This window comes from Halictus rubicundus, chromosome 16, assembly GCF_050948215.1.
Source record: "Halictus rubicundus isolate RS-2024b chromosome 16, iyHalRubi1_principal, whole genome shotgun sequence".
NCBI classification, from domain to species: Eukaryota; Metazoa; Arthropoda; class Insecta; order Hymenoptera; family Halictidae; genus Halictus; species Halictus rubicundus.
The window spans coordinates 2,072,776-2,185,894 of NC_135164.1; the positions used below are offsets into that span (position 1 = coordinate 2,072,776).

Below are 113,119 nucleotides of genomic sequence, written 5' to 3' on the forward strand. Positions count from 1 at the left end.
CCCCCTCGCCGGCCTCTCGCGTTGCTCGCAGCCCTTCCAAAAGTACTACTCCCATCGGAACAGGCACGGTATGGACTACAGTTTCACCCAGGAAACAGACCACGGCTGAATCAAACACAAGTAATAAGAGAAAATCAGTAGACACGATTTCCCCATCCCCTGGAATAGTAGGTGAGATTCAGGAGAAAACGTCAGACTCTTCCTCTGCGAAGGGAAGACGTGAGCCTCCCATAGTCAATCTTTACCCATCTTCACATAAACGCTCGGCTTTTGTCTCCGCCATATTTGACAAAAAAAAAAAACGGTGAAAGAAAGGAATTCTCAGAATGCCCTTATGCTGGCCAAAGCTCTGAATAAAGTCAACCAAGGGGTAGAGGAAATCAGACCGGAAGGGTTTGGAAGGTTCTCAATCAAATTTAAATCATCTATCGAAGCAAACCATTTTATTAAAACAAACAAGCCAGATCTTGAAGGGGTAAACACTTTTATATCCAAATTCAGAACTACCAGAAGAGGTATCATCAAAGGCTTTTCCACCGATTGCGAAATAGAAGACATAATAAATCACTCTGACTCTCCAGTTCCAATTCTGAGTGCACGTAGGCTTAATAGGAGAATCAGAGACTCTCAAAACGGGAATTGGTCATGGGTTCCAAATGAGTCTATCGTTTTGACCTTTGAGGGTACCGTACTACCAGACAATATCAAATTATACAACCTCATTCTCACACCGGCCGAGCTTTACATTGAACCCATGAAAGTCTGCTATGGTTGCGTTAAATTTGGTCATACCAACAAGTTCTGCCGGAGCCCAAAAATATGCAGGAACTGCGGGTCAGTGGGTCATAACCTATTGGAATGTTCTAATAAGGATTCGCCATCCTGCGCACACTGTAAGGAAAATCACCCTACTCTTCATCCAGACTGCACTGCTCTGAAATCGAAGAGAGAAATTAACACAAAAATGTCTCTATTAAACATTAGCTTCTTCGAAGCCCGCCAACTAGTTTTGGGTAACTCCGGGACTTCCTCCAGATCCGAGTTTGCAGCAATCAAAGACCCCCCCCCCCCCCAAAACTAAAAGTCAAGCAGATATCATTAACTTAAAGTCAATAGGCGGGCAACAAAGTCCTACTTCCTCCTACTCCCCAAAAATATTCACCAGCAAATCCCCTAGTCTACCCTCCAGTCTACTCAATGCATCCAGACCATGTTCTCCAATGAAGGATTACTCATTCAAATCGAACCAACCCTCCCCCCCCCCAACCCCTCTGCACTAATCAACAAAAAATTGTCAAATTCTCCCTTATCCTCCTCCCTTTCTCCATCTACATCCACACCATCTACCACGAACTCAAACAATACAAGCCATCTATATCGTTGAAAAAAAAACTAATATATCTTGGTTTCTAGACATTTCAATGTGGATAACCCCCTTAGAATCACACTTTGGAATTGTAAGAGCATCTTAAATAAGAAAGTTGAGATCACTGGCTTAGCCGTTAGATCAGATATAATAGTATGTATAAAAACTTGGCTCAGCCCACAACTAAAATTCACTGTCGCAGGATTTAACATAGTCAGGAACGATCGCCTTGTTGGCAAGGGAGGCGGCATTGCCATCCCCATTGCCACAGACTTTAAGTACGACATTTTGAATTCCATTGTACACAACGACCCTCAAACAGAAACCTGTTGTGTTCAGATAACGAACACTCAAAAAATATAGTCTTAGCAGCATGTTACAGACCCCCTTTCAGTAGACTATTCACTGCCCACTAGGGCTCCTTCGTCCAAAACATCAAAGACATTGACCCGTTTTTAACCCTTTGCACTCGAGGCCTTTTTCGCTTGCGCGAACCAGCAACTCGAGACGATTTCGGCCAAATTCGGCAAACACTTTACAAGTACTTTAAAAACATTTATAAACAAACAAACGTATACAAATAATAAAATTTCACCAGTTTATTCATTTATAAGTCGAAAACAACAAACTTTGATAAATATTACACTCTGTAATTAGTTTTGGTGTGATATTTTGTAAAACAAGTTCCAAGATGCATCCTTGGTTTGTCAGGACACGTATCACAGTAATACGAAATTTCCCACCTACCTCCAGGCGTGTTACGGTCAGAACAAACCTTGCAGTCCCTTTTTGGCCCTTTTAGTATTACGTGAAGCTTCCCGTTTAGTCGGATTTCATCGGAATGCGACGTAGACGTTTGCTCTTGTTGCTGGCGATATGATCCTCTCAATTGTGAGACAAGTGTTTTCAGAAATCGCAGATGGCTCAGTGGCTTTTCCCCTTTTTTGGTCTTTTCTAGTTTATACAAAATGTATGAATTGATCAGGGAAATTTCCATGCCCCAAAAAAAAAAGCTTACGCCACCATTTAAGCGATTTTCGTAGAAAACAATAGGTTGACGCATATTGGTCCGCTCGATCAACACCACCCATATATTTTATATAGTTCAACACAATATTGGGTTTCTTGACCATTATATCCACACCATCTCGTGCAATCCTTTTGGCCGTCGTCATTCCTGTGTCACCCCTCGTAGTCAAACAAGTGACAACCCTCTTATCTTTCCACCCTAAAACTAAGGTGTTGCCCCGTCGATACGCGACCGTGGATTTTGTCGAAAAATCTGGCTTTTTTAATTCCTTGGGCAATTCTTTCCTGTTCGTTAAAATTGTTCCAGTAAGATTACACTTCAATTTGGCTAATTCTTGAGCTAAGAAATAACTAGTATAGTAGCGGTCCGTGTACATATGGTGCCCCTGAGCACCTGGAATTTTCTCCAACAACATTTGATATAAGTGTATCGGAATTCTTGATGACACTGGTAAATCGGGTCTGACCAAGAGCTCTGCGGTGAGTGATCCATAATATGGTAAAATGCAGCAAATGTAGCCAGTCTTCGAGTCAGCTAGAGCATAAACTCTGATACCCCATTTTGTCGGTTTCTTCGGATTGTACGTTATGAACGAAATTCGACCCTTGAATTTTATAGTTGACTCGTCCACACGTATGTGCTCGCCCGGGATAAAATAATCCAAAAACTTCGAGTTGACATAATCCAAAAAGCAGCTTACGCGTTGTAGGCGCGTTCGTGGATTGGTGTTGCGTGTTGGAATAGTTTCCAGATGAAGCATCCAGAAGATTTGGTTAAATCTGTCTCTTGTTAATGTATCCGAATAGAAAGGAATGTAACTGGCGGCATTCCTCGACCAATATTCTTGCAAATTGGCCAGCGGCATCGTCCCCATATTGATTACGACACCAAGAAATGCCCAGAACTCTTCGTTGGTCACATCACGCCAGCTTTGCCAAATCGAATTTGCAGATAGCGTCTTCCCTTCCAATTTTCTTTTTGCATATATATTGGTTTCACAAATAATTTTTTTCACGAGGTCATTAGTGAAAAACAGTTTAAAAAAATCTATTGGTTGTTTTATGTTAGAAACTATTCGTGTTGCTGTGGGGTTTTGGCCAGGTATAAATTGTACGTTTGGCGGCACTTCGTCGTAGTCTCCGCAAAGTACCCATGTTGAACTGCTTGCACCTTCCACAGTTTCACTTTCAACTCCTCTTTCAACATCACTCTCAACTTCACTGTCGCTCTCTATAATTCTAATTTTCCGCCCTCTCACACCTCTTACTGCATCACTGTCTTCTCCACTGGATTCGTTCGTTTCGCGGCGTAATCCCTCGGAAATCGATGTAAGTTCATCATCCAAAGCGGCAAAATCGAATTCGTCCGAACTCGACCTGATCTGATCTTCCTCCATATTTTTAGGGCTCAAACTCTTTTTAGTTACTATATTTACTGCCAAGACTGTTTCAAGCGAATGCTACGCTGAGACTGACTAAACTGAGCTAAGATTTGGCTACAATGTCAGCGGAGCCTAGTCCACGAAAGTACTTCCGAGAAAAATATCTTATCGCACATCTTAAATAAGGAGATCGAGTTACAAAAGACCATAGCGCCGCAGCAGCGCCGCTCGAGTTGACACTTCAAATTGGCCGGGCGCCGTATCGTCGCGGCTCGAGTGCAAAGGGTTAAAAAACCTTCGTAGCATAATCTCCTTATTTTTGCCATATTCTACAAAGTTTCAGCTTTCATTTAAAAAAAATTTCATCACTCTATCTCATTTTTATCGAAAGTTCTTTGATTTTGAATCCGATTCAAATCAGCCGGGCGCCGTATCGGCGCCGCTCGAGTTGCCACTTCAAATCTGGCGGGCGCCGTATCGGCGCACAGTGGTCCAAATCGAGAAATTCAGTGACTTTTTGTTATAACTTTTGTACCATAAGAGTTATCGGGATGAAATTTGCACTAAAATTCATTAAAAAAATAGTCAATTTGAACTAAAGAAAAATTAATATTTTTTAAATTTGTTAAACAATAATTTCTTATTAATTTTCATTGATATTTTTCACTAAAAAAAAAATTGTTTAAATACAATCTTCCAAACCATTTTTTCTTTCTAAGTGTGTATTTTATATTTGTTTCACACATGCAATGTTTAATGAATTGGGAAAAATGTAAATTTGAGGAGTCGGGTAAGGTAAAAACGTCACATAACTGTGTCAAAAGATATTTTTTATAATAATTGATAATATTTGTAATATTGTATATAATATAAAATAATTTAGTAACATTTTTGTAAATCTTTTGTGATAAAAATGTGATAAGAATGATGGTTTTATAATATAATAATAATAACATGAAATATGAAAAAATAATATTTGTTTATACTTTGTCAGTCTTCATTCTCAAATGGTTTTGTCTAGCATTATTTTTTATAGTCCATCCATTTCAAAGCCTGCCTTTTCTATTATTTAATTATTAATAATTCAGCTTCTGGTTCTAAATTTTGTATTCTTTTCTTACATGATTTCACTCGCATTGCTGACATGTGCGGGTCCGATGTCAATAAAAGTCTATAAAATACATCTTCATTTGTTAATATTCTGTCTGATTTTCTTGTACGTTTGTATCTAAATTGTTTAAAGTCTTTGTGACGCGTTTCTTGAGCCTCCTCCGATAATTGTCCGATTGGTAATAATGCGTGTTTTATTACATCTGCACCATGCATTAATAACTTATGGACTGAAGCAGGCATGGGATACCAATCATATAGCGCTACAAATTGTTCCGCAGTACTTCGTGTATATATTCGAAATTTTTCCACGTCTACTCGATGAATGGAAGAGATCACCTGTAACTCTAATCCAAACAGTTCGTTGAAAAGAACTCCGTATCGCTTTGGAAGTTTGGTCGGAGAATACAAGTGTAGTCCGTAAAACGTAAGGGGACGCGACGCGACGTAACATTGTCAGTTTTAAACTGCTATAATTTGCAAAGGCGGAAGAGTGCGGAAATAATTTTTATACCATCATATAGAGGAAGGTGTACTGAAAATAGTCCAATTTGTTAGAAACTGGGACTTCCTGGGACTTTAAAGATATCTCTTACCGAATATAAAAATTTTTTTTAATTTTCTCCATTTAGTCCAGCATTAACTTTTAATACATTGTGCAGACTAATTAATAATGTAAGACACGATTTCTTATCGCAAAAATCTGCTCTTTAATTAAAAAAAAAAAAGCGCGAGAAAATATTAAATAGGAACGTCAGGGCATCGCATCAAAGTGAAGCAATTTTTCTCGTGAAAAATACTCTTCTTAAAATGTCCAACTTTCAATATTTATTACAACTATATTATTTAATAAATTGTACTAATTTCTCCATTTCCGAGGTCTATGGACATTTGAGAAGCAATGTTCATTGATCAGGTATCGATACATGAAAGTTCATTTTCGGGCCAAAAGTCACTGAATTTCTCGATTTGGACCACTCGGCGCCGCTCGAGTGCAAAGGGTTAATAATGGGGGACTTCAATGCCCACCATCTAGAATGGAAATGCTCCAAAATAGATGGACCGGGCAGAAACCTTCTTCAAGCGATTGACAACCACAGCATACAGTGGCTCACGAAAGTATTCGAACGCTTACGTTTTCAAATTTTAATGAATAAAATAAGATGTACTAAACTAATCTGTATAGAACAATTTGGTATCTGTAGTAAGGGGGAAGTCTCAAGATTATGTCAGTAAAATTTGGAAAGGATTCAACAACGTAGGCAGAAGTTATGATATATTTATTAGAAACACGCATAATAAGTGACTCACAAAAGTATTCGAACGCTACATATATTATTACATTATTTAATGTTAATATTTTGTTGGACCACCTTTAGCAGTAACGATGTATCTCAATCGACGTTCCATACTATAAACCAATGATTTTGTAAAAGTACACTCAATGGAATTCCATACTTCTATGATTTTTTGTTTCAATACCTCCTTTGAAGTTTAGACTCATCCGAAAAGATGACTTTATCCCAGAAAAAATGATCTTTATTGAGATATGCTTTTGCAAAAGCCAGTCTTTTTTCGATTTACCACATTAATATACGGCTTCTTTCGTGGTACTCTGCCATGAAAATCATTATTTCGTAAGATTCGTCGACATAATTCGGGATGAACTTCTTTATGAAACATATCAGCTACCATATTTGTGAGTTTAGGAGCGGATATAGTAGGATCTTTTTTTATTTCGCGAATGATAATTTTCTGTTTTCTTTCAGTTAATTTCTTTCGTCGACCTGATCGAGCGTTGTTTGCAATTGTTCCTTCATTTTTTGATTTTTTAATAATATAATGTATTGTAGACTTACTTCTGTTTATAATTTCTGCAATCTCGTTATATGATTTTCCATCCTTATGCAATCGAAGTATCATTTCTCTTTCACACTTTTGTGTTTCTGACTTTTTAGTCTTCATTTAAACTACTACTGTGCACAGTTGTACGTTGCTGTTACGGAAACGATTCCTTAACATCAACTGAACGTACCAATGTTTTCATTTAGTAGTAATGTGTACATTCCTTTCTAAGAAAGATGAAAACATATCAACAGCGTTACAACGTTCGAATACTTTTGTGAGTCACTTATTACGCGTGTTTCTAATAAATATATCATAACTTCTGCCTACGCTGTTGAATCCTTTTTACTAACATAATTTTGAAACTTCCCCCTTACTATAGATCCCAAATTGTTCTATACAGATTAGTTTAGTACATCTTATTTTATTCATTAAAATTTGTAAACGTAAGCGTTCGAATACTTTCGTGAGCCACTGTACATAGACATATTGAACTAATAACCTATCCTCTCCCTATGATACGCGCAACAATACCACAAGCAACCTTGATCTGATACTGGCCACTAGAAGTCTCACAGATTCCCTGTTCATAGCACAGGAAGAAGATCCACTCGGATCAGACCACTTTCCACTACTCATCAAACTCAAAACTTCTAGACACTATTACACAAAGGTAAACAACAGATTGTCCTCCACAAGAATCGACTAAGAAAAATATAGTAACCTCATGGACACCCACATTGAGTCAGCTCTTCGCCAAGGAGAAACTTCAGGTCTCGAGAATTACATCTGGTTTTCAGAATGTATGAGAGACTATCTTCGAAAGCACCCCTCGCAGGAAATATGTCCACAACCACCTTCACAGGAATTCTGTCCCATGGTGGGACCCAGAATGTGACAAAGCACTGAGAAAGGCTCTCTTCAAAAAATGGAAGCACCAGTCCTCCTCATTGAATTGGGTTAACTACAAAAGACAAGTAGCCATCACCAAGAAGCTCCTTCAAAAGAAAAAAGAGAAAACTTCAGAGACTTCGTTTGCAGCCTGTCACATAGAACCTCAATATCTCACCTATGGAACCACATAAAGATTCTAAAAAACAAATGGACTTTTACGAGAAGCACAGAAGTTGTAGATACAGATTTCATCAACCTTCAAAAACAGGTGGCAATAAATAAAATATCCCCGCCGTGGGTCCCAGTCAATCCTTCAATCAATCTGGTAGTCTCTCCTAATCAATTCTTGGACTCTCCGTTCAATTTCGTGGAATTCAACTGTTCAATAAAACGAGCCAACCCTAAATCATCTCTCGGTCTGGACGGATTAGACTATAATACGATTAAACACCTCTCCACCAAATGTAGACTTTACCTGCTAGATATTTACAACGAACTCTTTCAAACAAAAAGGATACCAGACGAATGGATCAGGAGCCAGATCCTGCTTATTAAAAAGTCAGATAACAAAAGTTTCCGACCCATCTCCCTGACATCTTGCATGTGCAAAATCATGGAAAGAATGATCAACAATAGACTACAGAGGTGATGTAAAACTACCAACCGGATATCCCAATCCCAATCTGGATTCAGGAAAGGACGATCCTTCATCGACAACATCTTCAACCTCTCTGCTGACACTAGGACAGGATTTGCTCTCAAGCAAGTTACAGCGGCTCCATTCCTAGTGTAATGGAAGCGGTCTTGATCGACCAAAATTGTTGCTGGAAAATTTGGGATGAATGAAAGAGTTTGGCTGAATTGCTGGATGGATGTTTGGGAGAGAGCGAAGGGAATCAAGGAAGGGATTAACGGGCAAATTTTTAACGAATGTAATGGAATGAATGTTGTAGGATTTCGAATCTGCGATAAATAACTTTATTGGCGCTTGAGAGTAAATCGCAAGCTTGTCGTACAAATTCTTGTCTCAACTCAGTACTATATTTAATAGCAAAGCATCCTTTACTGGAAAAAATTCTACAACCCACAAAAAACACCCTGGTACAGCGGATACGACCTGCCTAGAGATTTTATAGCCAGATTTCGAAGGATGAGAACCTACCACGTAAACACTCGAGAATCACTCGCGAGGTTTAAGATGGTACCAGATTCTACATGTGAGTGCTCTCACCCGGTACAGGATATAGATCATCTCATATGGCAATGTCTGAAGGGAGACAGGAAATGATTCAAAGGTTGATAACCACCGGCAACACCATTCCCGGATCGATCGATACCTTCCTTAAAAACGTCAACATAAAAGCCCTAAATATAATCAGAGACTTCTGTATGACTAACAAAATTAATGTATAACAGAGAGGATGTGTTAGTTAGCATCACTGGGTTAGACTGTTTATAGTTGTAACTTTATTATCGTGTTCGTTAGTGAGTAAGAGTATGTTTATACAGATGCGGATGTATGGGTGTGTTTTCGTGGGCAAGTGGGTGTATGCAGGTATACATAGGAAATATAACATATATGTTATATGCTTTATCTGATTAGACGTAGAAATAGACATAAGGGAAATGCAATAACCAAAAATGTTATTGTAGCGGAACGCGATTCGCATCGCAAGATGTTAGAGTTGACTGCCTGCAGATGTTAGGGTCTAAGGTAATAAAACCTACCCTGACGTTTGCAGGATGGCAAAATTATTTTATTTCCGACATGACTTTACGGGTGTAGAAAATTTAACTACCCCATCCTAAACGTTGCCAGCCGTACCGTTGCGAGGTCCTGACAAGACCTTTTTCAAAACATTTGGCGACCACCTTTGCCAATGACCGTAAACAACAAACGCAGGATTTCCTACCCCCGCAAAACATAGCTCCGCTTTCTTATCTTCGGAAAGGTAACGCCTTTCCGAAGATCAGTATATAAAGGGAGGAAACCCACAAAACCTACTGCTTCTTGTACTTCTTGCACTTCTTGCGCTTCTTGCCTATCGGTCTGAGTATTTTGTCTGTCGGTCCCTCTGTCTCCAATTACAAGATCGCGACCGTCCATTGTACGTTGAACACGCGAATAAAATAAACAAACTATCCTATTAAATAAACAGACTCAGTTGTTGTGGTAACACAACCACAGTTATCTTAACTCTAAGTCGTACATATCACTGTTGTTAATAGTTATCTAAATATCTAAGACCCCGACTGGTTTAATGGGATTATTAATCATATGGCAATATCAGGCTATAAAAATATAATTAGTCATATTATACAGGGTGAGTCACCAAACGTTAGCACCTGAAATATCTTTGTTGTTTCTAAAGATACGTAAAATATGGTAAGGACAAAGTTGAATGGTACAATGGGGCTGACACGATGCAAGAAAAAATTTTGTTTTTATGTCATTTTTTTGGAGATATCAAGGTCACCTTGACTTTTTTAAATGGAACCACCCTTTTTTAAACACCTACAATGATAGTCCCTTTCATTAGGAATTCAGTGACTATAATTAGTCCAAGGTCATTCAAGGTCAAGGACAGAAAAAACGTATAAAACTAAAATATAAGTGTATCCGACGTGATATTCGTACATGCTGTGATGATACGCTGACGCGGTCTCTTTTAGCAGACCCCATAAATAGAAATCCAGTGGATTAAAATCAGGCGAACGTGCTGGCCATGAAACTGTTCCGCCTCGTCCAATCCATCGGTTTGGATATCGAGAATCCAACGTTTCTCTTGCTACTCGTGCATAATGAGCAGTACAACCGTCATGTTGGTACCACATATCGTAGCAATTTTGTAAAGGGACATCTTCTAACAAAATTGGCAGATCTTCTTGCAAAAATTGAGCGTATTTCTGTCCCGTCATCATTCCGTTAACGAAATATGGTCCAATTACTTTGTCGTTCAAAATACCACAACACACGTTTACGCTCCATTGTCTTTGATGATCAATTTCTCGCAGACAGTGCGGATTATCCACAGACCAATAATGGGCGTTCCGTAGATTAATTGAGCCATGATTAGTAAATGTTGCTTCGTCCGTAAACAAGACATTAGGAAAAAATGAATGATTTTGAAGCAATCCCCATTGACAAAAGTTAATTCTATTTTGAAAATCATTCCCGTGCAATTCTTGATGGAGCGATATGTGGAACGGATGAAATTTATGTCGGGCCAGAATTCGTATTACGCTACTTTGACTTATGCCTGCTTCCCGGGCAATTTTTCTCGTACTCACGTGAGGATTGACAGCTATAGCTGCTAAAATATTAATTTCATTGTCTTCATTAGTCGTGGGATTCTTCCGTTTGTACTGTCTTGCATGTAGACTTCCAGTACTTCGAAACAACCTGTACGTATTAGTGAAAGTATGTCTAGAAGGAGTGTTTCGCTCGGGGTACCTTTCTTCATAAAGTAGTCGGGCCTGCACTGCATTTTTTCTACATTCACAGTAAATCGTGATCATATCACACTTTTCAGTCATCGAATATAACATAGTGGAATCGCGTTTGGAAACATACTGATAGTAAATAAGAATGCTGAATAACATTGAAGGACCTTAGTATGTTTACTTTAACTACGACCATAGTATGTTTACTATTTCCTACAAGTCTCAACCGTGATAAACGTATTCTGCTTCCATATTTTAGTTTTATACGTTTTTTCTGTCCTTGACCTTGAATGACCTTGGACTAATTATAGTCACTGAATTCCTAATGAAAGGGACTATCATTGTAGGTGTTTAAAAAAGGGTGGTTCCATTTAAAAAAGTCAAGGTGACCTTGATATCTCCAAAAAAATGACATAAAAACAAAATTTTTTTTGAATCGTGTCAGCCCCATTGTACCATTCAACTTTGTCCTTACCATATTTTACGTATCTTTAGAAACAACAAAGATATTTGAGGTGCTAACGTTTGGTGACTCACCTTGTATAATTAATCATATGCCAATATGATTTGGCCAAATGCGGAATAATAGACGTAAGAGGAATAATATTAGTCGATAAGCTTCCTGGCTATATTGTGATATTAAGGTAATGTTGGTACCTGAATATGTCAAAGAGGCACAATGCCTGTTAAGAACTATCAGTATTATGTTTCACTCTATGTATGCCCGCTGATAGGCCAGTTCCGGCCTAAAGCGTAATTAAATAAAAAAAAAATACATAAATACGTGAAAGTGACAATACTACAATGGTGAATTTCAATGGTATTAGCGATTACTGTTGATTCAATGCGACCATGATCATATAACATATAACAACACGATCGAATGCGAGTAGTGTGAACATTTTATGTCAACAAAAGCTGGGTCGTGACTGGAGGGGTTCATGATTATTTGTTAAAATGAACGAGCATTAATAATGGAAGACTTATTCGATATTGCAAATTTAATTACCGCTGTGAATTAAAATTAAGCCGGAACCTGGAGTTCCAGAGAAATCATCGAATGAAATACTAACAGAGTTATTTAGTACGTTTGATGCTGAAGAAGAAGTAGTATCGTCAGAGAACACTGATCAACAAGTTCCAAATGCTAACATCAAAGTTGAAAAGCCAAAGAAATCGCAGGTTAAAAAGAAGAAGGCGAAAAGGAAACACAAGCACAAGGATAAAAGCATAAGAAAAAGTCAAAATGTAATTCTTCAGACAGTAATAGCGATCTAGAAAATAATAGTAAGCTATCATCAATTGTAAATTTATTTTTGTTTAATTTGAATGTAAATAAAAGGCAGCTATCGTTCATATATTTTACCACATATGTAGTTGCTTATTATTCTCTATTATATACTAGACTAGACAATTAGAATTCATTAGTATCACCTTCTGTTGTCAATAGCTTTCTGTGAATGTTCTTTTCATTAAACAGTCAGATATAATAGTACCTTCTCAACGAATGGGTATAAAAAAGAAGAGGAAGCATAAAAAGAAAACAAAACGGAAACATGAAAATAATTCGAGTAAATCATCGGATTCTGACGAGCCCAAAGCCAAGGTATCCAAACTCGGTAGTTCCTGTAACAACGCAAAAGGAAAAGGTCGTTCCAACGACAATGGATCGGAGACAGTGAAAAAGGGTCGGTCTAGTTGCTGGTACAAATATCGAGGAAATGTTAACGATGGAAAAGGAACCCGAATTGGTAAATACTTGCGCGAACAGTCCTGGAAGTCCTCAACTCCCACCAATTTCAAGGAAAATTCAGGAAGAAACAGAGGAGCAGCTAATACCTAAGATGCTTGGTTCGTATAGTTTAACGAATCCTTGATATTTCTTTATTAAAAGAAGTAACATTGGCAACCATTAAAAAGACATTGGCATACATTGTTATTGTATCGTGTCTTTTTTATCTATAGAGAAGCCGAAACAATCGATGCAAGGAAGAATCTTAATTAAAGATCTAAAGAATAGCGCAGTTTATAATGATAGAGTGAAGGAGATAGAAAATAAAGTAAAGGAAAAAGCAGCACGAATGGAAGACGGAGAACTATCCGGTAGTAGTACAGACAATAGAACTCCAACTTTAAGTCCCAGCCCGGTACGAAGTAATTCGATAAGGTCACCAACGTTAAGTCCAAGTTTAGAAAAGATCGTGGATAGATTGTTAAATTCAGCAAAAGGAGGGATAACCGCGAGGAATGATTTAAGATTGATTTTGAGGGAAAAAGAAAAGAAAAGACTCGAGAATATGGATAAAAGATCGGACGATATAGAAGAGTCAAAGTTGTACATATATAGCGGATAGCGAATACAAAGAGAAGGAGTACAGTTACAACCATAAGACAACAATAAATAAAGAGAGTAAACGTAGTCACAGTTCTCGCTCGCACGAGTAGAGACGGTCCGAGTCTCGACCGCGCACAAGTTTCCATGGAAGTTGAAGCAGAGGAAGAGATAAACGAAGAGACAAAAGCAGAGACAGACGTGCAAAAAGTCGAAGTAACGACAGACAGGAGTCTATTAAAGCTAGAGAAAAACGAAAGCACAGAAGCCGTAGCGATGAAAGAAGCAGAGATAAATACTCGCGAGAGAGAAGTAGGAGCAGAGAACGAAAGTTAGTAGTTAGGAGTACCATATTTTTATTTTTACTTTTATTTTTATTCTTATTTTCGCAGAAATATATGACAGAAATAGAAATAGAAACATATGAGACAGCAATATGTAAAACTGCAATTTTATATGTTAATACGTGTACATACATATTTACGTATATTTATACATTTTCAAGGGAGAGGATAGAAATCGACAAGAAGAAATTATTAGAGATCGCAAGGAGAAATCCAATAAACATGATTAAACAAGGAACATTACCATTAGCGCAACAGGATAAGGCTATCGCGGCGATACAAGCTGGTGGAAAAACAGTAGACGAACTCACAGGTAAATTACTTCTGTACTTCGGTAGGAACATAATAGAAACTTATAGCTTGTACCCGCAGACTGGTACGCTATATGAGGCACGCGCGCGCGCGTGTGTGGAGAGAGAGAGAGAGAGAGAGAGAGAGAGAGAGAGAGAGAGAGAGAGTGTGAAGTTTGTGTAAAGATCGACGAGAAAATATCGAGGTTGATTAGATTGATTCAAATGAGAATCAGGCGAGCAAACTGCGACGATACTGCGTGACGTGAAAAATAGTAATAAACATTGACATTTGTAATTGTGAAACGTTTGTAATTAAATTATTTAAAAATTCTACAATACTATAACAGAAGTCATATGTACAATGTAAACATTTTCTATCACAAACTATGGAATAATATGAGCTGAAGACTCGCAAGGTCTTGGTAACAGGCTCTCTGCACACTGGGCAAGTTGTCATGTCACGAGCACACTTAACACAAGCTACCATATGACTACATGGTAAAAATAGTACTCCTTTCTCTTCATTGTAACAAATTTTGCACATTATCATATCACGATAGATCTTCAATAGATCTTCTATGCTTCCTGTTCCGGATTCAGTGATAGATCCAAAGCTTTCTATGCCACTATCCGCGGAACAGCATTGAGAACTTGGACCAGGATTACTTTCCGCATCTTACTTCATTTCTACACTCGTCAATACAGGTTGAACTTTCTTAATAAAACTTGGTAGATTCATCTGCATTGTTTCCTGGAATACAATAATATAAGAACGACGATCTGTGTACAGAGAAAATCGAAAATTTAACATTTTTCCACATACCTCTTTGGATGGCGTATCTGTTTCACGGTAAGTATCTGTTTCACATTATACGTACATACTGTTTTAGAAAATGCACCGCTTTGTAATATTCCCAGTTGCAGTATCTATTTCTATGAATGAAACAACACACAGTGAGTTTGATTTGTGCATTTTGTCTGGTTTCTCATTTATTTATCTTTGTAATTTCAAATACCATATAAAAATTGAGAAACTTGAGAAATTATTTCACACTACCATTACAGTACTTATACTTACTTCACTATAAAATGTTATTCTCTAATTGTATATCGGAAAATTATGCAATGTACATATATTGAACTGATTGTTTAGATAAGATTTTGCTTACAAAAGTACTATTAAAAAATATCAATGACTTCTGAAATACTTAAGGATAATTGTACAAACTTTATAACAATGTTAATTATGAAAGTCAGTGGAAGACGTTCGAATGATATTGTGCGATGCGATGATAACGTACAATGTGAATCATGTACAGCTACTGTTTTATTAATTTTTATTGGTGTAGAATATGTAATTAAAGTAACAGATACACTAGTAATAAGGTACAACGTAAATGACTGTAATATTTTAGTTAACGCGAATATATTTATTCCAGTTAAAAAGCATTGATTTTGATTGAAAAAATAACTTTATTCGTTGTTATGATTGTATTAAAATTTAGCAAAATACAGTTTAATATTATTCATAAAATATTGATGAAGTATTATTTAACAACTACAATACATAAGACTTCTTATAGCAATTAAATAATAAATCGATTATAATATGTATGTTTTTTACACACATGCAAATGTAAATATACCTTATATTGTGTTGTACATCTAATAAAAACCATGTGTTTTACTTACTTTCAGAAATCTACACACGCGTGCACGCACGCACGCGTACACCCCTTTTTCTTCTACCTTTATCATGATCTATTAATTGCAAGCGTTATAAAAATTTAACAAAAGTTTGAATTGTTTTGTAGAAAAATGTTAAATCCGAAGCATGATATATGTATAACATAATAAATTACTTGAATGACTTGAAATATTATACTATTAAGATATAGAGATTCTAAATACAGTTTAGTGTATCGTATTACCTAATGAAAAAGTATACAAAGTATGTAGCAAAAATTACCCAATGGCTAGCAAATCCAAGTTGAGGATACCATTTTTCAATAGTATGAACGTAACTATACCCAGTTTCTTGTAATTCGGATGTATCAAACATGAGACCTAAATATGCTACATGGAAAACTGATAGCCCAGAAAACATCAAGTTTGTTAGAAAGACCCACCAGGAATTCTGACTGTTACAGGTATGTGTACATTTACTTCTAGCACATTGCTTGGACGTTATGCACGCGTCAAAAATATTTGCAAGCATAGATCTTAGCTGGAATTCTACGTACGTGAAAATCCAAGACTAAGTAAAACCGCTGCCAATTGGAAATTTAATCCGTGTAGAAGAGCGCTTGTTAAATACACCACGGTTACAGCTCCGAACTTTCCTAAGTATCTAATACTGGGACGAAATATATCTAAAAATTAATATCACCAGTTTATTATTCGAAATCTGTTAAATTGTATGGACAAAAATGTGTAAGTGTGCTTCAAGAACGTCAGATACGATTACATACATGTCTTGAACCAGAAATGCATGGGTACATTCCAACAAATAACTACGTGTACGGGCGACCGTGGGAATTCTACTTTCAATAGTTTTACCAGAGTAGCTAGAGAATATGGAAATCCTCCTATTAATAATACTGTAGATGCTACGTACGAAATAAAGTAATGAGACGTTCGAAAAGACAGCGCTATAAGCTAATAGCCACCTGAAATAATAATAAATTTGGCATCCATTATAGTTTGAAATACAAAAGGTTTCTCTGTCTCGTTGTTTCTACTTACTTCCAAGAGCTGTCCGTTACTATCCATTGGGTCCAACAGTTTGACATAGTTAAAAGCAAAAAGGATAAAAACATAAATTGAGCCGCATACAACATCCACCATTTATTCTACAATTAAAAAACGTGTTATGCATTGTTATGTATTCTCACTGATTATAAAAGAGCTTATAAAAGAGAAATCTGTTCCTCTGGAAGAAAAAAAATGTTCAATACCTGATGATACATGTGCCTTATCAAAACATAATCCTTGAGTGATATCCATGGACCGAATACGCATGTGACACCACAGAAAGTGTATCCCATGTAACTATAAATATCGGGTAAATCGTTTGAATTAATTTTGTCTACTGCTATGCTAATAGTTTTTATTACCATGGTCATTACAACGCTACGTATTTTATGCCAAACTATCGGAGGCATAGAAAATTCGCTAGAAATTGAAAATACAAATACAATTAAGCTGCTTAATTAACAACTTAAGTTAACAACCCTAAAGTTTGCAAACAAATCTGTGCTGCTTCTGTCTTTGCTTGTTTTTTTTTTTTTTGTTAGGACTTGCTACGCTCGGTTTATATTCAATTCCGTTTACTTTAACCTGAAAGATAATATTAATCATAAATGATGTGCATGCAGACATTTTATGATGTAAAAGCAAAAACATAAACCAAGCTATGAACTGTTATACTTTAGAAAGAAAATTTTTTCTGTGATCTGGTCCACATTCGAAACACAGTTCATATACTGGAGCACCAAGTTTTCGTTTCGAACAATATTCGCCTAAAAGCCATACTGAATGTTTCCCTGGAATACATATGGTATATTCGTTAGCGTGTATCGTGCCTAGTATAATATATGTACATAGATGAATAACATTACAATGGGCAAAAAAAGTTTCATCTCTATTCTATGCATACCTTCCAATGTTTTAATGGCGGGTACCAACGGTTTCGTAGTTTTTCCTATTTTTTGGCCAATGTTTTTTGTTCCGAGACAAGCCCCCTTTTATCCAATTTAACTTCAAGCAGCAATGTGGCTCAAGAGTGCCTTCTTTATTTTTTCCCAAACCCTCCCCTGGTCGCCAACCCATCTTCTGCCGTAAAGCCATACCCATCCCACTCGAAACAGGTTGTGCCGATACTAATTGATCCTAAATAGGTATTTAGATTAGGACAACGAATGATGCAGAGTCGATCAAATTAATATAGAAAAATTACAGCAATACCTAACAAAAAGTAGTAAAATAATAATCTTTGTCCAATCATGATATTACAATGTAGTAATAATAATCGACTGTATAAAACTCTAATACTATCTAGGTGAGGATACTTACCAAATAAATGATAAATTTGTCATCACGCCGCTGAAGTTGTTTCTTCTCTGATGTAGCTACGTGCCTGTAACAAACCCTCAGGTGGATGCAGACTAATGCTAAATATCCCAGCTTCATGACAGAAAGATTCAGTAACACCCAATGAAGTCCTATGATAGGAAGCTGATGATAATTAGCAATAATCTCACAAGAGCACATTATCGAAAATTACTTTGTATAATGAATAATTACTGTGTTTCAGCTGTGTGCTGTGTTATATCTTTCTACTATTGTACAATATATTTCGTGAATTACAAGTTGCAACTATTTATAGTATAGAAAATAACTGATATTTAAAATAACGGTGCTCTTGTGTCCATGCAGGCCATGCAGGCACAGAATCTACCTCTATCCAAGAAATAGTCTGTGCCAACTGAAAGTTGATCTTAATGGAAACTGTACCTGAAAACTTGTTACAGGCATATCAGTATCGATCAATGTGTTGTTAAGAAAGATAACAAAGAAAAACAGAAACAGAGAAAGAAAAGACAATAAAACTAAAATTGTGATGTATACGAAACACGTGTGTCAATCTGTAAATATGTACATATGTAGATCTACATTTCAGATGTAATTTTGCGATCTGACATGTAAATATCTTGTTAGATCAAGATCAAAACTTTCAGTGATAAAACAAAATATAGAGTGACAAACGATGAAACATGATTAAACTGCAAATAATACTGTTACCTTACGAGCCCAGGCTTGGTAGCCTGACGTAAGTTCTGCGGGAGAGAGCACTTTGGCTCCAGTACTTATGTACACGCATAAGAGTCAATTTTAGTGAGATCGGGTTAAAGTCCCTTTCGAATCAAATCGTAACCTTATAGATTCCGTTCGTTCGGTATATATTCTATTTGGCATTCAATAACTGCTCTCTAACCCCGCATTGCCAGTGCGCCAAAAATTATCAATTAAAACTAGTGTGCACATACTTTTTTCTGCTGTTACTACATTTAAGTACTAGTGTGACAACAAACACACTATTTAGACAACATGTATAATACAACCTATGTAGAGTCATTGGTGATGTTATAATAAAAATTATACAAGCAAGTTCTTTCAAATCTTTTTATTCATAAGTGCACTTTCGTTATTTTCGAATATATTTATATTAATCTTTCGAGTACAGGTGAATATACTATTAAATACTCAGCTTATTAGTTATACAACAAAATAAAATTTATTATACTTTCTACACACTTCAACACGCGGTTAGATATAGTAAAAATAATTAACGGAAGTTTATAATGTGTAGAACGCTTACTCTCTCTTTTGTTCTTTTGTCTAATTATTATAATAATGGATAGGTAACTGAATAAATATTTATTAAGTTTAAATAGCAATATATTACTAATATAGTTTACAATAACCAAAACAACTGCTATATTTAAGATTCTTTTATGCTACATACAGATTCTTATGACAACCTGACATCTTATAAGAAAATAGTCTTACTAAGCACATCACAGCAACTTTGGAAATGCAGATCTGTAAAATGTCTTATCCTGAATCTCTATTGCGTATATAAGTGGTTACATTTACATCATAATATCCCACCTTACCAATTGTAGTTTGCATTGTATTCCTAAATACCTAGCCCCATTGCTTATTTATACAAAAAATTTTGAAACCCTACTTTCATGCACTCCTGAATCTATGATCCAAATTTATTGCTGTCTAGAAAAATAACTCAAATAATTATAAACGAGGTGCGCGTGTTGTTTATGTGCCTGCCACATCCATACTTAAGAAAAATTATAATATAAATGTTTAATACGCAGTTATAAATTATAATTTGTTGCCTTACATTTTTTTCGAGTGCCGTAAAAAGAACTATCGTGAAAATGGCACGTGCGACATTAAAAATTTTATACATACTAGACTGCGAACATAAAGTTTTTGCACCCGACTCTGTCAACTCTGATCGTACAAGCATCTAAGAAATATTACAAAAACTAAACATTTTTAAAATAATATCATCTATCAAATATAAAGACATTGGATTGTTTAAAATTCGGATTGCATACGATCGCACTGTATCACCGAAAATTGTAATACTTCGAATAATCTTACAAAATACTTATGAAGTACTCGAAGTATTAAATTTTTGTTGGATTATAGATGTTTTTCGTTGTGGTACAGTTTCAGGCGTAGGGATAGCATCACCTGTTGGCAAAACACCAGCTGGCTTTGGTTTAGCTGTATATTTTTGTTTTGCCATTTGATAATCCCCAGAATCAAAATATTTTTGCTGAAAGTGTTTTTACAGATTTCATACAAACTGTCGATTATTTTACTATCTTATCTTAACTTATCGATAGACGTAATACTGATTGAACACTGTTATATTCATATAAGACATAAAAATGCATCGAACGAATATTGTGTGAGATGCATTTTCAACCTCACATTCAATTACTAGTAAATTTTCTTTCTTATATTAGTTACAAATTTTCACCTCTCAACCGTGTCAAATGCAAGTATTATAGCTCCATCGATATGCTGGTAATACGTTAAACGTCAAGCCTATTTTGTTTGTCTTTCAAAGCATAAACGAAAAGTCTACGACTGGTCTATAGGGACTATTGCGGCATAAACAGAAAAACTACTGCTGGTCTCTAAGGGTCGGCTTGGCGTTTAACATGTTAAATTACTATAGTAGCATTCTTACTGCTGAACAGTTCAGTTCGTAAATAAACCTGAAAGAAGAAGTAAAATATATAAGATTCGTGTGTTTACCCCTTTAGCTAGCCTCTTCTGTAGGAACGCTGAGTGTCCATTGATTGGGCGACCAGTATTTGGAAACTTTGCCATTAATTTTGCTTCTTCTAACTTCTCAATGTCATTCGAAGACAACTACAATTAAATACAATGTTTTTTAGTTTCAAATATTTCGGTATACCATTAAATATTAAATACACTATTAACAGAAATTTATTCTTTACAGTATGTTTACGTCTTTTTTCTACTTATACACTACAAACTCATTTTATATAGACGTTTCTTAATTATATATATATATATATATACTTCGTAACTTTCCAATCACAATCGAACCTTGGTAATTAAAACATTTATAACTTTGATATAAATGTTGATATAAATAATTAAAGTAGATGTTGTTAGCAGTTTTTACCTCAGCTGTCCGAGACAATTCATTTCCTTGATCGTTGCTCATTCTCGTTGTTTCTAACCACTTTTTTTCGGTCACCTTCCAAACACACGTTTCCACACAAACGCGTGAAATACGCAGTATAGTCGGCACACTGATTTCCTTTGCTTCAGCCTAATTTCAATTCGGATAACTTCGTATTTAGGATCGAGGTTCTCCAAAATGTTTCTTCGTTGCCGAAAACAAATGACTGTCAATGAAAGCGTACATGAGAAACAGCAACAACGATTCGTGCAGGGTCACGCGTTTCCAGATGGCCGTTACCGGAATTTGATTTTAGGTGCGAATTCTCATGACGTGCGAAGGCGATAAAAATTGCAGTTTAAATAACGATTCGTGAACACATGGCCGCTTGTCAACTTATGTAAGCGATAGCATCAAATCTGCTATTAGTAATCTTCACATGTGCATTTCCGGTCGGTAAATATAGTTAAAATAAAAATTCCGTCTCGCACGGTCGCGCTTCCTCGACGTGGAAATCGGTCTTAAAATTGTTCATTGTCATCGTGGAATTGTGTTGATCTTCTTTCAACTGGATGTTACTTTCCATTCGAAGGATCAATTTTTCTGCAATTTTACTGCACTAAGTTCATGTAGAATTTTAAAATCTGCATTTCATTATACTTTCTGCTAGAAGTTCGTAAATAGGAACTTTTCTAAAAGAGCGCAAGTTGTAACTTCAAAGTATTGTTAGTTTGCATGTAGTTACTTGGAGGTGTATAAATAATTCGAATACATTGAGATGCAATTTTTAAAGTACTCTAAGTAATAATCATTATCAAAATATAACGTAATTTTACATATAAAAATCTTATTCGACAGAATGGAAAGTATTATGTAGAATGTTGCGGATATCTATTGCGAATTTTTTAATTACTGACAGAAAATAACGTGGATCAATGTAATTAAGAAAAATGATTGATATAAAATATTCTTTATTTTTAAATCTCCTTCCTATTTTCTCATCATCGATGCTCAGAGTTCTGCAGCTACGTTCACGGCTCACGATGCATGAACTTTGACCACAGACGAGGTATAGGAGTAGACCAATCACCATATGGGGTTTCGTGTCTCATGATCTGAAATACCGACATCGTTAACAACAACTAAATTTCTTACGCCCTCTACGCTGACGAACGATAAATGTTGCAACTAGATCCACGAGAAGCTTACACCATATCACAGACGAGGTATAGGAGTTAGGGCTGTGCGAGTACCCGAAAATGCGAGCCGAGCTTAGCTCGGCTCGATTGTGCGAGTCGAGTCGAGTACTCGCACGATGCGAGCTGCTCGCAACGAAGCGAACGGCTCGAAATAAAATCAGGCGTAAAATGACATGATGCGAGTTACAGCGGGAAGATCAGCACATTGATATTATCAAGCATTTTAGTATATTGACAATGCTAAATGTTTGCGATGTTTTATTATATATTTTGATAGTGAAATGTTGATTCAGAATTTGTATAATCCTTATTGAAAATAATTATGCAATAACAACTATTTCCTAGATTTATGTAAATAACTAGATGTGAAGAACGGTATTTTATATATTCCTTTATATTATACTCCGGGGTTCAGTGTACAGTCGTAAAAATGTGTTGTTGCAAAATTGTTTATAATGTTGAAAATTAACGTTAAACTTCGTTAAATAGTTTTTGAAAGGAATGGATATATAAATATTGTATAATATTGATGTGTATTTATACGAGGTCGCCGCCGCGTCTACAATGTATGCTGGCGGTTCGTCGGCGTGCTCTTTGCACAGGCCGCCACACTGGTACTCGCACCAAAGGTCAAAAGACTGAATTCTGGTAAGCTGAGAAAAACTGTTTGACAGAATCTGAGCTAACTAACCTGAGAATAGATTGTCTTAGACTTTTATATTTTTCGATAATGAATAACTAGCTAGTGGCTCGATGGGGAGGGAAGAGCAAAACGCATACGCGTGCAGGTAGATTAAATACTCAGAGCGGGTGACCTAAGTGGGCGCTGATGAGAGCCCTACTGTCCCATTGTACGGAAGTACACTTTTTAGAAGAAATGGCCGAGATAACGAACCAAAAAGGCAGTAAACCATTTTCACACTGCACAATTATAAACATGGAGATAGCGCAGGTTGCTTAGCGAGAAACGTGCGGCCGCTTCTCGTTATACATTATGCAGTCAGTCTCATAATTGATGGCAGACACTTTAAATCAGAATAACTTTTTTTATAAATCGACCAAACGACTTCAGCTTCTAGACAGCTACTAGATGACATGTAATGAAAACTCGGGAAAAATTGCGTTATATAATTGCGTTAATTGTCGAGCTAGGAAGTAGATTTAACTTTGCTGCCACTACGAATTATTTGGTAGTTAGCATGATTTTGGACCATCGTATAAAAGATCGACTGTTATCCACGGAGAAGAGCCAACAATTGCAAATTGAAAAAAGATTTCGAGATGAAAATCTGTAAACTTTTTACAAACATTAAAATATTAACTAAACAGAAAGTATGACGAGTGTTGAACGTAGACATCAGATCCTTTTAAAAGGGCCTAGCCGATTTATGGTCAAAACTGCCCTTAGAGGTTTTTCAATGATTAATGAACAATTCGAAAGCTGACTAAGAAAAACCCCTCTGAGTAAAATTTCAACCCCCTATCTTGCCCATGAGGTTGGTTACAGGGTAAATTAGATTTCGCACTTCTCCGCGTATTTTCCGCACTCTGATGCTTCCTAAAATTCTGAAAAAATGTGACATATTTTGGATTCTAAGGCTGACTTTTGATAATTTTTTCAGATTTTTTGTTACAAACTGTGGTCGTAAAAAAATGAAAAACCTCCAAAAAATCGGAAAAATGCAGATTTCTCAAAAATGTGAAAACATGCTATTCTACTGTTTAGTTCCTTGTTAAAGTACTATAACAGGCAGTGTCGTCAATTTTTTTTAGATTTTTTGTTGTGGGACATCATCGTCAAAAAACAATAAAAACCGAATTTTTTCGACATTTTTGCTATTAGGAGGAAAGTTACACTTGTTGGTTTTATCGCAGATATATATTAAGTAATTTGTAGCATTATTAAATTGAAACAAGTAATTGTTTGACCTAAGAAATGTGATTTAAGAGAAAGAATAAATTGTATTTTGTGTGATATATACCAGAATGTTCGTAAAGTTTTGTAACATCGCCAGACGTGTGTCGAACTAAGGAGCGGATACGCTGGGGTTCTTATCCCGTCGGTGGTAAATGTTTTTTCCCATACATCATCTTTATTTTTTCAATTTCTTATATTATTTATTCATGTGATTTTAACAATATTTTTTTAATGTTCTAAAAATATTGAAGTAACATTGATTAGGCAATGAATATTTATATTATTGTGTTCGTCCACGATTTCCGCCAGATATGAAATTGCTTGTGAAAATTGGTAAGATTCCGTGAAAAGAATTTTGAAATCCACTTCTGTCATTTCCAGAAAATCAAGAAATCAATACTGTTTGAAATGGAATCTTTTTGCGGTTCCAATTGTTTTGACCATCTTAATCGGCTATGCCCTTTTAAATCTTATCACCTATACGTGCACAGTACCGAATGACAGGCTGTTGGAACTTCCAACTTGTGGAAGGTTGTAGACTGGCACATATTGGCACGAATGCGTATAAATACATATCAATATTATACAATATTTATATATCCATTCCTTTCAAAAACTATTTAACGAAGTTTAACGTTAATTTTCAACATTATAAACAATTTTGCGACAACACATTTTTACGACTGTACACTGAACCGGAGTATAATATAAAGGAATATATAAAATACCGTTCTTCACATCTAGTTATTTACATAAATCTAGGAAATAGTTGTTATTGCATAATTATTTTCAATAAGGATTATACAAATTCTGAATCAACATTTCACTATCAAAATATATAATAAAACATCGCAAACATTTAGCATTGTCAATATACTAAAATGCTTGATAATATCAATGTGCTGATCTTCTTGCTGTAACTCGCATCATGTCATTTTACGCCTGATTTTATTTCGAGCCGTTCGCTTCGTTGCGAGCAGCTCGCATCGTGCGAGAACTCGACTCGACTCGAAAAGCGAGTCCCGGCTCGACTCGACCCGAGCTCGGCTCGCATATGCGAGCTTGGCTGCAGGCCTAGCTGGCAGTCTTTATATATATCTCGTCGGTGCCGTAAGGCTGGCAGTCTTTATATATATCTCGTCGGTGTCGGTGCCTATTTCTACATCTCGTCTGTGATATTAGTTCCACACTATTAGTTCCGACCGATACGGTAGGATGTGACACAAAAATGGTAAGTGGGCTCTAGAACTCCGCGGACGTGAGACAAAAAAATACATTGGGTGATTGGTCTACTCCTGTACCTCATCTGTGCTTTGACGCACATGTGGACAGTAAATTAGTTTTCAAATATTGCCGGCTTTTTTGCATTGTAACGGTTTTTTAAAAGAACTGAACATACGTGTTCGATGAGTGGATTCGGCATGGATTATACTAGTGAAGTAAGTTACAGTTAACACAAGGAAATTGCATTTACGATACTTAGGTATAATGAAACTTAAATTACAGGTGCCATCGTCTTCTCAAAATGATTCTGTCTCCAGCATAGCTTCAAATCCAAAATACCGTGAAAATAGTATTTCATCGGAAGAACAGTCGTTACTCAAAATCGTGCAGAAAGGAATCGCCGAAATGACCGACGAAAATGTTATATTTCATAAAGAGATCCTATCGTTACTATCGAAATTAAATCTGGAGCCGGAATCCTTGTCCAGCGACATCAAGAATGGATTGCAAAAAGTAGCCTCGATATTGAAGTTCGAAAAATTATCGGACTTCGACAAGACCGATCTGAAGATTGTTTACGAAAGAAAGAAAGTGGAGGAAGCGAGGAGACAGCGAGAAGAAAAACAGTTGGCATTATTGTATGATAATCTTTACAGAAAATATACTAGATTTGCAGCAAAACTTACTGATTTGCAAGAGGCCGTGAATAATATCGAAGAACTTGTAGAAGAGGGTCAGAAAGACGAAGAAGACAGTCACTGCAATCAAGTCTTTCTGATGACAAAGTTGAAAGAATATAAGCAAACTGTGGAGAAGTTGGAAGTCGATTTAACGGAAATGCAGGTCGAAGATCTTTATCCACAGAATATCGTAAATAAATATGATAAATATTTAGAAATGTGCGGTGAACTCTCGGAAATCGATCAATGCCTTAGCCAATACGGGGATTTGCCACCTAACCTATTACAAGCGAAAGCATTGCTCGACGTTAAGCGAAAGGAATACGAAACATTGGAGATAGAGTTTTCTGAGAGGACGAATAATTTCTAACGTACATCTCTCTTATAAATTGTTTGATTTTTGTATAATAATAATGTTATATTTATATCTTTTATACAAATATGTATCATTTAAAATCCATATTTCGATTGTGTTTGTTTCCTGGTCATCCTGTTTTGTGCCCATTGATTCTTCAACTCCATTTCCATTGCTTTAGCTTGGTGTGCTAAGTATGTAATCTGATGCTTCTTTTTAGATTGGGAGTTTACACCACCCATCATGGAGACTGGTCTTTGCACAGGCTCTTCCGTTAATGCCTTGACCAGCCATTCCCGTTCGTCTGGTTTGATATCCTCTCCATTTATTTCGATAACACTCGCTTCATCGATCTCTTTAGCTTTCCTCTTTATACTTCGTCTACCACAGAGGTATTCAATAGCTTTCTCATCAAAAGCCACATTGCCTTCTACGTCGACGTTGTACTCTTGTTCAGGTACAGGTAATTTTGGACCCACCTCTGCTTTATTTTTGAGTAATATTTCTTCCTTCGGCAAGTTCATGATATTACTCACTAATGTCTTTTGAGAAACAGTACCAGCTTCTGTGGATTTGGTAGAACTGGTAGGTATATAGCTGCTACCAGAATTATGTTTAGTCGAAGGTTCAAATTTGTTCGACTCTTCCTTCAAGCTTAGTTCGTCCATTAAAGCATCGGATAAAACTGGAGTATCGGTGACTGATAGAGCAAAGAAGTCTGTACCAGAATCTGTACCACTAATAGTGGTCCCATCTTCGTCTTCAGAATTTGAATCATAATCAATTCCTATGGAACTTTTCATTGTAGCAGCTTTATCTGCAATTGAACTTTTGGTATCTTTATCTTTATTTACTAAAGTTTTTGTCTGATTTGTTTTTGCTTTATTAACAATGCTAGGAATTAAACTATTAGTAGCCTTGACCTCAGCTCCCTTTGGTTTTGGCAATAGTGCAAAAAGCATGGTGCCTTTCTAAAATTATGTATAAATATTATTTTACAGTGAAAATGACAATGAACAACTAGCAGGGCCAATATATGTATATTTATATATACTCACAGTAGAAGGTTTAATTCTATTCGATCTAGTTTCATTTTCTTCATCGACATCTTTGAACTGTAATGGATTCAATGCAGTAATTTAACGAATGTTAACATATAAAATTAAATGAATTTAGTCGAATGATTAATATGCTTACGTCGGATAAAGAAGGAACTGTTATTTTAACTGGAGCACGATTCTTTTTGATCGGCTTCTCAGGTTTGAATTCATCCTCCTTTTTCGGAGGAATGTCATCGTCTTCTACAATATCCTCTGATTCAGCCAATAAGCTTATTGGCTTGGGTAATTTATCAAAATGTATTTTGTCATCGTTTTCGATAACCTCTTCTATGATTTTGTCGTGTTTCGGCGCAGGTAAACACAGCTTTTCATTTGTTTGTTTAATTAATGGTTCCTCGGGGGTGTCATTAACGATCTCGAACGTATCGAAATTGTTTCCTTCTTCGTCGGAGCTTTCATCGCTGCTGCCGTATGCAACCAGACTCATCTTTGAGAATATTAATGCTTTTCATTTACCCAAAACAACCATTTTTCTACGATATACGCATCAGAACTATAACCTAATAGACTGGTTGACAGTTGTGCGAAGTCGAAGTTTGCGTGAAAAATATAGATAGGCCTCTGAACAAACTGTTATGGTGTAGATTCCTCCTTTATCGACGTATACAGTGGCGTCGCTTGTGGCAAAATCACGAAACTCAGTTTAGGGGTCCGTACAACACCAATTGACGTAGTGACAAAACGTTGAACCTGGGCCCACTGGTGGACTCTAATTATGATTTTTCTCCTCGCTAATGTTGAATACAAAAATGCATTGAATGTTGAGTATACTTTTGTATCTCATCTGTGGGCGGCGGGTGGAAATTTTATTGAAAAAGAGCCAGATACTGTCCTTAGTATATTTATTTTTTTCATATGAATTATGTATATACATGTGGATTTTTTTGAGACAAGTGGCACGATCTCCGTGCGAACTTCCGTCTCGTAGTGTTCGAGCTTATCCTTTCAATGTAATGAGACAAAAAGAAGGATGATGTTTTTCCTCATGACGCAGATGATAAAATAAGATGACTTCAAAATGCGAGCCACGATAAACATAGCCACGCACCCTACTGCTAAGCAGTTTCATCACATTGTCAATTCCTGAAACAGGTGCAAGTTACCGAATTAATATCCTGGAAAATTCAAAGATAGAACTTCCTTGTACAGCTGTTTAATCAGTCTGCCAAGGTTATCAACATTGTTTTAATTCTGATTGATACAAGTGAAACCGTCAGGGGTATCATCATATTTTATATGAGGAAAGTAGACAGAATATAATTGATCCCATGATACTTACCATAATAGCATTAACAATGTCGTTCTGATTATTTTTTAGAGCTTTAATAGCTTTCCCTCGTGACACGTTGGCTTGACACACTACCAAGTCAATGTCCTTTTCTTCAACTCCTGTCTCATCTACCTCTTCTTCTGATTCCTCTTGTATGGGTGCAACAACCTATAAAAAAAACGATAATAGAAAAGATCGTACGTTACGAAAATTATTATAAAAAATTGATTGTCTTACAGTAGTACTGCCACCAGCTTCAGTAGCTGGAATAACTGGCGGTTCCTTGAATTTCTCGGCAGCTGCTACTTGAGCCTGCTGACTCAGATCCTCGATCTGAAGCAAAATTTCGTTCGTTTAGTACAAATCGTAGATCAGCAAGGAAAATAAGTAAAAATTCAGCAAATCTCAGTCTGCCAAGGAATATCTCAACAAAATTTTTCAGCTAACATGCGAAACTGTGGGGGATCATCACGTACAATAGAGTTCCAATAATGAAATTTATACAAGAGTCTCAATTTTACCTTGGCTTCCCCAAATACAATGTATGTATCAGAGGCAGGGTTCTTCAGCACATCTGGCTTATTGATTACAAACAAAATATTCTTTGATTTACGAATAGTTACTCTGTTAACCCCTTGCACCTACAACAAGAGAGAACAGTAGTTAAAATATTTTGTCCACAAGAAGATACAACTGAAGGACAAAGTATTTGGACATACAGGTTTCAATCCTAATTTGCTCATGAGCTTCCTGGCCTTCTTCTCTCCACGACTCTGTTTAGCCTTGGAAACCATGTCAAGGGGAAGACCAGTAACGGTCGTTCCTGGAAAACCAACAGTACCCCCTGCACGCGCATCGTCCAATTCTGGCACGGTATCGTCAGAGTCCGAATCGGTTCCAGATCCTGCCGCTGCTGCTTCTACCTTGGTAGGCTCAGAGCTCATGGCTTTGTCGAGTTCAGTTAGTTCTGGCATGTTTATTGATCTGCAATAAACAATTAGTAAACAATGTGTACAAACAACAAGAGCAATTCAACGACTGTACGTTATTAACATTTCATTCTTTCGTATCTAAATATAATCGGCGATCAAATTTCATTTCTGTTGTGTCGCATGATTCATAACGGTATTTTTTTGAAGCTCATAATTATTATGCGGATCCGATTACACGTGTTTTCTACCGAACTCATAAAATCCACCCTATCTGACTCGGCAGCGAATGCCCCGAAATAATCCGCGAAGGTCAAAGATAACACAAGCGAGTAAAAGAAAACAATAAAAATCAATGACAAAGAACGAAAATTATTTACGAACGCAACAGAAACCCGACGAAGTAGTAAACATTTATCACAGACAAATGGACGTTGTTATGGCGCCCAGCGAAGCTAGACGAAAAATACTTGCACCGATTAGACAGACAACTTTCTATATGTCTTATGATTAGCTATTGCGGGACATTCGAGCATGATTCGGTGAGCCCGCCTCGGATATCGTAGAGCTCACAGAACGATTTATACGGTGTAATCGTGCACGGCGAATTTCGCGAACAAAGATCGTCGGGGCACAAACATCTCGCGCGCTCATCGTTGACAATAAGCCGTATCACACAGTATGATTCGCGCAGAAAGTTACTTTGGTTGCTTATTCCTCGATATTCGCGCTCTTTTACCGCCATCAAAGAATGATGCCGAAAAAATCGTTAGATTTACCTCGAACGATAGCCCGTCGACGACCGAACACTATTTTTACCATGTAAACTGAGACCGATTCACGCGTGTGCTAGAACGGCCAGAATTTAGCACTTTTACGAACACAGCGCGCGCGCGGCCGAACGATTTATTAAATCAGCATCCGCAATTGGCCACGCGTAAAATTATGAGAAACCGTTGCGTGGCTTAACGAAATCGACTTCCGCTTGAAAAAAGAGTGGCGGCTAAATTTGTATATCAGTAAACCAGGCATGGGATCGACTGGCCCGATCCGAGGCTTTTTCGATGGCTACGCCCCTTTGTCCCGGCCTTTGTCACGTTCCCCGTGACGCACAGTGGGCCAAAAGCGCCAAAACGTCGCCAAAAGCAAAAAATGAATTTCACGTTAGGGGTATGCCTCTTGCCGTATTGGATTCTCAAGTACTGACTATATAAGAGACCGAAGGTAAAAAAGTCTTACTACCTATACCTGCTAAATGGTGGGAGTACAAATATCCCATACAGTCGTCTCGCAGTTTTCGTGCAGTGAATTACGTTGTGAAAAAAAGGTGTCAAACTTACAATTTTACGGAAATTGAATTTTTTTTGTGCGTGTACGATGGATGCTGTTCCTGGAAGTAAATACTATACATAATAATAACATTGGATTTATATTAATTAATCTTTGGAATGTATGAAGTGAACGATAAAACTTAGTGCACAGATTTTACAAATGTATACTAAAAGTTGTATATTCCACGGAGATTCTTGTTGAGTCTTGTAGTAGATACTATTATTTAACATTATTTTGAAAAAGTAGCTGCCCAAAAGTGCCCCTTTCGTAATGCGATTCATTTTTGTGACGCAGAGGTAGTCATAGTATTAGTTACAAGCATGTTTTCTCGAGAAATTTAGAAGTTATAATAAAATTTGTTAAATAAGCATTGTATGGTTCCACTTATAGAGTTTTCTGATACAACAATTTCTTTTTTAACAATAATTTTTTTGTTTAAAAAAATTTTATTTTTGTTTTTTGTAATTTTGACATCAGATTCATATTCGCCGGCCCGAAAAATATGGGAATAGCAATTTTCAGGAAAGTCCAATCATTTTTTTTTACGCATCCGCGATATTGAATCCGCCATTTTGTTTTTTGCAATTTTGACATCAGATTCATATTCGCCGGCCCAAAAAATATGGGAATACTAATTTTTAAGAAAGTCCAATAATTTTTTTGGTTACGCATCCGCCATTTTATTTTCTCATAATTTTGGCATCAGATTTATAATCAGCGACCCGAGAAACCTATGAGTATCAAGTTTGAACTAAATTGAAGTACTCCTTCCTATTTTGGCCACGTTTTGGCGCTTTTGGCCCACTGTGTGACGGTCACTGATATATACAGAGATATACCAGAGAGGATAGGAGAGTGCTCACGCCCGGGTTTTCGGCGTTCCCGATATAGTGCTGACATCTGCTCAGCCTTAGCATGGCACAGAACCGTGTCGTCTTTTAGCATGACACAGAACCGTGTCGTCTTTCCTGGAACAGAACCGTGTCGTCTTTCCTGGAACAGAACCGTGTCGTCTTTCCTGGAAGAGAATCGTGTCGTCTTTTAGCATAAAACCGGACGCACATTATTTTTTTAACCAGGATTAGAACGTACAGCTTAATTGTTTTATATGAAATATCTAACTAACATGTAAATCTTGAGTACAAAATCTCTAATTAATATAAATTAAGAATAATATTAATTGTAATGATACGTATTTTATTTTTTTCCAATTTTGTAGTTGCAAACTCTAGTTGTAAAAAATGGAAAACCCGGAAAAAATCGAACAAATACAGATTTCATATCGAAGTTTAAAAGCGACCAACCTGAATATTAATCTAATAATGAGCTATTGTCATCAACACTATCTTAAATTTGTTCATATATTTAGCTACTGTTATTATTAATTAAAAAAAATTTTCTTTCATGAATAAATATTTTTTCCACCTCAGCACCATAAGATTTTTACTAGATGACTTTAAAAACACATTAGAACTATTTTTAAATAATTTCACTCGAAAACATTCTAGTTTACTCTTTATTTCACCGTTCTACTAATTTTTTATGGGCTGCATTGCACTGTTTTACAACTCAATACCATGGTACCATCCATATTCAAGGAAGAACAATTTTTTGCGACGATCATTGAAAAAACAAAAGTGTTTCCTTCGTTTCAGTCCTTTAGTGCGTTGGTGACGTAGCGCCCAGCACACCCACCTGTGTTCTGTGTCCCATCTGGAGTTTTATGGTACGCTAACAATCGCTATTGAGTCGCAAGCCAGACCGTACAAGCGAATGCATCCACAACTTCCAGAGACCTGCCTCCAAACCTAATTAAAGGAAGGCTAAACATGCAGTGTGCACGAAACTCCTCAAAAGAGGTGGATTCCAGTCGCTCGTGTCATAAACTGCATTCGATACTTCATCGACAGGGTGATCTTACATATTTCTGTAACAGTTCCAAGTGCATGCACTTTGTTCATGATACACTCTTTGTAATTATTAAATTCAATTAAATATTAAGTAAATCTTTCACGGTGCTAACGGCCCTCGCAGAGATGGGCATTATTTGGGATAAAAAATTATTTAAATAAAAATTCGAATAAAAGATACTTTATCTTTATTTGTTATTTGAAGGTTCGAATAAAAAAAAGCATCTTTAATGGACGAGTGTCGAATAAATAATTTTATTAGATGAGAATTTATCCGACGAATAAAAATACTTTTTTATATTCGAAGGTTCAAATTAAATTTTCATTTTTTATCTGTACTGTTATTCGGAGGCTACGACTAATTCTTCCGAATTTCGAATAATTTTCGTCAGCTTGAATAAGCGGCTTCGAGCCCCGTCGGCCCAGGCCCAGAAGCTCGTGCCACCTCGGTCGCCCAGCGGTGCAATAAACGGCAGCCGCGCGATCCGAGGCGAGAGCAGGTATATCGGTGTGAAACTACTACTAATCAAATTACAAAACTTCTTTATTTTTCATTATTTTTTTATAGCACTTCCATCAACCTATTTGTGGAGTTTTTCTGATTAAAATGACACTAAACACGATATAATTTGATCTTGTAGCGGCTAGCGGGGCGCCGGAAGAGAAATCTTCAGCGCACCAGCACCAAGAAAGATTTATGGTTTGCACAGCATAAGACGCTATTTGTGAGAAAACGTCTTTAACGTTTTTGGCCACTTAGCGGACAGATGTGTCCTTGTAGTTCCTAGCGACGAACTCAATAGCGCAAGTGGACGCCATAAATTTTGGGTAGTCTAAGGGTCTCCAGCCTAGAGTGTCCCAGCGACGCGTGCCTGGTTTCTATCACCCGGGAAAGCTGGGCCCGTTGACGTAAGCCAGCAGTCACGTACCGCACTTAGCACGGGGCCCGGAAGACACCCCGCTGCATCACCAAAATTAGATTTTTAACAGAACGACACGCTCACCCTTCTCACGCACGAGAGGCGTGGAACGTGGGCGTGTTATGCAAAATGCACGGATTGGTGGAAGTTCCCCGCAAGGACTTCCACCAATCAGCCGACAAGCATTTTTGAAGATATAAGGCAGAGACTACCGACGCGAAAGGAAGTCACGAAGTCGAGACACAGCCGCGTATCCCGTGTTATGCAAAATGCACGGATTGGTGGAAGTTCCCCGCAAGGACTTCCACCAATCAGCCGACAAGCATTTTTGAAGATATAAGGCAGAGACTACCGACGCGAAAGGAAATCACGAAGTCGAGACACAGCCGCGTATCCGCCGAGTGACTTAGAGTCTAGTCCGGTCGTTGCTAAGTGGCAATAACAGTTCAACCGCGAGTCGAAGCGAATCGCCGGTTTTAGTCGAACCACCCCGGACGCTCTCGCGACATCACTCTTTATTGTGAATAAACGACTCAGTCACGTACACCTGATTTGAACACTCATTCTAAGGCACCCGCCTTATATAACCCTGTTCCTTCAATCTGTATTGCTATTCAAACGCTTCGAATAATTTTCTTCGAATAATCTTTGCCAGCTATAAGCTGTTAAAATTTTTGTACAATTTGATTGTGTGGAGTTATACGTGTAGACAAAAGTATTTACTTTGATTGTAATTTCACTTACTTTAAAAATTAGCTTATCTTATTTAAATGGAAATGTAGGGAATTTAATATTATATTTTTCTAGAATTGTCTAGACATCATGATTGCCCATGCTCAGACATCATGTCTGGATCTGTTTTACGATCGAGTGAGACACTGTCATTTTTTAGTTATTTATTGGCATGCTTGGCCCTAAGAATTCGTTACGGGCTTGGGTACGGGTCTAGAAGCGGGAAGACAGACCAGCCGTACTCCACTCAATGACAATTCACACATTGCAGGCAGACACTCAGGAGAAAGGCGATACAAGTTTCGGGGAAAGATCCTTGAACAAGGGATCTTTGTGCAGTATCCTGCGAGGCTTACGTGAGAAAATGAATTCACGGAGTCAGTAGGCGTTGCACAATTTACGTAAGGTTAATGATAGTTCAGTAAGTTAAATAACACGATATTAAGCAAGCCATATAGAAGTTAATAATAACATCACTCTCCAAAAAATTATTATAATTTACCATATTTATATAAGTAAGTTCATTCGAAACAAATTCGTCAAAATGCCGGAAATATTGTCTTTTAAGTTTTTCACGTGAAACGTGCATTATTTCAAATATTAATACAAATGAAGGTTACGCACATACTTGCCGAATATACCTAATGTAGTTATTAAAAAAATCAAATATATTAAAAATCACGTTATAAGTTACAAATGAAATACTATTATCACCATTATCTATTTCAAAAAGAACGCTGAGTTGAATCTTGGGTATAGCGATAACTCGCTCGCCCGAACTTGCCCGATTCTTTTCGAACGCGCTCGATGAAGTCGGGTCATGGGCCGTCCGAAAGGCTCGGACCGCTCGACGTGTCCCGATTCGAGTGCCCGATTCACGAGCCGGCCCGCACATCCCTACTGTGTCACATCTGGAGTTTTATGGCATGCTAACAATCGACATTGAGTTGCAAATCAGACCGTACAAGCAAACGCATTCGCAACTTCCAGAGGCCTGATTTCAAGGCTAAAAGGAGAGGCCACGACCTTCGGGTCACCGATGCTGTTGAAATTTTGCACACTTATAGATCTCGTTCTCCTGTTCACGAATATATACCATTATAGGGGCAGATACTCAATAGTTTTCGAGATATTGACGATTAAAGTTTCATTATTGCTTATATAATGCCGTATTTTTCCTAGATTGCAGGAATCGGTGTGGCAAGACGGTAGCGTACCAAGTTTTCAGCCGAACGACCAGGGTTCAAATCTTGCCGACTAATGCATTTTTTTTATTATGTTTTATCATTGCTACTTATATTATTAATTTCAATCGATTAAATTTCACGCATAAAATTGCATTTTGAATTATAAATAACATGTATTTATTTACTAACAACAGAATTATTTACTATTATTATATATTATTATTTATATATCAAATATATATATTAAATTTTAAGAAGTCTTTATAAATATCCTGTGTTCATTTTTCGGTTTCCGAACAAGTTACTGTTACGTTTGTGTGATGTGACATAAGTTCATCTACCTTTACTTGAACCAGTGCGGTCTTTTCTCCCTTTTATGTTATCGTAATTTCGAACGTTGATTGATACTGACGTCCTGTCTGATCCATGTTGATTATATAATTTAAATGGAATTGCTAGGTGATATATTTTACTACTTTCCGATCATTTTCGGCGGCCTGCTATGTTTTATCAAAATGAAATCGGTACTTATCATTATATTGAAATTTAATCGATTTAAATTGATAATATAAATATACAATGATAAAACATAATAAAATTTTTAAAAAATGCGTTAGTCGTCAGGATTTGAACACCGGAACATATTTACTGTATCTGTATTTCTATCGATATCTGCATTCCTATGTAATAAATGATTTTTTGCTTTTCCATCAATGATATTATTTCTTAACTTATTCAGTTGTAGTGACTGTGTGTGAGAGAGAAAGAGAGAGAATGTGCGTAACGACGAATGAGTGATCGAATGTATCTGAAACGGAGCGAATGATAGGTCGGATGAGGAAAGAGTGAGAGGGAATGAGTGAGAGACAAACAAGAACGATCGGTAACAGAAACGTATTTAGGCAGAGGTACTCGGGCGAGCGAAGAGAGATATATTCGAGATATTCGAGCGGGCGAGCGGAGAAGTACGAGTGAGCGAACGGAGAGTTTAAATAAATCTGTAAGCATAAAAACTTACAACAGCTTCTCAGAAGTGGGATCTCTGATATCCCAGCGCGAAAATCTAGTGGCGATCGAGAAAAATCGCGTGGTAGATCACGATCGCGAACACGTGGCGAGTCGGAAGTTGCGATTTCGGTGCGGCGAAAAATAGTGACTTTTCGTGGGTTGGGTTTCCGTGGGTGGAAGACTTCGGTCAGGAAGACGCGAAGACTACGGCGCCGGGAGGAAAAATCGAGGCCGAATTGAGTGGCGATTATTCGATTTTGGAGCGGCGGAGACGGAAGCCAGCATGGCGGAGCAACACTTTCGCAACGTGGAGGAGGTACTACCGAAATTCGACCCGGTATCCAAACAGCTCTCCGTGGACGAATGGATCGAAAAAATCGAGGAATACGGTGATTTATATCAATGGGATGATATAGCGGTAAGGCATTATGCTCTGTCATCGCTCGCGGGTGTCGCAAAACAATGGCGAGATAGCCTTCCGCGACTGGAACGTACTTGGGCGGAATGGAAGGTCGTATTACGTCGGGACTTTCCTTGCAAAAGAAGCGCTGTCGAGACGCGAATAGAAGCACAAAATTATAAACAAACGGTCAGCCAAAACGTGATAGAGTATTTTTATGAAAAACTTGCGAGATGCAACCGCGCGATGATGGCCGATGACGAAACCATTGAATGGATCGTGGCCGGTTTAAACAATCCAAGATACAGAGATTTTTTGGGTCCTTTGAGCCGTTATAAAAGAACGAGCGAATTATTGCCGGATTTGGAAGCAGGATCTGCGTTCATGCGTGAGAACCCCGTAGCGAGCCAACGTAAGGCACATGGCGCGACAATAAGGTCGGCGAGTAATACAAACTGTTTTGTTTGTAAACAGCCAGGTCATCAAGCACGACTATGTCCAAATAGAACGAGAGCTATAACCTGCTTTAAATGTGGAAACACAGGCCATGTCTCACGTGCCTGCCCCACGACGAATCGGGATGGAAGAAGAAGCGATCAGGCGGTGACATCCACGACTCCAACTGAAACGACGAGGATAAGGGCGCGCAGTCAACCCCCTGCCGTGCTGCACATCACGGAGGACACGCACCGGAAATATTATAAGGACGCTCTCATCAACGGCCACCTTGTAAAATGCTACATCGACTTAGGCAGCAGCGTGGTAGCATTGCGCCGGGATGTTGCTGACGAACTGCAGCTCACGTATCATGAGACGGCACTGGATCCCTTCGTCGGATATGGAGCAGGACAGGTACGTCCGATTGGTATATTTACCGCTAATATTAGTATCGATGCCGTAGAGACTCGAGTGACTGTACACGTGGTGCCAAGCGGTAGTCAGACCATACCGCTCCTCGTTGGGCATCCATACACCGAGGCTGAAGGCGTTGTCATACTCAGCCGGGCGGGCGAGCTGATCATCGCCCCCTCATTGGACAACGCATACCAGGCAACAGCAGCAACCACGGCTCCGCGTCGGACGACGCTTGTATCAGAAGGACCGTACGTGATTCCACGAAATTATCTAGGACACGTGACAGTGCGCAGCCAGTTACCAGCGCAAGACATTTGCGTCGAGGGAGGACTGCGCGCGCAGACTCTCAGCATCCCAAGGTGCATCGTTTCGACAAACAGTGAAGGACTAGCGGTGCTACCGGCCCTGAATGTTACCGATGCGCCGATCACTGTGCGCGAGGGCGAGACGGTCGCTCGCGGCGAAACGTGCGAAGAGGGGGAGGGTGACGGCAATCATTCAGGGTTGGCGCAGGAGGTCAATTGCGACGAAGTCACGAGACAAGAAATAGATACGGATGTCCTCGGCGAAGACACGGAAAAACTCGTAAATATGTTGAACGCGAACCGCGATATTTTTGCGAAGAATTTTAAACAATTAGGAGAAGCTAATTGCACGGCGATGAAAATAGAGCTAACGATAGATAAACCAATCGTGTATCGGCCGTACCGTTTATCGTATCACGAACGGAAAAAATTGAGCGATCTAACAAACGAATTAAAGGACGCGAGCGTGATCGAAGACGGTCAATCTCCGTTTTCGAGCCCCGTACTATTAGTAAAAAAGCGGAATGGAGACGTTCGGATGTGTATCGACTACCGCGCTTTAAACAAAATTACATTGAAGGATAAATATCCGTTACCACGTATAGACGACCAAATCGATTTGTTGCGCGGCTATCGATATTATAGTACAATCGATCTGTTCAGTGGCTATTACCAGATTCCGGTGGAACCGTCGTCACGAGAGAAAACCGCGTTCGTCACGCCGGACGGGCATTTCCAATTTCGCCGTATGCCTTTCGGGTTAACCAACGCGCCATCGGTTTTTCAGAGGGCTATCAATACGATTTTAGGATCGCTGCGATTTGATACAGCAATAGCTTACCTCGATGACATTATTATCCCAAGTGGAGACGTCGAAGAGGGGTTGCAACGATTGCAGCACGTCTTTGATCTTTTGCGCGCGAACGGGTTGCGGATTAATTTGAAAAAGTGTCATTATCTAAAGCGTGAAATAGAATATTTAGGGTTTGACATATCGGTGGGAAAGATTCGACCGGGGAAGCGGAAGATCGAGTGCGTGATTAACTTTCCTGAGCCAAAGAATATTAGAGACGTGCGGGGATTCGCCGGGTTAAGCAGTTATTTTCGCCGGTTTATAAAAAACTTTGCCGTGAGAATGAAGCCCTTAACCGATCTCTTAAAGAAAAACGTACCGTTTAGTTGGGGGGTGGAACAAAAGAAAGCGTTCGAAGAAATAAAGCAATTGCTTTCTACTAGACCGGTATTAACGATCTATCAGCACGGTGCAGAAACCGAGGTGCACACTGATGCATGTGCGGCCGGGTTGGGTGGCGTTTTACTACAAAAACAGTCGGATAATACATGGCGACCTGTTAGCTACTTTAGCCGAAAAACTACTCCTGAGGAGGCGAAATATCATTCGTACGAACTCGAGGCTTTGGCGATCGTATGTGCGCTCGAAAAATTTCGCGTGTACCTCATAGGTATACACTTTGTAATCCGAACCGACTGTAATAGCCTGAAAATGTTAGCGGACAAACGCGATTTGAATCCCAGGATTGGGAGATGGTTCGTACGGCTCTCAGAATTCGATTACACGCTACAGTATCATACGGGTAAACAAAATCAGGTAGCGGACGCGTTAAGTAGGAATCCGGCCGGAGAAGCCGAGGATACGACAGTGGTAGGACTTCCGATATTAGGGGTACACATGACGACTGATTGGATAGCGGCGATGCAGAGGAGTGATGCGGAAATTCTGCGAGTACGAGATGCGTTAGAGAGTGGTGATACGAATGCACACGCAAAGTTTACAATGTACAACGCGAGAGTATATAAGATAACGAAGGGAAGATGGCGATTATATGTCCCGGCAGACTTAAAATATGAAATAGTAGCGGAAGCGCACCAATCATTGGCGCACTTAGGTATCGACAAAACCCTCGCGAAACTGAAGCAAGAATATTATTTTCCTAAAATGCGTGAATTCGTCGCAAAGTACGTGAATCGATGTATAGCGTGCCTTTATTATAAACGCCGCCCGGGAAAAAACCAGGGTTCTTACACCCGTTGGATAAGGGTGACAGGCCATTTCAAAGCGTTCATGTAGACCATCTAGGACCATTACCTGCTACCGAAAGGGATAAGAAGTATGTAGCAGCGGCGGTATGTGGATTCAGCAAATACGTAGTTCTAAAAGCGGTAGAGGATGTAGGCGCGGCTAGCACAATAAGATTCGTGATAGAATTTATGTCGCATTACGGAAAGCCCATGCGTATTATAACGGATCGCGGAACAGCCTTCACAGCAAAAAGTTTTGCCGCATTTTGTAGCGAACATGATGTACAACACGTTAAAATTGCAACCGGCACTCCACGAGCAAATGGACAGATAGAAAAGATAAACAATGTGATACTAAATTGCCTAGCTACTTCGACGCGCACGATAACCTGTGAAGACTGGGACGAAAAACTGTACGAAGTGCAGTGGGCGATCAACAGTAGCTATCATAGAGTCACACGTCGAACACCCCACGAGATTGTTTTCAATTATAAAATCAGCGGATGGCGCGAAAATCCATTAACGATAGAAATTAGGCAAATAAATGACGAATTAGGAACCGAGGAGGAAAAGCGCGACGTTTCAGAGCTGTTACGCGAAAACGAGGGAGCGATGAAACGGCAGTATGATAAAAACCGCAAAGAAGCAAAAATTTATAGCAAGGGCGATATCGTACTGGTCAGAAGCGAAATTCCCGCAACGGGAGAAAGTCGAAAACTGGCGCCGAAATATCGCGGCCCATACGAAATTGCCGAAGTCCTAGACAAAGATAGATATATAGTACGAGACATCGAAGGCGAACAGCAAAGTCAACGTGTTTACTCGAATGTAGTCTCAGTCGACCGATTAAAATATGTATCATCCGCGCACGAATATTCGGATCGAGTCGTCACGCGAGCACGAGGCAGCTGTGCAAGTAACGCAGCTAAAGATGTACAGAACGACTGTGTAAAACCTCGTATTGCGTTAAACAATTAGAAGGAGTTCATAACTTCGACGAGGTCGTCGAAGATGTCAGGAAGGGCCGAAACTGTAGTGACTGTGTGTGAGAGAGAAAGAGAGAGAATGTGCGTAACGACGAATGAGTGATCGAATGTATCTGAAACGGAGCGAATGATAGGTCGGATGAGGAAAGAGTGAGAGGGAATGAGTGAGAGACAAACAAGAACGATCGGTAACAGAAACGTATTTAGGCAGAGGTACTCGGGCGAGCGAAGAGAGATATATTCGAGATATTCGAGCGGGCGAGCGGAGAAGTACGAGTGAGCGAACGGAGAGTTTAAATAAATCTGTAAGCATAAAAACTTACAACACAGTGATATTACTTATTAGAAGATCAATGATATTACTTCTTAACTTACACCGGATTATATCCCGCTTTGTATTAAACAATTTTTGGATATTATTCCGAAAGGCACCGATGGCCAATCGAGATGAAACTTGGTGGGTATGTAAAACTCAACATTCTGAACAACTTTTTCCTATACATGTAACCGCGGCTCGGCCATAGTTTCGGAGATATTCCTATACGTGCACGTCCGAGGCGTGCGTATCACATTTCTAGCGGAAAAAACATAAACAGATCATTGTGTCGATTCCGTCCCCTCAACGGCCTAACCCCAACAAACTTGAATTATACCTCCGGCTGTACTTCCGAAAAGCACCGGGGAAACACAATACGCACGTCTCGGACGTACACGTATAGGCAAAATTCAATGTAGTAGTAGCTGCAGTTTTCCGCGAATATCTCCGAAACTATGGCTGAGCCGCGGTTACATGTATAGGAAAAAGTTATTCAGAATGTTGAGTTTTACATACTCACCAAGTTTCATCTCGATCGGCCACAGGTGCCTTTTGGAAGGACAGCCCACCTGTTATCTAAACATTCTTTTAAAGTCCTTTTTCACAGTCGCAGAGGAAGAAACGCTCAGTATTTTGGAATTCAAGTAATTGTAGACACTTGTATGATTCTGTTATATATACTACTTTGACAAAATTAGAAAATAAAAATTATGTGGCGTGTGTAATACCGTACAAAGCAGTTTCAGATGAATGATAATGTGTTCAGGAACTGTTACGGCAATATGTAAGATCACCCTGTCGATGAAGTATCGAATGCAGTTTATGACACGAGCGACTGGAATCCACCTCTTTTGAGGAGTTTCGTGCACACTGCATGTTTAGCCTTCCTTTAATTAGGTTTGGAGGCAGGTCTCTGGAAGTTGTGGATGCATTCGCTTGTACGGTCTGGCTTGCGATTCAATAGCGATTGTTAGCGTACCATAAAACTCCAGATGGGACACAGAACACAGGTAGGTGTTCTGGGCGCTAAGTCACAAACGCACTAAAGTACTGCAATTGTGGAAACTATTTTGTTTTTTCAATGATCGTCGCAAAAAATTGTTCTTCCTTGAATATGGATGGTACTATGGTATCGAGTTGTAAATGAGTGTTAAACAGAGCTGCAATGCAGCCCATAAAAAATTAGTAGAACGGTGAAATAAAGAGTAAACTAGAATGTTTTCGACTAAAATTATTTAAAAATAGTTCTAATATGTTTTTAAAGTAATCTAGTAAAAATCTTATGGTGCTGAGGTGGAAAAAATATTTATTCATGAAAAAAAAATTTTTTTCAATTAATAATAACAGTAGCTAAATATATGAAAAAATTTAAGATAGTGTTGATGACAATAGCTCATTATTAAATTAATTTTCAGGGTGGTCGCTTTTAAACTTCGATATGAAATCTGTATTTGTTCGATTTTTTCCGGGTTTTCCATTTTTTACAACTAGAGTTTGCAACTACAAAATTGGAAAGAAATAAAATACGTATCATTACAATTAATATTATTCTTAATTTATATTAATTAGAGATTTTGTACCCAAGATTTACATGTTAGTTACATATTTCATATACAACAATTAAGCTGTACGTTCTAATCCTGGTTAAAAAAATAATGTGCGTCCGGTTTTATGCTAAAAGACGACACGGTTATGTTCCAGGAAAGACGACACGGTTCTGTGTCATGCTAAAAGACGACACGGTTCTGTTCCAGGAAAGACGACACGGTTCTGTGTCATGCTAAAAGACGACACGGTTCTGTTCCAGGAAAGACGACACGGTTCTGTGCCATGCTAAAAGACGACACGGTTCTGTTCCAGGAAAGACGACACGGTTCTGTGCCATGCTAAAGCGGCGATGTCACGAAAGTGGGAACGCCGAAACCCCGGGCGTGAGCACTCTCCTATCCTCTCTGGTATATACTATGGATACGAGATTAGGGCAACTCTCTATAGTCATGCTTATCTACAAAGCTTCCTGATAGGCTACATTCTGGCTAATATTAAAAGCTACCCCTCAAAAACCCTAAAAATGGTGCTTTTAAGGGTCAAGCGCACTAGACCGATCTTTTATCAAGTGCACTTGACTCTTTAAGTGCGTCTCTTTTGCTTTTTCAAGGTGTTGTTTTTAATATTCAGTGTCCTTGCAATTTTCGTACACGTATATGTTTATCTACCGGTGTGTGGGTGTATTACACATTTGCACACTGTACGGAGTCAGCACTCTGCATCACTCTACCCCTCTGTACCCTCAAGACTCAAGAGTCCTCTGTACTTTGTGCCAATACTCTGTGAAATTGTGTATAGTTTGAATTCAAACGATTTCATTTTGATTGCCTAGGTACTTGTCATTGTGCCATAATTTGATAGATAACTAAACTAAAGCTGTATAAAAACTTCAAATAGCAAGATAGACGTAAAATCAAGTTTGTTCTTTTACAGTATTTTATTTATATATGCGCACGCGGTTTATCTGATTACTGACTTTACAGTCAATTTTGCATTGAACATACTGTAACTGCGTGTATACACTAGTTTCAGGTCGTGTGTTATTACACAAAATTGTCTCTTAAATCTTTGTAACGTACAATTTATAAAATCAGAACCGATTTTTCTGTTTTGTATTATTACATTCTTTATATTCGTAGGTTGCAGATCTCGTAGTGTCGTCCGTTTATCTTCGCTACGTCACATATTTAAAGCCAAATTGCAAATAAAATGAATCTTTTTTTGAATAGTAGCAATATTCATTCTTAATAGCAAAATTAATAATATACAGTCAGTGAAAAATACGGGACGTCGAATAGATTCTTTCAACAATTCTACTATGACTGAAAGAAGTAGAACTTTACGTTCCAGAAAAAATTCTGCTTCATCAGACGTTTTAGAGATACCAGATAAACATGCTGCTATTGTCACAGCTAAAAAAAGAAGTAAAAATATGTCTAATATCAGTGGAGTCAACAAATCTGATGACCAAACTAGGTACATACTATGGTTTATATTTTAGTATCATAGTTACTTATTAAATTGCCAATACTATACAAAAGGAAACAGGCAATAATAACAAAAAAGTATTTAAATTAATCAACATGAAATTGTGAAAACATTCAATTCTTTTAAAGCTCTGTATGTGGACAAGTTTTAATTCAATTTGCTTATCATGTTTGAACTATATTTGTTATACTATGTTTAGAAAGAGACTTACAAGAGCTGGCTCTGAATCTAAGATGACACCGATTGTAACAAGACCAACACGTAGAACCAGAGCTAGTTCTACAGAATCAGAAGCTATAATGGAGGATAATGCTTTCGAAATACATAACAGTGGATTAGTGCATAGTACTCCAGTTAATACCAGAAAACAAAGATCTATGTTACCCTTAGAAAAAAAAGAGAAGATGATTCCTTTCGTAGCATTGGATCGTATATTGCCTAATGTTAAAGAAGTGAACGAAACAAGTATGGAGTTGTTCCAAATTTTTAATGTATTTGGGATAAGAACATTTGTGCTAATGATACATATATCATATTAAATGTACCACATTAAATTTCAGGCTCAAAAAATTCCACTACAGAGAAGCAAAATAAATCAATATCCATTTCAAGTTCTGAAAGTACATGCATAGAAGGGACAGAAGCTGATGTAAATGGTGATGTTAATTCATTCAACTATTACTTTCTTATTAATTGCTTTTATTGTTCTTATTATGCTATTAAGTTTACAAAAATTCTTTTAGTTTCTTTTTAAATACAGTTTTCTTTGAAACTGAAAATTAATATTTTTAAGATGTACTATTTTCTACAATGAATGCTTTGTTAAATTATAGTAAATGATATAATGTTGAAAAATGATTTTATCGTGTTAATATAAAAATTGAATTATAATTTATTTATATTTATAATTATTACAGTCAAAAAAGAACATACTGATATCACAGAGAATCCTTTTGCTAAGACACTTCAGGAGAACGAAACCGATATGTCGATTAATAAAATCACATTGTCAGAAATCAGTGAAAAAAGTAAAAGTGATTCTACAAACACTATAACTCAAATGAAGACAGCCACACTGGATGTACCAAAAACACAATCTCGAATTTCCACTGAGGTCATACTTAGGAAATTACAACAGAAAAATGAAAGTTCAACAAATAATTCAATGAAAGAAGATGATGAGCATCTCAGTAATAAGGAAAATCGAGCATCCAATATCATTGAAGATCCTCAAAATGAAGATGTCACAGTTTCTAATATATTATCACAAAGTCCACAACCACTTATTGTTAGTGACGTATGTACTGAAAATTCAGTTAAAGAAAATGATGAAGATAATACGCAGAATTTAATAGTAACAGACACAGAATCGTTAAGTGAAACTCCACTTAGTGACAGTATAGGTCGGAGTACTTCGTGTATAGAAGTATGCGAAGATTTAAGTTTAGATAAAAGCGTTCAAATTCTGGAATGTCCAGAAAATGTAAATAATATAAATGCATTAAGTCCACTTAACAATGATCATGATGCATTGCCCGTTAAAATACGAGATGATTCAAATCAAGATGGAGGCATTCAAATCCAGAAATGTGAAGAAAATATAATTGTCACACTTACCGACAAGTGTTTTGGATTCGACGATAACAAGAAGGAACAAATGCAGCACATTACTTCAGAAGATGAAACAACTACTACAGATAATAATGATGAAATGCGTTTAATCTTAGAAGCGGAAGAAACTGCGAATGTAGATGAAGAAGAATCGAAAGAAGTTTCTTCAACTCAGATCGCGATTGCAAATGCTAAATGTGAAGGGAATAATGAAGCTGGAGTGTTGAACACACCCGAAAACCTAAATGACACAGGTGTCAAGGAATATTCTAAATTGTCTGATATGTCCATAGATGAAATATCTACATCCTTGATGATATCAATGGACGAAACTACTACAAATAAATTACAAGAGACTGAAATGACTACAGATGAAACTACTACAAATGATTTACCAGAGACAGAAATGACTACAGATGAAACTACTACAAATGATTTACAAGAGACAGAAATGACTACAGATGAAACTACTACAAATGATTTACAAGAGACAGAAATGACTACAGATGAAACTACTACAAATGATTTACCAGAGGCAGGAATGGCTGCTAAAGTTCCTAGTCATGAAAGTATAACGAAGGAACCTTTCAATGTTCATACACAGTCAAATAATTTTGAACCTGTAAATGAAAATGAAAATAATATAACTACTGCGATTGAAAATAGTCACTCTTCCAATGTGGCACAGTCCTCGGAAAAAGTAGACGTAACTCATAATACTTCTAAAGTCGATACCTGTTTGGCATCAGAAGAAAAATCTATAATTGATTCCAATTCACAGAATGACATAGAGAGGAATGAAATTCCTGAAACTGTTCAAAAGCAGGAAGAAAAAATGCAAGTTGATGATAATCTTTCTGATGCACATATAGATACAGACTTATTTCAAGATATTTCAGCTGATGAGTGGAAAGAAAGAAATTCTGAAACGAATTTTGTGCACTCAATGTCAACAGAGAGGTTGGAAAACGAGAGTGAGAATGAATGTGATGATTTTGTTTTAGTAGACAAAGAAGTGTCTCAATCAGCAGAAAATATAAATATTGGAAAGGGAAAGGAAGCATTCGATTATGATTCAGACGATACAGTTGTACTAAAAGGACAGAGTGATGTATTGACAGAAAAAACAGGAACTGGAAAGATAAAAGATACACAACAATCTTTGCAGCAAGAAGAAATTATCGCGGTAGAAGCTAAGTCCGAAAATAAAAACGAACATATGGAAAAACAGACAGAAGAATTACAAAATGCAGAAAATGTATCTATGAGAAAATCCATAACAAACGAAGTTTCTAAACAATCTCCACTCGGAAGCGATACACCTATTGAAAAGCCAGTAAATAAAAATTTAAAAAATGAAATTGATAAAAATGTAGGTCTATCATCTACTGAGTCACCTTCAAATAAGAGAAACAGTAAAAGTAAACTATCCGAAGATATGTCGAACGAGCGAAAATCTCTTTGCAAATCAGTAGAAAAGTCAGATAGTGAAGTTGAGGAACCCAGTGAGGCTGACATCGATTCATTGAATAAGTCACCTATTGCTTCGCCATCAAATGTAAGTGATTCGAACAAAACAGATGAAAGTATGGACTCGGACATTGAAAGAGAATATAATCTTCAAGGTGTGGAAGTATGTAAGTTTTCTGATGATGATGTACCAGGAGATGAATGTAGGGCATCGGAAACTGAGTCATCAGATCCGGATGATAATGGATCAGATCTGGCAGATTTTGTAGTTAACGATGATGATGAGATTTCTGAAGAAGGAGTCGATTCAAGTGAAATTGACGAGGAATCGTACAATGGCCATGATGATAAACATCGAGAATCTGATAAAGATCCAGTAGATGAAGAACGTGGAGAAATGCAAATGAAACATGAAAGTGATGAGAAAACAATGAAGAATGGAAAACAGAAAAAGATCGATAGAGGTACCTTTAAAAAAGAAAAAAGTAAATCTAAAAAGTCTGTGAAATTAAGTTTGGATAAAATTACTGAAAGTAATAAGAAAATTACGAATCCTGAAAGTGGAACAATAGATAAGAAAAGGAAGAGGAATAAGATAAAAAGATGCGTTGAAGAACAAGAAATTGATGAGAAAGAACTAGATAAAGAATTTCTGAAAGTACAGATACACGAAGAAATCGAGAGAAAGGTAACTAAAAAAGGACAACAGAAAAGAGGTATGGAAGAAATTGTTCAAGGAATCCAAAGTAAATGTACAGACTCTCGTAAAAAGGAAAAAAGTAAACTAAAAAAGACAACAAAATTAGATTTATCTGAAATGTCAGAAAGTGGTAAGACTTTTAAGAGAAAATCTGAAATCGAAACACGCAATAAGATAAAAAAGATAAAGGCAAAGGATAATGATAATACAATGCAAAAAGAAAACGCTATACCAACTTGGAAAAGGTATGAAAATCCGACAGTTAAATCTAATAAAATGGAAGTATCGAAAAAAAGGGTAAGGAATCTTTTGGAAGAAGTTGGAAGTAGTTCCTCAAATATTACCATGAATAAATCGAAAAGGAGAAAACTATTAAGTTCTGAAGATCTGCCATCATGTTCAATTCTTGATTCATTTATTGAAAAGAGTGACATTAATGTTAAGCAAGACTTTACTTCGTTAAGTGTCTATGGAAGTACAACTAATTTTTATGTTACTAATATTCAGAAATTGAAGAGAAGGAAAAATAGTTTGGAAGTACAGTTATTTAGACAGAGAATATTACTCAAAAAAAGGCGTCTTGCAAATTATACAATGTTTTTGGAAAAACAAAAAGCTTTGTGTACACACAAATTTATTACTAAACCATTTTAAGTTTTTAACTTAAATTTTAACATGTTATGTACTATTGTTATCAGGCAGATGAATTTCAACAGCCTTAAAATTCTGTTCTTCGTTGTTTAACCTTTTAGGTTTCTGTGAAAACTGTGTAAAACTGTAAAATAATTCTTTTGTTTTCTAATACTCTATAAAATGTGCTTATGTAACTATAGAGGGAGAAATGATCTCATTTAGATAAAAATTTTTTAATAATTTAATTGAAAGTTCTTTAGGGTATAAAAATTTATTAAATAATTATTGTGATTTTTATACTTCAGTATAACTAGGCATAATAACCAATAATTACTCTCATCCAGTGTATCGTTTTAACTTTAATCTTTGAAAATGTTCCACAAACACGGACTTAATGAATTTGGAAAAAGGGGGATTCCATAATAGTTTTAAAGGCTATTTTCGAAAAATATTTGTTTTTGTATCTCGAATGAGTAAGGCGCAAGTAGAATGTTTTATAATTTATGATGGATCATCGACTACTTTTTGAATATGTTGCCTAGTTATTTTGTTAAGTTACTAGTTATACACTTTTATTACTATAAATTTGCGTATTTAAATTGTTGCGTATTCGCCGTTTGTTGTGCAATTGCTATTGAATGATTTAGTTTTCTATCATATTATAAGCATACATTGCAAAAGTAATGCTGAATTATCTAGCTCACAGAGATGGAGTTAGATCCTGGTGAGCATCCGAGAAGAAATAAGACCAGTCTTTAGCGTCGTAGTTTCATTTCCTAATAATAAAATTTAATCACCGAATAATATTAATCGCGCCTACTACTCGTAAATGTGCTACCAATTCTATGATACAATCCTATACTAAAAAGCTTTTGTAAACATAAAACGCTAAGAATAGTCGCTAATTTTAACTTTATTAAAAATTTTCAAACAATATATGTATATGTATTTTGTTTTATAAAAGAAAAAGTCGATGCTTCTTGCAAAATATAAATTAAAATTAATGTAAATAAATTATTTTTTATAATAAAATTTGCATCCCTTTAATTTACGTATACAACTTTTAAGTTCTTTTACATTTTTCAAACTGCTCAGAATAATGACATTTAATAAAAACACAACACATACATTTCTACATATCAACAATTGGTTTCAATAAAATGACATACATATTTTGTCTTTTGATGTGTATAGTTTTGCAATTTATACTGTATTATTAAAATTATGGTACTTCAACCATTTTCTATAAAATTGAATATACTACATTCAAAGTGTTGTTTGATATATTTTGTTCTTCCATTAATGGAAGACTGTAAGTATGTGTTGCGAGCTGCGACTTCATATTTCATATCTCATATACATATTATAAAAGGTTATAATTCTAATTCATTTTGCTGTACCGTTTAGTCCATACATCCACAGATTGCAGCAGTCATTTGTACTATGTAATTTATTACAACTAATGATGTCTCGATTGTGGTATTGAATATCATTGAAAAATATATTTAACATTATGTGATATTGTATTAAATTGTTTTTGTAAGAAATACATTTTTTTGTTAATCTAACCACAATATTTTTTCTGAAACCTATTATTCGTTAACCTGGGGTAAAATTATGATTAAAAAATAGGTGTGTAATTGTATTTTGATTATAATATTCTTAAAAACATTCTTAATATTCTTAATATCGTTACTACTTATTCTGAAATTTAAATACGCGCGGTATCGTGATTATCGTGATTACTAAGATGGCGACGACCTCGAATAGGGCGACATCACTATACATATTGAAAACATCTTGTGTACAGTTGAATCAAGTTGAATTTGGTCGTTAGCACATGTGTATATCAAAAACATTTTTTAGTTCCAATTTTTGATTTTCTCGTCACTTAATAAGAAACTTAAGCGACAACATGTCACGTTATGTAAAAAATTCAGATGGAGAAATAGATGCGAAAGCAGGTTTGTACTTTCTCATTTTTTTACTTGCATAAATAGATATGCGCACGCGGTTCGTGTGGCTACCGACTATTACAGTCATTTCCACGTCGAATATACCATAACATTTGTATCAGATCGTGGTGATATTACACGGATTTGCCTTTTAAATCTTTGTGACGTACATCTTAAGAAATTTGTGTCGATTTTGCTTTTCATTAATACTACGTTTTTCAAATTCATAGGCCACAAAACTCGCGGTATTGTCAGCACAGAAACAGTTGATTCTCCATTACGTCGCAGTTCACGAGTCAAGTCTGCTGGTAAACATAATGAATCTTCTCCTGAGTCACCCTTAAGCGACAGTAGTAATATCAGTAATACACAGTCAGTCAGAAATATAAGACGTCGAGTAGATTCTCTGAACAATTCTGTAATGACTGAAAGGAGTAGAACTTTACGTTCCAGAAGAAATTCTGTTGTATCGGATGCCATAGAGACACCAGATAAGACTCTTGCCACACCTACAAAAAGAACTAGAAATACTTCTAATAACGATGGATTCAATAAGTCTGATGACCAAACTAGGTATATACTAAGTTTTATAACAGGCATGGGCAACTGATTGCTCACAAGCGCTGGTCTGTTAAGCTGTTACTTCTACCACACATGTATTTAAATAATCTTTAATTTTCCAAATTTAACTTGTATGTATTTAGTTTTAGCAAGAGACTTACAAGAGCTGGCTCTGAATCTAAATCGCCAACAATTACAACAAGACCGACACGTAAAACTAGAGCTAGTTCTATGGGACCAGAAACTGTCGCAGAGAACAATGTTGTAGAAATACATAATAGTGGATTAGTGCATAATACTCCGGTTAATACCAGGAAACGAAGATCTATGCTGCCCTTAGAAGCAACTGTTATTGAAGAACAAGAAGAGAAGATGATTCCTTTTGTAGCATTGGATCGTGTATTGCCTAATGTTAAAGAAGTGAACGAAACAAGTATGGAGTTGTTCCAAATTTTTAATGTATTTGGGATAAGAACATTTGTGCTAATGATACATATATCATCTTAAATGTACCACATTAAATTTCAGGCTCAGAAAATTCCACTACAGAGAAGCAAAATAAATCAATATCCATTTCAAGTTCTGAAAGTACATGCATAGAAGGGACAGAAGCTGATGTAAATGGTGATGTTAATTCATTCAACTATTACTTTCTTATTAATTGCTTTTATTGTTCTTATTATGCTATTAAGTTTACAAAAATTCTTTTAGTTTCTTTTTAAATACAGTTTTCCTTGAAACTGAAAACTAAATTTTTAAGATGTACTATTTTCTATAATGAATGCTTTGTTAAATTATATTAAATGATATAATGTTGAAAAATGATTTTATCGTGTTAATATAAAAATTGAATTATAATTTATTTATATTTATAATTATTACAGCCAAAAAAGAACATACTGATATCACAGAGAATCCTTCTGCTAAGACACTTCAAGAGAACGAAACGGACATGTCTATTAATAAAAACACATTGTCAGAAATTAGTGAAAAAAGTAGAAGTGATTCTACAGATACTATAACTCAAATAAAGACAGCCACACTGGATGTACCAAAAACACAATCTCGAATTTCCACTGAAGTTATACTTAGGAAATTACGGCTGAAAAATGAACGTTCAGCAAATAATTCAATGAAAGAAGATGATGAGCATCTCAGTAATAAGGAAAATCGAGCATCCAATATCATTGAAGAACCTCAAAATGAAGATGTCACAGTTTCTAATATATTATCACAAAGTCCACAACCACTTATTGTTAGTGACGTATGTACAGAAAAATCAGTTAAAGAAAATGATGAAGATGCAGGCAGCTCAGATAATACGCAGAATTTAATAGTAACAGACTCAGAATCGTTAAGTGAAACTCCACTTAATGACAGTATAGGTCGGAGTACTTCGTGTATAGAAGTATGCGAAGATTCAAGTTTAGATGAAAACATACAAATTCTGAAATGTCCAGAAAACGTAAATAACATAAATTCAGTAAGTTTGCTTAACGATACTGAGGATCAGAATGCATTGCCCGTTAAAATACGAGATGATTCAAATCAAGATGGAGGCATTCAAATCCAGAAATGTGAAGAAAATATAAATGTCACACATACCGACAAGTGTTTTGGATTCGACGATACCAAGAAGGAACAAATGCAGCCCATTACTTCAGAAGATGAAACAATTACTACAGATAATAATGATGAAATGCGTTTAATCTTAGAAGCGGAAGAAACTGCGAATGTAGATGAAGAAGAATCGAAAGAAGTTTCTTCAACTCAGATCGCGATTGCAAATGCTAAATGTGAAGGGAATAATGAAGCTGGAGTGTTGAACACACCCGAAAACCTAAATGACACAAGCATCAAGGATTATTCTAAATCCCCTGATATGTCTATAGATAAACTATCTACATCTTTGATAATTTCAACGGATGAAACTACTACAAATGATTTACAAGAGACAGAAATGACTACAGATGAAACTACTACAAATAATTTACAAGAGACAGAAATGACTACAGATGAAACTACTACAAATGATTTACCAGAGACAGAAATGGCCATGGAGGAAACTACTACAAAATATTTACAAGAAACAGAAATAGCTAAGGATGAAACTACTACAAATGATTTACAAGATACAGAAACAGCTAAGGATGAAACTACTACAAATGATTTACAAGAGACAGAAATAGCTAAGGATGAAACTACTACAAATGATTTAATAGTTACAGAAACAGCTAAGAATGAAACTACTACAAATGATTTACAAGAGACAGAAATAGCTAAGGATGAAACTACTACAAATGATTTACAAGAGACAGAAATGACTACAGATGAAACTACTACAAATGATTTACAAGAGACAGAAATGACTACAGATGAAACTACTACAAATGATTTACAAGAGACAGAAATGACTACAGATGAAACTACTACAAATGATTTACCAGAGGCAGGAATGGCTGCTAAAGTTCCTAGTCATGAAAGTATAACGAAGGAACCTTTCAATGTTCATACACAGTCAAATAATTTTGAACCTGTAAATGAAAATGAAAATAATATAACTACTGCGATTGAAAATAGTCACTCTTCCAATGTGGCACAGTCCTCGGAAAAAGTAGACGTAACTCATAATACTTCTAAAGTCGATACCTGTTTGGCATCAGAAGAAAAATCTATAATTGATTCCAATTCACAGAATGACATAGAGATGAATGAAATTCCTGAAACTGTTCAAAAGCAGGAAGAAAAAATGCAAGTAGACGATAATCTTCCTGATGCACATATAGATACAGACTTATTTCAAGATATTCCAGCTGATGAGTGGCAAGAAAGAAATTCTGACAAGAATTCAGTGCACTCAATGTCAACAGAGAGGTTGGAAAACGAGAGTGAGAATGAATGTGATGATTTTGTTTTAGTAGACAAAGAAGTGTCTCAATCAGCAGAAAATATAAATATTGGAAAGGGAAAGGAAGCATTCGATTATGATTCAGACGATACAGTTGTACTAAAAGGACAGAGAGATGTATTGACAGAAAAAACAGGAACTGGAAAGATAAAAGATACACAACAATCTTTGCAGCAAGAAGAAATTATCGCGGTAGAAGCTAAGTCCGAAAATAAAAAAGAACATATGGAAAAACAGACAGAAGAATTACAAAATGCAGAAAATGTATCTATGAGAAAATCCATAACAAACGAAGTTTCTAAACAATCTCCACTCGGAAGCGATACACCTATTGAAAAGCCAGTAAATAAAAATTTAAAAAATGAAATTGATAAAAATGTAGGTCTATCATCTACTGAGTCACCTTCAAATAAGAGAAACAGTAAAAGTAAACTATCCGAAGATATGTCGAACGAGCGAAAATCTCTTTGCAAATCAGTAGAAAAGTCAGATAGTGAAGTTGAGGAACCCAGTGAGGCTGACATCGATTCATTGAATAAGTCACCTATTGCTTCGCCATCAAATGTAAGTGATTCGAACAAAACAGATGAAAGTATGGACTCGGACATTGAAAGAGAATATAATCTTCAAGGTGTGGAAGTATGTAAGTTTTCTGATGATGATGTACCAGGAGATGAATGTAGGGCATCGGAAACTGAGTCATCAGATCCGGATGATAATGGATCAGATCTGGCAGATTTTGTAGTTAACGATGATGATGAGATTTCTGAAGAAGGAGTCGATTCAAGTGAAATTGACGAGGAATCGTACAATGGCCATGATGATAAACATCGAGAATCTGATAAAGATCCAGTAGATGAAGAACGTGGAGAAATGCAAATGAAACATGAAAGTGATGAGAAAACAATGAAGAATGGAAAACAGAAAAAGATCGATAGAGGTACCTTTAAAAAAGAAAAAAGTAAATCTAAAAAGTCTGTGAAATTAAGTTTGGATAAAATTACTGAAAGTAATAAGAAAATTACGAATCCTGAAAGTGGAACAATAGATAAGAAAAGGAAGAGGAATAAGATAAAAAGATGCGTTGAAGAACAAGAAATTGATGAGAAAGAACTAGATAAAGAATTTCTGAAAGTACAGATACACGAAGAAATCGAGAGAAAGGTAACTAAAAAAGGACAACAGAAAAGAGGTATGGAAGAAATTGTTCAAGGAATCCAAAGTAAATGTACAGACTCTCGTAAAAAGGAAAAAAGTAAACTAAAAAAGACAAAAAAATTAGATTTATCTGAAATATCAGAAAGTGATAAGAATTTTAAGAGGAAATCTGAAATTGAAACAGGTAATAAGATAAAAAAGATCAAAGCAAAGGATAATGACAATAAAATGTTAAAAGATAACGCTGTGGTGATTCGTGATAATCGACCAACAGAATGCAGTATGATTGAGGTGTCGCAGGAACGCGTAAGACGTCTTTCGGAGGAAGTTATCAAAAATCTTTCAGACCTTCCTATGAGAGTATCAACGAAACGAAAATTATTAAAACCTGAACGGGAAAAACTGCCATCGCGTTCAATCCCTCGTTCAATGCTTAAAAAGCGTAAAGTAAATGTGGAGCAGGACTTCATTTCGTTAAGTTCCTATGGCAGTACAAGTAATTTTTATGTTGCGGATCTTCAAAAGGTGAAAAAACCGAAAAAGACTTCAGAAGTGCAGTTATTCAGACAGAGAATGCTCAACAGAAATCCACGTCAACCTATTTCACATTATACAATGTTTTTGGAGAAGCAAACGGCTTCGAATAAACATTAATTCAATCGTAAACCGTATTAAATTTCTAATTTATGCTATATATCATTGCCACACGGTAGATGAATCAGTAACCCAAGAATTCCTTTTTTTTTTAATTTTGAAGATTTTAAAGGGCTTCAAATAAGGTGGAAACACTCTGTAATGCATGTTTTCATATCTTATATTTCATATCTTAAATATCCTAAAAAATATAGAAGAGGTAAAATATTGAGTTATAGTAGGCGTTTTGCACTCTATACAACGCGACATGTTTAAAATAACGATCGAAGAAATACAAATTTTTAATCATTTTGGTTCATCGTTTTATAGGTTGAGTGGCACTTTCGAATAATTATGGCAACAATTTTTTTGTATCTGTAAAGAGTATTTTAATCCTAAGAGTCGCACAGTAGCTAAAGGAATTGCCTGGAACTGTAACCGAATTATTTTACAAGCTAACAAAGTTTAAAAATCGTCAGAATTGTAGGATTAGTGAAACTTGCTTGTTTGGTTTCTGTGAAACAATTTGTTGTGGTTTTGATACATTAATTTGTTTATGATTAACTGTAGATAATAGTTATTATAATTTAGTAAAAAGTGACGTTTAAATCAGCTTGTTAAATGGAACGTTTTACAAATACGAACTCAACAAATTTTATAGAAATGATTTTTGTAATGCGTGTGGGAGAAGTTTTCGAGAAGTGTTTGTCTTCTTTATTGAAAGAATTATCGCAACGTTGTATTACAGTTAAGTAAGAAAAATGTAAAATGATATTAAAATCTGTGATGTCCACTTTGCTTTATAAGGTTCTGTTTTTTACTATACATTATTGCTGTGTATTAATCGACTAATGCCAAAGTACTACCTAATCATTTAATTTGTTACTACAGAAGAATATGTAAAAATACTTTGAAAGATATATGCTTCAATGTGCATTCCAAAAGAAATAAATCTCGTCTTTTTGCAGCAGGTTCATTTCTTAATAGTCAAGCAAAACAGTTGCGTTTACCGCGTAGACTTTTTCTAATGTGCTACTTTGTGGAATTTGAAGATAATTCTTCTCCAGAATTATTCATGTTTAAGTGGGTCAATTTCGCAAAACTTTAGACGATTGAAACTAATATAAACGCTATTTATCACAGTTTGACTCCACTATAAACGCCATAAAAAATATTTTTGTGCAGTTTTTATCATGGCTCTGATCGATGCTTTTATAATTAATATCGCAGCTGCAACATAAACGTATCTTTAGGTGCAGATCGAGAACGAAGCGAGATCTCAACCTTATGTTCAGAACTGTAGTTTCGAATGTTACCCATATTTATAAGGAAAAAAAATTGACCGACATTTTAATCGTGTTACGTGTTGCATGTACCTTACGATGAATGGCCTGTTGTGCTATGCGAATGTGTATATTTTTGTTTTACATATGCGGGCAGGTTCTGAAAATTAAATGTGTTATGTGAACACACTTCATCGGGACGAAAGTGTAAACGTGTATAATAGACATATATAAAAGAGACAATCATAATGTCACGTGCTTTTGACTTGTCTTCATTCTTGTCTTATCGCGTGAAAAAGCTAAAAAAAAGTTGTATGTTCTATTTTAAAAACGTGAACTGTAACTAGATTAGTGATAAAGTTAAATTTTGTCGTTACAAGTGTTTCATTTGCAGTCGATACCGCAAGCAGAGGTTAGGTTGGAAATTGTAATCCTAAATAAATATCTTTCACGATGATTTAACATGTACATATGAAAAGATTTGCATATTGTGATGAAAATTAAGTCGGTATTAAAATGATTCTGTATGTGGAGCAAATATTTTTATAACATACATATAAAAAATGAATGCTGTGATCGCATTATGTATTTTTTGTGAATCACACGGACCTAAAGTGATATTCACGACCCAAACGTATCGTAATTATGATAATCAGAATACAGAGAAATTAAAATTCTATGGGCCTAAGGAAATATTAAGACGTAGTCAAAATATATTGGAAGATGAACAGTATGAATGCGAAGGATGTCAAAGCATTGGTAATGTGAAGTATTTGAGTAATGAACATGAAACTAAGACATCATTCCTTTCTGCTCAACAATCGTTAACTCAAGATATTTGGTGCTTATTAAAACATGCATGTTTTAGGTATAATAACTAAAATATTATTCACTATGAAGTTTTAATCCTTTGTGGTCCTATATCAAGTCTGACTTAACATTGAGTTTCCTTTTGACTAGTAAGTTAAACTAGTTGAGTTAGCCTTGACAAAGTTTTTCCTCATTTTTAATCGATGTCCGTGGTTTTAAAAATATTTTTTATACTATTATGACTGCACATGTTAAGTTCCTTTTTGTCTTCTATTCACAATTTATTATTTGAGGGGCTTAGAAGTAGGATATTAGAAGAAACTTTATTTGATAAGTGAATTAGTATATGTTAGTATACTCACTGGATATCTTTAGTATACTTACCTAGGACTGCAAAGGGTTAATAACATAGTTGCATGCATTACTATATTTTAATTTCCTTTTTTAAGGAGTTTAAGTTGCGAAGTACATCCTGGGAGAGAAGGTGTTTGCTATTTTGGAGATGAATACAGGGGGCATGTTTTAAGTCATACGTTTACATTAAAAGATGCCCAGGTGAATTATGCAACGAAAAAGCATGTTTGGTAGCTATTACAACAAATTATTCCAATCATCTCAATAATAATATGTTTAAAGTTTAGAGACTCTTAAAAGGAAAACTTCATCAATACAAAAGATTACTTGTGCTTTTTGTAGGCAAGAGGTTTCAGAAGGTGGTGCAGTTTCATTGTTTTCATGAGGGACAAGCAGTTTCTCTTAAACATGTGGCCTTTTTTAGTTGACAATTTAAAAGAAGTGATCAGAGAATTGCAAGACTTTGCAGAAAAAAAATATACTGCGGAAGAAGCAGAATGTCCGCAGAGAGTTGTTCGTCTTACAATGGTTAATAATGGATCAGGATCATATAGAAATTCGCATAAACAACCCAGGACGTTTTGTGAAATAACTAATGAGAAACATGTTTTCATAAGGTCCGTTTTATATTTGATATATGCTATGCACTAGTGTTATTAAATAAACTGTTAACAAATTATAATTAAATCAGAATTCACATGTGGCTGGTATGGATTCTTAGTGCAGGAGCAAGACATTTCATAGAAATTTTTCCTATGAGCTTGTTAGACGACGAATTAAATTATGATTTGGAACATCAAATTGGTTAGTATCTTAAAACGTGCTGCATTTCAGAGAATTACTTATACCTGTAGTTATGATATACCAAACAATATTTTCTTTTTAGAAACTGACGAAGGATTCACCTTAGTAAATGCTAAATTACCTGTTCACTTAAATTTAACATCAAATGAAACTGAAACAAACTCAGAGTTCTTAGAAGTCTCTGGGAAATCTGCCACCGTGATACTCAAAGATTTAAGATCCATACTGGGAAAGGACCAATTTAGACAACTTTTATATTCTAGTTTAACAGGTGTTCAAATTTTAGTCAGGGGTCCAAGTTTTGAAAGGAAGGAGTCTTTGTATGGACTTAGTTCTCTTATTCCATGTGCATGTCGAAGAGTCAAAACTCAAGCCACAGAATATATGGATCCTAACAAGTGTAATTTCATAGGTATCTAGATATTATTGCAAATTATTTGCATTAAAACTGTACCATCAGAAGTATTTTAACTTTAACCAACTGTATCATTAATTTCAGGTGTGGATACATCAGTGGCAGTACCCGTACCATGTGCAAGTGTATGTAGATTAGATATTATTTCTGATCAACACAAAATTGAAAATGCAAATTCACACATTGTTAGATGGACAGGCACATTACCATTAAAACTTCCAACATTGCTAACAAAAATTGAAAAGTCACTTGATAATGAGAAACTAGGGAATTCGACATTGAAAGCACACTTTGCGGCGTTACAAGAAGAATGGGCAAAGTATGTTTATTTTTACATTTTACAAATATTTTAAAACAGTTATGTCTTATATTTTTATTGTAATTGTAGCATTGCGAAGGTTATTCACGCTATGCGAGGTCGTGGCCATAGCGAAGATCTTTCAGGACTTATGCTTAGCTTAGGTGCTGGTCCTCATGATAAAAAATTACTAGATGCTTGGTCGATGGGTTTACCACCAAACCCCGCTTAATTTTCTAATTAACTGAACATATATTATACATTGTAGAGTATTATTGGGTAATATATAATCTAATATAATATGTAATTTCTTGTTTTTATTTTTAATTTGTTTTTTCAATATTTATATATTCGAGGTTGTGCAACATTTTTTTATTTATAATGTAGTTGAGAAACGAGGGTTAAAACTTAATGTTAACATAAAATAAATTATTTTACATACATTGCTATAGTCTGAAAATGATAATATCTATAATATCTGTAATAATATCTATAATATCTACATAATATGTCAATAAAATTATACCAAAAATAAAGTTTTATAGAAGTTACTTCGCTTTACTTATTTATGGCAATATGAAGTATTAGTATTGATAAAATCATTATTTTAACATGTATTATCCATAATATTATGGCAATCATGTATTTATTATTATACTTTTATTTCTTTTAACGACATTTTATTAACCGAATTGAAGTAGTTAAGTTCAATTATTCTACAAATCATACTTTTTTATTCTCTAAATTTAAATAATATACATATTGTAATGTATATTTAAGATATAAATAATTTTAAAAATTTCAAAACATTTTGCATCATTGTATAATTTGTAATTTATAATACCATTGAGAAAATGACATTTCCTCTCTGATAATACTGTATATAATAATTTTGTAGATAACTCTCACCAATCCTATCATTGCAGAAATACTTAAAAATGGTATTACATGTTCTTCACTTATTTTTGTAATTTTAGTATTAACTTCCTTGGTTTGCGTAATGTAAATAAAATACGCTATTTAGTTCAATAAAGGAATATTGTCTGGATATAATGGAATTTCGTTCACCGCCAACGTATCACCGCAAATTGTGTAAACTTGAAGATTTCAACAAATTTAAAATTTGTTCAAAAAATTTTGATGAACAATACAATCGTATATATAGTGCAAGATTAAGAACTCTAAAGGACCATCTCTTTCAGAATGCAAAGGCCAAATGGGGTAAAACATTCTTACTTCGATTACATACGTTATCGTTTTAGGTTATGTTCGTAATATATATTTTATTGTAGCCCAACATGAGGTGGTTACGCTGTCAGAACTGGTCGAAAAAAATCAAGATAATAATTATATTGTAATAGGAATATTATATAAACATCAAGAGTTGAAGCCATCAATATTGCATGACATATGCGAAGAACTTCAATTACCGACTCATTTACCAAGAGCAAATTATGCATCAATCAAAGATATATTATATTTGGAAGATGATAGTTTACGTGTTAAATTGGTTGGAAGTCACATGAAAATACAAAATGTGATTACTGGTATTATTTGTGCTGTACTTGGACATCAATTAGAAAATGATGAATTTAACGTAAATATCAATTTTATTATGTTACAAATGATTCATAAAAGTAATGTAAATAATACGCTCTCTCTCTCTCTCTCTCTCTCTCTCTCTCTCTCTCTCATGTTATGATATACATTTCATTTTTCCTTTTGTATATATATTAATCTAAAACATTAGTATAAGCTAATAATAAAAACATATATTCCATGATGGCTGATAATTATAATAGTTTTTCAGAAATGTATATCACAATATGAGTAACAACACAAAATTTCAATATTATTTTTACCCTCAGTTATTCATGTTAATATTTGCACATAACATTATATCTATGTATTTAATACTTTACATTTAAAGAAATGATTGAACCCTTTGCACAGCTAACTGTATACTAATGCCGGAATAAATTGCATTTCAATGTTGACTATTTGAAATATATAAACTATATTAATTATAGGTTATAGATTCGTGTTATCCAGGATGTATTCCAAAGCTAACTACCATCGCTAAACCATTGGAACAACTGGGAAAGATTTTAATAATATCAGGCTTAGATCTAGCAAATAATACACAATCATTAAGTTTGAATCTGTTCTCTGAATGGGTAACTGGAATGATCGGTTGTCCAGAGGTTCAAACAGAAGTAGCATCCATAGTGTGCATTATTATAGCAGGTATCAATATACAGGGTTTGATATGTGATTCTTATGCAGAGTACCATGTAAATTTGGTCTAAGACATCTGTATCTATAATGCCATCTTATACAAGAAAAGATTTCAAAACAGAACATCTTTTGTTTAATTAAATTGTTCATATTACTTCTCATTTTGAAGAAAACTCAATTGGTCATTTTATAAGAATCACCCTGTACATATATGTAAGTATTGAAACATTTAAGTATATGAAACAAGTGGTGCACTGAGATTATTTTAGGAAATAGTATAAGAGGATCCATAGAAATCTACAATCATAAAGGATATTTTGAAACTAAAACCCACAATGATACTGCATTCAAAGAGGCTACAATACTAGCACACAAATTGGACAATTTTCTTCTTCCTATAGCACAGTGTTGCCCTATAATATTAATGCCTGGTGAATTTGATCCAACTTGTCACATGCTGCCTCAACAATCGTTTCATCCTTCTATATTATCTCAAAGCTCCAGGTATTATTATATATTTATTTCCTACCACAGTAAAGTATTTCGTTACATTTACATGATACAGATTCAAGAGTTTCTATGGAGCTACAAATCCTTGGATTGGTAGCATCAACTCTCGTATCATAGCTGGATCCAGTGGTCAACCCATTTTAGATATCATGAAGGTTGCTGGACTTGTTAATGTATCACCATTAACATGGCTAGAATATACATTAAATTGGAGACATTATGCACCAACTGCCCCAGACACTGTACCAGCTTATCCATATCCAAATATCGATCCATTCGTTATGACAGAATGCCCTGATATTTATTTTGCTGGCAATATGGATAAATTTGACACCAAACTATTAACAGGTAAGAATATTTTCAAATGATTTTTATTTTTACATTGTGATAAAGAAAATGGTGAAGTAGAACATTTATTCACAGTAAATCAAGGACAGAGAATAAGATTGATTTGCATTCCAAAATTTTCTGAAACGCAAACAGCTGTGTTGGTCAATTTACAGGATTTACAAACTTCGCCGATTTCTTTCGGCGTTAGTTAATTTCGTATATTTTTAAAATTGACGCGAAGCATTAACATTTCTGTATATTATTTTAGTATAATTTGTACATAGTAAATATATTATTTATTCTACCGAACAATGCATCGATTTGTTTAAAACCATTTTTACATGGGCACAGTCTTTTTTTAACATTCCGGCGGGCGCGCTTCTTTTCGTAATACGAACAGACACGCTGTACTGTTGTTTAGAGCAACAAATGTTATTCTGAACCACTGAACATGACTAACTTTATCTTCATGTTAAAACGTTTGCACTCTGAATTCTAAAATTTCCACTGTTTAGTATTATTGTATAAAACTCTTCACTTGAGAAGTAGTGCAAGAGTCCAGTTTGATCTCACCATGGGAGAAAAGCTTTTTTTTTGCAAAAAACTAATTGTGAGTTGCGTGCATATACATGTATGCGCACCCGCCAGTGGGTTAATAAAGAAATAGGAACTTTATTAACATGTTAACTGCTATCTGATCCCCGGATAATGTCGCTGGAATTAATAAACATCCAAATTAAATAAATTACAATATTACTGACTGCTGTACACGTTAATGTACATGAAGAACAATAACATAATTTATATGAAAATAGGTCGACTATTAACGTGTTAATAGAGTTTATACTTAAAAGTGAAAAATAAGAAAATGTTTATATTCTATGTTGCTTTAACAATTATATATGAATGTAAAAAACAGACATTATTTCATAAAATATATTTTTACATCAATAAAATTATATTGTACATGGTAGTTACTGCATTAACAATATTTATTTTGATGTTTGGAAGAATATAGCATTCATTTTATATTTACAAAATAATTGTGATATAATATATGTATGCAATAATACTGGTAATTTTCAATAGTAAAATAGTGTCTCTTCTCTTTTTTATGAAAATATAAGTTATCTTTGGCACAGTAGTTACTAGAATAGTGTTAAATAATATTGAAATTATTCAAGTAAATAAAATTGGAATTCTATACTAACTCAATAACAGTTCCCTCTATTTTACTGTTAGTATAAGACTATGAGGTACTTCAGACTGTTACTTCAGTAACAAATTTAAGTACTATGTTTTTTGAACAGTCATGATACTGAAATTAATTTGAATATCAAATAGCGATTATCATTATTTTTGAGGCCTGCACAGTTTTTAGAATTATAGTACATCACAAACGTTTATCTAGATAGAAATTAAGACATTCCTAACTACAAGAATTTGAAGGGATTGGTATATTCATATTTAGACAAATATTCATATTACTTGATGACTCTTGAGGTTCTGAAACTTCATTTTGTTGATCTATTGTTTTTTCTTCACTTCTCATTGCACATATCGCATCTGTGAGAGCAACTATGTAATTCTTTGCTAATGTTAGGGTTTCAATTTTTGATAGTCGCCTTTCCTTGCTTACATGTGGTATTACTTCACGTAAAGACTATAAAATGTAATAATTAATGGTCCCATTGTGAAAGTAAGCAGTTCTGAATAAGCAAAACATTACAAATATCTTTACCTGAAAAGCATCGTTTAAACTGTGCATTCTCATTCTTTCTCTTTCGTTGCTTTCTAATCTTCTTAGAGTTCTTTCTCTAGGTGTAGCTCTTCTAGATGGTTTTAATAGTTTTAAGCCTGACTTTTCAGATCTCTTGCCATTCCGCTGCACTGTTCTTCTAGTCTGCGATTGCGGTTTAGACCAGTTTTCTTCCCAGTTGTCTCCGTTCATTACTTTAGATTTCATTCAAAAATATTCCTTTTGCAATTAATGATATTATCATTATATGTATAATTTCGCAATCCGTTTACATTTTTCATTTTTAGAATTATTAAAAATCTAAACAATGTCTTGCAAAATTGAAAAACGTACAGTAAAACGATTATGATTTAGCGTATAAAATATTTCTCAAGGTCAATAAATAGAAATTAAAAAATAACAAGTACCATTTATATTTTTATACAATGCAGATAACTTTGTACAAAGAAATATATTGTTTAAAAAATTGTATGTACTTACAGTTTATGAATGAAATGTTTATTAGTTGCTAATCAATGGAGAAGTAAGATACAAATATAATAGTATACTTTAATTTTTGTAATAAATGTAATTCACGGATATTTGTTGAACTTTACCGGAATATAGTTTTAGATAGAAAACAAGGTAATGGTAATTTACATGTTTCAATGCATTTTTGAATATTTGAAATAACTGCACAAGACCGCGTGTACTTGTTGAGCCACGTTGGAACGACGACTGACGTTGCGATGCCGGGGTGCGGCCGAAACAGCCTTCCACCCCCAGGAACTATGCAATCTACCCTGTGACCTTTTCTTAATATCTTTTTCATAATGCATCACTAATCTTAATCTTCCATTCGTATAAATAAAATTCATCTAAAATTTTCATATTTTTATTGAAAAAAATGTATACATGCAATCAAATTTTCATTAAAATATATACTGTTGACAAAATAATAAAACGAGTCGCTTGGAATCGTAAAGTGTGCTATTGTGTATGTTACGATATCTTGGAAAAATTTTCAATTCGAATTTATAATATTTATCAATTTCAAATTTCATTGGCAAGAAATATCACCCTAATGTTTATAAATTTCACTTTTAACACACACTTATTACGCGCGGTATATGATAAGCTTTGTACGTGTGCACGGCTACAGGTGGGCGTATGACGTAATTCGCCCACGCGGTCCTTTCTATCTTCCTATAATCATACTACCCTCGATTAAGACAGCGTGAAATATCTTTCAATATATTTTGTACACGCGGTTTGTTCGCAATTAAATTAAATTTCCATTACTTCCGATGTATAATAGAACGTATTAAAAATAATTGATCAACGATTAATGGTTCTTTTCAATATGTTATTAAATTTTTTAAATAGTCGTACGATCAAAAAGAATTCTTTAATTTAAAGAACGATCGAATTTATTATTGTCTAGTGCCCAGACACAAATAATTAAATACATTAAATATCCTTTATTTAGCAATATATGCATAAAATAAAAATGTTCAAATATACAAACTTTAACAAAATGGGGAATTGTAAAAGTATAAATTTATATTTAAATTAATCTTTATTGTTTATGTACTATCCTTACATTTGCCACAACAAGTATCGATTTGTTTTTCTAACTCAGATTCTTTATGATTAGGGGTCCATGGTCCAAGACTAGCAGCAGCATAATAGTCCATAGGGTACGGCTCATCAATGACAAAATTTATCATTTTTAAAGCGACGACTCCCTCATAAGGTGTAAGAAATGGTTTTTCAAAAGCTGTACCCCAGTCTATACTTAATCGTGGACATGCAATCTATTGAATAATTTTTCATATAAAATATTGTTATATTTTTGGTTTAGAATTGAACATTCATGGATACAAATTAATGTTACCTGTATGAAAGCATCAACACCGTTGAATAATTTGATTTTATCTGGAAATATTTCTGATAGTAATATAATAACATTTTGTTTGCCTAGTAATTTAATTTTATTTTCTATATTTCTCAACACATTGAGACTTCCTTGTCTGCCTAAGGTGCCTAATATGAGTCCAAATGTTTCAGTCTCTTTCGCATTATCTATAGCTGTTAGTCTAGTTCGCAACATTTCTTGATGATTATAAAATTCTTCAGTTAGTTTTTTCTCATATGGATCATAACGAAATGCTCTCAATTTTGGATTGGCAATCATTACTGCTTCTAAGTGAAATCGACCATCACCAATATAAACAACAACATTAGCACATCTAATTTGTGGTGCTGTGCAACCTAAAATCTATAGTATAATATGTAAAATATGTAGCTTCAAACTCATTTGGCACAGTATTATAGTATAATTAAAGTGTAATTAATTCTTGTTATATAGAAAATTATAAGTACCTCTCCAGGACTTAATGGTTTACTTTGTGGTGTAGATACTTCATAACCATTTTTTTTCATTTCTAATGCAATTGCTTGTAAAGTTCCAGCAAACTGAATAGTGCTTACAAGAGCTATTTTTGTTGTAATAGATAGAGTGGCTTGTAAACACTCAATACAATGCGAAGTATCAATTTTTATATTTACAAATACATAAAGTACTTTAATTCCAACTGTTTGATCAATAGGTATCAAACAAGAGTGACCATAATGAATTAAAAAATCTGCATTTAATGCTTTTGCTGTGTAATCGTCTACACAACATGCCCCTGTATGAAATATGTTAACGTAAATATATCTCAATGATATTTGTATTTGGTATTAATTTATATCTATTCATATTTCGTATTATAACATAATTGTCATGGATTTATATAATGAAAAACTAAAATTTTTTACCATAAGTTACGTCTCCCATAATAACAGTTTCAGCATCTGTAAACTCTTCTATAATATCAGCTATAGTTGTAGCATACATTAACAGTCCTTCTGGCATTTGTAACGCAACTCTCTTAGCTTTTACTTCCTTAATCCTCCATATGGATTTGTAGATTTCGAAATTATAATTATTAGGTAGTGCAGCAATTGCTGCATTTAATAGAGGATTGTTCAAGATTTCCTCTGGAATTTTATTTACTTTAACCGGTGCTTTGAAAATTTTACGTGTAGGTTTTGCTTTAACTATCACGACCGAGTTGCAATCCTCAGCCATAATTACAAATTTTTATTATTCAATTTTTTATTAGTTACAATTACAAAGCTTTAATATGTGTATTCACGTGTCATTATCTTCTAAAAAGAATTCGTCTATATTTCTCCTTTTATAAACACAATATTTATATTATGTACGATAATTATAAATTTAAATTATTCTTCTAACTTTTGTTAACTTTAATGAAATATTATTACTTATGATATTATTAGGTAGAGGATAACCTATGAGCCATCATCACATTCTGTGTTGAACGAAATCAGATGTGAGATATGACGTGTACCGTGGGACATTGTGACCAATTGTGACAGTCGATAGCAATGCCCTCTGATTCTGCTACGATACGATTCTAATATACAACAGACGTATCAATGATATTTATCATTATTACACATGTAAATAATTATTAAAGCAAAATCAACACTAAATAATAACTAAATTATGTTAAAAGTATATTTAACTGTGAATGTTGATTTTAAGAAAGTTAAAACGTATATTGTCCAAAGAAATACACCTCATGGCTAATATAGCTTGCATACTAACGTAATTAATGTAAAATTTAATGCACGAACAAAGTTTTAAATATCTATTTCTATTGGAATTTGTTTATATCGATAATATATTATTTTATAACTAAGTTGTACTAAAAAAAAATTCTCAGGTCCCACCGAGATTTGAACTCGGATCGCTGGATTCAAAGTCCAGAGTGCTAACCATTACACCATGGGACCATTTGTATTAATGCCTTTTATTTTTATTATTTTAAAAGACAACAATTTTTTGGAATACATATCTATCATAACACTTCTTGTCTCACGATCTGAAATACCGACATCGATAAATACAATTCGATTTCTTACGCCCTCTACGCTGACAAACGATAAATGTTGGAACTAGATCCACGTAAATGATCAAATCTGGTCAAATACAAATGACTGACGAGCTGTGTCTGTGATGTAATGACTATATCAGACTATATGTTAAAATTATATTTTTTATTTAATGTCATTGTGATTGGAACGTTGTACTTTTTCGCCGCCTCGGAAAGCGGGACATCAGACAACTTCGAGATTTTATAGGCGCGGGCCGCGCACGGCCCAAAGTAGGCAAAAATGCCATTTTGGCATTTTAAAATAATAACTTCTAAACCGTTAGACATAATTAAATGAAATTTAGTAGGTAAAAAGGTAACATTTATATATTTAGTCATTAATTAGATTAACGATTGAATTAGTTATTTAATTGTCAATTGGACTAGCAATTAATTACTGCAACCTACTAATATTTATTGTTTTATAATTTCAATTTAAATAATCAACTTATTATTTAATATGTGTAGCAAAAATAATTAATGTTGTCCTGTGCAATTTAGCAGAATTTTAATATAATTTCGATTAAAATGTAATAATTAATGATTAACGGTTAGTGCTCTTAATTAGCGATTGATTATCGACGATTAATTAATCGTAATATTAATATTTATAATCAGTAATCTGACGACTGATGTTATACAAATTGATTAAATCAATCGCGATTTTTGACAATTAATTCTCTTCGATCGTAAACGTTACTTAATCAATTGAATTATATAAATTTCAATCGATTAATGTCCAACTCTATAGTCGACTGTATAAGTCGTAGTGCTGATCAAAATGTCAGAGACTGGAGCGATCGCTAGCAAAGTAAATACATATATATGTATTCATATCACTGCATTGGAGTAGTAAGAAGAAAGAAAGAGAGAGAGAGAGAGAGAGAGAGAGAGAGAGAGAGAGAGAGAGAGAGAGTGAGTGAGTGAGTGAGTGAGTGAGAAAGGGAGGGAGAATAGAGGGGCAAGAATAGAACTGGGTTTGGCAAGCGTGGTGATTTTACACCTACCTTTTAACCGGACCGTGGCTGATTGTATTGTATCCATTTCACGATACATACCATGCTTGGCCTAGGTGGTTTCCCTAAGAAACGTGTATTTCTGTTTTACATACTATTACAACATTTTATTGTCGCTGTGACAGAGTCATTTAACAGCATTCCGTACGACCGAAGCTAGTTTCCAATAAAGTGTAGATATATACCAGAAATATGAGATTACGGAAAGTTGTGATATGTATGTCGTAAAATTGTAACGTGTTACGACTTAATAAATCTGTCAACTTTTGCAATTACACCAACTTTGAAAGGGTCTGAAAACTTTAAGAATGACTTAAACGGATCACGATCATTATTAAAGAGCTTCAATGCGCGATGGTGGATATTATATTATGTTGGATATGTTGGCTGTTTTGGGTGGGACTACCGACACTTACAGCTTATCCTATATCATCTTCGATACAAACAGGTATGTCAATCGCCTGTACCAACGTGTATTTTAATGACATCTAACGAATTGGAGGTTATTTGATTTGCAACAGATTTTTCACATATCCATGCTTCGTCAAGATGGGAACAATATTGGGTGCAGTATATGATTGCTCTTTTGGGTATAACTGCTGCGGCATTTACTTTGGTTGGATGTCTTTGTTGTCGAAGACCTAGACGACCAAAAGGATTCCAGGTAATATATTGTCATTCTCAGCGATGTATGTAACAAATCAAAGTCATAAGATTAATTACGGTCTTAAGAATGATTTATACATTTCTAATTGTAGGACACAGCAGAAAAGTACAAGCAGGTAATATTGATGATACAAACAATGTGAATTTTGGACCATTATTATTAATAAAATAGATTTTGAAAAGTTTACTGTCGACTCTTTTTATTTGAATATTCAAAATAAAATCAAAATAAAACAACAAACTCTACCATGGATATTTACAAACAATCAAAGCGATTAATATGAGATATATAGATAAATCATATAATTCTATATTCTTATGGAAAGAGTCACACAATGATAGTAATTTATTATTTCAAAATTTATTACTTTCAAATGTGCAAAAAGTCAGTTTTATTTAAACTAAAACAACATACTGAATGTATAATGAATTTTCAATTTCTTTGTTTTAGATATTTGCACGATTAGTAACAAAGTATTATATATTGCTGTAGAATGTTGTAATCAAAACTGTGTCTATATATATATTTATATAATATTATATAAATATATGTATTATTAATTAATGTTTAATGCATCTGAATTGTTTATTTTTTAGAATGCTTATTTCTGTTTTCTTTTGGTAAAGTAATCTAGTGAATATGTTGAATGTTTTATATTTTAGGAATTCAAAGATGGAAACAACATTGGACAGGAGGCAGCACTCGAGCACACCGTCGAAGGATTAGAATTAGATGTTCCTCGTATGTTAACTATTGCAGATAGAGTTCAGTTTGAACCTCTACCTGTAGATCACATTATATCTGGCTCTAAAAATTCCACGAAACCTAAACCATTGCCACTGTCAACATCATTTTTCGAGGAACGCGATTCTGATCCTAATACTCTACCAGAATACTGTCGCGAATGGTTTGATGCACAGGAATTATCTACACCCAGAGAAAAACTAAAATACTTGAGAGAGTTAGGTCATGGTTGGTTTGGAAAAGTTGTAGAAGGTCGTGCAGACTTAGAAGGATGTAAAAGAATATCAAAGAATGAAGGTGTAGTTGTAAGAATTCTTACGGAAGAAGCTACTACAAAGGAGAAAGCTTGGTTTCTTGGTGAAGCAACACCGTATTTAAAACTACAACACCAAAATATTTTGACTTTGTTGGGTGTTTGTCTAGAAACCGACCCGTATTTATTAATATTTGAATCTTGTCCAGTAGGTGATCTTAAACGCTTTTTGTTATCAAATTATGATCAAAAGTCACAGAATGCTCTTATCAAAGAAAATATTCCAGTTCGAATGGCGCTAGATATTGCAGCTGGTTTGAAACATATGCATAATTATGGGTTTGTGCATACAGATTTATCTGCAAGAAATTGTTTAGTGGCGTCAGATTTATCGGCAAAGTTAGGAGATTATGGAATTGGTGTAGAAAAATATCCTGAAGATTATTACGTAGTAGGGGATCGTGCATTGCCTATAAGATGGTCAGCTCCAGAAAGCATAGAATGTACAGATACTACTATTGAAACAAGAGAGATTACACCTCAAGCAAATATGTGGAGTTATGCTATTTTTCTTTGGGAAATTGCTACTTGGGGAAGTAAACCATACAATGATAAGAGCGATGAACAAGTTATTCAAATGCTGTTATCTCTAAGAACTGATTTCTTGCCAAATGGTACACAAGTATTACAGTCTTACTTAGAAGGTTGTCCATCAAATATTCTTCAAGCAATTCATTTATGTTTGAATTCAAATCCACAGAAAAGGTCAACTTTGGACGAACTAAAGCAAGTCCTTTTAAACGAGTATACAGAATACTTAGACTTTGATCAACGATGGGAAAATTTACGAGTAAATAAAATTAAACACATTCGTAGTGCTAGCTTACAGGATCTCAGAGGTAGCATCGATTCAGATTACTGGACTACAATTGTTGATGACACACCACGGCAATCTTCGTTTCGCCTTGGACCGACTGAGCTGGTAAAGAATGTACCAAACGTTAAAAACATTGTTGTTCATCACGAGTCTAGCTCTGAAACTGAAGAAGAAAGTTGGAAAAGACAAATTGAGCAAGGAGTTTATACTGAAAAAGTGAAAGAAAAATCGAAATCAGTGACGGATCTAATGGTGCTTGTTCATATTGACCTTGATTCCGATGCAGAATTGTCAATGGGAACTCAAGTATCAGATAAACATGTTAAAAAAAAATTACCAGCTACTGGTAGCGACAGTGACATTAGGCATACTGTTCACACAGATGAATTCGATGAAGCATTAAGAAAGTTACGAGATTCTTTGCCAAATAATACTTCTCATAAGATCAAAGCATTAGATACTTCAGAAAGGCCTAAACTATTGACGTTAACGATGGATCAAGGTCAAACGCCAATTTTAAGGTTATCATTAGATGATGATGATGATGAATCGATCATAGAAACCAATGCTACCGCAACTACAACCTTAGAAACTCGTAGTGACAAACATGTGTTGAGACTTTTGTCGAAAGGAAATCCCGACTTTCCCCTACTTCGTTTTGTACCTGATCGTGCATCTTCTTGTGAAACATTACAAGAAAACATTGAATCTCAATATAATGATGTATCTAAACATGAAAGCAATGATAATACCGGCTTCTCTAACAATTTTTCGGTTAATTACAAAGAACTTGAAAATCACGTAGTTGATGTTGAACTATGGAATCATGCATTAGATTCTGCTTTAGAAAAGAAAGTCCCTGGTTTCTTGTACGAAGGTGAATTCAATGAATATGCCGAGACTTCTTCTGAACAGCAAACTAATGATACACCAGAATTGATTGTAACTTCTGTATCTACAGCAAGTACTCCGCAATTTCCAACAAAATATTCTGCATATAATGCGGGCGATGAATTTTCTAATGTCGATGATATAGATATAGAGCAACAATGTATACCTAACGATGAAGAAGAGGAAAGAAAGCAACTATCTACTCCAGATGATGAACAAAGTTCTGATTCTGGTTTCAGAGATAAAGAGTCTTGCGAAGAGGAGGAAAACGTTTGCTCATCTTCAGTTCCTCCACCTTCTATTAATGATTCTGCTGCAATCGCATCAGCATGTACGGAAGAACAACAGTTACAGATATTATTTGAATTAGATGCAATTCTCGATGCCGAGTACTACACAACATTACAAGGTTCTGAAAAAACAACAGGAAACTTATCTCTTGTTAAATGCGTAGATAATAGAATGCATCACGTAAATGACGAGGAGTCTGATTCTTTGCAAACTGTAGATACCATAGTAGAAACAGAAATTGATAAAGGTGGTGTTAATTCAACAGAAAATAATATTGTGAAATCCGTGTCAGAAGATGAAAAAGAAGGCGAGACAGAAACTGTACCTACACATGAAAGCCATATAGAATTAAAAAATTTAAATAACACTAGTATCACATCTCCACAAAAAGATGCAATGCAGAATCACAAAATCGTAGAATTACAGAATCATTCTGTATCGATGAACATGGAATGTATAAGTACGCATCAGCCATTGGAAGAGTGTTTACCGAGTGAAAAGGAAAGTAAATACAAAATTGAAACTAAGAATAAGGTGAAGGAGGAAACCATATGTGACAACGATAACAAGAATGAAGAGGAAAATAAAATTGAAAATGAAATCGAAAAATTTGAAGTTGTAAATGAATGTGAAAATAGAAATGAAACTGAAGATGAAAGTGTAAATAGAAATGTAACTGAAGAAGCAAATGAAAGTAGAAATGAAATTGAAAACGAAACTGAAACTGACAATAGAAATGAAATTGAAAACAAATATCACAATCAAAATGCAAATATAAATGATGAAGAGGAAGATAGTTCTACAATGAGTTTGCGTAGTGATAATTCTTATGTATCATTTGGTATGGAGGAAGAATTTGTTACAGCAATTCGAAATGAACTGAGAGAGAAGTTACCTCATGCTCAAATGTCTGTTATAGAGCCTTTGGAGATGCATGATGACGATGATAATACTTCTCTATCTACTGATATAGAAAATAGACAATGGGATGATGATGATGATGATGAAGATAATGATGAGACATCGAATCAGGGCAGTGGAGGAGTGGGTATTTCAATAAGGTATTTTTTATACTTTTAATCGTTTAAATTTCTATTTTTGTGTTCCTTATCAATGTAATCATTTATTTATAAATCCACATTAAACAGTAATTTATATTACATACAGGTATAACATATATGGTACTCCACTTAGTCCAATCCAAGAAGAACGAGAAAGTACTCTTACGTCAGAGTCCTTAATGTCAAATTCTAGAGATACGTCAATCACTTCAAGAGAATCAGCTGTATCAGACGATGTGTTGTTAGTTGATACGCGGACAAATAAAATGGTTTTATTGGAAGGTTTAGGAGAGAGATTGCACGACGATGAACGAGATACAACCAATGGAGATCTTTCTGAAGAAGAAAATTTAGATTATAACTGTTCGGTGGTACGTTCTCGCGATGAAAAGTCACATATCATGATCGGAAGTGGAGTAGCCCCTTTGCCAAGTCCCGAAGAAGAATGTAAATGGCAACAATTACCTTCACCTTTTCCACTTCCTTTGCCCTTACCAGTAGAGGATGGCCTAATGTCAACAAGTTTTGGAACTGAACATGGATGGGGTAGTCAAGACGAAGACGAGGAAGAAGAAGATGAAGAGGAAGACGAGGAAGAGGAAGAGGATGAAGATAATAGTTCTAGTTCCGGAGAATTTGTTTGGAAGGTACTTTAATGTTTATGTATTATATTAAACATAAAACGATCAACATCGCAGTGATCATTTTGCAATGCCTTTTAGAGGTACAATGAACCGCATGTTGAACAAGTCCACACTCGAAGTATATTGGCTAATACTAATGAAGGATCAGCAGTAGTTGCTGATATTGAAGATGAGATGGACGCGGAAGAAGAGGAGGAAGATGAAGAAGAAGAAGATGAGGAGGAAGTTGAATTTACACCATCAGCTTGGAACGCAACGTTAGCTCCGCATCGTTCCGCATTAAGATCTCCAGACAAAACATTAAAATCTGGCGTAAGCTTTACAACAGCTATTATTGTCACTATTTTTTCTTAATGTAGCATAAACATTTATAACTTTTTGTCCTCAATTTTGCGGCTAGGACGAATCGGTAGGTGTATCATTTATTTGTTCATAGAGTAATTCATATAACTTTAACCTTCTTCTGATGAATGTTTCTATTCCAGATTTAATTTGAGGTATTTAGCAAATGTACTTTTTACATATTAAATACATGTTAAATATAGATATAGTTTAACCATTTTTATCGGATCGACAATGTGCGATTTGTCCAGGATCAAAAGAAGAGTGTTTGGTTCAAGAAGCAACGCTATCACTGCGTATACGAATATCCAAAGGAAACATTAGCTACCGATACTCAAGGAGAAACGTCTACCACCTGGGAGCCTACTTCATATGCTGGTAGTGTGTCTATATTATAATAATTTAACATTTATATAAGTAATATTTGAGCAAGTATAATTTCTAATAAGAAGATGATTTTATTTTTTTGCAAGTATACAATATCTTTTCTTTTAGATTGGGAGGAAATGATAGATGAACCACGATTAGATCTATATCCTCTGGATTATGATGACGGTAACCATACTGGTACGTTTTAATATGTATTACTTTACTTTCTTCTAAATAAAATGGGTACCCCTGTCCCCCGTTTTTTATAAATTACGGTATACAATATACAGGGTTCCTTAACTTCATCGAATAATCTAACTACCTACCTTATTTGCTGTTATACGGAAAACACTATTAACTATGTAGAAATTGCACTTGGCGATGTTTCAATTTTGCTATTTTTTAATTGTGAACTTGTTGTCTGTAAATTCATGATGTTATAATACATTTATGTGTTATTTTTATAATACTTTGAAGTTTATTTCTCTGTAGGGAGCGAGGAATTTTTTGTGAGCAGTTCAAATCGTCCATTTCAATTTCAAACAAGTGACAGTAAATACGTGAGTCAATTCTTCCCTGGTGCTGCTACGTCAGTTAATGACGAACCAGATGAAGTAGACGGTGGTCACCAAGAAGTGCAGCAGAATAGAATAGAATTATCAAACGATTATGCCCATGGTCAGCAACATCAGTTAGGGGAACTCAGACACACTAGAGATCGTTTGAAATTAAACTTGTCTACAAACGGCACACCCTCTCTTTTCGTTAAACAGATAAAACAGAATGATGTTGAACAAATGGAAGACAAACACAAGCTCATGGAATCAGCAGAAAGTATAGACTTTATACAAGACCAATGTAACCTACCGAACTCTTTGAACCATGATCTTTCGCCAACGGTGCCTCTCCGTGATATTCAACAAGAGAGAAGTCTTGATCCAACTTCTTCAAAAAGTGCCCAATGTGATAGCCTGTGGAATGTTGAACCCACCGATAAGTGCAGTGTTTTAATCGACGACTAACGTATTGCAAAGCTAATTGTAAATTTTTAAAGGGAATACTTTAGCCGAAATCCGTCCGAAATAATTTCGTTGCAAAATTACAATGATTTCTTAAATCAGCGAGATCATTGTATGTAAATTGAATCTCGAATACTATACATAAGGCTCTATGTGTACATAAGATGTAGCTAATTTTTATGTTACGGCTGAAATTTCATCGATTGTCTATAGTATTTCACATATTTAAGTATGAAATCTTTCTTTGTTGTATAGAAATGTATCGATATAAATAGAGCTTAAGATTAACTAATTAATTTTTTTATACAATTAGCTTCACAGCGTTAATGCAAATACGAATCGCTACTTTCAAGTAGCTGACAATCGATTTGTAAAGGCTACATAAAAACTATTGAAAGGTTTCGTTTCGCGTGTAAATATTGATTAAAGATCGTTCAGTACGTAATTGTTACCCAAGGATTAGTGCCTGTGTAAGTTACTGTTATTATTTTAGTTGATGATATATGACAATTATTCACATTGATTTTTTTGTTATTGTTATCTTTAGATATGATATTTTTCATTGTATTATATTAACAAGTGAGTTCGCGCGACTCGTAAATTTAAAATATTATGAAACTTTGTGTACAAGTGTAGTAACTCTTAATACAAACCTACTTTTCGCTCGTGGCATAGTTCAGTATCAGGGGGTATAATAACTCCATGAAAAGAATATAGACTTTTCTTATTCATGCTTTTAAGGGTTGAAACAAAAAAAACAGGAAAGGGTTTGTTCCTTGATATATGTTATGGATATTTACATATAAAGTTACATAATTTCTTAATTTGCGGGTCCCTAACATTCATTGTAAGATTAGTCTAGTAGAAAAAAACGGCTCTCTACTCTAAAAGTATTATAATTTCCAACAAGAAACAATACATTAATCCAGTGTCGGTTTTTAGATAAAAGTTATATTATTGAAGCATAAACACTTTTTTTTATAAATATGTATTGTATTATATTGTATTGACTTTTACTGTTATTAGAACTGTGATTGATACAAATGCGTGCACTTTTAATTCAATTGATCTGATAAATCAAGTTAGCCGAACCAGATAAAATAGCACAAGCAAATGTTATTAAACTTATGCTACGGTATTTTGTTATATATTATTTTAAAATATTTTCAATTTTTTTATAACACTTTTTATGCACCTAAAGTAGCCTTTTAAACCATTTTTAACGCTTAGATAATCTTTTATAAAAAAAATGAGAATACAATAAAATTAGAATGTACAGAAGTGCACGAGAAAACAGCTGTTTAATGTCAATATAGTATTAAATAATGAATTTGAAGAAGTACGTATATTTATTGAAAATATGCTATAATGACGAATACCAATGATACATTAATAATTATTAAGTGATCTACATAAGAATTACCTTGAAAAAAGCTCTTAATATTGCTATAGAAAAAATAAATCATAGTCTAAATGCAAAATAGAACACAATATTAAGAATGCTCCCTCAAAACAATAAGTTAATATATTTGGCACCTGCACTATTACATTTCATTCATATTAATATGTGAAGTTAAGAATTTACATTCTACAGCTACTGTTAATAGCACAACAATCATTATGCGATTTCTACTAATAGGATTATTATTATTATCATTAATACCGCTAATTCTGTGCTCATTATAACATATAGAGTATTAATAGAGAACAATTAATATATTGTTATACAGAACAGAAACTTAGTTGCTCAGAACATGTGTCCCAATTATTATTTCCCACACCATTAATTATTATCGATTCCGTGAGTTTTCACAACCTGCATTTTAATCCTGTAAACTATAAATTTAATGAAGTCTTTCCAAGTAATTGTATATATTATCAATTTTTTCAACTTTTTTTTTTACAAAATTACACAATCAATAGAAATTTGATAATGCCTTTATTTTACAAGTAATACGAAATATTTACATATTTTTTGTTTCTGTACATATATTTTCTTTATAAAATGTGTAAGTTTTGAATTAAACAAAAAAAGCCATAAATTCTTAGTTTCGTTATAATTTTTACTAGCTATAGCTAGTAAAAATGTATACAAAATATCAAATAAGCATTAGAAAGTACGATTTTTTAAACATAAAGAATACATGGTAATCAGAGAAAGTAGCTTTTACAGAGTCAGAAAAGAAGTAATTGTTACTCTAGACTGTACTATAAATATTTAAAACAGAGCATTTGCTTTTGTAATACATTTATTTAAGTAATATTATTTGATATTTTCCTAAAAAGTTTATATATGGCGCTGTCGATTACGCCATACAATAATAAGCCCTTGATGATCTGCAGACGCAAAAAGAGATTCATCATAATTAAAACATAATGCTAGCGTTGGTGCTGCATGACCTTCAAGTCGATTAATCTTTACTGCTTTGCCTTGTCTAGCTGAATCTAGTAGGTGGATTGTACCATCTTCAGAACCAGTGGCTATTAAACACGACTCCATTTGTGGGCCAAAAGTAGATCTAACTAAATACTGTCTGTAAAAGGAGAACAAAATTATATTTTATACTTTACTTTCTATAACTTTATTATATTACTGTAATTATTGTATTCAAAGCATAAATTACTTGTGCTTTATTGGGTATTTAGTCCAAAGTGACAAAGAACCGTGATTATCAGTGATATGATATAATAATATCGCATTGCAAGCACTGCTCACTAAAAGTGCTGGCCATGGAGCATTTTTTGAGAACCATGAACGCCATGAGAGACTCGTTATCATTCCACCAACTTCTTGTACCTTACGTAACTTTGTTAATCGTCCAGTTCCTGGTTCTAATTGAAATGACATAATAATTCCTCTATCGTTTCCAGCCCATATCACTAAACCACCACTACCCTCGCAAGTTAATGATAAAATCTAAATCAAATTAGAACATGTTAAAATTATCTGACTCTAGTTTTCCTTGCCTATTTTTTTTTTATCATCAAAGATTAAAAGGTACTAACTTTTCCTCCAATTTTACAGGAACCACCACGTGTATAGATACCAGTAGATATATTTAAGATCTGTACATATCCCTGCGAATTTCCAGCTATAACTAAATTATTATTTATAGGTACAAATCCACAACATAATACTTCTGCTCTCTGTTGATCTTTAACTTCTCGTAAAAAAGCTGGTTTAGTTTCTGTAGCCACATTCCACAGTCTTATTGTACTGTCCAAAGAAGATGAAACTATGAGATCATTACTAATACTCCAATCTAATGCAGTAACTCCTTTCTTATGGCCTTTCAATAATGCTATTACTTTTGGTGGTGTGCTAATAGTCTCACATATTGATAATAGTCCGTCTAATGATGCACAACATAATCTTGATTTGTCATTATTTGCAAATTTTAGCATTGTCACAGGTGCATTGTGTTGATCAAAAACATGATGCACTCCGTCAAATGCAAAATTTTCAGCTATCGATTTTCTTTGAATACTACATAATTTTGTTTTAGTCTCCAACTTCTCCTCTTCAGTGGCATGACTTCCAATACTATTTTGTTCCAAGCTTTCACCATATCGCAAAAATAACAATTTTGCTCTTAATTTTAAATACTTTTCACAGACTTTTGGATCTTTACAAAATTTTTCCTTTAGCAACTGATTTCTACGACGAATGTAAAGCATCCCTGTAATTATATTATTTTTCAATTTGAATATAATATTATATGTTTCAATACAAGATACGATATACAAACCTAAACAAGGTAGCTTATTGACACGTTGTGCATTGTATTTAGCATCGAGGGCAAATATTTGTTGATGACACATAGTAACCATTTCATAGTATATATTTTAAAATCAATAACATTAGAATACAACTCTAATAGTGCTTTATTAATCAAAACAATATTGTAGTGGTACTTAACCTATTGACATCGACAATCTTAGTTAAATATATTCTACAAAAAGGATATCTTAACTGTTGTAAACAGCAATATATATGTGAAGAAATATTTTTTGTGCGTTTCTATTTCCTCTTTGTTTCATTCATTCGAAATTTGTAAACAACACTGTCACCTATCAGAGAGAAAGGAGTATGCTCACGGATGCGTCCGAACCACCGAACTCCGAAGTAGTGATGAGATATGGCTAAATGTAAGTACGTGATTTGTATACATACGGATCGAGTATATAGTTGCGACAGTGGTGTTATCGTGTAATCAGCCCTCTGGTGGCGAACAGAGGAAGTGCCGCCACTGTCGTGCATGTGTCACAATGTCACGTAACTAATCCGGCACTGATAAAGAGAGGGTAACTTTTCCCCTGAATTAGAGTCAATTTCCCCTGATCTGACGACTCTGTCCATGCCAAATCCATGCCAAACCTTGCCTTGGTGGAGAGGGGAGGTCGGTCGCAGTAAGAGCGGTCCTAATCTTGCTCTAAGAGTAAATATCTTAGTGCGACCGTCCTGCCCTCTTCACGAGGGTAAGATTTGGCATGAATTTGGCATGGAATTGCGCTTGCAAACTTTGCACTCGAGTACAGAGCCTAATGCGGAAACAGATGGGTCGGAATTTGTCGACAAGTTTTGGTGGCAATTCATAGCAAATTGCTTACTGGGAAGATACTTGTACGTCACAGGGTTTCTTTAATACATTTATTTTCAGATATTCATATTTATACACAGTAGTAGCTATTTTTTTTTCTTTTAATCATAATATTAATAGTTGTAATGGCATAATGCATTTTGCATTTTCGTTTTATAGATTAATACTTGACAAAAATACAAAAATTATTAATGTGTAATAATTATTACGAGAACAAACTGTTTGATCTAAATTTCACATGTCGTTTACATTTTCTCTTCCCTTAAAATATTTTGCATTCTTTTCATTATTTTGTCTTGTTATACGGTACAGTTAATATCTTTGCCCGTAAGCTCGACTGAGCGCACAGAAGAAATGAAAAGTGTTCTAAACTATATACTGATATGAAACTGAAAAGTATATTTACTTTGTTAGTCGTGTTTCTCCGACTACTTGAACATGTCACCGTTTGCGAGTGTGTCCACATGTAGGTATAATTCTCATAGGCATGTATTATACATGATGTATATTTGAAGATAATTATAAATCATTGAAATATACTTTCGATTTTAGATGATTGATCGAATATAACAATGAAGATCGACAACAAAATATTATCACTGTTTACGTGTAAAATAACAAGTTAATCAATCTCCACCTAATCACAAAAATGATAAGGAATCGTTTAATCGCAATTAGTAATATTTTTGACAACCATTCAAAATCGTACATATATTTGTAAGATTTATTTCTCAAGGAACAATAGTTCGAAGTTATTAATTTTTCGGAACATCCTGTAGTCAATAAAAGTAACTTATGTGTCGGGTCATCTTTTACAGTGACAACAGAACTGATGTTACTCGAAAGCTTTTGATTACACATTTACATTTTTTTTTTAAGAGAGCTATTCTACATTTGGTCTCCCACGATTTTCAGATGTACTTGTCCATACCGCTGTTACTCAAATATGCAGTTGCTAACGATATTTTACTTACAGTTATTTACTTCATCCACGTATCAGCGATTCTCGATGCAGTTTTGACGATTTATGGTAAAACACTTCATTCCCCATGTATAGTACACGCACTAAATCGTAAATATCTTAATAGCACCTCGTGAGAACGCTTTGTATCCCTATATTTCTCGCGAGAGAAGTAATTCGTAACGATGACTTCTATCCACAATGCAAAAATGTAAAGTATCCATCTAAAAATGTGATTAGTGTCCATGAAATGTATCGTGTTTTTCTTCGCATTAGAACTTCTTCGCTTTATAACTGTACATTACATTTTTCAATATCGGCATAAATAATATGTCTTCTTGAACAGACGGAATCGACAATTGCGTTCTTTTTGATTCGTTACAATCTAATTGAAAGGAGTTATAAGTTAAAGTGAACGTTCGTTAGTACAACTAACATCGACATCTCGTTTCGAAATCGCTGCAATATCAAATTTGTAAAAACTGTAAACGTTGGTTGTGTAGTCTCTGGTACTCGCTCATCTTTTGCAACGGAAAAATTTGCGTGGCGTGTCCATCCTCCCCCGTCCCCTTCTCTTTTTTTTTTCTCGCGAAACTATATATACTCGACAATTAAGCTCACTCAGTACTCTTATTTTGATCAACTAAAATTCACTTTTATTTACGTATTAACAAATATTACAGTTTCATGTTCTTTAAGCAAATCCTAGAAATGAGTACGAATCAAAAGCAAAAAGTAAAAAAAAAAAGAAATCGTAGAACTTACGGCGTAGACATATAAGATTATTATTTGGACTATACATCATGTAAACATCGAATAGAATGTCATAGTACGTGTCTTAATTCTCCTTCGTATTCGTAGAACTTCCTTACATAGTAAACTTCAAAAAGGTTACTATTAAAGCTGTAATAATTACTCGATGATAATTATAAATTATCTGTTGATAAAAAGCATCGTTCGTCCATATCCAGACGTATCGTATTGAACCGTACATTGTGGATCAGTGATAAAAAACCATTTGAAATATCTTTCGAGATAATAAATTCGAAAGAAACAATCTTTTCGTTGCAAATGAAACAAAAGTAAAAGAATTGTCTAAGTCAATTAATAAACTAAAGCGACAACTATCACTCTCTATGTTATAAATTATGTCAATGATATAGAGCATTAAAGTAAGAATCAATGTATGAATAAGGGGTTAAGGTAAATGTTTCTCGATAATATAACTTACATTATGAAAGGATTATAAAAAGTATTACGTGAGAAGTTCTGCAAAAAGCAGACGTTTGAACTCTATTATGTGAATTTTATTGAAGGCACCACAAGAAGAAAATGATTGAAATCGGCTCGTTTCTTTTAATAATTGTGGCACTAATTAACCTGCAACGCCGCTTTTCGTAAACATAAAAATACAATTAAATAAGTACCGTTCTCGTTTTTCGAATCCAACACTCTTTGAAAACATGATATGACGGTATCTTCCCTTTTTGGTTTCATAGCTATTCTTTTTGTTAATAAAATATAACGTCGATAAATTCTGGTAACTAAGGAAAGAAAAGAGAAAAAAAGAGAGAAAATGTATAAAAAGCGACTAAACAAATACATTTATAATATGGGTGCGCGCAAGAATGCGAAACTAGTGCAATTATACACTCGTGTTTTTTTTTTAAATACCAAAAGTGACAACATTATGATGATTATAACTTTATATACCTGAAGTTCCATGGTTAAATACATACAATTATCGTAATTTACAATAGTATAGTTTTACGTTTCATCACGAACGGGGTGCTTTGTTTTCATGTAAAGAAGCACTTTAGATGTTAGTGAACCGAGATGCCTACATTATACAAAAAAAACTATCACCCTTTGCAGTCGATGCAGTATATTCGCAATTGCACAGTAGTATACAGATAGGAGATCGGGAGTAGATTTAACAGTCAATTACTCTTCTAGATCATCTTTCCAGTATTTCACACGAGAGTTATGCTACTCACAAATCTTGATTTTTTCCCTTTATAATGTTTCAACATACCACATAAAGTCTGCTTGCCTTCTTCGTCTTGACAAATATGTACGATCATGCATTCCACGGTCTTCAGCGTTACAAAACGCTATGCAGTTTATTTGGCACGAGTGCGCCTCACAATAGGAAGAGCTATGCAATTTTTCTCGCCGCATGCGGCTGTTCCAAAAGTTCTTTTTCTTTTCATACACATATTCCGTTTTCAGAAGAACGATATGTGTAGATATAATACATATATAATATATATATATATTATGATATAATATATATATATTGTATTATGCATACGAAAAACTTTCTAATGCACTTGACGAATCATAAGAAATATAACTTACGGAAGAATTTGTTTATGACACAACATAATGTTTTTTGCTTTCGGTGAGTACAATGAAATCAATAAAACTTATTTAAAAAAAAGAGTGTATCTTTTTCTTCTCTTTCAACCAATTGTTGCATGAATTTATGTAAAAAGAAATGTTTCACCCTATTAAACATACAATCGATAAAAATTGCATAATTCTTCCACATGTTTAAGGTTCATCTTATATTTTACCGTAACTCGTGTCATACCAGATTCATTTAGTTTCACCAAAAAAAAAAAATGTCTTATCTCGTGTATCTTCATGTCATTTATGTAAATGTCCATATCTCTCATACCACCGTGTATCACAATGGCGAAGTTGTATTTGTCTAGATATGGTGTTCCTTCCTCTTCTTTTCTTTGTGCAATTCAAAATTATTTAATTGCTTCCTGCCCAGTAGCTGGGACTATATCCAGGTTTTGCCTGAGCTTTATTTTGGGAACTTGTATTTGACCTTTGGCCCGTGCTACTACCACCATCTTGATGAAGTGGCTGATGCAACTGATGCGGCATAGTCGGTATAAACAAATGTGTTCCGTATGCACCAGGCAAACCAGCGTTCTGATTTCCGGTCAGACTAAACGGCGGAGGAGTTGCCGAGTGAAATGTTTGTTTGTCATAAGACTGAAATAACATAGGATTACCATTATCTTTTTTTGAAGTATCGTTATAGTATACCTATCCATTTCACTTAATGTATTTTACACCTCGGAAGTTTGTTTTTATTTCTCACATTTCGTAAAAGTTCATTACACTGACCAGTGCCAAATTTTTTGTATACCGGTAATCAACAGACAATACTTGTAGATTTTGATACGTTGGATGAAAATTTAACCCTTAAGTGGACCTCAAAATATACTTTAAAAATCCAATGATTTAATTATATTATGTCTAGGGTAAAAGACCCAATTACTGTGCCTATATTAATTATACTTATTTTTAAATCATAATGAATATTAAAAAAGAGATATTAAATTTTTTTCATTAAAATCAGTTAATATGTATGTGATATATATCTTTTTTAATATTACGGCTACGAGTTGTCAAGACTGCCCCCAAGGTATTCAAGTAAAATAAACATAATTGTGATAGTTACTAGAAAAAGAAACTTACATTCACTTTCCCAAGCGTCACATGAGTCTTCGGGTACATAGTCGCACTTATATCAGTTGCAGATGATCCTCCAGTGTTAGTATTTCCAGTAGATGTTCCTGTTTTACCAGTCTGTGTACTGGTATAACTATTTGCTGCACTTTTATACTCCGCAGAAGGACCTGCAGATGCTAGAGCATCATAGTTTGCACCACCTCCATATCCAGAACCGTAACTCCCCGGTTTAGCGCTGTATGCACCACTGTTTGTACCCGCATTACCGGCTGCAGCTATCTGCTGTAATAAATTGTTTCGGCAAATGAAAAAAAATGTTTCTTTTAATCGCCTTAAAGAACAAATGATTCATTACTTGTCACTTAACCGACTTACAGGGTAAATAGCAGTGGGAGTTCCATATTGGAAAGCACCTGGCATGATTCCACTGCCATACGCAAAGTATGCATATGTCGGAGGAAGTGCAGGATTCATCATTGGCTGCTGATGCTGCGTGGCAGTCTGTATATAGTGTAAACAAAATGAAAACAGAAATTACGAGTGTAATACCAATGTAACATTTGATCAGATATACTAAAATATTCGGTGTCCAAGTATTCACAAGAACGCTGTTAAGCTAATTCTTAAATCTGGCAAGTACTTGAACCTCACCTGTTGTGACATAGTGGATGGAACCGGTGACGCATTGCTGTCGCTTCTGGCGAACCTGGCGTCACTAATACTGGTATAGCCTCCTTGTACACCCTGTACCCCTTGGACACCTTGTACACCGGAAAGCGCATCTCCTCGTCCTCCACCAAGACTGGTTGCTGGGCCGGTTGTCTGATAGCCCAAAGCCGCGTCATAGTAACCAGTAGTTGGCTGCAGGTTAGTCAGGAAGGCCAAACACAAAACTACATGCATACACTGTGTACTCCAAATACAAGAAGGCTAACTAATAGCTAATTCTACGCGTACTGGGTTTAAAGTAGATAACATGCGGTTCGAGTTGAACCTGTCTCTTTAATTTTAATTTTGGGAATTAAGAAAAATAAAAATATATACGTAAACATTATGTTTAAACTATATCTTGCAAAAACATGTGAACTTCTCATCTCTCATGTCTGGTTTTGGTACAGCTAATTGTTACTAGCTGTAACGACGATAAAAGTAGTAGTGGTGATATACAATCAAAGCACGCATTCCTTAAGAAAGTATAGGAAACAAAGTACAACTTAACCACTTGGAAATTACAATATTTGATATTCTCATACAGTTTCAAATACGTGACATGAGGTATGGAGCAACTGAAATCATAAAAAGGAAAGGAAGAAAGATGTGTAAGCTAACAGTGTGTCTACGATCAACACGGTCTATCGTATCATTAATGAATTATTTATTAATTAAACTTTCAAGTATATTTTCTCCGGATTGATCACAGACGGTTTCATTTTTCTACAAAATAGTATATCATAAATTAAAACCTCTTCAATCATTAACTGATGCGACACATCTCACTATGGATCAATACAGTAAACTTTGTGCACCATCATGAGGATGAGCATGTGAATAGATATTCATAATTCCTTTAAAAAAATATTGAAGTAACGAGCAGCTACCAAGCAGTAAAGAAACGATTACTTCAGCATTCTTTTTACTAGGTGATCATAACAGAAAATAGAGTAGCACACTTCAGAGTAATACACTACTCAAAGTATCACCTCGGTTTTTGAGATGCAAATGCTAAAATTTTATTTGCTCACTTTAAAAATTTTAACAGGTTACCATATTTTCGTGTTTATCAACTGATAGTAGTTTCCAATAAGAATACAAATGTCGTCATAAGGTCAGTCAAGACTTTATTTATTTACGAGCAAGTAAATCGCGTAGAAGTTTTAATCTGGAACGTCAGAATCGAAGAAACATTGTTCACTTGCTCTATAACACTGCTACGCGATTTACTTGCTCGTAAATAAATAAAGCGTTAACTTGACTGTGATTAATTTAAATTTTTCAGTCTCTTCTTCGTTAATTCAATTCATTTAATTCTGTGAAATATTTTAGAATTGTGATTTGGCAGTCAACGTGTTAATAATGTAGAACCAAAATTGAAATTCATAAATATACCAATTCTAAAGTGTACATTACTCTAAAGAAGGATTTTAATTGAATGAAGTACAAATTATATCGAGAAATAGGAGACATAATTTGTACTTGACTCAGTTGCAGAAATAAATTGATCAATAAAATAATAACTGACCATGTGCGGTATTCTTGGTTGCATAAGTTGCAATTCCTCGTAACTGTACATTGGTTGCTGAAATGCATAAGGTACACCTTGGCCCAAAATGTATTGATGACTTAACATCGGTGTCATGCTGCCAGCTGCACCACCACCAGTCATATTTCCAGTGCCACTACTACCCGTTACTACACCACTTGATGAACTTTTCGGTACAGCTAATTAAAAATCACATTATAAAGTTTTTATTTTCATTAAATTACCCGAGTAATCTCATTGCTGTTTCAAATAATTCAACTTACCATTAGAATTGGTTACTTTAGTCTGTGAACTATTTACGGATGCAGAACTGAGACCTAACGTAGGTGCTGTTGTAGTTGCAAGTGAACTATTTGTTGTTGTCGTATTACTATCATATTGAGAGTCCTTTGTCGCATTACTGTTTAACTTATGATTGTGGGACGCTGTTTGTGGTTGGCTTGCGTATGTACCATACGCACTTGCGTACACCTATAAATGTAATTTAATAATTAAATTAAATTTTTAAAAAAGTGTCTATTCATACTAAAATTAGATGTTTACAGATTGTGCTGCACTTTGATAGGCTCCAGAAGTTTGTGTAATAGGTGAAGTAAACGTTGTAGCAGATGGTTGGTATGCTTGCGGTGTCGATTGAAACGAAGACGACCCTTGATAACCACTTGTTTGATACCCTGTACTACTGTTTGACACAGTATTTGTTGCTACAGACTGAGCTTGGTATTGTGACGTCGTAGTGGGTACATATCCACTTGCAGACTGGTAAACCTATTTCATAATAAACATTATTTTATGAAACTATTACATATGTATGATTTAAAAAAAAATTCGCAACTTCAGTTGAACTTCAGCATCTAACAGCATTAACTAGTAAATTAAGCCGCCATTTTCAAGAAGACTCTAATCATTTTGTTCAATTTTAGAAATAGTTGTTGCTTTAAATGATGTCCGATTACTTATGTTACGTTCATCTGTTAGTACTACCTTTTTATATTAATTACCTGATTAGTAGTTGTTGGTTGGTTGTAACCAGAGGTTGCTGATGCTGGCGCAGAAGGCGAGGCTTGATTGAAAGTCGATGTATTGGATTGAGGAAACGACGAGGAAGAATTGTAACTTGCTTGTGTAACTGTCGATGTCGCAGAATAACTATTAGCACTCGTGCCTGACACAGTTTGAAATGATGACTGAGCAGATTGAGCATTTGTGGAATATGCGTTGTACGTGCTTGGTGCTGCAGTCGGTGCCTGGAACGATGACTTCTGAGACTGATAGGTTGTTGTTGTACCATACGATGGTGCACTTCCTGGTGAAACTTGCGAGGTGAAATCTTGTTTGGTTATATCTAACGACTGTCCAGTAGTACTGCCACGAGCAGTAAAGCTTTGAGCGTTCATCGAATGTTCGCTTGAAACTGGTAAATTGTCACTATTTGATAACTGAAAAAATTATTATGTACTCGTTACTTAGAAGTAATAGAAATATCAGTAATTATTTAAAAGTTTGATCTCCTAAATTATAGAAATATTGATAAAATATGAATTACCATTTGAGAAGTCGTATTGAAAGGTGTTGTTGAACTTTGCGTAGTCTCAATGTCCAACGAATTATTTGTATTGGCAGTGTTTACAGCATTCGTGGTGGAAGTAACGTCTGTGCTAGGAATCGCGTTACTAGCAGCATTGAATTTTTCGTTCGCAGAACCATCAAGAGAACTCGAATCGCTGCCGAATTCTAAAGCACCAAATTGAACATCAAGGAATCCAATACCGCTATTCACAGCATCGCCTGGCATTTCTACCGCGCTAGATGGGATCTTCGATGGTGGTGGCACTCGCGGACGTTGTTTCATCTGCCTTTGCGGCTAATAAGTTTATAAAATGTTTTAATACGAACATAATAACCGTATACAAAGTTTTTCCATAAAATAAACTAATTTAATTAAAATATAATATATCCTTTGTTTACCTGGCTAGATATTGATGACGAGAATGATGTTTGACCAGCCGCTTTCAGATTTTCACTTGTTTGTTGGGTGAGTTGTGTCAAATACTGTGTCTGTGCAGCCGTTAAGACCCCTCCACTAATAGCATTTGGTTGCTGTGTCAGCTGCATTGTTGGTAGGTTCAGAACAGGCTGTTGTTGTTGAGACTGTTGAATCAATGTCTGCTGTTGTATTGGTGATATTTCCGTCAGTTTTGGTAGTTCCTGTGTAGTATAGATTAGAAAAACAGATTTTTAAATAATACTACAAATGAAATATTATGTAAAAAGTAAATAACGTACCTCTGGTTGTATTAGAGCCAAATTTACGTTCTGATTAGTCTGCACTGATGGAAGATCTTGAATTTTCGGTTCTTCTACAGAGGGTGTAGGCTCTGGTACAGATGTACTCGGGGTAAAAACTTTCGTATCTGCCAGTGAACCTGTGTATTCTTCATTGTCCCAGTCTTCTGTAGAATCCAAATTATTCCATGCATCTATTCGTATACATTACACATTGATGAAACAAGTGTTTAAAATGATTTGAAACATTCACAACTAGAATTTAAGTTAAAGCTTACCCATCTTTGGTTCCTGAACAGTTTGTTGTTGTTCATCGTTACCTGTCCATGTATCAATTGATCGATTATAATTGTGTGGTGATGATGTCGACGATGGGTCATTACGATTGGCGAATGTTCTTGGACCAAGTCCTCTTCCTCCTCCTCGTCCACCTCGGCCTGGTCTTCCTGAACCACCTCTCCCTCTCCTGTTGCCACTGTAGCTGCCATCACGAACACCATCCTCCATATTTCTTTCGTTTTCTTTATTTTCTCTGCCACGCCCTACATAAAAATTTATTTCACTTATGAACCATCTATTTACATGGTGAAACATTCACCGATAAAATTTTGATACAAGGATTATGTATAATATATATCAATTGTCGAAATTATAAAAATATTTTCATGAGAAGTTTTTGAATAAGCTTCTTTATTCAAGCATATATCATAGTAGAAATTATACGAAATCTGATGAAATCCAATCTTGTGATTATTATAAAGCACTGATAATTTCATTGATAATTCTATTAACACGTTCGCGGACGTGAATGCTATAGCATTCATTTTCATAGTGATGCAAAATGACATGAATGCTGTAGCATTCAAATTTTAAAGCCAATTTTTATTCATTTAATTTTATACAACCTTAAGTTTTTGTAATTAATATACATTTCAAAGTAATGACCAACTGTCATTACAAATGACAGTTAACTTATTATTATTGTTTATGTCTAATCAGATTTCGGATAGTACAACTAGTTTCAAGAAAAATTGCCTGTCTATTTTTGCAGCTCACTGAAATTTTTACTGTCCCTGAACGTGTTAAGTATTGACTGATGTATAAGTAGATGTATAAGAAGATGTATAAGACGTTGAAGACTTATTGTTTCTGAGTAGCATTCGAAACTCGTGAAATGAAACTCAGACATTGTATTTGAGTTTAATATCATTCCTAATAAGATGCATTAACTTACATCCACGATTGTCATGATTAGCACGTCCTCGCATTCGAGGAGGTCCACCACCACGTTGATTACGTCGTTCGTCCCAATCGCCACCTTCATCTTGTCCACCGGAAGTGTCCATATTTTGCTTGGAACCACTAGGTTGACGAGGCTTTTTCTTTTTCACTTCCCACTCTGTTTTTACTCCCTCCAGAAGGTCATTAACAGCACGTTCGAAGTCTCCGTCACTGTCATGTAAAGCCATGACAACTTCATCTTCCGAACGTCTGGTCATGTCCATGACTTGTTTTATACGCTCCTTCAGAATAGGGTCTTCACCACTACCCATTCTAGTATCGATGATTTGTGTATGACGTGCCTGAACAGTATTTGACTAAGGAAACACATTTTTTAAAATAAAGAATTCTCTATAATATAATATACCAAATTGTATATAAAAATGATTATCTTCACTCACCTGTGCTTTTTCATGCTTTGTTGAATCTGATGATTTTGTTTGATGATGATCCGATTTCCCATGTTGTTGTGAAGATTTGTTTTTGTTGGTGTTTCTCCCACCGGAGGACACCGATTTGTTGCTTGAACTCATTGCCAACTAAAATCCCACACACCTATATCACGCACCTATCACACTATGTACACTCTCTATTTACAGTCTGTAACAAAACAAACATTTGGTTTCATACTTTCAATAGAAGTAAATCATTAAAATTTTAAATTTAACACACTTGTTACATCTTTAATGAAAATTAGATATTTTTAGACTTTACTTAAATTTGTTTCATTCAATTGACATGTTTCGTTATATGTATATTGTAGTTATATATATAATTTTCTTACTTTAGTTATTAAGATATAAATGCCAATAACTATAGACACTTATTGTTATTGTTAATTAAATGTTTTAACTCTCTATTATCTATAATAGTCATAATGACAAATTTATTATTTGGATAAATTTATATATGAATATTAATATCAAAACTTGCAACGTTAAGCCTTATCTTTAATTATAGGTAGTAATGTAAAATATTTCAAGAAGAGTAAATAAAATTTTTTCCTCTTGAATGGTAAATAGCAAACTTCACATTCCTTTAGAAGATATATAAAGTGAATAAAAACTTATAAAATAATACAAAATAAACATTCTAACAAATATTAAAATAAACTAATAAATAATATTGAATAAACTACAAGAACTGATATAATAATCTTTTCTTTATAAAAAAAAGTATAATCTGAATATTTCCATATATGAATAAATATATAAGAACAATACAAACTTAATCAAAGAGTATGCCCAAAAATTATGTGTATGTTATGATGGATTTGGTTTGATTACACAACCATATCAAGTAACGCATACAAATTTTTATCAAATTTTCATGCTCTAGAATATTGTCTAAAATAAAGAATACATAAGTAGATAATTTTCAGAAGTTACACTTTGTAGGAATTTATAACAATAATGACACAGATTTGTATCGAAAATAACCTACATAAGAGAGATCGTTGGTGCAATAAAGTATATGCGAGCATAAAATGCGTATCGATAGAAAATATAAAATTATGATGACGAAAATACACACGAAACAACGTATTACAACAAAATCAACATAAAACGCAAAAGAATGTTTACGAAATATTATTCCATTCTTGGGCTTCAAGAAAAGTTGAACAGGTTAGAGTCAACTAGTGGCAATAGATAAAAAATCAACTGATTTAACAAGTATTTCTTAAAATAGTCACGTTTTTCCTAAAACGGTTGCCTAACAGAAGAACGAATATCTAAGCGTCACAGCGATGTACGAAATGATCCTGCTGGTGTCTGTAAATTTTGAGATATTTCAGAGGATCATACTACCCGACACAAAGAACAAACCGTACCTATGGGACACTGAAAGTTTTCGGAATTTTTGCGATACAAATGCTTTCCGAAGACGACGAAGTAAGAAAAAGAAAAAGATAAATTTTGACGTGCGCGGTGAGAATATGACGAAGGAGGATTATTGGGCGCATCACAAAAAACACCTTCTTCGTTGCGTTGTTGCTTGTGAGCGAGTGGCAAAAATTCTTCGAACGGATGATAAAGAAATCAGCCGTGGAGGTTTTTTTTTACTCTTGAATCAGTACAACGGCGTTGATGTGGAATATTTTCTGCAGACCATGTGCACGGTAGACGCCATTTCTGGATTTGCGAGGAAGGCTTGTCAACCATCGCCGCGGTGGAGCATTGATAGATCTCCGTAAGACGATCGAGTTAAAATATTCGCAAGTAACTCACAGTTATTATAAGCGATGTTTGCGTATTCAGAGGACACGTCCGGAGTCGGAAACAAGCGAAATTCACGACGCCTCGGCTTTTTCGGCCGTGGCGCGCGAAAAACCATGAAAAAAACAACGAATTTGTTCGTACCTGGTTAGAGCGCTCAAAACGCAGCTCGGTCACGTGACCGCAGGCCCCCCTCCCTAATGTACCAGCACCGCCTCTATGCTTTATCAGACTCCATAGGACTAGCCATTTTATGTTACGGAAAATTCAGGTCTGCCAACTGTACGATTAATAAACGTAGGCTTTAAGGATTCTTTTCAATAATATTTTTAACAAGAATTACTATGCATTATTACAGAAATGTGTTACGAACGCAACATACAGGGTGTCCCAAAATGTTGTATTTCCTTGAAAGGGGTAATTCCTGAGGTCATTTGAAGAAGCTTTTTCCTTTGAGAAAGTGTTCTCAGCGGTTTCGTTAAGGAGTTATTAACGACAAACACGGACCAATCAGGGCGCGGCTGCAGTGAACAAATCCGGCTCGGCCATTGCCAACATCACGTTTAGCGGGACCTGTCGCTGTGCCCTGATTGGTCCGTGTATTTCGTTAATAAATCCTTCACGAAGCCGTGCAGAATATTTTCGCAAAGGAAAAAGTTATGTACTTCAAATGACCTCAGGAATGACCCTTTTCAAGAAATTACAACATTTTTGGGACACCCTGTATGTATATTTTGTATAATCTATCTGTATCTTAATTAACTCTCTATGACAACGTTTTTTTCACATCTAGAAAAAGGATATGACGTGAAATTAACAAACATTGACCTCTTAATTAATTTACAACTTTTACATATTTTATTATATCAAAAATGGTTTGTATTCTAATAGGGTAAGGTGTTTCAGGATTGTAAGAAAGATCACTTTCCCACGGAATGTCAAAAGATTTTTTTAAGAGACAGTGTTTTAGGAAGTTTTTTTAACATAGCATTTTCTTCTTCTGATATGAATTTATTAGAAAAATCAGTATCGCTATAAATAATATTTATACAACATTTGGAGCGTGTAAGGATCAGGTTATACTAGGCAGGTCAGACGCTGAGGGTGTATAAACGCTAGATACAAAAACAGTCCAGACCTGTCTAGTATAATATAACCCTTAGGGCGACTCTCGTGTCGATAGATTTCCACATCACCCGTGAGGTACTATCGTCAATGCGTTTTTTTTTGTCAGTGGTATCCCCTGTAGGCCTATTCCACTATAGAAAATAAGTTTGGAAAATAGTTTTCAATTTTACTGCCATCATTTTCATCAGGTTTGCGAAAATGATTTTCACGCAGGTTACGATCTTCACGGCGTGCTTGGTAAATCGGAAATGTCGATAGGCACGCTGGACGTCGCTGTTCGCATCGCAGACAATAGCGTAGAATTGTTCAGCAGTGTACGCTGTTCTGTCTTAATACTACGCATTGTCGAGGACGAACATTCGCACAAATAATTCGATCCGAACATTGAGAAAATTCGGATCGCGAAATTTCTAAGAATAGGATATGTCGATTCTTTCAATGTTTTGAAGAATTCAGCTCCTGTTTCTTTCCTCGTTTTCAGAGAAATGTCGTGCTGAAGATCACACAGTTCTTCTCGATACTCGGGGGCTTGTTCTTCTATTTTGGCGGTAAGGGGATTGTCAAAGAGAATTAGATCATTTCTAAGTGAATCGAAGTCGGTGAAAAGCTTATCGAACCGAACTATCGCCGAACGAAGTATATGGAGATGGTTATCAAAATCGCACTTAGTGCCGAATTCTTCGAAAACTAACTTACATGAGGGGAAGGAGAAAAAATTTTTTTGTTCCGTATTCAAATGATTTCGAAAAAGTACCAGTCTCCTACGAAAAGAATCGACATGGCTACATAACTTGGAAATACTTTGGCCGGGTTTTTGCAATTTTAAATTTAAGGTATTTAAATGGGTAGTTAGGTCAACTATAAGTGAGAGTTCGCAAAGGTAACTCACATCTGTTTGTAAAAAGGAATGTTCTTCCTGATTTAAAACTGGATATTCTTGCAATAAAAGAACGATCTCTTTTCTTATAGCAAAAAATAGATTTAAACATTTCGCTGCACTGAACCAGCATACTTCGTCATGTAAAGTGACATCATTGTAAACACCTTTATGCATTTCAACTAATTCCATAAATTTTCTGTGGGATAAAAATTTATTTTCGCCTTCGAGGGCATTGATTATTTTGGTTAACTTTCTCATAGCGAGGGATAATTTTTTATCTGTCCCGCATAACACCTCCTGATGGATGATACAATGTATCATTGGGAAGTTTAAATCGCGACTTTTAAATTGCACATACAGTCCTGTCATGGCACCTGTCATGGCTTTTGCACCATTGATTACCACTGCAGAGCATTTGGAAAAATTAGTTTGAAATTTTTTGAGAGTGTTCTCGACTGCATTGAAAATGTCTACTCCTGTCGTTGTGTCGTGCAAAACCACGCAGTCCAAAAGCTCTTCAACATGCGAAAAATCATTTTGTACAATTCGGGCGAAAATATTTAATTGATTCGTGCTTTCGGTCAGACACAATGAGAAATAACGACAGGTGTCTAAAAGTACACTTAACTTCTCTTCGATAGATGCGCCTATGTCCGAAATTCGGGACTCTACAGCATTTTTGCAGAGTGGAATAGCTGCAGCTTCTTCAAGGGTCAAAGAATTTCCAAATGATTTAACCGCTTCAATCAGACATTTCTTTATAAAATCGCCCTCGGTGAACGGTTTATTTTTCTTAGCTATTAAAAGCGAAATAGCGTAGGAAGCGTTGCGAGCTTTCTCTGACGAAGATGAATTTTTAGGAACATACGTACGAGATTCCTCGTATACTAACTTCAGCCCTTTTATCAAGTCCAATTTTTCAGAGTTTTCATACGCAGAATACTGCTGCGAATGACGACATAGAAAATGCCGTTCAATGTTACATTTCTTTACTACCGTAGGCACAAATCCACAAATAAGGCACATCGTACAATTGCCAATTTGAGCGAAAAAAATGTTTTCCCATTTCGGGTTAAAATTTTGATAATACGCCTGCTCTCGATACATATTGCACTAAATTAAAACAAAATTCAGTACACGCACTACACACATTAAATAGTACTAGTGGTGGGATTTGACACACTTCTAATCGCTATTCGAATCACTTCGAATCTAATTCGAAACTGAAAACTCTTGAAATTCTTGCTAATCTTGACTGTTTGGAAGTCTTGAAAGTCTTGATCGTCTTCAGAGTCTTGAGCGTCTTGAATCGCATTTGATCGCATTGACATGTGGCGAGTAGTGGCGAGAGAGCGAGAGTATCTCGCAGTGATGGGATATTGGATATTGGACGGGGTTTTCGCGCATGCGCGACGATTTCAGCATCAGTGAAGTAAAAAGTTTGGTTAAAATGGAGTACCTTGGTAACTCCGCATAATTGCACAGAATTTGTTATGATATGATTTTGAAAAATGAATGTATAGTAAGTGTATGCCAATGAAATATTAATAATAATTTACCAAAAATTTATAACATGCTCGTCTCGTCGGTACTTTCCCGCCAATAATAGTGCCCCACTACTTTTTCCACAATATAAATACGTTACTGCTTTTGGACGCGCATGCTCGAAAAAACCGTCCAGTATCTCAATGAATTGTCCTTAAATGTACGGAACACTCTGCCGACGTGGAATTCGAACTTTTGTCAAGTAACTTAGAGCTATGTACAAATATAATATATTGTTCGCGGTGATTGTTCACTTAACGTATTTTTCCATACATTTACGGTGGAATTGGAGAGAATGTTTTCCATTCTTATTCTTTCCTCTTCTTGTCTTTTCTCCATTTCCTGCAAAATACAAGAATGTATGAAATATTTAAATACCTATGGTTGATATATCTTAACCGTTTTAATGCCACGCACTGTTCAGATTTCATATTGAATAATGCCACGGCGTTTGGTCGCTGTACTCAATTGGTAGTGGAAACATGGTTCAAAATACAGGTGCAATCGCACTGCTTGACATTATTCAACATGATTTTTTAAATGGTCCCTGGCTCTAAAACGATTAAAGAAACATAAAAAGTCTTCTTTATGATTTTCTAAGTAAAACCACAATAAAAGCTGTACCTTCTTGGCCTGCTCTGAGGCTCTTTCCTTTTTGATGCATTGTAACTCTACTAAGAGAGCAGCAGTGTCATCCTCATCGCTATCAGAGTCTGAATCATCATCATCTAAAGGATCATCTGCATCTAAACTGGCTGTTGGAACTCGATCTTTTGTCTTTAGCATTTGCGTTCTTCCAATTCCTTGCGGAAATCACGATTTCGCAATTTCTCAATGGTTCCTTGCCCATGCTCTCTGAAACCAAAACTCATTTATATTAGTAACAAGTCCATATTTTATGCATGTGTATCGATAAGTAAGGTTATATACAGATAATTATCAAAAGAAACGTTAGGATTACGTTCCTAAAATCGCAACAGTCAAATATACACTTATTGAAAACAATCTAAAAGCAAGTACCTGTATTTTAGTTTTGTGTAAGATGGTAAATCCCTGCTGCTGTATTGTTTTCATATAGCGCTTAAATACTTTTCCCCACGTCCTTGTCCTCCTCTGGCAGGTTCAAAAATGGGTCTAGCGGCTGTAGTCATTTTGAATCGAAATTAAAACAAATACTAAAAGTAGTAATGTAAAGTTTGTTTTTCTTGAAGCGAGAATTGCAAAAGTTTTTCAAAACACAGCTGATCCTTCGATAAGTCGTACACTTTTAGTCCCGTCACAGACTTCGAGCACAGACGAGGTATAGGAGTAGACAGAGAGGATAGGAGAGTGCTCACGCCCGGGGTTTCGGCGTTCCCACTTTCGTGACATCGCCGCTTTAGCATGGCACAGAACCGTGTCGTCTTTCCTGGAACAGAACCGTGTCGTCTTTCCTGGAACAGAACCGTGTCGTCTTTTAGCATGACACAGAACCGTGTCGTCTTTCCTGGAACAGAACCGTGTCGTCTTTCCTGGAACATAACCGTGTCGTCTTTTAGCATAAAACCGAACGCACATTATTTTTTTAACTAGGATTAGAACGTACAGCTTAATTGTTGTATATGAAATATGTAACTAACATGTAAATCTTGGGTACAAAATCTCTAATTAATATAAATTAAGAATAATATTAATTGTAATGATACGTATTTTATTTCTTTCCAATTTTGTAGTTGCAAACTCTAGTTGTAAAAAATGGAAAACCCGGAAAAATTCGAACAAATACAGATTTCATATCGAAGTTTAAAAGCGACCACCCTGAAAATTAATTTAATAATGAGCTATTGTCATCAACACTATCTTAAATTTTTTCATATATTTAGCTACTGTTATTATTAATTGAAAAAAATTTTCTTTCATGAATAAATATTTTTTCCACCTCAGCACCATAAGATTTTCACTAGATGAGTTTAAAAACATATTAGAACTATTTTTAAATAATTTTAGTCGAAAACATTCTAGTTTACTCTTTATTTCACCGTTCTACTAATTTTTTATGGGCTGCATTGCAGCTCTGTTTAACACCCCTTTACAACCCAATACCATGGTACCATCCATATTCAAGGAAGAACAATTTTTTGCGACGATCATTGAAAAAACAAAAGTGTTTCCTTCATTTCAGTCCTTTAGTGCGTTGGTGACGTAGCGCCCAGCACACCTACCTGTGTTCTGTGTCCCATCTGGAGTTTTATGGTACGCTAACAATCGCTATTGAGTCGCAAGCCAGACCGTACAAGCGAATGCATCCACAACTTCCAGAGACCTGCCTCCAAAACTAATTAAAGGAAGGCTAAACATGCAGTGTGCACGAAACTCCTCAAAAGAGGTGGATTCCAGTCGCTCGTGTCATAAACCGCATTCGATACTTCATCGACAGGGTGATCTTACATATTTCTGTAACAGTTCCTGAACACATTATCATTCATCTGAAACTGCTTTTTACGGTATTACACACGCCACATAATTTTTATTTTCTAATTTTGTCAAAGTAGTATATATAACAGAATCATACAAGTGTCTACAATTACTTGAAATCCAAAATACAGAGCGTTTCTTCCTCTGCGACTGTAAAAAAAGGACTTTAAAAGAATGTTTAAATAACAGGTGGGCTGTCCTTCCAAAAGGCACCTGTGGCCGATATAGATGAAACTTGGTGAGTATGTAAAACTCAACATTCTGAATAACTTTTTCCTATACATGTACTACTACTGCAGCTACTACTACATTGAATTTTGCCTATACGTGTACGTCCGATGCGTGCGTATTGTGTTTCCCCGGTGCTTTTCGGAAGTACAGCCGGTGGTATAATTCAAGTTTGTTGGGGTTAGGCCGTTGAGGGGACGGAATCGACACAATGATCTGTTTATGTTTTTTCCGCTAGAAATGTGATACGCACGCCTCGGGCGTGCACGTATAGGAATATCTCCGAAACTATGGCCGAGCCGCGGTTACATGTATAGGAAAAAGTTGTTCAGAATGTTGAGTTTTACATACCCACCAAGTTTCATCTCGATCGGCTATCGGTGCCTTTCGGAATAATATCCAAAAATTGTTTAATACAAAGCGGGATATAATCCGGTGTAAGTTAAGAAGTAATATCATTGATCTTCTTGTAGTGACTGTGTGTGAGAGAGAGAGAGAGAGAGAGAGAATGCGCGTGAATATGAAACGACGAATGAGTGATCGAATGTATTTGAAACGGAGCGAATGATAGGTTGGATGAGGAAAGAGTGAGAGGGAATGAGTGAGAGACAAACAAGAACGACCGGTAACAGAAACGTATTTAGGCAGAGGTACTCAGGCGAGCGAAGAGATATATTCGAGATATTCGAGCGGGCGAGCGGAGAAGAACGAGTGAGCGAACGGAGAGTTTAAATAAATCTGTAAACATAAAAACTTACAACATTCTAATAAGTAATATCACTGAATAAGTTAAGAAATAATATCATTGATGGAAAAGCAAAAAATCATTTATTACATAGGAATGCAGATATCGATAGAAATACAGATATAGTAAATATGTTCCAGTGTTCAAATCCTGACGACTAACGCATTTTTTAAAAATTTTATTATGTTTTATCATTGTATATTTATATTATCAATTTAAACCGATTAAATTTCAATATAATGATAAGTACCGATTTCATTTTGATAAAACATAGCAGGCCGCCGAAAATTATCGGAAAGTAGTAAAATATATCACCTAGCAATTCCATTTAAATTATATAATCAACATGGATCAGACAGGACGTCAGTATCAATCAACGTTCGAAATTACGATAACATAAAAGGGAGAAAAGACCGCACTGGTTCAAGTAAAGGTAGATGAACTTATGTCACATCACACAAACGTAACAGTAACTTGTTCGGAAACCGGAAAATGAACACAGGATATTTATAAAGACTTCTTAAAATTTAATATATATATATTTGATATATAAATAATAATATATAATAATAGTAAATAATTCTGTTGTTAGTAAATAAATACATGTTATTTATAATTCAAAATGCAATTTTATGCGTGAAATTTAATCGATTGAAATTAATAATATAAATAGACAATGATAAAACATAATTAAAAAAAAATGCATTAGTCGGCAAGATTTGAACCCTGGTCGTTCGGCTGAAAACTTGGTATGCTACCGTCGTGCCACACCGATTCTTGTAATCTAGGAAAAATACGGCATTATATAAGAAACAATGAAACTTTAATCGTCAATATCTCGAAAACTATTGAGTATCTGCCCCTATAATGGTATATATTCGTGAACAGGAGAACGAGATCTATAAGTGTGCAAAATTTCAACAGAATCGGTGACCCGAAGGTCGTGGCCTCTCCTTTTAGCCTTGGAATCAGGCCTCTGGAAGTTGCGAATGCGTTTGTTTGTACGGTCTGATTTGCAACCCAATGTCGATTGTTAGCATGCCATAAAACTCCAGATGTGAAACAGTAGGGATGTGCGGGCCGGCTCGTGAATCGGGCACTCGAATCGGGACACGTCGAGCGGTCCGAGCCTTTCGGACGGCCCATGACCCGACTTCATCGAGCGCGTTCGAAAAGAATCGGGCAAGTTCGGGCGAGCGAGTTATCGCAATACCCAAGATTCAACTCTGCGTTCTTTTTGAAATAGATAATGGTAATAATAGTATTTCATTTGTAACTTATAACGTGATTTTCAATATATTTGATTTTTTTAATAACTACATTAGGTATATTCGGCAAGTATGTGCTTAACCTTTATTTGTATTAATATTTGAAATAATGCACGATTCACGTGAAAAACTTAAAAGACAATATTTCCGGCATTCTGACGAATTTGTTTCGAATGAACTTACATATAAATCGATAATATCATTAACTCCTTACGGAGTTACATACACATAGAAGGTATATAAATATGGTAAATTATCATAATTTTTTGGAGGGTCATGTTATTATTAACTTCTATATGGCTTGCTTAATATCGTGTTATTTAACTTACTGAACTATCATTAACCTTACGTAAATTGTGCAACGCCTACTGACTCCGTGAATTCATTTTCTCACGTAAGCCTCGCAGGATACTGCACAAAGATCCCTTGTTCAAGGATCTTTCCCCGAAACTTGTATAGCCTTTCTCCTGAGTGTCTGCCTGCAATGTGTGAATTGTCATTGAGTGGAGTACGGCTGGTCTGTCTTCCCGCTTCTAGACCCGTACCCAAGCCCGTAACGAATTCTTAGGGCCAAGCATGCCAATAAATAACTAAAAAATGACAGTGTCCCACTCGATCGTAACACAGATCCAGACGTGATGTCTAGACAATTCTAGAAAAATATAATATTAAGTTCCCTACATTTCAATTTAAATAAGATAAGCTAATTTTTAAAGTAAGTGAAATTACAATCAAAGTAAATACTTTTGTCTACACGTACAACTCCACACAATCAAATTGTACAAAAATTTTAACAGCTAACAGCTTACAGATGACAAAAATTATTTGAAGCGTTTGAATAGCAATACAGATAAAACCAATGAATACAGATCAAATTATATCGTGTTTAGTGTCATTTTAATCAGAAAAAAACTCCACAAATAGGTTGATGGAAGTCCTATAAAAAAATAATGAAAAATAAAGAAGTTTTGTAGTTTGATTGGTAGTAGTTTCACACCGATATACCTGTTCTCGCCTCGGACGCGCGGCTGCCGTTTATTGCACCGCTGGGCGACCGAGGTGGCACAAGCTTCTGGGCCTGGGCCGACGGGGCTCGAAGCCGCTTATTCAAGCTGACGAAAATTATTCGAAATTCGGAAGAATAAAGGTCTCTTCATACTTGCCGGGACCGGAGGGTTTTACGTACGGACTATAGGTCCAAATGCCGTGTTGCCGATAATCACTGTCCAACAAAATTAAACTTTTTTCGAGTTTTGCAATACCTGTTGGGTGATTCTTATACACTTTGTCATCCCAAAACCGAATCTGAAAGTAGAATTGCTCCATCACGCAACGTTTTCGAAAAATTTTGGTTTTTGTAAAAATGCCCGATTTTGATACGAAACGACGTGTTACGCAAAAACTAAATACGCGAGAAAGTTCAAATTTGAGTCAAGAGATAGAGGGGACTCTCCTCTACATATTCATATAGTCAATTATATTTTTATGTACTTCCTAATAGTTGTAAATGGTTGTTAAAGTTTGAAAATGTGCCGACGCGGGTACTTTGTACGCTCTATTTTTGTATTTATGTGAAAAATCCTTTATCTAGCAGGAATTTACTATACAGGAATGCATTCTACAGACATTTCTGGTAAATAAACCATTCACGAAAAGTATTTGGTTCCCTTAATGTACGAGAAGGATCAGAAAATGTTAATTGACAGCGTGTGCGCGACGCGTTCGCGCCAGACGGCCATTGCAGCCTTTTCGCGACTCGCCAGGGCCGTCGCTATGCGTAGTCGACGTTGGTACCACTCAAGTATGTCTTTGCTTACTATGCTTAATTAAATACATTTTTTTTTGTCTTTTTGGGTGCCAATCATTAAAAAAGATTATAAAAATACGAGTTATATTCACACTTCATTGTGGAAATGCTTAATAAAGAAAATTGACCGCAGCAATGCGGTGACTGGAAAAATTTATTTTCAGTAATTGTTGTCTTATCTTTATAATTGTAATACCAATGGACATTCAAGATTCTTCCGATTAAAATAAGTCCAAACACTATGTAAATGGGACTATTTTTGTCGATTTTATTGATCGAAGTACATAATTAAGACATAGATCGCTCTATATTAAATCGATAAAATCTCGCGGAAGTGTATAAATCAGCCGGACTGTTTTTGTTATATTCATGACGAAATTATTTTAATATCAAAACAAGGAATGCAATTCCAGCATTAATCTTTCATCAAGATATTTCAACAATGGAAAAACGTTACAAAGGAAAAGACTTATGTGCGGATGCTTGCTGATAACTGCTGGACACTTATTATTGAAAATCGGGATACCAGGAACAAACGTCAAGCAAGGTGGAAACATGTTTAATTTGTTTACATCAGAAATAGGTAAGTTTTTATATTCAATTTTCTTTATTAAGCATTTCCACAATGAAATGTGAATATAACTCGTATTTTTATAATCTTTTTTAATGATTGGCACCCAAAAAGACAAAAAAAAATGTATTTAATTAAGCATAGTAAGCAAAGACATACTTGAGTGGTACCAACGTCGACTACGCATAGCGACGGCCCTGGCGAGTCGCGAAAAGGCTGCAATGGCCGTCTGGCGCGAACGCGTCGCGCACACGCTGTCAATTAACATTTTCTGATCCTTCTCGTACATTAAGGGAACCAAATACTTTTCGTGAATGGTTTATTTACCAGAAATGTCTGTAGAATGCATTCCTGTATAGTAAATTCCTGCTAGATAAAGGATTTTTCACATAAATACAAAAATAGAGCGTACAAAGTACCCGCGTCGGCACATTTTCAAACTTTAACAACCATTTACAACTATTAGGAAGTACATAAAAATATAATTGACTATATGAATATGTAGAGGAGAGTCCCCTCTATCTCTTGACTCAAATTTGAACTTTCTCGCGTATTTAGTTTTTGCGTAACACGTCGTTTCGTATCAAAATCGGGCATTTTTACAAAAACCAAAATTTTTCGAAAACGTTGCGTGATGGAGCAATTCTACTTTCAGATTCGGTTTTGGGATGACAAAGTGTATATGAATCACCCAACAGGTATTGCAAAATTTTTTTGGTGTTGGACAGTATAATTTGTCGAAGATCGGATGCCTTCGTACCAGGCGTGGGACTATTCCCACCGGCGCACAGTGGGCAATTTGGACAAAATCGGATTCAAAATCAAGGAACTTTTGATAGAAATGAGGTAGAGCGATGAAATTTTTTTTAAATGAAAGCTGCAACTTTGTAGAATATGGGAAAAATAGAGGAATTGTGGTACGAACGTTTTTTAACCTCGAGAAAATTCGTTAAACGCGCACAAATTCAAGAAAATTTTAGTTTTTCCAATACCACGCGCGGAAAAAAAATTTTTTTTTAACATGCTATACATCATTTCCCATAGATTTTTTCACGCTGATTTCAAATCTGGTTTAAAAATTTGTCTACGACCTCAGGATTTTGCAAAAAATAGATTTTTGTGACAAAAACTAATGAAGTCATTTTTTCGTTGAAATGATTGGATGGTAATAATCTCCCTATTTTTCCCATATTCTACAAAGTTACAGCTTTCATTTTAAAAAAATTTCATCGCTCTACCTCATTCCTATCGAAAGTTCCTTGATTTTGAATCCGATTTTGTCCAAATTGCCCACTGTGCGCCGTTGAGCTCGACCCCGGCGAGCGGCTGATTATTACCAGATGGCCTTTCGAGACCGCGTTGACAGTTCCCTGCTGTGCGTGGCACAAAAAAAAAGGTTTCTCGGGGCTCTACAGCTCCTTAGGCCTCGTACAGACCTGAACATTTCGACGAACATTGCGCCGAACAGCGAACGAAACGTAAAGTCGACATTCATTTCGGCGCGATTTTGCGTTTCGGACGCTGTTCGGCGCGATGTTCGACGCGATGTTCGGCGCAATGTTTGTCGAAACGTTCAGGTTTGTACGAGGCCTTTGATGTATGTCGAAAAACCGACAAGCGATGGATCGACCGCGCGCACGAACGCAAACGGGTGAGCCTCGCACAAACCTGAACATTTCGACGAACATTGCGCCGAACGCCGCGCCGAACAGCAACCGAAACGCAAAATCGCGCCGTTCGGATCGCCGAAATGAATGTCGATTTTGCGTTTCGTTCGCTGTTCGGCGCAATGTTCGTCGAAATGTTCAGGTCTGTACGAGCCTTTAGGTAAACTATCAGTATCTCTCCTCTAGAACATTATCGAAATAGGAATCGTTACTGCCTCTTCGTGAAACAGCATCACACATCCTTATATATTAACGTAAATTATACATATATTGTAAAAACGAGAATAGTTGTTTTTTTTTAAGGAAGTATTCACGTTAGGAAGGGGATCATGCGTTGTGAATTCGATCATTTTTTGGGGACTATGTCTCGAATTTTGATGACATTCAAATGTGTTGTGGTCCAAGTGAAAGTGGAAGAAATCCGAAACAATACACCCAAAAGTGTCCGATATCGTGTGGAATGACTCAATCACATGATAACTTGTAGAATAGGAAGAATTAATTCCACATAAATTGCATCGTTTTGTCTTACGACACGAAAAAAATGTAAAACTTCTGAATTCTCGTCCATAATGACCTAAAAATGATTAGATGGAAGGTTCCCTGGCAGGAATGCGATGGCGTATCTATATCTTGTCCAATGTGACGAGACAGTAGACGTAAACATAGGCGCTCGAGTGCGACAGAGTTGAAGTTACCCTTACAAGACAATTAGCAAAGGACGCACGCTGGGTGCTTCACTGCCTTGGTCTCGTTGGACAGAGCATAGGTACGAATGCGCGGCCGATTGGATCAGAGTGCAAGGGACAGGCCTCGTTTCACACGTACTTTCGGCTACAGTCGAAATATTGGCTACAGCGGTCACACATACTATGTAGCGTGTGACGTCGAAGCCAAAATACTGGGACTGCGGGCGCGGCTGTGATGGGCATAGGCGGACCTAACGATAGACTCCCCAAAAATGGTGGCACTATCCACTATCCTGCGATAAAATCCAAATATTTCTCATATTCTTCATATGAATTACTATTTTGAAAAACTATTTTAAAAATCTATTGCATTGAATAAAGTATTTTCAAAGTTGCACGCATGCTTTAAAACAAATAAGATTATTTACTATTTCATTTTTGGGTTGGACAGGCCTGATTTATGATGTACACAGGCTTGCGATAGTAATCGAACGCCCTTTAAAACAGCATAACTTTTTTCTTTTAATTGGACCAAACGACATGACTTTTTCTTGAGCAATTAGAAAAATTGGTTTACCGAATGACGCGCGCAAAAAAAATTGGAGTAAACACAGTTGCTAGGAATTCTAAGAGCAAATGAAAAAGGCGAATTGGACAGCTTCGATGACAATCGCTGTTCATTCAGGTATCTTCCTTGGGCCTGATTACCTTTACCATCCCTTGCGCTCGAGGCGCACCTTTACGGGACTGCTAGGTGTGACCGTGCAGGTTTTATGATTAAGGGTCGGCACGACATTTCAGAAACTCGGGGGTTTATGCTATTAAGGGGGCCGGCAGGCATTTGGCCTTGACTGGCACGCTAAGTTACGCTGTGCCTTTTTTCTAGTCATTTTACGTCTTAAATAAGTAAGTAATCAATTAAAAATGCATACGTCTTTGCTACGTCTGTCCAGAGCCTTTTTTTCGATACGAACACTAAATCTCTCGAAATTAAGAGAATCTCTCTGCAATATACGTATATGAACTTGCAAGGGTCAAAATCTTGACAAATTGACGCTTCAATATTGCAATGAGCAGTTTAACAGTGGTCACTTGTGTTTCCTAAAAGTCCAATCTACGTCTGTCCAGAGCCCAAATTGCGAATTTCTACCTCATCGTGGAGTAATTTGTAATATTCGGCAGAAAACTCACTTTCTGAAGCAAGTATGACGTCACAAGATGGCTGCCGCAGAGAGATTTTCTTAATTTCGAGAGATTTAGTGTTCGTATCGAAAAACAGGCTCTGGACAGACGTAGCAAAGACATGTACAAACACGGTGGTATGCATGTTTAATTGATTACTTATTTATTTTAGACGTAAAATGTCTAGAAAAAAATGCACAGCGTAAAGCTGCGTACAGACCTGAACATTTCGACGAACATTGCGCCGAACAGCGAACGAAACGCAAAGTCGACATTCATTTCGGCGCGATTTTGCGTTTCGGACGCTGTTCGGCGCGATGTTCGGCGCGCTGTTCGGCGCAATGTTCGTCGAAATGTTCAGGTCTGTACGCAGCTTTACATAGCGTGCCAGTCAAGGCCAAATGCGGCTGGGAACGAAAGATTCTAAAGGACGAGACATGCAATGTCTAAAACATTCTGATGGATTCCAATATTATTTTCATGACATAAAAAAGAGACAATGTCAGCAATTCGACGACAAATGGGAGGAGGCAGCTTAATGGTTTGTGCCGGCATCGGTTATTTCGGTAAGACAATCATCAAGTTCATCAATGGAAGAATGAATAGTGTCCAATACATGAATTTAATCGAAGAATAAATAAATAATCATGCAGAACGCTTCTCGGGACCTGATTACATGTTTAAAATTGCTGGGCAGAACTTGTTCGCGGCGTATACGCGAATGGAAAGCAGTATCAACACGTATAAGAATTGAAAAATTGCAATTGTACGCGAATGGGATACGTTAAGTCAAAATTATATCCAAAAACTATATAAATCGATACCAAATCGTACAGTAGGAGTAATGGAAAATAAAGGGGGAAGTACCCATTATAACATAAGTATATATGTTTGATAAGTAATTAGCGTTAGTTAAAATTTATGTTCATTATTATTAATTATTTTCTTATTGTACATGTGCTATCATTTCTTTTATTAAAATAAAACAATTTTTTTTTTGTTACACACTAAACCTTATAATATTTTTAATTATTTTCAACGACCCGCATATTCTGAGCTCATAATGTTTTGATATTATACGTCACAAACGTACAACTTTACATGCGTCATTGAGAAATTAAAGATAGCACACCTGGGCTATCTTTTTGGCGAGGAGTACATTTCTTTCGCGATTCCGAACAATTCATAACGTAAAGAGCGATAGAAAGTTTCGTTACGATGACGCGTTTTCAACAATTTATATGATTAACTGTGTGCAAAAATTTCACGAAGGGCCGCTGGAGACTCGCTGGGCACCCCGATGCAGGTAGGTCCACTGTTCTTTAGCCCAATACAATTTAGTACCGTATTTCCTACCCCCACCCAAAGGTTTGTTACGAGGTTACCTGGGACGAGAAATTCGTCGGGAAAATCAGTTGTAGTTCCGACCTGCAAGGATTTTGACATTGAGTTCCGAGCACCATGCAAGACGAACGCCTAATCGAATGCGTGAGGAGTCGGGAGTTTTTATACAATTTGAGTCACCCCAAATACGCGGATGCCAAGTACAAGGCCATAGCATGGAAGGAGATAGGCGACGAGCTGAATCAACCAGGTTAGTAATCACTGTATTTTAATAACTCCTTAGTTAACAGTCAAACCTGTTTTTGTGCAGCCCTTTCCTATGCCATTTTTTCATGCGGTCTATGAATACCAACGGTATTGGAATTATAACACCCTTTTTATAGCTATTTATGACGTTTCTGAATATTTTTTTGTGCGGTTTCGTTTACGAGGTCCCTATCTACAAAAATAGGTTTGACTGTACATGTGGTGTACGTACGAGCCCCTTGACGCACATTGACGAAAGGTTAACTGCAAAATATGTTTGTTGTAGCGACGGCGTGTGAGAAATGCTGGCAAAATATCCGGAATAAATTCCGGAAGTACCGGGCGAAAGAAAACGCGGTGCGAAGTGGGCAGGCGGCGGACACTGACCATCAGCGGAAGTATAGGCACTGGGATGCCCTCCAATTCCTGTTGCCGCATTTTCACGAAAGGGAACTGTTCTCCAGCATTGAGGCTTTTCAGAGGTGAGAAATATTTCATGAATATTTGACAAATATTTCAAATTGTATTTTACATTTTAAATTTTATTTTACAGCTTTGAAAATCGCCTCGAAGAGGGACATGCACACTGCGAACGGGACATGCAGCCGCAGGTCCACAACAAAAGTCGAAGCCAAAACGAGGAACAAAGACAGATGTTGTTGAAGGTGGTGGCCGATTGTAAAGAATTATTACAAAGCATGGCGAGGAGCAGGACGGAGGCACCGCCCGCAAATCTGACATCCCTCCAGCAATTTTTGATGGGGATAGCGGTTTCTGCATCAGATTTATCCAAAAGGCACCAATCCCAGTTAAAGAGGGACATCGGGGTGCTGCTGGCAGAGTATGAACTGAAGGAGTGCGACGAGGCAGGGGAAGCTTAATTAGATTAAGTTAGATTAGAGTAAACTAAGATAGATTAAGTTAGATTAAATTAGGGTAAGCCAGACTAAGTTAGAGTAAGATAGGTTGTTATATTAAGATAGATTTTTCAATAAATTGTTATTTAAAAAATGTTTCTACTTTTGGGCTCCTTTTCCTTCCTTTAATCATTAAGTAGACTAACAATGAGAGGCCACGGCCGATTCTGTTTAAACTTTGCACATTTACATATCCCGTTCTCCTGTTCACGAACACATATATGAGTATACGGGCAGATCCTCAATTTATTAAGTTTCATCATTGTATATTCAAATTATTCATTTCAATCGATTAAATTTCACACATAAAATTGCATTTTGAATTATAAATCACATGTATTTATTTACTGACAACAGGACTATTTACCATTATTATATATTATTATTTATACATTGAATATACATATTAAATTTTCAGAAGTCTTTATAAATATCCTGTGTTAATTTTCCGGATTTCGAACAAGTTACTATAACGTTTGTGTGATGCGACGTAAGTTCATCTACCTTTTTTTTTTTTTTGAACAAGTGCGGTCTTTTCTCGCTCATATGTTAGTGTCCTTTCGATCATTGATTGATACTGCCATCCTGTCTGATCCGTGTGGCATAACACGGGGAATAATAAACCTGTAATCGTCAACATATCGAAAACTATTGAGTATCTGCCTCTATAATGGTATATATTCGTGAACAGGAGAACGAGATTAGAACGAGTTGGATTGAGGTAGATTACATTAGACTAACAATAAGATAGGTTAAGTTAGAGTGAGATAGATTGTTAGATTAAGATAGAATAACTTAGATTAACTTGGATTATATTTTACATGAATAAATTATGTTATTTAAAAATTTTTTTTATTTTTCAAATCCTTTCTTCCTCCAACCATTAAGTAGACTAAGTTAGATTAAGTTGGACTAGGATAGATAAAATAAGAGTAGGTTGGTTTTAAGAATTTTTTATTTTTCATATTTTTAACTTATATTAACAACAACAATTACACCTAACACCTTCTACCTCTTACACCTAACGCTTATACCTAACGCTTATATCTACTTATACCTACTTACACCTACTTATACCTAACACTTATATCTACGTAGGCTACCTATCGTAGCCTCCGAATAACAGTAAAGATAAAAAATGAAAATTTAATTTGAAGCTTTTTATGAATGCATTCATAAAACTTCAGATGTGACACAGAACACAGGTAAAGGACTGAAATGTGGAAACATTTTTGTTTTTTCAATGATTGTCGCAAAAAATTGTTCTTCTTTAAATATGATGGTACTATGTTATTGAGTTGTAAAAGAGTGTTAAACAGAGTTCAATGCAGCCCATAAAAAATGAGTAGAACGGTGAAATAAAGAGTAAACTAGAATGTTTTCGAGTAAAATTATTTAAAAATAGTTCTAATATGTTTTCAAAGTCATCTAGTAAAAATCTTATGGTGCTGAGGTGGAAAAATATTCATTCATGAAAGAAAAATTTTTTTAATTAATAATAACAGTAGCTAAATATATGAAAAAATTTAAGTTAGTGTTGATGACAATAGCTCATTATTAAATTAATATTCAGGATCGTCGCTTTTAAACTTCGATATGAAATCTGTATTTGTTCGAATATTTCCGGGTTTTTCATTTTTTACAACTAGAGTTTGCAATTACAAAATTGGAAAAAAAATAAAATACGTATCATTACAATTAATATTATACTTAATTTATATTAATTAGAGATTTTGTAACAATT

At 35.4% G+C, this 113,119-nt stretch overlaps 15 protein-coding genes and 1 non-coding gene across 28 annotated transcripts; 6 read left to right on the plus strand and 10 right to left on the minus strand.

The window, feature by feature from the left end:
- Positions 1-12,044: 12,044 nt before the first annotated feature.
- Positions 12,045-14,220, plus strand: LOC143362316 (uncharacterized). The gene is given in 7 exon segments (XM_076802358.1): positions 12,045-12,085; positions 12,087-12,292; positions 12,295-12,357; positions 12,564-12,748; positions 12,789-12,921; positions 13,036-13,412; positions 13,414-14,220. Coding segments are annotated over 7 exon segments (1,812 nt in total).
- Positions 14,221-15,608: 1,388 nt separating this feature from the next.
- LOC143361926 (protein-serine O-palmitoleoyltransferase porcupine-like) lies at positions 15,609-17,782 on the minus strand. The gene is given in 8 exon segments (XM_076801641.1): positions 15,609-16,286; positions 16,289-16,411; positions 16,511-16,692; positions 16,694-16,708; positions 16,785-16,891; positions 16,997-17,378; positions 17,469-17,584; positions 17,698-17,782. Coding segments are annotated over 6 exon segments (954 nt in total). The 5' UTR covers positions 17,204-17,378; positions 17,469-17,584; positions 17,698-17,782; the 3' UTR covers positions 15,609-15,966.
- Positions 17,783-19,477: 1,695 nt separating this feature from the next.
- On the minus strand, positions 19,478-21,692 carry Endos (endosulfine alpha). Its single transcript, XM_076801642.1, has 3 exons — positions 21,292-21,692; positions 20,895-21,011; positions 19,478-20,406 (listed from the first exon to the last, which is right to left on the minus strand). Exons 1-3 carry the CDS (start codon positions 21,331-21,333, stop codon positions 20,236-20,238), a joined length of 330 nt encoding a protein of 109 aa, XP_076657757.1. The 5' UTR covers positions 21,334-21,692; the 3' UTR covers positions 19,478-20,235.
- Positions 21,693-25,565: 3,873 nt separating this feature from the next.
- On the plus strand, positions 25,566-26,682 carry LOC143361957 (uncharacterized). The gene is made up of 2 exons (XM_076801698.1): positions 25,566-25,847; positions 25,915-26,682. The coding sequence occupies exons 1-2, from the start codon at positions 25,815-25,817 to the stop codon at positions 26,680-26,682; spliced, it is 801 nt and encodes a 266-aa protein (XP_076657813.1). The 5' UTR covers positions 25,566-25,814.
- Positions 26,683-26,701: 19 nt separating this feature from the next.
- LOC143361956 (proline-rich protein PRCC) lies at positions 26,702-28,326 on the minus strand. Its single transcript, XM_076801697.1, has 3 exons — positions 27,865-28,326; positions 27,726-27,782; positions 26,702-27,638 (listed from the first exon to the last, which is right to left on the minus strand). The coding sequence occupies exons 1-3, from the start codon at positions 28,213-28,215 to the stop codon at positions 26,763-26,765; spliced, it is 1,284 nt and encodes a 427-aa protein (XP_076657812.1). The 5' UTR covers positions 28,216-28,326; the 3' UTR covers positions 26,702-26,762.
- A 287-nt stretch (positions 28,327-28,613) lies between these two features.
- Positions 28,614-30,901, minus strand: Nacalpha (nascent polypeptide associated complex protein alpha subunit). Its single transcript, XM_076801745.1, has 6 exons — positions 30,767-30,901; positions 29,778-30,042; positions 29,580-29,699; positions 29,296-29,391; positions 29,068-29,226; positions 28,614-28,871 (listed from the first exon to the last, which is right to left on the minus strand). The coding sequence occupies exons 2-6, from the start codon at positions 30,030-30,032 to the stop codon at positions 28,857-28,859; spliced, it is 645 nt and encodes a 214-aa protein (XP_076657860.1). The 5' UTR covers positions 30,033-30,042; positions 30,767-30,901; the 3' UTR covers positions 28,614-28,856.
- Positions 30,902-43,985: 13,084 nt separating this feature from the next.
- On the plus strand, positions 43,986-57,486 carry LOC143362261 (uncharacterized). The gene is made up of 9 exons (XM_076802265.1): positions 43,986-44,358; positions 44,666-45,002; positions 45,214-45,479; positions 45,575-45,670; positions 45,932-49,447; positions 51,614-51,956; positions 52,088-52,377; positions 52,473-52,568; positions 52,829-57,486. Exons 2-9 carry the CDS (start codon positions 44,845-44,847, stop codon positions 56,662-56,664), a joined length of 8,601 nt encoding a protein of 2,866 aa, XP_076658380.1. The 5' UTR covers positions 43,986-44,358; positions 44,666-44,844; the 3' UTR covers positions 56,665-57,486.
- A 535-nt stretch (positions 57,487-58,021) lies between these two features.
- On the plus strand, positions 58,022-61,158 carry Bhd (folliculin). The gene is made up of 7 exons (XM_076801624.1): positions 58,022-58,794; positions 59,186-59,291; positions 59,433-59,707; positions 59,782-59,894; positions 59,977-60,306; positions 60,394-60,628; positions 60,698-61,158. The coding sequence occupies exons 1-7, from the start codon at positions 58,490-58,492 to the stop codon at positions 60,837-60,839; spliced, it is 1,506 nt and encodes a 501-aa protein (XP_076657739.1). The 5' UTR covers positions 58,022-58,489; the 3' UTR covers positions 60,840-61,158.
- A 118-nt stretch (positions 61,159-61,276) lies between these two features.
- Positions 61,277-67,216, plus strand: LOC143361912 (DNA polymerase delta subunit 2). 2 transcript variants are annotated; one of them, XM_076801626.1, is made up of 6 exons: positions 61,277-61,828; positions 61,900-62,204; positions 62,638-62,854; positions 63,115-63,349; positions 63,411-63,703; positions 67,081-67,216. In XM_076801626.1, exons 1-6 carry the CDS (start codon positions 61,660-61,662, stop codon positions 67,110-67,112), a joined length of 1,251 nt encoding a protein of 416 aa, XP_076657741.1. In that variant the 5' UTR covers positions 61,277-61,659; the 3' UTR covers positions 67,113-67,216. The 2 variants fall into 2 exon arrangements, with proteins under 2 accessions (XP_076657741.1, XP_076657740.1); XM_076801625.1 differs by lacking the exon at positions 67,081-67,216 and adding an exon at positions 63,779-63,907.
- On the minus strand, positions 65,115-66,965 carry LOC143361916 (uncharacterized). Its single transcript, XM_076801630.1, has 3 exons — positions 65,925-66,965; positions 65,427-65,663; positions 65,115-65,348 (listed from the first exon to the last, which is right to left on the minus strand). The coding sequence occupies exons 2-3, from the start codon at positions 65,649-65,651 to the stop codon at positions 65,115-65,117; spliced, it is 459 nt and encodes a 152-aa protein (XP_076657745.1). The 5' UTR covers positions 65,652-65,663; positions 65,925-66,965.
- Dph1 (diphthamide biosynthesis 1) lies at positions 66,984-68,870 on the minus strand. The gene is made up of 4 exons (XM_076801629.1): positions 68,247-68,870; positions 67,809-68,116; positions 67,321-67,704; positions 66,984-67,240 (listed from the first exon to the last, which is right to left on the minus strand). Exons 1-4 carry the CDS (start codon positions 68,557-68,559, stop codon positions 67,010-67,012), a joined length of 1,236 nt encoding a protein of 411 aa, XP_076657744.1. The 5' UTR covers positions 68,560-68,870; the 3' UTR covers positions 66,984-67,009.
- Positions 68,871-69,218: 348 nt separating this feature from the next.
- On the minus strand, positions 69,219-69,290 carry Trnaq-uug (transfer RNA glutamine (anticodon UUG)). The gene has a single exon. It is a non-coding gene; the product is annotated as a tRNA-Gln (tRNA).
- A 1,055-nt stretch (positions 69,291-70,345) lies between these two features.
- On the plus strand, positions 70,346-79,322 carry LOC143361906 (uncharacterized). 5 transcript variants are annotated; one of them, XM_076801610.1, is made up of 10 exons: positions 70,350-70,894; positions 70,968-71,110; positions 71,205-71,228; positions 71,776-75,010; positions 75,089-75,230; positions 75,337-75,877; positions 75,953-76,186; positions 76,468-76,594; positions 76,712-76,783; positions 77,078-79,322. In XM_076801610.1, the coding sequence occupies exons 1-10, from the start codon at positions 70,801-70,803 to the stop codon at positions 77,605-77,607; spliced, it is 5,142 nt and encodes a 1,713-aa protein (XP_076657725.1). In that variant the 5' UTR covers positions 70,350-70,800; the 3' UTR covers positions 77,608-79,322. The 5 variants fall into 5 exon arrangements, 4 of the variants coding, with proteins under 4 accessions (XP_076657726.1, XP_076657725.1, XP_076657723.1 ...); XM_076801608.1 differs by having other exon boundaries at positions 70,351-70,894; positions 71,776-75,230; positions 77,078-79,321; XR_013083549.1 differs by lacking the exons at positions 76,712-76,783; positions 77,078-79,322 and adding an exon at positions 76,275-76,371 and having other exon boundaries at positions 70,346-70,894; positions 71,776-75,230.
- Positions 79,323-79,527: 205 nt separating this feature from the next.
- On the minus strand, positions 79,528-81,764 carry LOC143361913 (WD repeat-containing protein 13). Its single transcript, XM_076801627.1, has 4 exons — positions 81,354-81,764; positions 80,611-81,284; positions 80,229-80,521; positions 79,528-80,138 (listed from the first exon to the last, which is right to left on the minus strand). Exons 1-4 carry the CDS (start codon positions 81,433-81,435, stop codon positions 79,892-79,894), a joined length of 1,296 nt encoding a protein of 431 aa, XP_076657742.1. The 5' UTR covers positions 81,436-81,764; the 3' UTR covers positions 79,528-79,891.
- A 1,271-nt stretch (positions 81,765-83,035) lies between these two features.
- Lig (ubiquitin-associated protein-like lingerer) lies at positions 83,036-94,976 on the minus strand. 8 transcript variants are annotated; one of them, XM_076801618.1, is made up of 15 exons: positions 94,849-94,976; positions 92,890-93,088; positions 92,442-92,805; positions 91,486-91,749; positions 91,208-91,374; positions 90,890-91,129; positions 90,468-90,785; positions 89,923-90,360; positions 89,465-89,689; positions 89,185-89,392; positions 88,901-89,100; positions 87,313-87,522; positions 87,037-87,162; positions 86,668-86,943; positions 83,036-86,178 (listed from the first exon to the last, which is right to left on the minus strand). In XM_076801618.1, the coding sequence occupies exons 2-15, from the start codon at positions 93,019-93,021 to the stop codon at positions 85,933-85,935; spliced, it is 3,414 nt and encodes a 1,137-aa protein (XP_076657733.1). In that variant the 5' UTR covers positions 93,022-93,088; positions 94,849-94,976; the 3' UTR covers positions 83,036-85,932. The 8 variants fall into 8 exon arrangements, with proteins under 8 accessions (XP_076657733.1, XP_076657734.1, XP_076657727.1 ...); XM_076801619.1 differs by having other exon boundaries at positions 87,313-87,483; positions 91,208-91,401; XM_076801612.1 differs by having other exon boundaries at positions 91,208-91,401.
- Positions 94,977-96,055: 1,079 nt separating this feature from the next.
- Positions 96,056-97,738, minus strand: LOC143362262 (general transcription factor II-I repeat domain-containing protein 2B-like). Its single transcript, XM_076802266.1, has one exon. It carries the CDS (start codon positions 97,736-97,738, stop codon positions 96,056-96,058), a length of 1,683 nt encoding a protein of 560 aa, XP_076658381.1.
- Positions 97,739-113,119: the final 15,381 nt, after the last annotated feature.

Excerpts from the sequence above, each read along its gene's own strand:
- LOC143361916 (XM_076801630.1), bottom strand. The coding sequence starts at position 65,651 with ATGAAATCTAAAGTAATGAACGGAGACAACTGGGAAGAAAACTGGTCT. Across the intron at positions 65,349-65,426 it reads GTTTAAACGATGCTTTTCAG|TCTTTACGTGAAGTAATACC; the intron begins GTAAAGATATTT and ends TACATTTTATAG.
- Dph1 (XM_076801629.1), bottom strand. The coding sequence starts at position 68,559 with ATGGCTGAGGATTGCAACTCGGTCGTGATAGTTAAAGCAAAACCTACA. Across the intron at positions 68,117-68,246 it reads TATGGGAGACGTAACTTATG|GGGCATGTTGTGTAGACGAT; the intron begins GTAAAAAATTTT and ends TATTTCATACAG. Across the intron at positions 67,241-67,320 it reads GTGTTGATGCTTTCATACAG|ATTGCATGTCCACGATTAAG; the intron begins GTAACATTAATT and ends ATTATTCAATAG.
- Lig (XM_076801612.1), bottom strand. The coding sequence starts at position 93,021 with ATGAGTTCAAGCAACAAATCGGTGTCCTCCGGTGGGAGAAACACCAAC. Across the intron at positions 92,806-92,889 it reads CAAAGCATGAAAAAGCACAG|TCAAATACTGTTCAGGCACG; the intron begins GTGAGTGAAGAT and ends GTGTTTCCTTAG. Across the intron at positions 87,523-88,900 it reads AACCAAGAATACCGCACATG|CCAACTACTGGTTACTATGA; the intron begins GTCAGTTATTAT and ends ACTAACCTGCAG.
- LOC143362262 (XM_076802266.1), bottom strand. The coding sequence starts at position 97,738 with ATGTGCCTTATTTGTGGATTTGTGCCTACGGTAGTAAAGAAATGTAAC.
- LOC143361957 (XM_076801698.1), top strand. The coding sequence starts at position 25,815 with ATGAGTGGATTCGGCATGGATTATACTAGTGAA. Across the intron at positions 25,848-25,914 it reads GCATGGATTATACTAGTGAA|GTGCCATCGTCTTCTCAAAA; the intron begins GTAAGTTACAGT and ends CTTAAATTACAG.
- LOC143361913 (XM_076801627.1), bottom strand. The coding sequence starts at position 81,435 with ATGGTTACTATGTGTCATCAACAAATATTTGCCCTCGATGCTAAATAC. Across the intron at positions 80,522-80,610 it reads CCTGTAAAATTGGAGGAAAA|ATTTTATCATTAACTTGCGA; the intron begins GTTAGTACCTTT and ends AATTTGATTTAG. Across the intron at positions 80,139-80,228 it reads AAATACCCAATAAAGCACAA|ACAGTATTTAGTTAGATCTA; the intron begins GTAATTTATGCT and ends CTCCTTTTACAG.
- Nacalpha (XM_076801745.1), bottom strand. The coding sequence starts at position 30,032 with ATGCCAGAACTAACTGAACTCGACAAAGCCATGAGCTCTGAGCCTACC. Across the intron at positions 29,700-29,777 it reads GCAAATTAGGATTGAAACCT|GTGCAAGGGGTTAACAGAGT; the intron begins GTATGTCCAAAT and ends CTCTTGTTGTAG. Across the intron at positions 29,227-29,295 it reads AAGCTGGTGGCAGTACTACT|GTTGTTGCACCCATACAAGA; the intron begins GTAAGACAATCA and ends TTTTTTTTATAG.
- LOC143361956 (XM_076801697.1), bottom strand. The coding sequence starts at position 28,215 with ATGAGTCTGGTTGCATACGGCAGCAGCGATGAAAGCTCCGACGAAGAA. Across the intron at positions 27,783-27,864 it reads CAGTTCCTTCTTTATCCGAC|TTCAAAGATGTCGATGAAGA; the intron begins GTAAGCATATTA and ends AATCCATTACAG. Across the intron at positions 27,639-27,725 it reads ATAGAATTAAACCTTCTACT|AAAGGCACCATGCTTTTTGC; the intron begins GTGAGTATATAT and ends ACATAATTTTAG.
- LOC143361912 (XM_076801625.1), top strand. The coding sequence starts at position 61,660 with ATGGAATTTCGTTCACCGCCAACGTATCACCGCAAATTGTGTAAACTT. Across the intron at positions 63,350-63,410 it reads ATATTATCTCAAAGCTCCAG|ATTCAAGAGTTTCTATGGAG; the intron begins GTATTATTATAT and ends TACATGATACAG. Across the intron at positions 63,704-63,778 it reads TGACACCAAACTATTAACAG|TAAATCAAGGACAGAGAATA; the intron begins GTAAGAATATTT and ends ATTTATTCACAG.
- LOC143361906 (XM_076801608.1), top strand. The coding sequence starts at position 70,801 with ATGGTGGATATTATATTATGTTGGATATGTTGGCTGTTTTGGGTGGGA. Across the intron at positions 71,111-71,204 it reads GACGACCAAAAGGATTCCAG|GACACAGCAGAAAAGTACAA; the intron begins GTAATATATTGT and ends TTCTAATTGTAG. Across the intron at positions 75,231-75,336 it reads GGAGTGGGTATTTCAATAAG|GTATAACATATATGGTACTC; the intron begins GTATTTTTTATA and ends TATTACATACAG.
- Bhd (XM_076801624.1), top strand. The coding sequence starts at position 58,490 with ATGAATGCTGTGATCGCATTATGTATTTTTTGTGAATCACACGGACCT. Across the intron at positions 59,292-59,432 it reads TTACATTAAAAGATGCCCAG|GCAAGAGGTTTCAGAAGGTG; the intron begins GTGAATTATGCA and ends TGCTTTTTGTAG. Across the intron at positions 60,307-60,393 it reads TAACAAGTGTAATTTCATAG|GTGTGGATACATCAGTGGCA; the intron begins GTATCTAGATAT and ends CATTAATTTCAG.
- Endos (XM_076801642.1), bottom strand. The coding sequence starts at position 21,333 with ATGAGCAACGATCAAGGAAATGAATTGTCTCGGACAGCTGAG. Across the intron at positions 21,012-21,291 it reads AATTGTCTCGGACAGCTGAG|TTGTCTTCGAATGACATTGA; the intron begins GTAAAAACTGCT and ends ATTTAATTGTAG. Across the intron at positions 20,407-20,894 it reads AGAAGAGGCTAGCTAAAGGG|CAAAAATATTTTGATTCTGG; the intron begins GTAAACACACGA and ends AAACACTTTCAG.
- LOC143362261 (XM_076802265.1), top strand. The coding sequence starts at position 44,845 with ATGACTGAAAGAAGTAGAACTTTACGTTCCAGAAAAAATTCTGCTTCA. Across the intron at positions 49,448-51,613 it reads ATTTATTACTAAACCATTTT|GCCACAAAACTCGCGGTATT; the intron begins AAGTTTTTAACT and ends TCAAATTCATAG. Across the intron at positions 52,378-52,472 it reads TAAAGAAGTGAACGAAACAA|GCTCAGAAAATTCCACTACA; the intron begins GTATGGAGTTGT and ends ATTAAATTTCAG.